The sequence below is a fragment of the Balaenoptera ricei genome, chromosome 1 (assembly GCF_028023285.1).
Source record: "Balaenoptera ricei isolate mBalRic1 chromosome 1, mBalRic1.hap2, whole genome shotgun sequence".
Classification (NCBI taxonomy): Eukaryota; Metazoa; Chordata; class Mammalia; order Artiodactyla; family Balaenopteridae; genus Balaenoptera; species Balaenoptera ricei.
The window spans coordinates 74,500,399-74,624,719 of record NC_082639.1 but is presented as its reverse complement, the minus strand read 5'-3'; the positions used below and the strand labels follow the sequence as shown (position 1 = coordinate 74,624,719).

At 41.2% G+C, this 124,321-nt stretch overlaps 2 protein-coding genes across 3 annotated transcripts; both read left to right on the top strand.

The window, feature by feature from the left end:
* The first annotated feature begins 25,550 nt into the window (after nt 1-25,550).
* MCOLN3 (mucolipin TRP cation channel 3) lies at nt 25,551-53,527 on the top strand. Of its 2 annotated transcripts, XM_059899797.1 has the most exons (12): nt 25,551-25,778; nt 29,600-29,767; nt 35,508-35,661; nt 36,815-36,899; nt 36,976-37,072; nt 43,196-43,295; nt 46,599-46,711; nt 46,795-46,944; nt 50,478-50,579; nt 50,688-50,810; nt 51,703-51,909; nt 53,393-53,527. In XM_059899797.1, exons 1-12 carry the CDS (start codon nt 25,551-25,553, stop codon nt 53,525-53,527), a joined length of 1,662 nt encoding a protein of 553 aa, XP_059755780.1. The 2 variants fall into 2 exon arrangements, with proteins under 2 accessions (XP_059755780.1, XP_059755785.1); XM_059899802.1 differs by lacking the exon at nt 29,600-29,767.
* A 4,679-nt stretch (nt 53,528-58,206) lies between these two features.
* Nucleotides 58,207-121,838, top strand: MCOLN2 (mucolipin TRP cation channel 2). The gene is made up of 14 exons (XM_059899786.1): nt 58,207-58,283; nt 73,686-73,845; nt 80,649-80,822; nt 82,585-82,738; nt 90,168-90,252; nt 90,357-90,453; nt 92,154-92,253; nt 96,982-97,094; nt 98,296-98,445; nt 99,827-99,928; nt 100,035-100,157; nt 116,912-117,118; nt 118,509-118,630; nt 121,007-121,838. The coding sequence occupies exons 1-14, from the start codon at nt 58,207-58,209 to the stop codon at nt 121,041-121,043; spliced, it is 1,701 nt and encodes a 566-aa protein (XP_059755769.1). The 3' UTR covers nt 121,044-121,838.
* Nucleotides 121,839-124,321: the final 2,483 nt, after the last annotated feature.

The following is a 124,321-nucleotide window of genomic DNA, read 5'->3' as shown; positions in this document are numbered from 1 at the left end:
ATCTCCTCAATGATCAGCTGTGTCCCATCTTGTTAAATGATTAGGAGTGTGATTTCAGGAGTCTGACCAGCAGGGTTTAAAAACAGACTCTACTCTTTTTCAATATACTTTTTTTTTTATTGGGGTATGGTTGTTTTACAATGTTGTGTTAGTTTCTGCTGTACAATGAAGTGAATCAACTATATGTATACATATATCCCCTCCCTCTTGGACCTCCCTACTACCCCCCACCCCCCAACCCACCCATCTAGATCACCACAGGGCACCAAGCTGACCTCCCTGTGCTATACAGCAGGTTCCCACTAGCTATGTATTTTACACATGGTAGTATATATATGTCAATCCTAATCTCCCAATTCATCCCACTCCCCCTCCCTCCTCTGTGTCCACACATTCATTTTCTATGTCTGCATCTCTGTTCCTGCTCTGCAAATTGGTTCATCTGTATCATTTTTCTAGATTTCACATATATGCGTTAATATATGTTTTCTCTTTCTGACTTACTTCACTATGTATAACAGGCTCTAGGTCCATCCACATCTCTACAAATGACCCAATTTCGTTTCTTTTTATGGCTGAGTAATATTCCATTGTATATATGTGCCACATCTTCTTTATCCATTCATCTGTCGATGGACATTTAGGTTGCTTCCATGTCCTGGCTACTGTAAATAGTACTGCAATGAACACTGGGGTACATGTGTCTTTTTGAATTATGGTTTTCTCAGGGTATATGCCCAGAAATGGGATTGCTTGGTCATATGGTAGTTCTATTTTTAGTTTTTTAAGGAACCTCCGTACTGTTCTCCACAGTGGCTGTATCAATTTACATTCCCACCAACAGTGCAAGAGGGTTCCCTTTCTCCACACCCTCTCCAACATTTATTGTTTGTAGATTTTTTGATATTGGCCATTTTGACCCGTGTAAGGTGATACCTCATTGTAGTTTTGACTTGCATTTCTCTAATAATTAGTGATGCTGAGCATCTTTTCATGTGTCTCTTGGTCATCTGTATGCCTTCTTTTTTTTTTTTTTTTTAAGAAATTCACGTTCTTTTATTTATTTATTTATTTATTTATTTATTTATTTATTTATTTATGACTGTGTTGAGTCTTCGTTTCTGTGCGAGGGCTTTCTCTAGTTGCGGCAAGTGGGGACCACTCTTCATTGCGGTGCGCGGGCCTCTCACCATTGCGGCCTCTCTTGATGCGGAGCACAGGCTCCAGACGCGCAGGCTCAGTAATTGTGGCTCACGGGCCCAGTTGCTCCGCGGCATGTGGGATCTTCCCAGACCAGGGCTCGAACCCGTGTCCCCTGCATTGGCAGGCAGATTCTCAACCACTGCGCCACCAGGGAAGCCCATCTGTATGCCTTCTTTGGAGAAGCGTTTATTTAGGTCTTCTGCCCTTTTTTTTTTTTATAGAATTGCCATTACATGATGCTATCTTTTATTTTTAATTTAATTTAATTTAATTTAATTTATTTTTGTCTATGTTGGGTCTTCGTTTCTGTGCGAGGGTTTTCTCTAGTTGCGGCAAGCGGGGGCCACTCTTCATCGCGGTGCGTGGGCCTTACACTATCGCGGCCTCTCTTGTTGCGGAGAACAGGCTCCAGACACGCAGGCTCGGTAATTGTGGCTCACGGGCCCAGTTGCTCTGTGGCATGTGGGATCTTCCCAGACCAGGGCTCGAACCCGTGTCCCCTGCATTAGCAGGCAGATTCTCAACCACTGCACCACCAGGGAAGCCCCTTCTGCCCATTTTTTGATTGGGTTGTTTTTTTTTTTTTTTTTTTTAATTTTATTTATTTATTTATTTATTTATTTATGGTTGTGTTGGGTCTTCATTTCTGTGCGAGGACTTTCTCTAGTTGTGGCAAGTGGGGGCCTCTTCACTATCGCGGCCTCTCTTGTTGCGGAGCACAGGCTCCAGACGCGCAGGCTCAGTAGTTGTGGCTCACGGGCCCAGTTGCTCCGCGGCATGTGGGATCTTCCCAGACCAGGGCTCGAACCCGTGTCCCCTGCATTGGCAGGCAGATTCTCAACCACTGCGCCACCAGGGAAGCCCTGACTGGGTTGTTTTTTTGATATTGAGCTGCATGAGCTAAAAACAGACTCTACTTTTTACCAGCTTAGTGACCCTAGGCAAATTATGTACCTTCTAAGCCTCAGTGTATTCATCTGTCTAATGGGGATAATAATAAAACCTACCTCACAGGGTAGGGTGTTAGGAATTAATGAGAAAAAGTTGCATCATCATCAACTCAGTCATCTGAGACTGGTTTGCCTCATTTTAATAAGCCAACCCCAGGTGGAATATTATTTCATAGCCCACAGTCAAAATATCACATGTATTGCTTTATACCTAGTCCCTTGATTACTAAATCTTGACTAAAGTGTGGGTGTGTGTGTCTGTGTGTTTGTGTATATACACTGTTCCCTTCAGATTTTTCACATGTATTTTTTCAAATGGCAATAATGATTTTAGTAATAATATTCTCATGTTTATTGCATACTGCTATGTGCCTGGCACAGCTCTAACTACTTTACCTGCATTTTTTATTTAATTTTAACCACTCTTTTAGATAGGCATTTTATTAATACTATGATATTCATGCTCATTTTATGATGTGAAAACAGAGGCCCCAAGAGGTCAGGTAATTTGCCTGAGGGGATGTGTAAACAGCGGATGGTGGAGTCAGGGGTGACCCCAAGCAATCTGGCTCCAGTGTCCATGCTCTTAACCTTTGTATGAGACTATCCCTTGGATTTCAGTGATAAATATTTACTGTGTTTCATTACAAATGAAGCTATTTAAAAGTATTGTTTTTACCTAGAAAGGTATGATTTTATTATTTAATCAGCATTTTATGATTCTGACAATTAAGGAATTTCTACTTTTTAAACATTATGCAATGGACGGCTCTGATCCAACATTTCAGCCTGTCAAGTGTCCTTCATCCCACTTCCCAGACTTAGTGTAATTTCAAATCTTGAACCTAATCTGTTTTCTCAGAAGATTCTTTATCAATGTACCCATCTCCATACTCTATTTCAGCTGTATTTGACTTAAAATACACAAAAACACTGTGAAGGTCACCCAAACCCACCCTACATGTGCACGCGCACACACACACACACACACACACACACACACACACACACACGGTCACCCCACCACCACTATTTATTCCACAAATATTTATTGAGTGACTTTAATGTGCCAGATAATTTCCTAGGTGTTAAGACTACAGCTGTGAAAAAATAGGCAAAACCCCTGCCCTGATAGAGCTTATGTCCTAGTGGGGAGAGAGCAAAGAAAGAAGCAAAATAACTGGTACTTCAGATGGCGATAAATATTACGGAGAAAAATCAAGTAGGAAGGGGAGAGGGAGTGTAGGAGTGGGAGGTCACAATCAGGGAAGACCTCACTTAAATAACGTTGGAGCAAAGACCTAAGAGAAGGGAGGGAGCCAGAAATACAGATATCTAGGGAAAAAAAGGGTATTTCCAGGCAGAGGGAATGGTAAGTGTAAAGGTTCTGGGGCAAGAGTATGCTTGGCACTTTTAAGAAAACACGAGATGGCTGGAGTGGAGTGATTGAGGGGAAGACTAGGAGGTGAAGTTGATCAGAGAGGTAAAGGGGGTATATATTACAGTAAGTCCTCTACATACGAACGCGTTCTGTCCCGAGAGCGCATCCTTAAGTCCAATTTTGTTCGCAAGTCCAACAGAGTTAGCCTAGGTACCCAACTAACACAATCGGCTATATAGTACCGTACTGTAATAGGTTTATAATACTTTTCACACAAATAATACATTAAAAAAAACACAAAAAATTAAAAAAATGTTTAATCTTATAGTACAGTACCTTGAAAAGTACAGTAGTACAGTACAACAGCTGGCATACAGGGGCATGTTCGCATCTTTTAAAGTTTGCAACCTGAAGGTTCATATGTAGGGGATTCACTGCAGTCAGCTTTGCTGTAGTAACAAATGCCCTTTAACTCTCAGTAACATGCAACAGCAAACATTTATTTCTTCCCATGTTCTGCATTATGGCTGTGGGTGAGTTGCTGCTTCAAGTCTTGTTCTGGGACACAGGCTGAAGGAGCAACGCCTATCTGACACACACTACTTTCATGGCAGAAGAAAAAGTGAGAACTAATAGAACCGCATGATGTTTTCCGAATCTTCTCCTTGGCACTGGCACACTGTCCTTTTTTCTGCTCACTTCCATTGGCTCAAGCAACTCACACAGCCAATCCTGATAATGGGAGAAGAATGTATACTTGCATAGGAATGGGTCGGAATGTGTGATCCTCTTAAAAGGAAGGTAGGTAATAGGGGCAATTATATAATATACCACAAGTGAGGTAGGTCCTGGATAAGGACTTTGGGTTTTACTCTGAATGAGGTGGGGAGCTTTGGATGGTTTTGAGCTGGGGAGTTACTTTACTTGACCTGACTCACATTTTAAGGACCACTATGGCTGCTATGTCTCGAAGACTGTAGCAAGGAAAGGGCTGAAGCAGAAAATCCAATTAAGAGACAAGTCAATAATCCAAGAGAGAGATGATGGCAGTTTAGATCAGGGAGGTGAGAGTGGGATGGAAAAAGTGATTGGATTCAGGGTATATTTTGTAAGTAGAGCCAACAGGATTTACTGATGACATGGATGTAGGGTCTGAGAGAAAGAAAGAGATCAAGGATGACTTCAGTGAGTTCTGCTTAAGGAAATGAAAGTATGGGGTTGCTGTTTATTGAGATGGGGATCCCCTGGGAAGAACAGATTTGAAAGGGAAGATCAGGAGTTCAATTTGGGGCATGTTAAATTAGACCATAAACTGGACTATAAACTCTGGACGGATGGGGGTTGTGTTTTCTTTCCTATTATTGTAACCTCTGTACCTGACAAATGTATCAATACATACTGAGAAAAATCGTTAACTTAATGATTCCCTGGTCCTCCCTTCCCCTCTTCCACTCTTAGTTTGTGAATTTCCAGTCTGAACAAAAGGCTTTCGCTTAATGGCCTGTGGAATAACCTGTATGCATGCTTTATTAGTTTTCTATTGCTGCTGTAACAAATTATCGCAAACTTAGTGTCTTAAAACAACACAAATTTTTTATCTTATAGTTCTGTAGTTCCAAAGTTTGGCATGGATCTCACTGGGCTAAAATCAACGTGTCAGGGCTTCCCTGATGGAGCAGTGGTTAAGAATCAGCCTGCCAATGCAGGGGACATGGGTTCAAGCCCTGGTCTGGGAAGATCCCACATGCTGCAGAGCAAGTAAGCTCGTGCGCCACAACTACTGAGCCTGCGCTCTAGAGCCCGCCAGCCACAACTACTGAAGCCCACGCGCCTAGAGTCCGTGCTCCACAACAAGAGAAGCCACTTCAATGAGAAGCCCACGCACTGCAACGAAGAGTAGACCCCGCTCGCCGCAACTAGAGAAAACCCGCGTGCAGCAATGAAGACACAACACAGCCAAAAATAAAAATAAATAAATTAAAGAATAAATAAATAAAATAAAATAAAATCACCGTGTAAACAGGGCTGCATTCCATTCTTTTTAGAGGCTCTAAGGGAGAATCTTGCCTTATCTCCTTGCCTTTTCCTACTTCTGGAGGCCCCCATCATTTCTCGGCTTGTAGTTCCTCTTCCTACATCTTCAAAGCCAGCAATGGTGGGTTAAGTCCTTCTCGCATAGTGTACTCAGATCTTCATTTCGTCCACCCTCCTCCACTTTTAAGAACACTTGTGATTACCTTGGACTCACCTCGATAATAAAGGATAACCTCTCTATTTTAAGGTTGGCTAATTAGCAATTTTAATGTCATTTGCAACCTTAACTCTTCTTTGCCATGTGTAGTAAAATATTCACAGGTTCAGGGATTACCAGGTGCTGCTTGAATATATAGGTATCAGTTTAACACAATCATCCCAAGAAATAGTCAAAATAATCACATGTGCCCAGTTCATTTCAAATGTTGCTATTAAATGATGTGGGTAATTTGGTTACTTCCAATTTTGGGGGAAAACAAAGTTAATTTTCCAGCAGTATATCAGGTGACAAAATTGGAACAAACATTAAATGTGTGCTGCCTTACCAGAACAGTTCATTTACTACTTTCGCAAATATTAATTAACTCCCATGTCTAAAATATTGACTAGTGACCAAGGAAAAGGGAAGATCAGGTTGTTCTACAGGCTTTTAGAGGTCCTAATCCTTCTTAATTAAAAAGCACAATATCTAAGTTGCTAGGCAGATGGAAAAATTCATTAGCTGAGGTCAGCCTGGGAAAAACAGTCTAAACTAAAAGAAAATGGCTAGCTTGGGAGTACCTACCTTATATTGTATTTGTGTTTCAGGCAAAATTTTATAGTTTATTTTAGTAACTGCACATAACAAAAGCCCTGCCAACACTGTGCCTAGAAAATAAATCACTTTTAATTACAAATATCAAAATCAAATGAATAATGTAGTCCTGCATTAATTTCAATAAACACACTTAACTATTCAAGGTTTATTTTTTTGTGCAGATTTTCCTTTTAAAAACAAATCCCAAATAAAAGATTTGAAATTACAGCAGGTCTTACTAAATTTTTTTCATAAAACTAATGGCATATTTCATGCCATTGTGCTATATTATATTTTCCAAAATTTTCCCATTAAACTGACTGCTAAAAGGTCATGAAAGATTTTCAGGGAATTCCCTGGTGGTCCAGTCTTTAGGACTCCGTGCTTTCACTGCGGAGGGCCTGGGTTCTATCCCTGGTCGGGGAACTAAGATCCCGCAAGTTGTGTGGCACAGCCAAAAATAAATTTTTTTTAATACAGATATCACTCTACTAAGATTACACTGAAATGCTCATTTTTCCTTTTCCAAACTGAAGTAAATTCATTATGATTAACAGTAGCAGAAGAGATACTTCATCTATTCCTGAAATAAAAGTTATGCCTACCACAGGGGCTTGTACTACAGCTGGTTTTCAAAGCCACCATAGCTGATTGAATTTCAAAACAGAATTTATGAAAGATAATACTTACAAATATTTAAGCATTCCATTTAAATATTGTTGATATTAAAACCGTCTATTTTCTTTGCAAATTAACTCACCCATTCCAGAATACCTTTTTTGCTAGCAGTGTACCAAAGGACACATTTTTTACCTTCCACACTAATAGCAAAAGACGTTAGGGGGGTAACAAAAGAAATGAGTTCAGTGGGCCCTCCGCCACATCTGCGGGTTCCACAATCTTGGATTCAACCCACCTTGGATCAAAAATATTGAGAAAAAAATTCCAGAAAGTTCCAAAATGCAAAACTTGTATTTGCCATGCACTGACAATTATTTACATATAATTTACATTGTATTAGGTATTACAAGTAATCTAGAGATGATTTAAAGTATGCAGGAGGGTGTACGTAGGTTATGCAAATACTACACCATTTTATATAAGTACCCTCAGATTTTGGTATCTATGGGGGGCCTGAAACCAATCCCATCCCCGGGGATAATGAGGGACACCTGCACTGGGTAAATGCTCCGTGTAACAGTTCAAAACCTGTAATGTCACTCCACTGACTATGAGGAACATTGCATTCAGAGCTGTCCATGACCTGGTTCCAAACTAACTTTCAAGACCTGCTTGTGACTGTGTTTTTTTATGAGGCTTCTATTATTCAGGAGGATAAGTACTGCAGATGCAGGGATAAGTGATACGAATTATAACTGACATAATGCAGTGATTTAAACAGTTATTAGCTTCCTCTCTTCACTTTTCTGCTGTATTGCACACGCCTGTTTCCATGTTCCCATTTGTTACCTGTATGCGTGTGTGGCTTACTCCTAGCCATGAGATCTTTAATTCTAAGACCTGTAGCACTGGTACCTTATCTTCACCTAGCGTCTTCCTAAGAAAGTATTACTTCCTTGAGTCTTCTTCAATTAGCTGACCTTGTCTAGGTGGCCGTCATCCTCTTTATCCTCTTTTATCTTCCCAAAGTATTTGTAAGCTCATCATGTTTGCCTCCCATCTTTTTTTTTTTTTTTTAAATAAAGATTTAAAATAAGATCCAAGACTAACGTCTTGGGATTCTTGTAAGAATGTCTCCAAGAACTGCTGCTTCTTGGTCAATCTCCACCAAGACCCTGATTAAGCTTCAAGGTTCTCCTGGGTTCTTCTGCCATCTTCTGAGAAGGACACGACACCCACCCTCCAGAGATAACTGTTCCTACAATATTTGTTAGTCTTCTCTTCTTGTTTCTCCCCTTATAACCTACTCCCATTCTTTTCTAAGATTAGATATTTACTTATTTAAGTAGATGCTAAATCATCACTTTTCTCTTTGAAATATCCCCTGAATTCCAAGCTCTCCTCTCCCATAGCATCCTCTGGCTTAGGCCTTCAACATGTTCTTCTATACCAGGAGTTCCTAACTATTTTGTGCCATGAATCCCTTTGGCAGCCTGGTGAAGCCCATGCATCAAATGAAAACATGGGATTACAAGGGAGACAGATGATATTGAAATACAGTTATGAAACTATTTTAAAAATTATGAAATAGTAATTTATGTGCTTCTTTATTAGTAAATTAAATAAGATATAGCAGTGGTTCTAATTACTGCCTTAATTTTGAAGAAGTGATGAGCATAAATAATATATCTATAACATCCATGATATATGAAAAGAGTTATAATTTCTTTTGGTGACAAAGTCACAGGTTCCGCTAATACTACTGTGGTTTGTTACCAAATGCATACATTTCAATTAGCAGTTAGTAAAAATAAACACGTAAGTTTTTTCTAACCGCAGATTTCTCTCTCCCCACCCTTTACAAGATCGTGAACATTTAGTTTACCTTCCTGCCTCTGTTCCAACCAGAACAGTCACCCACAGGGCATGCCTTCAGAGTTCTCTTTCTAAAATGCAGATCTTAACAAGTCACTTTCCTGTATACTAGGGAATACAACGTGGGTCCCTATCATTCATAGAGGCATTCTCCTGCAGTAGTACAGAAATGGAATTCATTTGAAATGCAAATTTCCTGGACTTCCACTGCAATTCTGCAGATCTGGGTGAGCCTGGAACACTGCATTTTAAAAATCACTATGAGGAAGTCTTGCACCAGTGGTCCACAGACCAGACTTTGCAGAACATGATAGAGTCCAAACTTGTAAGCATCACCTTTAACACCCTTCACAGTCTGCCTCGCCACACCTACCCTTCCAGTTCTACTCCGGCCTCACAGAATTACTATCCATTCTCCAAACCGAGGGGGAGAATGACCTTCCTTCCCCACCCCTCCTGCTCCACACGATGCACACATTTCTCTGTTTGCTTAAATCTTACTCATTCTTAAAGGCTCAACTCCAATATGACTTTCTCTCTGAAGCCTCTGCAACTTTCTCACTCAGGCTGATACAATCTTGTTTCCCCTGACAATTTCTAATCATGCTGTACTGTAGTTAATTATGCCAGGCTTCTGCAAAGGCAGAGGGCCCCAAACTCAGAGCTGCCTGAAAGATAGTTGTGAATTCATTTAGCACCCAGCATACACTGTGGAGAAGGAGAGAGAAATTACTGAGCAGCAATCAGGTCCTGCGGGTCAATAGAGGAATAAGACAAGTCCTTACTTTCAAAGGGCTAATGTTCCCCTGTTCATCTTCTTCACTCTTCATATACTCCAGCCCTTTCTTAAGTCCTGAAGTCATCTAATTACTTCAGCTCACATTAATCATTTCTTCTTTGATGTCCTATACCAGGATCATACTGTTTTCCTTTTCATCCAACCATCCACCCATTCATCCACCCAGTATTTATTGAGTTTCTACTATGTGCCAGGCAATGTGATAGGTACTGGGAATGTAAAACCTGTGAACAGGTACCTGCCCTCAAAGTTCTTAAGAGTGTCAACTGCTCTCTTGTTGATATTTTTGTCTCCTGGCTAGGCTGGAAGTTCTTTGAAGGCAGAGAAAGTTTTGTACATTTTTGTAGTCTTCACTGCATCTAGTACCTCGCTGGCACAGCGAGTGATGCAAACGCCTTTGAAAGAGTAAGTGAAATACTTGTTTTCCAAGCCTCCTTTCCCACTCAGAGCTCCCCTTACCTGATACTGCTAAACTGAAGGAAAAAGAAGCCTCTTTGCAATACCCTGGAGAAAAATTCCTTCGGGAGCTGGAGATGGGATTTTGATTCTCCTCTCACAGAAAAGCAAGTCCCAAGAACACAAACTGCAGTTCCCCCGGCTGACTGTTGCCGTGACGCATCCGTTGCTAAGAGAAAAGAGGTTAGTCCTCTGCTGAGATTGACAAAGCAGCCTCACCAATAAAATGCCCGCTTCCTAACAGTCTCTTTCAGAGCAGGCTTGTGATTGGTTGCTATGATGCTGACAGGAACTGGAACGAAGTCCGCAGTTTCCCCCTAGCAAGGGAGTTGTATCGAGGGCTGCAGCCTGGCCTGACTCCAGGGCCGTCAGGCTTAGTCCATGCCTCGCACCAAGAGCAACCGTAATCAAAGGAGAACCCTTCTAGGGTGTGGTCTCCAGCAGCAGAGAGTGAAGGGTGAGATGAAGATTTAGGGCTGCTGCTCTGTTTACCCCAGCTACTACCTGGGGCCGCCCCAGGAGCCTGCCCTAGATTCCCGTCTGAGCGAAAATCCGGCTCGATTGGGTGTCGTGATATCCTAGAACTTATAATGTGTTATATTTTTTTCTTGCTAAAATAACTTTTGTATAGAGTTTGAGACAAACTGGCAGTATGAATCTCAGGTAAGAAGATTAAATCCCTCAGCAAAACAAAAATTAATTTTATCTATGATCATGGGTCCTATGGGATTCTTACAGTCAAGCTCATCTCCCTGAACAGTTACCCGCCCTCCCCTCCTTTAAAAAATAATTAAAACTGCCTAATTTGTAATCTGGCAGAATTTAATAAAGTAATTCAATTGACTGCTGTAATTGGTCTAAATTAATTTTTTACACCCAAGTTAAACGAAAATATTTGGCAATAGGCTTATAGATTCATAACATATCTGAAATTTAATGACCCTAAATAAGATGCTTTTACATGGTGTGTAGGAAGATCATGTACATTCTTTCAAATATCTGAAGAATTTGTGCTTGCAAAATGCAAATAAATGTTACTAAAGAAATCATTAAAAAAATAAAACTGGGAGGAGGATTTATCATTGTGACATTGTGAAAACCTTTCGCCAGGCTCTTCCACTTTCGGACACTGACAGGTTAGTTTTCCCCTGGCCTCAGCCCTGAAGTCTTCTTTTCTTACTCTTTGCACTCTCCTGGCGTCATCATAGCTATTCCCCTTAGCTTTAACCATCCTCCAAACATATCGGTGACTTCCATTTCTATACTCTCAGCCTAGTACATCTCTTAAATTCCAGATTTGAAATTCCACTGAATTTCTTGGATATATCCAAACATGTCTATCTTAGTTCATGGTGTTTAGTAGTTGCTAAATAAAGATATTGAGTGAATAAGTGAATAAAGATATTGAATAAATAATTACTATATCAGAGGTATCACAGTTTAGCAGAAGCAAAAATCAACTTATTATCTTTCACGTGTCTTTCAGGTATCTTTGGGAAACTTTTTTAACTTCTTTGTCTTCTACCTTAGGTAACAGTACGCACTGTCCATTATTTTGCAAAGCAAGAAATCTGAGTCATCCATGATTCCTACCACCCACAGTCAACATGTTACTAAATCCTGTCATTTTCCTTTTCTAAATTATCTCTCGAATAATCCATTTCTTCTTAGCGATCTTCACTGCCTCTGACTTATTTTAGGTGGTAATAATGGTCTCTTGACTTGTTCTGCCTCTTCCTCTCTAATTTATTTGCTACGGTGCCATGGAGTGTTCTGAAACAGAGATTCAATCCTGTTATCACCCTGTTTACATATTTCAATCTGGCATATGAAACCCTGTACAAATAGGGTTCTGAAGGATACCTTAAAGATATCTGGAAGATAATGAGTTATGTTTCTAACCTCACTTCCTGCCTCTCGCCTCAACTCAACCCACGTTTTAGCGCAGCGTTTCTCAACTGAACCCCTTAAGAGCCGAGAGGCATGAAACCATAGGGGCTGGGGGTTCGTAACAGGCTGATAGTAAGAGGGGTTACAGCTTGAAATAGACTTCTGCAACTGAGATATATTTGTTTCATACAAAGAATTCATGAGGTTTTTGTATTCTGCTCCACAATGTGTTCATGTTTGTTTTCATTTTTTAATATGTCTAAAATCCTTATTCAATTGTATCTCAATAAACTGGGAAGAAAGGTCTAAAATTACTATTAACTAAAACTGACATAAAATTGAATAAACTCAAAGAAGCCTCAGGCAGCTGTGACATGCTCATCCTGTGACTTTCCACAGCTCCTGGCATTCTGCTGCACAGGCCCGAGGGGTTTGTGTGTCCCAGGATGAGAGGTGGCGGAGCTCTGGTTATGCAGAGCCCTTGACTGCTCCTTAAAGATGCCTTGCCCTTCGTTATTTGGTGAGCTCCTATTTATTTTTCAAGACCCAACTCAAATATCATCCTCTCTGAAAGCCATCCAGACACCCAACAGAATTAGTCATTTTTTTCTCTGTTTTTCCATTAGAGCAAGTATTACATTGTGTTGCGATGGCTTGTTGATATGGAGGTCCCCCCACTGGATTTTAGGGCAGGGATGGTGTCTCATTCCTTTCTATCTCCATTGCTTAGCACAGTATCTGACATGGGTATTTAATATATGTTGAATCATTTAATTGATTGACTGTTCTTGAAAGCAAATCTAGAAGGAGCTCTCTGACAAAAATTTCTTTGTATTCTTCCAAAGAATTTCCTTTTCTTAAAAAGATTCATAATCCATTGCAGTCAGATTTAAGGAAGTAATATTATGACCTTGTGACTTGGATGACAAACCAAATCATCTTTACAGACACAACAAAGGGATGTCCATTTGGAGGAATGAGTCATAAATCCCGATACCAAGAAAGTTAGAAATCAAATGGAAAATGTTTAGTAATTTCTTCATTTTACAAATTCAAATTATAAATGAATGACCCAACATCCGTTCTTTCATGGGAGTGGTCAGAAACAAAACATCCCCATGGTGGGTAGTGAACACTTCTATGCTCTTCCAGGGGATGCTGAGTTAAATTTGCCTGAAATTTGAAGATATTTAAAAATTAGTTTTAGTTTTATTAGTTGAGTGAAAATGTAATGAGTCAAGAAGCTGTTACTGAAGATACTTCTCTGATGATTTAAGGACATCTTGATAAGTTTTAGATTGGGTTTACAGAAGGGTAATCTGACAAATTAAATATGAGATGGCTTTTTACTACTTATTACTTTAGTGCTTGACTCCCTCACCCCTTTTAAGAATTTTTTTTTATAAGAGTTAGTTCAGAAACTAGGGCTTGAGAACCCTGAATAGGAATCTTCATGCCTTTTGTTTGTCTGCATCAGTATGCCTGGGAGCGAGAGAGGGTGGGAGAGAAGGAAGCGTCTCTGTTTGAGCCCCAAGTTGCTGGGAATGTGACATGTTTGCACAGTGCTTGGGGAAACTATCATAACCTACTACATGAGGAACTGAGGAGCATCCCAGAAGAGTACTCAGCTTCAGAAATGAGAAAATAGACAAAAAAGTCTGACCTGGGAACAAAGCTTTAGCTATTGGAGGAGAGGACCAATTGTGGCAATTCTAGAAAAAAAATGAACTAAAACTTCAATAAGAAATGGGGGGGACTTCCCTGGTGGCGCAGTGGTTAAGAATTCGCCTGCCAAAGCAGGGGACAAGGGTTCGAGCCCTGGTCCAGGAAGATCCCACATGCTGCAGAGCAACTAAGCCCGTGCGCCACAACTACTGAGCCTGCGCTCTAGAGCCCGTGAGCCACAACTACTGAGCCCGCACGCCACAACTACTGAAGCCCGTGTGCTTAGAGCCCATGCTCTGCAACAAGAGAAGCCACCACAATGAGAAACCTGCACACCACAACGAAGAGTAGCCTCCGAGGGCTCGCCTCAACTGCAGAAAGCCCGCACAGAGCAACGAAGAGCCAACGCAGCCAAAAATAAATAAATAAATAAATAAATAAATAAATAAATAAGTGAAACATATTTAAAAAAAAAAAAGAGACAGTGAAATATCAGTTCTACATGTATAATGATTAAGGACAGTATTATTTAAAGTGTCCTAATGGTAATAAAGTTAGAAAATTATGTTGGAGCCTAAATTTGTCACTTTCTGGATAAGTAACATCAGACAAGCTGTTAAACTCTCTATACCTCAGTTTTACATCTGCAAAATATGGGATAATAATGCTTCCCTCAGAGACAAGTCAGATAAAGGGTGAGAGCAACCACACTGCTGCCGTAAATGGCATTCTTCAAAAGAGATGAAACTTCCCCGTAGTGAATTGGAAATACGTTGTCAGTTAGTTCAGGTTTCCACAGGGGACTTTGTACATACCAGGACAGAGATAAAATTGATGCTTCCCTCCACCAAGTAGACAGTTTCAGATTTGAAATAAAATCTACGTTGAATATTTTTGCCATATGAGGGTACAAATCACAAGGTTTAAACAAAAGGCAATGTTGCCACCCCTGAGTTCAGCCAGTTTTAATATTTAAATTTTGAACAGTTCAATATGTTCCCAATAACAATTTATTTAGAAATAACTAGTTTAGAAAATTGTGTTTAATACGTTATTTCAAATGTACAGAAAGAGTATACATGTTTGTTAGTGGAAATCAGTTTTTCCCTATTTCCACTAGATATATGGTAAAATACAATTTTAAAGAATATTAGTATGAAGGGATGCCAGATTATTAGCCTATCCAGACTACCCACAGATCTTAATCTGTTCCTTCCCCACAGTACTGCCATTAAAAAGGCCAGCACAGTGCCTCAAACATGGTACATGCTCAATGAACAGTTGTTGAATTAAAATTATCTGAAATTCTGTTCAAAGTGAATGATAGACATTGCCTCCGCCATTTGGTGACAATTAAAGGTAGGTCTGAATACTCAACTGTCTGCTAGACATTTCCACTCAGATGTCTAATACAGAGTTATCCAACGTGTGCCCCTCAGATCAGAACCAGCCAGGAAATATTTGTTTCTAGTTTACCCCTCCACGAAATATTTGCTACCTGTCTACAACAAAAGAAGTACAGAAATTGAAAGTGCTTAAAGACTTTCTAGCATTTTTAATAGAGTAACTGTTTTATGTTACATATGAACAAAACTGGTTTGTATTCTAAATGTCTTTATTGCATTTTCTAGCAATTTATTTGTACTGTATTTCACATAAGCATCAGTCTGCGAAAGAAACGGAAACAAAACCAAATCAAGTCGCCTCCAACAGACAGTCTGCAAAGCACTGAACAGACATTTCAAACACATGTTCAAAACTGAACTCCTGATTCTCTCCACTCACCTGCTCATCCTGCTGTCTTCTTCACCTCAATTGATGGCCACTCCATTTTTACGGTTACTCAGGCAAAAACCCAAGGGTCATCCTTTGACTCCTTTGCTTCCATCTTTCACCCTTTTGGGATATGTTTTCAACACTGCAATCAGAGGGATACACTTGTAAAACGTAAGTCAAATCATGCCAATCGTCTGTTCAAAACCCTCCAAAGGCTCCCATTTCACTCTGTGTAAAAGCCAAAGTCCAAAGTCCTCACAATGGCCTACAAGATCCAGCTTAACCTGGCCCCTGTTACTAGGCTCATTTCCTACCACTCTTGCCTGTGGCTCACACCTCTGCAGGCACACTGGCCTCCTTGGGTTACTCGAATACACTAGGCAGGTTCCTGATCCGCACTGACTGTTCCCTCTGCCTGGAACACTTAAACCAGATCTCCTTCATGTTTTTGCTAAAACGTTAACTTCTCAGTGAGGCCTACCGCCACCATATTTAAAATGGCAACTTCTCCTCATTCCCTTTTCTCTGCTTGATTTTTTTCTGATAGTATTTATCACCTTCTGAAACACTCTATAATTTACTCATTACAGTCATTGACTGTTTTTGCCCGCTAAACTCTAAACTCTACAAGGTCAGAAGTGTCATTTTCATTGCTGCATCCCCAGTGCCTAAATCTATGTTTGCCATATAGAAGGTGCAGCATGCACTGTTCATTAAATAGTTTGGAACAAGCACTTTGGGGAGTAATTGAGCAGTAGCTATTAAAACTGAAAATGTATATATCCTATAATCCAGCAATTCTACTCCTGGATATTTACCCTAGAGGAACTCTTACACACATGCGTGAGGAAATGGTTCACAGATGTTCACTGCAGAATTTTTTTGTAATGGCAAAAGATGGAAACAACCTAAATGTCCATTAGTAGGGAAATGGATAGAATGCTATGGTGTAGTCAATAAATTGCCATAAAACTGCTAAAATAAACAAACTTGAATGGATATAGCTCAGAAAATAGTGAGGTAAATGTTGAAGACTACATGCAGAGCAGTGCCATCTTTGTGAACAAAAACATGCATAAACTATTTCTGTTTATTATGGGTACATGTATGTAAGAAAAATATTACAAATGAACTATTGAGATGATTCACACCAATTCATGACAGAAGGTTCCATTAGGGGAGGGATTGTTAATTTTACAATGTTTTATTTCTTATAAGATAAAAAGACTGGAAACAAAATAAAATGTAAAATTTGTTGCATTTGAGGTTGTGGATATTGAGTGAGATTAATATTTATTTATTTTTTTTGTACTTTTCTGTATTTGAAATTTTCTCAGTTAAAAAAAAATTGTCTTCTAGACTTTAAGATCTTTAAGAGCTGGAAGTGTGTTTTATTCATATTCCTATCCATAGTACCTAATACTCTTACTAGAATTTAGGAGGTCCTCAAGAAATACTTGAATATATACGTATTGAATAAATAAACATTTTAATTTAAAAAAAGAGGAGGAATTAAGGGGTAAAGAAGATGAATGGCACAGATGTAAAAAGAAAGGTAAGAAATATTTTGGATTGACATAGCATGACTTAATACTCATGCTACCTAAGACTCTCAGCTGCCCTATGTTACTGTGAAACAGACAGGATTTTTGAGATGGCAAGAAGATAAAGATGTGAAAAAAGCTCTCTTCCATCCATCAGTTACCAAGAATGCTGTAGGGATTCATTGGTTATTGTAGTAGTGTTTCCAAATTCCCAGAAGAAATCAATCTTTGAGATTCAGGAACAAAAAGAAAAAAAATGGAATTCCTGAAATAATACCTTATTTTGCATTTTTCATAACTTTTTTTTACATGTTTTTAAAATATGATGAGTAAACATAATAAGCAATTTATTATTTATTATAGGGTTATACTAAAAGTTCCAGAAGTTTCTTTCTGTTTTAAAAAATATAATAATAAAAGTGTCATTTATTATTTTTATGAACCAATATGTTGGACAAGGTGGTATATTTCAGTTACGTGCTACCTGTTACAGATATTTCATAATAAAAATCATTAAAAAAGGGAAGCATTAATGCAAAATAAATTCTAAATAAAAATCATTTTTAAAGATAAAAAGCAAAAATATTTAATATTTAAAAAGTTATTCTTCAAATGACAATTTAAAACACATACAACATTAATAGACTTATCCAATAGATTTGATCTTTGTTTTGTGACAAATGAGAGAAAATTCCTCTTATTCTGTATTTGATGTTGGTTCAGCTGTTAAAAGTGCTTCTAAAAGTATTATCAGATTGGGCATTAGGGCATATGTTGCTTTTTATAAGCTCATTTACTGTTTTCACAATGAAAATATTTGGTCTGTTTTACAAAGAACTATATACTTCAGTGATCTGGAAAATGCAGCAAACAGGATTAGATAATGTTCAAACAATGTAACACTTGGACCTCCTAGCAAGATCAATAGTGTTACATAGAAATATGTTGAAATCACCAATTTATGAAGCTATTTCGCTTGCAAAATGTCATTTCTTGAAATACCATCCACAGGATTAGCACAACGTATTCTATGTATATAATTATTAATTATATACATATATACTAAAATTAATTATATAAATATATATTAAACATATTACTATTTATGTTATTTGTAAAAGTGCTCAATAACACAATTTATAACATGACAAAAATTACAAGCAAGATGGACTGCTTAGATATCAACTGTTTCTAATATGTTCCTGTCATGCTTCCAGAAAAGTTGACATTAATTTTTGACTCTGCATGTCAAGGTTTCCTGTCTTCCTTTTGACTTGATGTCAGTATATTGCTTTGAGCCAATAATATCACTATGATGATTGTCAAGGTTTAATTTTCCCCTTTATATTGTTTTGGCACCTTTGTCAAAAATCAATTGACTGTATCTATGTAGGAATCTATTTCTGGACCCACTAGTCTGTTCCATTCCATTTTATTTTTATATGTCTCTTTTCATAAACACCAAGCTGTCATGCTTAAAGACCTTTATAATAAGTCTTGAAATCAGGTAGGGTAAGTCCTCCAATTTTGTCCTTATTTTTAATATTTATTTATTTATTTAATGTATTTATTTGGTTGTGCCAAGTCTTAGTTGCAGCAGGTGGGTTCCTTAGTGGTGGCTCGCTGGCCCCTTAGTTGTGGCTTACTGGCTCCTTAGTTGGCAGCATGTATGTGGGATCTAGTTCCCTGACCAGGGATCGAACCCAGGCCCCCTGCATTGGGAGCATGGAGTCTCAAAACACTGCGTCACCAAGAAAGTCTCCTGCCTTTATTTTTAAAAATTGCTTTGGTTATTCTAGGTTCTTTGCATTTCCATAGAAATTTAGAATTAGCTTGTCAATATGCATAAAGCAGCTTGCTGGAATTTTGATTGAGATTGGGTTGAATCTATAAATGAACTTGGTGAGAACTGACATCTTAATAATACTGAGTCTTGCAATCCATGAACATAGTTGATTTTTTCATTAATTTAGATTTTCCAAAAATATGCCAGGCACAGCAATGGGTGCTTTACATGCATCCAATTAATTAAAATTCATCATTCCTTTTTTTAGGCAAATTATACCCGGAAGGAACCGGGGAAGGTGGAGAGGTTAAGTAATTCCCTGAGGTCAGGCAGTAGGTGTCATAGAAGGGAATGTGGGCCCCCAGCTGTCTGACGCCTGGCTTTTTCTATTCACCAGTCTACTTAACTCAGCTCTAACTAGGGCCATCACTTAGGCCTGCAAACCTTTCTAAAGTTCAGATTGTTCCTGAACAATCAAGCATTTCAAACTCCCACCATCACTGTTATGGTAAGGAGATAGTATTAAATCATGTGGAGGCATATGGGCATAAGAGATTAAATTACATTTTCCAAATTGCACCTGAGGTTTGAATGCGCCAATTATACACTTTTGACTACCTTGTTCACAGCACTTGGAATTCAGGTTTATGAACAGCATAAAACTCTTGTACCCCATTGCAAGAAAAGATATTCCCATTTATAAAGTATCCACACCAATTATCCTGGCTTAGGATTTGGAAAAGGTTTTGTAAAATATCTAAAAGCTCTTGATATAATCTGAGTAATTACCTGTTATGGAAATTCAGTGACCTTTACAAACTTGCCCATGGCCAAAAAAAGAAAGAAAGAAATCAATGAAAACAAATCCAAATTGGTTGTCATTAAAAGTAATCAAAGTTCCTGATCTATTCCTGATGAGTTTAATTAAAAAAAAAAAGAATTTATGAAAAAAAGGTTATGGTTGGAGATCTACTCTTAAATAAATATTCAGTGACACTTATTAAAGTGTCCATTCAGAGAGTTACAAGGACCGCTGCAATGGGATTTTACAGTGGAGGAGAGAGATGGGGCTCAACCCCTAATATAGCATGGGCAAGTGGGAATTTGTAGGTTAGGGGTCAACGGACGGAAAATTACTCAAAGAAAACAATAGGGCTAAGGGGAGTTTTGGCTACACTGACCTTGCAGGATTCTTGCTGAAAAAGGGCCAGGATGATCAGACGTCACCTGGGGAGTGGTGAAGGGCGAGGAACCTGATCACATATTGGAGGGGTGGGAGGGGTGTGGGGTGGTTCAAGTTAGACTGACTTAGCAGGGTTCTTGCTAAAAGCGGATTTTACAAGAAAGTGCACACGTGAGCCTAAGAGAAGGATTCAGAAGCCTGACCGCAGTCTGGCCAAGCAAAGAACCTTTACTTCGAGTGTTTCCAGTCACATTTGTTTTAAGAGCTTTCCCAGGGCTCTTTCAGACCCGGGATTCAGTCTAGAAGAGTCTAGTCAACAGTCCACTAATTTCATAGCAATTCTCCCAAACTGGAAGGCCTAGAGAGGGTACAAGGCTCATGCTTGAAAAATCTTACCCTTCCTGATTTCTTTGTATACAAAACGTAGAAGGCTGAAGGAGAGGACTGCGCGCTCACCCGCTTCCAGGCACTTTACCTCCAGCCTGTCTCTTTTAACCCCGCGAGCAGAGAGTGGAAGCCGGGAACTCACGCACTCGCACCTCCCGGGTCCGCAGCTCCTGGGCAGCCCGAGAAACCCGAGGAGGGTGGAGCGGGTCGCCTTACGGGTACAGCGAGGGGAGCGAAGGCAGAGAGGCGCCCAGAGAACGGCGACAGCGCCTGGCTCCTTCAGGCGGCCTCCTTCGCCTCAAGTCCTGAAAGACGGCTCCAGAAAGGGAGTGGAAGGGAGCGGAGCGCTGCGGCGGAGGGTCACGGGTTCAATCGGCCGGAGGAGGGAGGATGCCAAGGGCGGCGGCTCCCGACCGCCGGGCTCACGTCGGGCCCCGGGCTGAGCTGAGCCTCAGAGGCTTCTAGGGCTGCTCACCGGCCGCGGACAGAAGGCCGCCCCCACGCTCACCAGCCGGCGCCCAGCTTCCCCCTCCGCGCACCGCGGCCGCAGGTGAGCCGAGCCCCGAAGCGCCCGGAGGCATCAGGTGTCGCGGGAACGGCGCCCGCGGCGCGAAGGGAGAGCCCGCGACGTCTCAAGCCGTCGGTGAGACACGGCGGGAGGGTCGGGCCCCGGACGGCGGCGCCATGGAGGGGACACAGGTGGGAGCGGGGTGCGAGCTGCGGCGGTTCGGCCCCGCGCCCCCTCGGCCGCCCGCCCAAGGTCAGTGGCGGCGCCCCCCGCCCGGGGTAGCCGGGACTCAAGCTGCGGCGCCGGGAGACCCTGCCGCGCCACCATCCCCCCAACCCCGGGAAGCCACCTGTGGGCGGGGCCTCGCCTGGGAGGCCTGGGAAGGGGGCGGCCGGGGGGCGGGGGGGGAAGGCTCGGAGACACTCTGCAGGTTGCACAGCCAGACTGTGCAAGCCAGACTTGACTCAGTGTCCCTTTATTAGAGGGTAGGGGGAGGATGGACTTGGGGCCCAAAGCTGGCGTCCCTGCGCTGGGCGAAAGCAGCTTCCAGCCGGGCTCGGGTCGTGTAAGGAGCTCGCGTCCCTGTCGTCAAATGTGAGGCTTTTACTCTTTACACATATTCCTCGGTTTTCTTTAGTTTTCTGCAGTTCATTCCAGTTAAGCCCCTCCTCGCCGTGAATAAGGAACCTCCGTGTGTTTGTAGATTCTAAGACCAGATATAGTATCGCGGCTAGACTTTCCTGACCCGCGTCTCCACCGACCCTGCATCCTGCGCTGTGCCCCGGGTGGGTGTGCAGGAGTGTTGGGCGACACTCCGTCAGCGGCTAGGGGTCTGGACAGTCTCAGTTTTTAAAGTGCACCTTCAGAAGGGCTTCTCTGACGGTAAACTAAGGTTTGCAGCGAGTTTAGCGGTCAGTCCTTGTGAATGAGACATCTTACGGTTCGGGACAGCTTGGTGCGATGTGCTGAATAAATTAATTGTGGTTGGCTCTTTTTCTCTTTGTTCCTGTGGGTTACTGTGACACGGCGTGTGGCTAATTTGTTTACAGTGTAATTGTACCTGTATCAAAATACAAAGGGCTGAATGTGACCTCAAAGCTGTCATTCACCAACATGCTGTATTATTAAGAGCTTCATTATTATGTTACTGTTCATATGCGAGTTTCCATGAACTCGCGTGAATCATCTTCCTTATAAATCCCATACGTAAAGTCTCCTTAAATGCTGGTGAAAAATATACCTTTTTGAAGAAGGCAATAAAATGTTCTTGAATGAAAATCCTAAGGGATTAATTTTTTTCTCTCCCTATGTCTTTATCTATGAGTTATTGTACTCGGACTTTGACAGGCATTTTAACACACACACCAGCCATACTTTAATGAGTGCTATCATAATTATTTCATTTTGAAGGTACTGCATATGCTACTGTAAATATGTTTCATGCTCTATTGACTCAGCAATATCCTTTTTTCTTTCTTTCTTTTCTTTTTTTTTTTTTTTTGTCTGCGAGGCATGTGGGATCTTAGTTCCCCCACCTGGGATCGAACCCCAGCCCCCTGCAGTGGAAGCACGGAGTCTTAACCACTGGACTGCCCGGGAAGTCCCTATCCTTATTAACCTTTTCATTCATCAAGAATTTTAAAACCTTCCCCATGGATAGTTTTTATAGCCAATATCTATTGTTTGGAGATGTTGGGTTTGCTAAGAATGTTTGATTTCAGAAGCAGATGTCGGATTCTAGACTTGGAAAGCACCTAAACAGTGACTTGTTAGATATTGTGTTAGTACAGTTTGAATCCTCCCCCCACCCCATCCCAATCTCTGAGTAGAAGTTATAGTAAAACTATCAAACAGAGCCAGCCTTTCTATTCTATAAAAAAGAACTCTACTCTCCGTGGTGGTTTGGGGTATTTTATTTTGAACAAGTTTCCATAATATCAATATTAGCCTGAGGGAAAATCCAAGACAGTTTCCAGTTTCTGGAGTAACTTCTTTATCACTTTGGATAAGCTGACTATGAAGACAATAAAACCAACCCCATCCTTTGCAAAGGGATTTAAAAAAAAAAAGTATGAAGTGAAAAGTAAAATGTGCTACATAACTCTAAGACTTTCAATAAAAAGCTAATACAAGTGATGTTGCTGATCGGGACTTGGACTTAAATTGAGATTCTGAGTTCTCCTTTTCAGACCTCCTTTGTAAGTCCCCTGAAGCTCACACTGTCTCTTAAGAACCTTGTTGGCTGTTTAGGAAGCTGCTCTGTCTGCTGGGGCTGTAGGGAAAGTGAGGCTGCTTGTTTAGTGTTAGACCCTATGCAAGGGTTTTATTTACATTTTCTCACTAGAAACACATGAGGGTAGATATTCTTATTCCCGTTTTGCAGAAGAGAAAACTGAGGCTCAGGCAGGCTGAGTGACTTGCCTAAGGTCACAGAAGTGTCACATTGTAGAACCAGGATTAGAAACCAAACATGATGTGGTTCTCTACATCAGCGGTCCTCAAACTTTTTGGCACCAGGGACCAGTTTCGTGGAAGACAGTTCTTCCATGGACTGGGGTGGAGGGGGAGATGGTTCAGACCATAATGTAAGCGATGGGGAGCAGCAGATGAAGCTTCAATTGCTTGCTCGCCGCTCACCTCCTGCTGTGTGGCCCGGGTTCCTAACAGGTCCCCGGGGCTTGGGGACCCCTGCTCTTCATCACATCTTTTACCTTTAACTCAATGGTTTAAAAAATTTTTTTTGATAATCTGATGAAACTGTAAGTATCTTCCCAGGAAAAGTGGCCATATCCATATATCTACAAAATTTTGCATATAATTTCTGAGTCCAGCCTACTCTCTGACACCTTACCAGTGCTTTCAGGACACCCTGCTCTAACTATACCTGTTACTGAATGAGGCAGAAAGCATATAACATACTCTATATAGGTACATATAGTCTTTTATTAATAGCAGCCCTTGAATTTGGTAGTTTTCAATTGGGTAAAAATTCACTCAGTAACTGAAACAAAAAGAAAAATGACGTGCTATGTTCTAATTGATTTTGTAAGCATCAAAAGTGCAGTTAATTTTTTTGTAATTGTAACCACATTCTTTTTATTTTTTATTTAAAAAAATTTTTTGTTTTATATTGGAATATAGTTGATTTACAATGTTGTGTTAGTTCCAGGTGCACAGCACAGTGATTCGGTCATACATATACCTATATCTATTCTTTTTCAAATTCTTTTCCCCTATACGTTATTACAGAATATTGAGTAGAGTTCCCTGTGCTGTACAGTAGGTCCTTGTTGATTATCTATTTTGTATATAGTAGTGTGTATATGTTAATCCCAACCTCCTAGTTTATCTCTCTCTCCCACCTTTCCCCTTTGGTAACTCTAAGTTTGTTTTCTATGTCTGTGAGTCTGTTTCTGTTTTGTAAATAAGTTCATTTTATCATTTTTTTTAGACTCCACATATAACTGATACCACATGATATTTGTCTTTCTTTGTCTGACTTCATTTAGTATGATAATCTGTAGGTCCATCCATGTTGCTGCAAATGGCATTATTTCATTCTTTTTTATGACCGAGTAATATTCCATTGTGTATATGTACCACATCTTCTTAATCCATTCATCTGTCAATGGACGTTTAGGTTGCTTCCATGTCTTGGCTATTGTAAACAGCACTGCAGTGAACATTGGGGTGCATGTATCCTTTCTAACCGTGTTTTTCTCAGGATATATGCCCAGGAGTGGGATTGCTGGATCATATGGTAGCTCTATTTTTAGTTTTTTAAGGAACCTGCATACTGTTCTCCATAATGGCTGTACCAAATTACAGTCCCATCAGCAGTGTAGGAGGGTTCTCTTTTCTCCACAGCCAGCATTTATTGTTTGTAGATTTTTCAATGATGGCCATTCTGACTGATGTGAGGTGATATCTCGTTATAGTTTTTATTTGCATTTCACTAATAATTAGCAATGTTGAGCATCTTTTCGTGTGCCTCTTGGCCATCTGTATGTCTTTGGAGAAATGTCTATTTAGGTCTTTTGCCCATTTTTTGATTCAGTTGTTTGTTTTTTTAATATTGAGTCACATGAGCTGTTTGTAAATTTTGGAGACTAATCCCTTGTCGGCCACATCATTTGCAAATATTTTCTCCCATTCTGTGGGTTGTCTTTTCATCTTGTTTAGGGTTTCCTTTGCTGTGTAAAAGCTTTTGAGTTTAATTAGGTCCCATTTGTTTATTTTTGTTTTTATTTCCATTACTCTAGGAGTCAGATTGAAAAAGACTTTGCTGCGATTTATGTCAAAGAGTGTTCTGCCTATGTTTTCCTCCAAGAATTCTATAGTTTCCAGCCTTACATTTAGGTCTTTAATCCATTTATTTGTGTGTGGTGTTAGAGAATGTTCTAATTTCATTCTTTTACATGTAGCTGTCCGGTTTTCCCAGCACCACTTATTGAAGAGACTGTCTTTTCCCCATTGTATATTCTTGCCTCCTTTGTCATAGATTAATTGACCATAGGTGTGTTGGGTTTATTTCTGGGCTTTCTATCCTGTGCCATTGATCTTCAAAGGTGCAGTTTAGAACAATGGTGCTTATTTGAAGGCTGATCTTTTGTCTGGACTTCATCAACTATCCTGCAATAGCAAAGAACATAGATGTTGCCTTCATTTACAGGTTTTTTTTTTTTTCCTCCTAGAGATGGCAAATCCTGAGGCTGTTATAAGTAGCTGCAGCTCTCATGAAGAAGAAAATCGCTGCACTTTTAACCAGCATACATCTCCCTCTGAGGAGCTTCTATTAGAAGACCAGATGAGGCGAAAACTCAAATTTTTTTTCATGAATCCTTGTGAGAAGTTCTGGGCTCGAGGTAGAAAACCGTGGAAACTTGCCATACAAATTCTAAAAATTGCAATGGTGACCATCCAGGTAACCATCTCAGATCATGAGTTTAATGAAGTCTTCTTTTACTAACAAAGAGGACTATGGACAGTTTTTTTTCTTTTTTTATAACTTTTAACTGTATGCATAATAAAGAACAATAATTAAGGAGATACACAATCTTAAACCCTCCCTCTTCAATATTTGTGAAAGAAGACTTTGGTTTTTTTTTTTTTTTCTCTAACACTTTTCCTTCTCATCTTTCATTAAGTTATAATTTTACTCACATAATGTAATTAGTTTTCAGGAAAAGAAAATTTTAATATTAGGCTTCCAATCAAGAAGTTTAGCTAAAGGTTTCTAAATCAACTGTGGAAACTAGCTATTGCCCAACCAGAGGATTCTTTTTTTTTCCTAGATAGTTTCCTGAGAATTTCTCTCTCTTCAGAAACTTCAGGATTTTTGTTAAGAGTATTTGGATTCTCACATCCCTGTGATCATGGGAGCCCTGAAGTGGAAGAATGTGGAGTTGATTAAAAGGAGTAGCATAGGTAGTGAAATGTGAGACTTCATTTCAGGAGAAGTTGAATCTCATTTCCTTGCCTTCTCTTAGCATTTTGGGGGGAAATTATATTTTATGATTCTTTATATATACTTATGATTTACTCTTGTGAAGGTATGTTTTCCTGCTGGTGAGAGTAACTATCTCTTGTTAAAAGCAAAGGGGCAAAAATAAAAGATTTTAATAGGAAAAATAGATGTGATACGTTTATTTTTATTAATACTTTCTCTTAATTTGGTGAAAAATGCATACATAAATAAACAACTGGTATTCAAGGAGAATTTTTTTAACTCTGAAATCGCTAATCTTAACTGATACTTGAGAACAAATGCTTAAGGTGTTAGAAGCTAAGGCTATTTCTACAGTCATATGAAGTTGGTGAAATTCTTGCCTAAGTTTCTGATGCTAGGTGTTGTGTAAAGGAAACTGACACTTGAGTGATTATTTTGTTCCAGGACATTGTTTCATTTAATTTCAACACTACTTCTATTGGATAAGTACTGGAATCCTTCAGTTTACAGAATAAGGAACTGATATTTATAGAGCCACATGATTAGTACTGACTAGTACTGCCACTGGCGGAATCAAGACTTTAGAGGCACGTGTTCTCTTCCTTTAACATATCAACATAAAAATGGATGTTCAGTTCTCAGTATATTTGGCAAGCTGGAATTGAAATTCTTAACTTCTAGCTGATAATGTAGTGTGTCACAATAGTGAAAATATTTATCTGTGTTGTTTCTGATAAGTTGGAGGGAAAGCCTGTGTCAGTTGAACATGTTTTCTACTTAGAATGATAGGTACCACTTGTGTGTTTACTGTGTTTCAGCCTAAACATTTTACATCATCACATTCAATTCTTAAAACAAATCAGAGGTAGGTAGTAGTATCCCCATTACACAGATGAAAACACTGAGGCTTAGTGAAGTAAAATAACCTGTCATAGTCAGGAAACCAGAAGAATAGAACTGAGATTCAAACTCAGATTCTGTTCCCTCTAAGACTTATGTTCTTTTTTAATTTTTAAACATCTTTACTGGAGTATAATTGCTTTACAATGGTGTGTTAGTTTCTGCTTTATAACAAAGTGAAGCAGTTATACATATACATATGTCCCCATATCTCTTCCCTCTTGCATCTCCCTCCCTCCCACCCTCCCTATCCCACCCCTCTAGGTGGTCACAAAGCACCGAGCTGATCTCCCTGTGCTATGCGGCTGCTTCCCACTAGCTATCTATTTTACGTTTGGTAGTGTATATATGTCCATGCCACTCTCTCACTTTGTCCCAGCGTACCCTTCCCCCTCCTCGTATCCTCAAATCCATTCTCTAGTATGTCTGTGTAAGACTTGTGTTCTTAATTACTCCTAAATCTTTTAGGGAGCTCATCTAACTTTCCTGTGTTTCCTAGGGTGGTCAAGAGGAAAATTGACTAACAGTTTAAGATGTTAAGCCTGTTAGTAATAAGCATATAAAAGGCATTTAGGTAAGTTTTTTTTTGAAGTAACTGAGGGTTTTTCTTAATTGTGATGTTTCCTTAATCTACACTGGAACAATCAAACAAATATTACATAAAGACTTTGTAATTGAGCAAATGAGGGTGACTTGATGACAGATTTCCTCTTTTCAGGGAAAAGACGGTGGTATTTCTGTTAAGTTGGAGATGTTGTGTCTGCAACAGCAAAAGAAAGATGACTATGATAATAGGCACCCTACTAAAAGTTTCCCTTTTCACACTGCCTGGCTCATTCTCTGAATTATAGCAGTTCTCTCTGCCAGTGGTACTCTTGTCTGCCCCTAGGTCCTTGAGGGCAGGAACTGTGTCTTCTAGCTCAGTGCTGGCTTGTGAAGGTACTCATATATTTGAATGAATCGGTAAAAATATCTTTGGGAATTCTCTGGAGGCTTTTTGATCATCAGCTTCGATAGATGTAAAACCCCTGGAATATCAAGCTATCATCTTACTGAGATTTAAATAAGACACAGCTTAAAGAGTCTCTTTAGAAATGAGAGTTGAGTTAGGTAGAGAGTGATGACATGTGTGGGGTACAGGGCATACATCACAAGGGGAGGTGAGAGCCGAAAAGATTGGTCCACTGTCTCTATTTTTCCCTGATCAGACCCTGGATACTTTGTGTAGCATGGGCTTGGATAGTTAGAGCTTGGATTTAGTCTGTTAGACTTGGGTTAGAATTTTGACTATATACTTGCTACTGATGTGACTTGTAAAAATTATTTAACTTCTCTGAGTCTTCATGTATGCATCTGTAAAATGGGTGTATTAGGAACTATGCTGTGGGATTAGTGTGAAGAAAGTTCCTGCAATAGTGTATGGAACATAGGTTTTCAGTATTGTTCCCCTTTTCCATATAAAATATATGATGCCCCCCTTACTCTGGTATCTAAGTCAAAATATATGTTCTAAACTTACAGCGTGCACACACGTGTGTGTGTGTGTGTGTGTGTGTGTGTTTATGGGAGAGAGCAAGAGGACAACTGAGTTTCATGTAAAACTCTGGGGTCAATCCTGTATGAATGTTAAGGATATGTTATGTTAATATACTTTGATTTAGAGATGAGTTGAAAGAATATTTTTATTTTTGGCCTTATTGTCACAGTTTTGGTAATTAGACCTAGGAATATAGTTTGATTATAGGACTTAAACTTATGTAAGATATTTCTTATTATTGTACACCTGCTTCAAGACCTTTTTGTTCTACAGAATTCATTTTGAACTCTTCTATTTTCCATTCAAGCCCCTGCACCATCTGACTCCAGTCTTTCTGTTCACATTTTTTTCTCACTATTTCTCTAATTGAATTATGCTGGTGTCCTCAATGTCCCCCCAAAGTGCTAAGTTCAACTCGACCTTCTTGGCCTTTCCCCCCGTGCTCCTCAAATGTCCCCTGCCCAAGTTATGCACATATTTCAGGGTTTCTATTATTCTTTCTTCCTTAGAGAAACCTTCCAACTTCCTTAGTCAGTTACCTTGCTTCTCTGAGCTAAAGAACTCCTAAAGGGCTTCTCTGAACTCCTAAAGCTTTTGTTGGTAGGGAAAATGTCATAAGTGGGATCATACATGAAAATAAATGTTGAAAGTATGCAAAATCACTTTCTTTTATTTTAAAACTAGAAACCCACCTTATCTTTAAGGACAAATTAATTCACAGCTGCCAAACTTTAATTTCTATTGAATATATTCAGGATTAATTAGGCATTGAATCCTGAATAGATGAATTGATCATTCTATAGAGACCTTTTATTTCATTACTTTTTGACCCTCTTACTTTTTCTTTTTTTCTTTTAAGCTGATCTTTTTTGGGCTAAGTAACCAGATGGTGGTAGCTTTCAAGGAAGAGAACACTATAGCATTCAAACACCTCTTCCTAAAAGGATATATAGACCGAATGGATGACACATATGCAGTGTATACACAAAGTGACGTATACGATCAGATCATCTTCGCAGTGAACCAGGTAAATCAAGCACATGCATTCTTCACTTGGGAAAAAGATTAGACTGGAAAATTGTTAGCAATGTACATAGTAGAAACTGACATTCAGTTGTACAAGGGTGAACATTTTTAAATGAAATATGTAAATGACATGTATAAAACAGTTAAGTTTTTTTAATGTTGCCAACAAACTTTAACAGAACTAGAAGCTGAGAAAAGCTTTTGTTTAGTAACAGAGAGACAGAAACTTTAAAGACTTAATTAAAAGAGTCAGAGCTAGGGCTTGGCATGAGAACCTCAAAGGTTTAAAATGATTAACCATGACCTTGGTTGTAAGTAGTCATTAAGTCCTCAGAGTTTATACTTTCAGGGACCCTTAACAAATAATGAGACTATTAACTTTGCAGAGTGTGTATAGTAACCAAGACCTGAAAGTTCATTTAAAAAATAAGTAAGGCCTTTATGTCATATATGACAATGATTTTATTGTAATATTGATTAACTGCTTCAGAAAGGAAGCTTGTTTTTCATACAGATGATTCAAATTCTATTCAGAGTTTCTGATCAATTTGTTTTTGCTACAAATAGTACTTTCTCAAGTCCAAAATTTCCTATTTTGTGGGAATCGTTGGAAGCTTTCTTGAAGTCAGTATTTGCAACCTGAGTTAGTCTTTAGATAACATTTCAAAAATATCACAACTCTTCTTCAAAAAATTATTATAGTGCAATTATGGCTCTCCTTATCCTGGAGACAAACTATGCACAGTGAGATAAAATACATATTTGTGACGCTAAGGCTTTCTGATCGCATTCAGATTACAAAAATTGGCCAGAAATCTATAGTAATAGAAGTAAGCTGCATATGTTGTTAAATAGAAATATGCCCTACAATTTGTAAGGTAAAAAATAGTAAAATGCTGGAGATATTCGGCTTTGAGATTCTTGTTTTAAGATTATTAAGTTTGTCTAAAGCTACTCTGAACCAAATTGGTAGTTTGGTTTTTGGTGGGAGGGGCGGGTAGAGGCAAGATGTAAGCAGTTCATTAAATTCCTCCTAAAACATTTTTACCTTTTTTATATAGTAAGCCTAAGAGTAGTCTTAAAAATATAATATTTGGCATTCAGGCCATTCTGTTTATCAGATTTCCGTGTTCTGTATAGAATTGCATGTAGATTCCTTGTGCTAGTATATAGGTAGATAATATTAATTGGGGTGGGGTTTACTTAGGGCAAGTGACTCCCTACCATCTTCTGGGCACTATCAGGCATTTTATTTTATTTGTTTTGAATTTTATTTTATTTTATTTTATTTTATACAGCAGGTTCTCATTAGTTATCTATTTTATACATATTAGTGTATATATGTCAATCCCAATCTCCCAGTTCATCCCACCACCACCACCCCCAGCCCCACTTTACCCCCTTAGTGTCCATACATTTGTTCTCTACATCACTATCAGGCATTTTAAACTGAAGGTAAAAAGTATCTTGATCACAATATTCATAAATAAAGTTTTTGTTGTTAATGAGGTCAGTTATTCTACATGATTCCAGGGAACCGAATAGAGAAAATATAGACTGATATGAAAGAAAGATCATTGTTTGTTGTAAGGAAATCTCTTGATAGTTGCGGTGATAGTCACCAAGGAGAACGAACAGATAAGACAGTAGCTTCTCAGTCCTTAGAGCTAGTTCCATGACTAATTAGTTTTCCTGATGAGTAGAACCCTAAAATGCCACCTAACTGCATAACCTCTAGGGTTCATCCTGATCCAACACTGGTTATAACAGCATCACTTTTGTTTAGTATATATGTTTATGTATTTGAATATCAAAGACCTAGTTATTTTTATACTATGTCCTGGCTTTTAGCAATCAGTCATGTTTGGGCCATCTTTACTGGGTTTCTTCTTTCATCTACCCCTTAAATTAAGGCAGTCCTCAAAGGTTTGTCCTTTTCCTACAGAATTTCCTCCTCTACACAGCCTCAGCCATTGCCAAGAGAGGTGACCCTGAACCATTTGCTCACACTGCTGCATGCAGACAGCTCACGAGCACCTCAGAACCACTCCGTCCAAAACGGGTTCCTGTTCTCTTCCCACCTGCTCCCCAGACATGTTTCTCTTTCTGATCACTTGCTTAGATTTAAAGGTCTCAGGGTCTTGGAACCATTTATTCTTGCAGCTCAAGCATAGTCTGTATATCCCTACTTCTGGTTGGCTTCCCTCCTTCCCCTCCCTACCATTTCTTGACTGTTTTCTAAAGGATTCACCTAAAATCACAGATTTGATTGCATAATACTCCTCATTTTATACATATGACAGTGTTCAGTGCCACATATTAATATATTTATTCCACGAAGGTGGAAGTACATCCCAGGCACTCAGTTGTTTGTGAATGAATGAAAGAGCTCAAAAGATTCATGTGTTCAGATCAGGTGATCACAGAGGGACCACAAAAAATCCATCTATAATCAAGGAGCAATCGGTTTTAATCTGCTTTACTTTGGGTGCCACATTACTCAGGTAAGGATCTTTAATGTGTTTTTATATTGTCTTCCAAAGGGTGACCTGGGGCCCATGGATCTGTGTGAAAAACTACTTCCCTCAAGGCAGAGCTGCAGAGGCAAGTAGGGACAGATGTCCAGCCTGATGAATGCCCCACAGAGGCCATAGCCAGTTAGGTGCCCCATCAGTCAGTCCTACAGGTCACCTGCCTTTCAACCATAGTCCCACATCACATTCCGGTCCCAGAGTCCTCTGACTCAGGCTCCAGAGCTGCCCTTTAGCTGGACATGGTCCTGCCACTTGCCCCTGACCACTGTCGACTGAAGAAAATGCATAACCTAAAAGTTGAGAGCTATGTTTTATTCAAGGACATCGCTGCAGACTGCAGCCCGGGAAGGCGGCCTCTCAGATAGCTCTGAGGGACTGTTCCAAAGAGGGTTTTTGCTGAAAAAAAAGAAAAACAACAACAAAAAACCCATGTAATGAAACATCAAAAGATTACTGCTAATCATAAAAAACAGATATCTCAAATTAATGATTTTAGTGCCTTTCTATGTATGGGAAGATACAAGAGTCTGGGCTTATGGCAGTTATTCCTTTGATATACATCTTAACTATCCAGGACCAGTAATCTGTTTTTCTCCATCCTGAATTCCCCTCAGAGCACACCCTTGATGCCACTGCAGTGGCTGAAGGCTTGATGGCAGTCAACACTTGTCGTTTATTGGAGTGGCAGGCAACACTCTGCCTACAACATCCAGCTCCTGCAGGTGCTCAGACCTCCACGAGGAGCCTTATTAAGATAGCAAGGGAGTCTGGCTGTAGCATCACTTATAACGTTAGCAAGTACCTGAAGCCCTGCACTTTGGATCTTTTGTGTCTCAAGGTCTTACAAGGTTTAAGACACAAGCTTCTAAGGTAGGAGGTTCAGATCTTTAAGTAAGTCCTGTGGGGACTGCCTCACAAGGAGCGGGTGCTCAGAAGGGCTACAGGGCCCCTTGTAGGTGTGACTGCTTCATGACCCCTGCTTGCCTTTCTGGCTTCACCTCCCGGTACACATCCCCTATTCCAGGCACACTGGTCTCCTTGGTACTTTACCGCATTCAATATCTTTTACCTCTTTTTTCATTTAATGTACTGTTTACCTCTTAGTCCCCGACACCCCAATGTAAAACTACCAATTTGGCTCAGAGTAGCTTTATAAAGACTTAAGACACTTATTTCCTTGTATGGAAAACAAACAGCTCAAAACTGAATATCTCCAGCATTATACTATTTCCCCCTATATGTAGGACGTAATGTTATTTAATGATTTATGCAGCTTAATTATATCACTGTAGATTTCTGGCTCGTTTTCCCAATCCCAATGCTAGCAGAAAGGTTGGTGCCATAATCACAAGTCCTATCCTAGCAACTTACCATCTTGGTGTGCATAGATTAGCTCTAGTGAACAAAGATCCACTATCACAGCGGTCCCTAACCTTTTTGGCACCAAGGACCGGTTTCTTGGAAAACAGTTTTTCTACGGACCGGTGGCGTTGGGGATGGTTCAGGCGGTAATGTGAGCGATGGGGAGCGACAGATGAAGCTTTGCTCGCTTGCTGCTCACCTCCTGCTGTGCAGCCTGATTCCTAACAGGTTGCGGACCGGGGGTTGGGGACCCCTGCACTATCACGTGATAGTGATTTTCACCTCACTGTTAATTTGACTCTGTGTCTCATACTGTTACCTGAAAACTGGGTTTGCCTCTTGGTGGATGTCACGCCAAAAGACACAACCAAGCCAAAGGTCAGGAGAAGGAAGGCTTTATTACTTGCAGCAAGTAAGGAGAACACCAGGGATCTTTCCCAAAGCAGTGTCTCCTCAAACAGCAAAATTGGGGAAGTTTTAAGCTAAGGGTACATGTATAATCATGAAGGGGCTTGGGCGGTCAATAGAGTCCAAGTTTTAGTTGATTGAAGTCATGAGGGTCAGAAAAGGTCAACATCATCATCCCTTAGACTTCAGTTGACCTGGCAGTCAAGTGTTTTGGCCTAATCTTTACCATTGAAACAGAACTGGGAATCTTTACAATTGATGTATTATCTTTGCTGTTGTTACTTCTCTTGCCTGTTTCTGCATTCTATTGTTCCCTTAATATTATTAATTACTGAGACCTGTTCAAGGACCAGCATTAGATCACAAAAAGGCTTAGGCCAAAAATGGCTTCTCTTATGTCAAGAAGGCCATGCCTGTTCTCTTTCTCCAGGGACCTCCCCTACCCTATCTGCTTACAGTATTGTTCTAAGTGCTGGGGTTAGAGCAGTGGACTTGATAAATTCCTTGCCCTGTGGAACTTACATTCTAATGGAGGAGATGGATTTTAAACAGGTTTAGCCGAAATCAGTTGATTTCCAACAGTGATGAGTGCTATGAAAAAAAAAAAATTAAATGGCATAAAATATTAACAATGGACTCAGGATGGTCAGAAAAGGCCTCTCTGGGGACTTGAAGTCTGGGGAAGAATATTTCAGGCTGAAGGAGTGGCAACAGTGAAGGCCCTAGAAGCTAGAAAACATTTAGTATGTTTAAGGCAAGTGTGCAAAGGAGTAAAGGAAGGGGCAGGGATAGGGCTATAGGTCTCTCAGGGCTTAATAGGCCCTGGAAAAGAGCTTTGAAGTTTATTCTGAGAGACAGGAAGCCATGGGAGGGCTTTCAGTAAGAGAAAATTGCTATAAAAGTGACCAAGCTGTTTTCTTTCAAAGATAAAGATTTTTAAAATACATTATTTTTAGACAAAGTTTTGCTGGTTACCCTGGAACAATTTTATCCCACTTCCTATATTATAGTAAAGCAGAACTCTGACTTTATAGGAAATAGTTCAAAGATAAATAAAATTTATATTCACATTAAATGTAAAAGTCAGTTCCTAAACATAGTTATTTAAAGGCAGAAAGAACCTGAGAATTTATTTAAGGTTAAATTAAGCCTTTAATTTTGCAGATAAGAAAGCAGCAGCTCATAAAGTCTATGACTTGCTCAAGGTCACAGAAATGAGACTTGAACCCAGAACTCTAATTAATTCAAGAGTGCGCTTTGCCCTCTGCGGTCCTGGTGCACAGTAACATGTTAATCACTCTGCATATTAGCGTGCAAGTCTCCACATGGACAGGAGGTGGGAACCTGCCATTTCAAAGGCAGGGGGGGAGGGGAATCGTGGCTTCACTTCCACCTGGCTGGGTGTTCCCCTTCTTCTGTTTCTCTTTTTGGTTGAAGTACTTGCAGCTACGCAACGTCTCAGTTGGGAATCACGCTTACGAGAACAAGGGCACGGAGCAGTCAGCCATGGCAATCTGTCAGCACTTCTACAAGCAAGGAAACATCTGTCCCGGAAATGATACCTTTGACATTGATCCAGAAATTGAAACTGGTGATGTTCTTCTATAAGCTAGAACTTCCATTTTTAACTCCTTGATTTATACTTATTTATAAATCAATTTATACTTATTTATACTAATTTCATCTCTGAAAACATTGATTTGGCCTGTGCTATTAGGTCATAGTAAGAACCTTTTCAGAGTTGTGTCAGGTACTTCACTATAACTCATGATTCTTAAAACAAACGAACAAACAAACAAAAAACTCCACAAAAACCAACGAGGCAAGTTTATTATTATCCTCATTTTATAGAAGACTGAAGTGTGGCTCAGAAGGTTAAGTGATCTGCTCATGATGGAGCTATTAAGAGGCAGTGCTGAAATTTGACCCAGGCCATGCCCTTAGCCACTTTTTTCCACAGCCTCTCTGCTGGATAAGCCAGTAAAATAGACAGATATTGTCCTTATAAAACAGTATGCTTGCAAATTCTTGATGTATATAAAACTCTCTCTGCTCAAGAGCACTTCACTATTCAGTGTCTTTGGGGTAGGCTGGGCCTGGGGGGACGGGCAGGGAATGAAAACCAGAACTTAGAATAGCACAGCTTATTCTTATTAGCAAAGTTCTATTTGCAGTTTGTATCTAAAACATTAGCTTAGGTCATCGAGTCAAAAAGTAAGTACTTTTAACAATAGCCACTGGGACTTTTTCTTTGAGAAGAATAGTAAAGGATTATAGTACTGACTAGTGAAAACCTTCTAATATGCTATCTTCCTTTTTTAAAACAGTGTTTATTGAGGAAAAATTGGCAACACATAATATTTTTTTAAAAAGATCCTTTAAACATAGAAAATTTTATCTTAGATGCTACAGATGCTTCAAACCTATGCTTAGGATACAAAAAGGAAGAAGGGCCTCAACGTTTAGGCTTAAAAAGACAGAAAGGAAGATGGCATTCTATAGAAGACTAATGAGATAGAGTTCAGATCTTTCTCTACCCCAATCCATTCCAGAAATGTTATAGTCACGTATTAAAAACAAATAAGTCACTGTAACCATGTGGTATGGATGTTTAGCTTTAAAAATCTTAATTTACAAAAATACCAGGATCTGAACATCTAGTTTTAAACATATGATCCTTTCAAGATGCAGTTTTCTATATTTATTTTAGGCGCTATATTACGGTTTGTTCCTTTCTATGGCAGAATGTTTCTTTGTGGAGCCAGATGAACCTTTTCACGTTGGAACACTAGAAGAAAATAAACTCAACTTAATGCTGGACTTTCACAGGTGAGGGAACAGATGGGAGTGTAGCTCATGTTTGTGTGTATATGTTTTCACTGCACTGAAGTCTCCTGTCTTCTAGATTCATAACAGTGGAGCTGCAGTTTAAATTGAAGGCCATTAATCTGCAGACAATTCGTCATCACGAGCTCCCGGACTGTTACGACTTTACTCTGACTGTAAGTGTGGGCTGGGCTGAATTTGATTCCTATCTGGAGAAAAATAGTTTTATCTAGTTACAGGTTTATTTACTTGTATTAAGGGGTGATCAAATGTATAGGATGTTCCCATCCCACTTGGATGTGCACAGGGGAAGCACTGGTTCAGCTAGCTCTATTTTGTTATGAAGTAGTCCCTTCTTATCTGCGGTTTTGCTTTCTGAGGTAAGTTACCCTAGGTCAACCTCGGTCTGAAAATATTAAGTGGAAAACGCCAGAAATAAATTTTAAATTGCATGCCATTCTGAGTAGCGTAATGAAAAATTTCTGACCCTCCTCAGATACGAATCATCCTTTGGTCCAGTGTATCCCACCCGTTAGTCACTTAGTAGCCGTCTCAGTTATCAGATCAGTTGTCCCAGTATCACAGTGCTTGTGTTCAAGTAACCCTTATTTTACTCAATAATGGCCCCAAAGGGCAAGAGTAGTGATGCTGGCAATTCTGATATGCTAAACAATTCCTTTAAGTGAAAAAGTGAAAGCTCTCAACTTAATAAGGAAAGAAAAAAAAATGTATGCTAAGGTTGCTAAATCTACAGGAAGAAGAAATCTTCTATCCATGACATTGTGAAGACGGAAAAAGAAATCCATGCTAGTTTTGCTGTTGCACCCCAAACTGCAAAAGTTATGTCCAAAGTGTGTGATAAGTGCGTAGTTAAGATGGAAAAAGGCATTTAATTTGTACAAGATATTTTGAGAGAGAGAGAGAGACCACATTCACATAACTTTTATTATAGTATATGTTATAATTTTTCTGTTTTATTATTAGTTATTGTTGTTACTCTCTTACTGTGCCTAGTTTATAAATTAAACTTTATTATAGGTATGTATGTATAGGAAAAAAACATTGTATATAAGGTTTGGTATTATCTGCGGTTTCAGGCATCTACTAGGGGTCTTGGAATATATCCCCTATGGATAAGGGGTAGCTACTGTACTAACCTGTTTACTTGTTAATTATCTGTCTTCTGTACCTCAGTGTAAGTAAGTTCTCCGAGGGCAGGGACCTTGTCTTGTTCACTGCTGTGTCTTTTTTTTTTTTTTTTTTTGATTGACCAAATTTTTTTATTGTGTCAGTGGTGTCAAAACATATCAAATTTTACATTTTAAATAAGTGATTTATTGTATGTCTATTATATCTCAATAAAGCTGCTAAAAATGAGTTGATCAAACCTGACAAAAACCGTAAGCAGGTCCTGAATATGACCTTCCTATATACAAAGCTAAAGTCACCCCATTTTCTGACTCTCAAAATAGTCTCCAGCCTAATTCACAGCTCTGAAAGTCACTGCTGTGTCTTTAGTACCAAGATCAGTGCGTGGCACAGAGTAGGTGTTCAAATACAAAAGGAACAGAGGTTTGTAGGCTCTGTATGGTCAGCTCTCAGCAGTCGATGGCAGTCTGCTTAAGGTCATTGCCAAGGGTTCTTGCTACCGAGTTTCCTCACTGTGGATGTTTGTAGCCTTTGGGTTTTGCTCACACTGCCTCCCTTGTGCTGCCTCTAATGCTCTGGTTAGCTTCCTCGCCTTCAGCCTACCCTATCACATCTATGTTCTCTGTCTTCCAGTTGCAAATGGAGCTTTTGATGCCCTCTAGGCAGCACAAGATGCCCCTCATGTGAGTTCATCACTTCACGAGGATCAGAGTCAGTAGTAACACAATGCTGTATCGGCATATGCAGGACAGCATTTGATCACAGCTTGCCTTCATGTGGTCCAAATTTCTATTACTTCAGCAGTAGTTGGTATCAAAAGTTATGTCCACGATACTCAACTAATTGGCTGTAAGAAATCAAGTTTTCAGCAATTGAGGTTAAAAATATTTTCAGAATATAGGATAATGTAATAATTATGCATATTATTTAATAAGCAAAAGCACTAATTCTATAAGACTGTTTTTATTTGGGCTACAGATTTTGATCTTAATATTAACCAGCATGTTATGAATTTTCATAATTACTTGATTTTTTAAAAATTGAGCTATTATACACAGTCTTCTCTCTTCTCTCTCTGTATCTCTGTCTGTCTGTCTGCCTCTCTCTTTCTCTCTGTCTCTCATGGAAAATGATACTTTTCAGAAGTCTTATAATCCTTAAAGGCTTTGGTCAACTGACAGCTCCTTCATGGACCCTTTTGTGATTCCTCAGTTAGCAATACATTCTGTGTTCTGAACTCCCAGATTTTGTTTTCATTTTTGTATTTTGTATGTCTTACCACCTTCTCCTTTGTTTTAGGATTTCGTAGGTCTTTATCATCAACTCTACTAGACTGAAAGCTCCCTTAAGGCAGGAACAATTTTATCTTTTCATCCCTCAGAGAACATAGTAGATGGCTCAAATATTTGTTGATTGAGTAAACAAAACACTAGATCCTTTGTCATGACTCACTACATCAGTAAAAGCAACTTGGCCTTAAGCCACATGCAAATGTCATATTTTTGCCATTCTTGTAGAATTATCCCAAGCTGTATCTGTGCAGTGTGGATTTAGCAGTGCATCTCACAGAACTGTGTTGGAACTTACATCCTATCAGGTAGTTTGATAATAAAAGCCATTAGTGCAACTTCATTGCCATAAGTAAACATGAACTGAGGTAGCATGCCTCATATAAAATGCAAGGTCTTTGGAGTCAGACAAGCCTAGATTTTTTATTTATTTATTTATTTATTTATTTATTTATTTACGGCCGTGTTGGGTCTTCGTTTCTGTGTGAGGGCTTTCTCTAGTTGTGGCAAGCGGGGACCACTCTTCGTCGCGGTGCACGGGCCTCTCATTATTGCGGCCTCTCCTGTTGCGGAGCACAGGCTCCAGACGCGCAGGCTCAGTAATTGTGGCTCACGGGCCTAGCCGCTCAGCAGCATGTGGGATCTTCCCAAACCAGGGCTCGAACCCGTGTCCCCTGCATTGGCAGGCAGATTCTCAACCACTGCGCCACCAGGGAAGCCCAAGCCTAGATTTTAATGTCAGCTCACCAGTAAGTAGCTATGTAACTTTAGGCAAATTACTTAATTGGTTTGAGCCTCAGTTTTCTCATTTGTAAAACAGAATTAATGCCCACCTACCTGACAAAATTGTTGTCAAGATAGAAGATAACATATATGAAGGACCTACCAAAGTATAAGGTATGTAGTAGATATTTGATTCATTCAACAGCTATTTATTAAGCCTATCCTGTGTGTGCCCAGTTGGATTTATAATGTAAAAGTAGTGCATTAGCATTCATTCATAGTAGTTTGATAAATTCTTGCATCCTGTATTTTGAAGCTCTTTATTAGGTGTATAAACATCTAGGATTCTTGTAATCACTTGAGCTGATTCTTTTATCATTAAGAAATGGCACTCATTAACCCTAGTCATATTCTTTGCTCAAAAATGTACTTTGTCTGATGTTAATATAGCCATTCCAGCTTTCTTTTGATTAGTGTTAGTATGGCATATCTTTTTCCACCCTTTTAAACTTATTTGTGTCATATTTAAAGTGGGTTTCTTGTTAGGCAGCATATAGTTGAGTCTTGCTTTTTGTATCCAACCTAAAATTCTCTACCTTTTAATTAATTTCTGCCTTCTTTTTTTTTTTTTAGATTTTATTTATTTATTTATTTATTTATGGCTGTGTTGGGTCTTCGTTTCTGCGCAAGGGCTCTCTCCAGTTGTGGCAAGTGGGGGCCGCTCTTCATCGTGGTGTGAGGGCCTCTCACTGCCGCGGCCTCTCTTGTTGCGGAGCACAGGCTCCAGACGCGCAGGCTCAGTAATTGTGGCTCACGGGCCTAGTTGCTCCGCGGCATGTGGGATCCCCCCAGACCAGGGCTTGAACCCGTGTCCCCTGCACCGGCAGGCAGACTCTCAACCACTGCACCACCAGGGAAGCCCCTCTGCCTTCTTTTGAATTGAGTATTTTTTAGGATTCCATTCTATCTCATATGTTATCTTATTAACTATAACTCTTTGTTTTATTATTTTAGGGTTTCTAGTACACATATGTAACTTATTACAGCCTGCCTACAAGTGATTGTATACCACCACATGTATAGCATAAAAACCTGACAGTATATTTCCATTTCTCCCATCTTGGCCTTTGCGTTATTGTTGTCATACAATTTACTTCCAGATATAAACTGGAACAATACATTGTTATTATTTTCACTTTAAACAGTCAGTTATCTTTTAAAGCAACTTAAATAATAAAAAGTCTTTATATTTGCCCATGTAGTTATCATTTCCAGTGCTTCATTCCTTTGTGTAGCTCCAGGTTTCCACCTGGTATCATTTTCCTTCTGCATGAAGGGCTTCCTTTAACATTTCTTATAATGCAGATCTGCTGGTAATAAGTTCTTTCAGCTTCTGTATGTCTGAAAAAAGTATTTCACCTTCACTTTTTAAGGATAGTCTCACTAGGTATAGAACTCTAGTTTGACTGTTTTTTCCCCAGTACTTTAAAGATGTTGCTCTTTTACAAACTAAAAATACAAACAATACAAACTGCTGTCACTGCTAAGAAATATGCTGTCTTCTTCATCTTTGTTCTTCTGTATGGGATGTATTTTCCGCCCTCTGGCTGCTTTAAAATTTTTCTCTTCATCTCTGATTTTAACAATTTGATTCTGATATGCCTTGATGTAGTTTTCTTCGTGTTTCTTGTATTTGGGGTTCATTGAGTATCTTGGATCTATGGGTTTATAGTTTTCATTATATTTGACATTTACTCAGTGTTATTTCTTCAAATATTTTTCTGTCTCTTTCCCCCCACTCTTCAGAGATTCCAATAATATGTATATTTGGGCACTTGAAGTTGTCCCGCAGCTCTCTTTCTTTTTTTTTTTTTCAGTCTTTTTTTCTCTGTCTTTCATTTTAAATAATTTTATTGCTGTGTTTTCAAATTCACCAATCTTTTTTTTTTCTGTACTATCTAATCTGTTGTTAATTACACCCAGTATTTTTTCTTCTTCATTTAAAGAATTCAGCTTCTTCTAAACCTTACTTAGATGTGATTGACATTAAGCCAAAATTTATTTAATGAGCACCTATTATTTGTAAGACCCTGAGGATCTTTGTGTGGGAAAAGCATGGTTTTTCCTTGGCAAGGATTTCTGACTCATTCAAATAATACTGAGCATCTTCCTTATGTGAGGTTGTGGGCTGGTTCCCTCAGCAGCAATGTCCTTGGTTGCTTGTCAAGGGAAGAAACTTACAGTCCAACATGAGGAGAAACAGAGTAACTAAACTTATTAAGTTTATTTGAAATCTTATGTCTGAAATGGTATCTGATTACCCCACACGAAGATTTTCAATAAAACTCATTTAAATGACAGACTTTAAAAGAACTTTTCTTTTTCTTTAGGACTTGAGAGAAGAGGCACTAAAAACAAAAACAAAACCCCCAAACCAGACTAATTTCCTTAGCTCACCTTCTTGGTCTATGCAAGGGGAAAGTGGAAGGAGCTAGAAGGGGAAGACAATGGAAGAACTATGAAAGGTGTTCTGGCATGGCTTTGTCCCCTTTGGTGCCTGGTGTCCCAAAATGGTTATCATTGAAGCCAGACATGCTGTTGGTTCCCTGTGACCACACCTTTTGTAATACATGTGGTTCTATAGTGATGAAGAAATCTGGTCCTAGAAGGAAAATCAAAAAAGCTCCATTTGAAATGTTTCAAGACAGAAATAGTGAGCATCTGTGTTAGTAAGAATTACAACAACGTTAAAAATCTATCCCTAGCTGAGGCCCTGCTGGGAGGCGGAGGAAAACATACTTGTACTCGCTCTTGCTCATTGTAAGAGGGCATCTAGAGGCACTTAGAATGGGAAGGAGGGGAAATTCTTTTGTTTTATAAGTGGTTCAGGGCTTGAATACTGTCCTGGAAGCAGGATTGTAGAGACTGAATGTTCTCTTTGGAAGATCTAGTTCAACTTTCTCAGCTCACAGAGAAATAAAAAGAACTTCCCAAGGTTGAACAGAGTTAGCAACAGGTCAAAGATGAGAGTCTGGGTCTCCTGTAACTTTGGAAGAATTGTTTCCTAATTAATGCATAGAGGCATCTTGGCTTTAAAAACTATAGGTATGTTTTTTACCCTTTTCCTGTTCTTCACAGATAACATTTGACAACAAAGCCCACAGTGGAAGAATTAAGATAAGTTTAGATAATGACATTTCCATCAGAGAATGTAAAGACTGGCATGTATCTGGATCAAGTAAGTGATGAATTTTACTAGTTTTAAAGATGGTTATTAAATAATATTAAATGGTTATTAAATTACTTGTCCCAAGGATGTGTGGAACATTAAATGAAAGAAGTAGACCATACCCAAGTCCCTAATTCTCTGCAAGTAGATCAATTCATTGTAGTTATCTGATATTCCAAGTAATTCCCAAGTTATTAGTAATCAAAATGGCTTTTCCTGCCTTCTCCATGTGCCCTCACTGGCCCACTCCTTACCAAAAAGAAAACAAATGCTTATAATCCCTTCAGCAAAAAGAAAATCACATATACTCAAACCAATGTTTATCGAGTGCTTATTGCATAAGTATAATACTTCCACCTACATCTTCCTCACTTCAATATTTTAAAATATCTTTGAGATAGGTAACATCCCTATTTTTACAGATGAAGAAACTAAGGCTCAGTGAATGTTGGTGTGTATGGGGTCATACAGCCAGGGAGAAGTCAGGTAGGATTTGACCCTGAAGTATCCCACACCTTATAATTATCTTCTATCTAGGTCAAAAAAGTAGATGAAATAAGGAAAGGGTGCATTGCTAGAAATATGGGCACAAACTCAGGTATAAACTGAGTATCGCTGAGAATTTTGGAGCTGAACTGGATAAAACTGACTGGGAAGAATTGATCTAATTTCCTAGTCCCTTGTATTGATATGTAGTGGTGTGCTGTGCTAGACTTTAATGATTAGGTCAGAGGGTCTCGGATTCTAGTGAGCAGAAGCGTCATTCCAAGTACCTGCTAAGATGCAGTTTCTCCAGCTTTATACAAGACAGTCTGTAGGTCTGAGAGTGAGACCCAGGAATGTGCAGGGAGTCCTTATTCAGACCATACTTGTATAATAATTGCTTTAGGGTTTCCTACTAATGGATTCACGAAGTTCAGATGTAGTAATGAGATAGTATGAGTAAATAAAATAAAATAAAATTTCTTCATTCTGGTATTCTTTTCACTAATAGGTAACTTCAAATATATGACGATCTTGAATCACAGACACTTATTTCAGTCACAAAGTTGTTTATTTGAAACACAAGCCTGTGTTGTCATCTGTAAACATTGTAATACTTCTCCACAAACTTGAGAATAGGGAAAATGAGAGCATATGAAGGTGCCTGGAACATAGGCTTTCTCTCAAATGTTTGTTTGTTTGTTTCTTTTTTTTTTTTAAATTTATTTATTTGGTTGTGCCGGGTCTTAGTTGCAGCTCATGGGTTCCTTAGCTGTGGCATGTGAACTCCCAGTTGCGGCATGCATGTGGGATCTAGCTCCCTGACCAGGGATCGAACCCGGGCCGCGTGCATTGGGAGCGCAGAGTCCTAATCACTGTGCCACCAGGGAAGTCCCTAAATGTTTGTTTTCTTGAATTTTAAGTTTTTATGAAGTAGATTTAGTCCTTCGTGTAACAATTAGATGCCTCTTGACAAAATTACGGGATGCTTCATTTCAGAATAGTCTTGAATTCTTTCTATCAGCATAGAGCAGTACAACTTGTTAAGTAAAGACACGCTCTGTAAGACAGCATGTGACAGCCAGCCCTCTGCCCACCTCTCTTCACCTGGCTCTGCTCATGCTGGGAGGACTGATTCTCAGAATCTCTGCATGGGTGGCTCTGCCTTGTCACTCAGGTCTCAGCTAAAACCCACTGCCTCTTTGGTGAGGCCTTCCTTCATTGTGCGGTATAAGTGAAACTTTCTTTTCCCCATTCCCCCACCCAAAGCTCCCTCAGCAATGGTGGTCAAACTTTAGTGTTACCTGGAGAGCTTAGGAAAATGCAGTTTCTGATTCACTGGGTCTAGGGTAAGGCAGGAGAATGTGCATTCCTAACAAGTTCCCAAGGGATGCTAGGAGCCACTAACACCGAGTGATGGATGCTGGAGACAGACTGCAAAGGTTTGAATCCTGACTTTGCCACTTACTGGCCGTGGAACCTTGGGCAAGTTCTGTGACCTCTCTGTGCTTCAGTTCTCACCTGCAAAGTGGGATAATCACACCTACCTCGTGGGTGTTGCTGTGAGGTGCAAGTGAGTTAAAAACTATAAAATTCTTAGAACTATGCCCGGCAGGAAATGCACTCAATACATGTTAGCTATTTGGATTTACTTTCTTCATATCACTTACTCCTATCAGAAAATAATTTGTTCATTTACTTGTTTACTTTTTTCTCTTATATCTCTGGAGTAGAATAGAAGTTCTACAAGGTCAGGGGCTTTGTCTGTCTTGTTCACCCATTATACTCTCAGCATGTAGAAACACACCTGATGCTTAATAAGTATTTTATACCTAGATAAGTATATTTAAATAGGATATGCAGGAACCCTAACGGTATTAAGAACAAAAGACTACAAGCTGATAAATAAAGAAATTTGATGGATGGTTGTGATGATTTTTAAAAGAAGGACTTTTAGTCTCTTTTAAATACTCATGGAAGAATCTGTATCAGAGCCTTTTCTCTTTGTTGTCTTTGTGCAAAGAATGCTTGAATTATTTAAATTATTCTAAACATGAGTGTGAAGGATCCATATAAAACTTGAAAATGCTTCTGAAGGATGCAAAAAGAAGACTTGAATCAATTAAAAGGCACACTATGTTTTTGGACAAGTGATTCAACATGATGAATATGTCAAGTCTTCCTAAATTAATCTATAAATTCAACATGATTTCCTCCCAAAATTACCTGTAGGATTTTTATTGGAATTTGACAATTTGGTCCTGAAGAATATATGGAAAAATAACAATCAAGGCTAGCCAGCAGAAATTCTAGGAAAGAGTAATGAGAGGTATTTTTCTGAGGCATTAAAACACACAAAAACGTCAGAAGGGTAAGATATGGTACTTGAATACAAACGGCCATTTGGTACATGGTAAAGACGGCATTTCAAATCATTTGCTCTTTTAATTGGCAAAAATTAAAGAATATGGAGAAGATGTGGAGATATGTGTAGGTATGTAAACTGGCATGATCTTTTTGGAGAGCAATTTCTTAGATCTTTTTTTGTAAAGATGCATATGCCTTACCCCAACAATTCCATCTTTGGGTATTCATTCACCTAAAGGATCACTTGCACCTGTGCACAAAGAAGACCTGGAGAATGGTTTGTAGTAGGGAAAACCAGATTACAATCCAAGTGTCCTTACGAATATAGTATTGTACACCTATACTGAAGTATGCAATGCAGCAGTTAAAATAAATGCGGCTAAAAATGAAAAGAAAAGAAAGAAGTATATGTCACCATATTAATGTTTCACTGCATAAGCAGGTAATCCACTTTCCTTCCAGTTCAGAAGAACACTCATTACATGATGATCTTTGACACCTTCGTTATTCTGACATGCCTGGCTTCGTTAGTCCTGTGTGTTCGATCTGTGGTGAGAGGACTTCAACTTCAGCAGGTAGGGATCACTGCTTTCTAGGAACATGATGGACATTTTGATTGATGGAGAAATTCACCGTGCCTCCCCTCTTTTCCCGAAAGGAATTTGTCAATTTTTTCCTCCTCCATTATAAGAAGGAAGTTTCTGTTTCTGATCGAATGGAATTCGTCAATGGATGGTATATTATGATTATTATTAGTGACATATTAACCATTACTGGATCAATTCTGAAAATGGAAATCCAAGCTAAGGTAAAATTTTTTCCTATTTATGTCATTGTTAGTATCAGATTTGCATTAAAGGTCATTTATTTTTTCCAAAACGTTAAGAATTCGCAGAGTAAATTATTTCTTTCAAACATTATATTGAGTAAACCTGAAATAACAGTAATTTGTAAAAATCTAGTCCAGAAATCTTTTAGGCTGAGTTTTCCAAAGTGTGATTCACAGTCCTCTGCATCAGGATCATTTGGGTAGTTGGTAAATACCCCACGTTAGACCTCCTGAATGTGAACTCTGGGGGTGGGGCCTGTGAATTCTTACACACACCAAAAGTCATACACACTCCAAGGTAACTGAGGTAAAAGGTGTTTTTTGTTGTTCTTACAAGAAATACCAGAATCTTCAACAAAAAGAGTCGGCTGGGGGCAGGTGGAGGGAAGTGAGGCCAAACTACTACTGTGTGAGTCCTTGCAGTTGTTCCCTTTGTCCATTCAAATGGAGAATATTCCCATTTTCCTACTTTTCCTATTTATGTACTACAAGGTTTTCCATTTTAAGTTAGGACTAATCCAGCCTGGATATCAACCCTCCCCCAAAACAAAAATCAAAAACAAAACAAAACAAAACAAAACAAAATGAATACTGTTCAAACTAATCTTGTTCAAATTTATATTTTTCTAGCCTGACTACAACTAAATATGAGTATGATCCATGTGGGGAGCCTCTTATGGTTCAGATTCCTGGGCAGAGACCCCAAATGCAATGGCTCAGTTAAGACAGGAGTTTATTTCTCCCTCACGTAATAGGGTGGATTTTACGTGCTGGCAAGTTGCTCAGCTCCACACCATCCAGGAATCCAAGTTTGTCCCATCTTTTTCTCTGCCGACCATTAAGGGCTCCCCCAGACTGCATGATTGATGCTGGGTTGCCTCACAAACAGATTGCAGCCCATGGAAGGGAAACCTGGTATGGTAGTAGGTCTCTCACAGTCTTATAACCTTGGCTCAGAATGGCAGCCTTCATTTCTGTTCAGTCCTACTGGATAGAATTTAGTCACATCTAACTGCAAGGGAGCTGGGGGAGATAGCCCAGGCATGTACCTCAGAAAGAGAGAATGGGTTTAGGAGGCCATGGAGCAGCTGTCACTATATGCCAATGTAGTATATATCATTAGAATTGATGTTTAACTTTAGGGACCAAAAAAAGAGGAGTAGGGGGAGATTTGCAGCAAATCTTTATTTTTACCGCCCTCACCTACCATTAACTTCAATGAGCCCTAAATGGTGTCCAACAATCTTTCTACATTTTTCTAGGCTATTCATTCCCCCTGTCTTCTAGCTGATCATTTCATATTTCTTCTCTTTTGAAACCTGTAATACTCCCTGCCCCATCCTCACTCTCAGCTGATGACCTCACTTCCTATTTCACAAAATAATAGAAACAAAATAGGAATTCCACAAATTCCCACTTCATTTATCTACCTGCCAGCATCAGTGCCCATGTGCTTTGCTTTTTCTCTGCTACTGTAGATACATTATTTAGGTTACTATCCAAGGCCAACTCCTCCACCTCCTGCCTTTCAGATGCCATCCCTGCTTGCTTACTCCAGGGCATGGCTCCAGCTATTCTTCCTCCTTTTTTCATGCATCCTCAGTTTCTCATTCTCTACCACGACATTTCCATCAGCATGTTGTTTTTTTTCTCCTTTCTAAAAAGGCAAAATCTCAACCTATTCTCCCTCCAGCTACTTCCCCATTTCTCTGCTCCCCTTTATATAGCAAAAGACCTCAAAAGAGTATTTAATCCTGTTTTTGACTCTGCTCTTCCCATCCGCTCTTGTATCTGTTCCAGTCAGGCAGCCCTGCCACTCCAGGGCAACGTTCCAATGACCTCTCATGTTGCTACATTCAATAATCAATTATTTATCCTCATTTTGACCTATCAGCAGCTTTTACCAGTGCAAGCACGCCCTCTTTGTTGATGAACTTTTTCACTGGCTGTCACTTACCTGGTTTTCCTCCTAAATCACTGGCTGGTCTTCTGACTTTCCATTGCTGGTTCCTTCTCATCTCACCAACCTATTAAAGTGACAGTATTTCAAGGCACGGTGCTTGGACACCTTCTTTTTCTGCCACTGTCTTGGTGATCTCATCCTGCCCCATTGCGTTAAATAGTGTCTATTTTCCAGTGATTTTCAAATCTATATCTCCAGCTTGGAATTATTCCCTGAACTCCAGTCTCAAATATCCAACTGTCTATTCCACATCTTCACTTGGATGTCTACCTGGCCTCACAAATTTAACATACCTGAAACAGAACTCCTGAAATCTCCACCTCCACAGTCCAAACCTGCTTCTCCATGGTCTTTCTTTTTTTTTTTTTTTAATTTTTTTTTAATTTTTTATTTTTTTAATGATATTCTTTTTGCTTACATTCTTTTTATGTATGTATGTATGTATGTATGTATGGCTGTGTTGGGTCTTCGTTTCTGTGCGAGGGCTTTCTCTAGTTGTGGCAAGCAGGGGCCACTCTTCATCGCGGTGCGCGGGCCTCTCACTATTGCGGCCTCTCTTGTTGCGGAGCACAGTCTCCAGATGCGCAGGCTCAGTAATTGTGGCTCACGGGCCGAGTTGCTTCGTGGCATGTGGGATCTTCCCAGACCAGGGCTCAAACCCGCATCCCCTGCATTGGCAGGCAGATTCTCAACCACTGCGCCACCAGAGAAGCCCTCCATGGTTTTTCTAAGTTCAGTTAATGGCAACTCTTTTCAGTTGCTCAAGACAAAAGCCATAGCTTCATCCTCAACTTTTCTCTTTCACTAATCCCCTCTCCTCCATATCTCATCCAAGAGGAAATCCTATTTGTCTACCTTAAAAAAATCACCTCATCACCTTCACTGTTGCCAGCCTGGTCCAAGGCACCGTCAGCTCTCATCTACATTATTGCAGTAACCATCTCACTCTTCCAACAATCTGCTCCCAACATATCGCTCCTGTTCAGAGCTCTCAATCTCCCCAGTCTATTCAGAATAAAAGGTAAAGTTTTTAAGTTACACTCGTGAGGCCCTAAACTACCTGCCCCCTCACCTCTATGACTGCACACTCTCCCCCATAGCTCACTCCAGCCAGACTCACTATCTTGCGAGGCGCCCTCCTGCTTTGGGGCCTCTGCACTTACAGGTCCCTGTGCCTGGAAAGCTCTTCCACAAGATTTTTGCTTGGCTTGCTCCCTCACTCCCTTCATGTCTTTACTCAAAGGCCACCTTCTCAGTGATCACTCCACCCTATCTGAAATGCAACACACAGCCTTCCCTTATCCCCTCCCCTGAATTTTCTCCTCAGCACTTACCATCAGCTAATGTACTAAGGGTTTTGCTAATTTATTTCTATCATCTCTCTCTCTCCACACTAGAATATAAGCTTCATGAGGGCAGGGAATTTTGTTTGTTCACTGCTTTGTCCTTAGCATCTAGAACAGTGCCGACTCATTGCTACTCAACAAATAATTTTTGCCCAAAATGAATTTCTGCTACATAACTGATTATTTTTTCCACTCTGTTTTAGAGTCTGACAAGTTATGATGTCTGTAGCATACTTCTTGGTACCTCTACCATGCTTGTGTGGCTAGGAGTCATCCGATACCTTGGTTTCTTTCAGAAATACAATGTAAGGAATTCCATGGTTCTCCAAGCTGCTGGTATTTCTCTTTCAAAGTTATTGCACTGCTTTGTCTAGAGGACAAAGGGATTCTAATGACCTCTCTTACTTTCCCAGCTCCTTATTCTCACCCTTCAGGCAGCGCTGCCCAATGTCATCAGGTTCTGCTGCTGTGCAGCTATGATTTATTTAGGCTATTGCTTCTGTGGATGGATTGTGCTGGGGCCTTACCATGATAAGGTACTGATAAACAATTTTTTCCCTGTTGTTATTAAGCTCTCAGAGTAGTGCCAGTGGCTTGTTATCCTTTTAAAATAAGCTCCTTTTACTTTGTGACTCAGCCTTAAAATGTTGTAGGTAATGTATCTATTGCCAAGTTTTTAAATTGGTAAGGTAAGACCACCTTGAGAGGATAACTGATTCACTTGACTGCCTCAACTCCTTTTGTGGAATATGTCAGATAATTAAGTCTTTCTTACCATCAGCGAAGTCAAGCTTGCCAATTTGATTCATCGATATATACTAGAGTGGGCTATTTAGTTAAGTCTTATTGAAATTTGACTTTATTTTAAAAAGTAGTATAGGGAGAAACTTGTAGAAATATTGAATAGTTTGTTTACCAGAGTTACAGTCTTGACTATAATGCCATCATCTTAAATGGCATGAACTTTATAATGAGAAGCATGAGTATGCATGGTTGGGACCTGTGTTTCTCACAGAAGCATTTCTCTTTCTACCAAGGTAAACGGGAGGGTAAAGCTTGACTCAGAAAAGCACTGAAGGTGCAGACAAGCTCTCCTATCTTCAGTTCGGGCTGCTCCTATTAAGAGGAGCATCTGAAGGAGCTATTTGTTCCAAGAAAAACAGTAGGCATGTACATGTTATGTACATCACAAGACAAATGCCTGGAGGAATGACTCCGTTTTCCTGGGTGTCTCCAATGTGTACATGTTATTAAACATTTGTGTGATTTTCTCTTGTTAAAAAAAGTGCTTGTGGTTACCCCAGGTTATTTGTTTGAAGGGGTAACTTGGGATATCTAGTCCCACTATTTTTAATATGGTGTCATGATCAAAGTCTCCAATGGGAAGGAACATGAAGTAAAGGGAACTTTTCTTTTTTGTTTTTCCAGTTCCGTTCTCTGAACATGGTCTCTGAGTGCCTTTTCTCGCTGATAAATGGAGATGATATGTTTGCCACATTTGCAAAAATGCAGCAAAAGAGTTACTTGGTCTGGCTCTTCAGCAGGATTTACCTCTACTCATTCATCAGCCTCTTTATATACATGATTTTAAGTCTCTTTATTGCACTGATCACTGATACGTATGAAACAATTAAGGTAGGTTCATCAAGAACAATGAGGAGCAGCATTTTCCTAGAACTTGTAGAGTGGCAATAAAATATAGTACCTGAGGGGGAGGGGATCAATGGAATGGTAATTTCTTCAGGGTAGAGAAGAAGGATCTCAATTTTAGATACTAAAAACAGAAATGAAAGAGAAATAGAACTTCTAAAATGTTGAAAGTTTTGTCTCTGAGTAATTGTGCTTTTTCAGACAGGGTTTCAAATCGTTTATTAGAATTATAAGGATCAGTAGATACTGAGTGAGTGAAACGGACAGTCAAAATTTTGTGGGAGCTTTTAAAATCCACTTTTCATAAAGAAAAATTGACCTCTTCATTTGGAATGAACCCCTGCGTGGGACTACCACAGAGGCCTGGTCTCCAGAACAGTCAAGGGATTAATATGTCAAGTGTGAACCATGTGTGTGTTACACAGTCAGGAACATGATTTGAAAAGCTGTTATCATTCATATTGTCACTCCACATTGAATATTTAAAAATCAGTTTGAGCCCTTTGAAATATGGAAAGGCAGAATAAATATCCATATGTATTTAAATTTCTAATAACTTGATACTGTTAGGCATACTATTGGCATAGACACTTCCACTTGGGGACTTTTCTTTCTGAGCATGAGAGGGGTAATGAAACATGATGCCATGCGAATGGATAAGGAGAAAGGCCATCAGGAGTTGATGGATTATGAATTGATAATTACAAATACCTTGCTCACGAAGCCAGGGTTCTGACTTCATTCTTACCAAATCAGATGTCAGGAACCGACTGTCCTCAATACTTGCTTGGCAGACTTGCTTAGAGTCACCAAGGAGACTGGGAAAGAATGTAGTTGTACCTGTCCAAATCCCTTCCCATGGTGCTCTAAAATTTCACTACCTTCAACTCTGCATGCAGAGAGCTATATATTTATATTATTCGAGGGTGACATCTGAGGTCTCAAAGAATAACATGAGTTGACAGCTCTGGATGACACAAGCCTAGACTCGTAGTTTAGATGTTAACCTTCTTCCATGGTCTCAGAGCACTTGTCAAATGGGCGAGTCCTTTCTGATCCTTGCTGGTCGGGGCCCATTCTAGAGATCTTAGACCCCCAAACTGATATAAATATTAGGCCTTTAAATAAATCTGTCTGTCTGGAAGAGAGACTCCAAAAGGGTGTGCAGGCTGGATTTTACCTGGAAGGAGCTCTCAGATTCAGATTCAACATGCCCATTTTGGGTTGAATCAGACCCACAAAAGAGAGCCCAGGAGGGCACTGCAGAATCCTAGACCCACTTTTCCTTAGCCAAACCTAAGACTGGCTATAGAGGCTACATCCCCATGAAAATACTTGGAAGCGAGTAAACTATCCCTTTAGAAAAATCCCCACCTCTGTAGCCAAATGATCCACTTTGAATTTGAAATAAAGCTGTTTTCAAGGGACTTATAAATGAAAACTTTTTTTTTTTTATTCTTCTCTATAGCATTACCAACAAGATGGCTTCCCTGAGACTGAGCTTCGTATATTTATATCAGAGTGCAAAGATCTGCCCAATTCTGGAAAGTACAGATTAGAAGAAGACCCTCCAGTATCTATATTCTGCTGTTGTAAAAAGTAGCTATTAGGCTAATCTATGCCCTGGAGGGAACTATAATGTGTAGCTGAGTTGGGAGACAAAATGGATATTTTAAGATCAGATGTAGTATGTTTGAAGACTATTATTTTGAGCAAATTGATGGCTATAATTCATCAAGAACTGTGTTTATATTTTAAAGCAATATTTAATGTCTTTGCAGCTTTATGCTGGGCTTATATTTTTTTAAAACCTAACTTTGATGAGGGAAACTGTTGGATTCTTGTCCTGTTTATTTTGCCATAGCTTTAGAATGTGTTTTCCATACCCTTCTCTACTCTTGCTTCCAGTTATTCGGACTGTGCTGTGTCATCAGTGGAAACAATGCCTGATCTGACCTCAGACAACTCACCAACCCTGGCCTGGACCATTCTTAGGGGCTGTCCTTGAGAGAGAGGATGATTGCTGTATATCCAGTAATCATTGCATTTTAAAATCTCTTAAAGGAAAGAATAAGAAAGAAAAAACCATCACCAGCTAACAGTCTCGTATTTGGCTGTGAAGGACAACTGTTATTTGATACTGCTTTTAGTTCTGGAGAAGATCAGGTTTTTTAGTATAAGTTTTCTCTTTTCCTTTAGTGTTAAAGGACAAAGTTGAAAGAGTATTCTATACATCTATGAAAATTAAACTGCATACTAAATGCATATTTGATCACACAAGGATTGTTTTATTAGTACTTGCACAGCCTTGTGAAAAGTGCATGATGTGCTGTGCCCCTCCTAGGCACATTCAGTCTCACAGAAAAGGGTAGCATTTTTTTCCTCCACATAAACTTCACTGTGAATATTGTTCTTGTCTGCCTATCCCAGAAAATTGTTGCATTTTTACTATTAGCCTGTCTCATGTTTTCTAGACTACTTTAAAAAATCCCCTTTGACATTGTAAATCAGTGAAAGTTTTATATGAAGGCAACCTGCTAGAGAAATTCAAGAAAAAGGTTTGTAAATTTAAACTTCCATGTTAGAGTACATTATTGAGCAAAAGATTCTTCTGTTATTTGGTTATTGGTCATTATAAATGTGAATCAGGGTACAGAACTTTTTGTACTGTCATATACAGAACAGAACATAGACATTTGAAAGGAACAAAGCACAGCACAAAACAATGAGTATTACCGCCCAGTGAGAAATGAGCCAGGATCTTTGCCATAAACAAATGATTTTTTTTTTTAATTTTTATTTATTTATTTATTTATTTTTGGCTGTGTTGGGTCGTCGTTTCTGTGCGAGGGCTTTCTCTAGTTGTGACAAGTGGGGGCCACTCTTCATTGCGGTGCGCGGGCCTCTCACTATCGCGGCCTCTCTTGTTGCGGAGCACAGGCTCCAGACGCGCAGGCTCAGTAATTGTGGCTCACGGACCCAGCTGCTCCGCGGCATGTGGGATCTTCCCAGAACAGGGCTCGAACCCGTGTCCCCTGCATTGGCAGGCAGATTCTCAACCACTGCGCCACCAGGGAAGCCCAACAAATGATTTTTTGAAAGTGAAAAACATAATACCTATTGTGAATTAATTTACTAATTTAGAATTGTTAGATTTGGTGCCTAGAAACTATAATTCATATCTTAGTATGTGTGATGTTCACAACTTTCAACGATCTGACTTCAACTATCCTTAAGTCTCATACTCCTCCCCTCTTCCCCATCCCCAATTCCCTCAAACATGCAGGTTAAATATTTCCTAGAGCCTTGCTATTTAAAGAGTGGTGCGTGGACCAGCAGTATCGGCAACATCTTCTAGTTAGAAATGCAAGCCCTCAAGCCCCATTCCAGACCCACTGAAGCAGAGTCCATTTCAATACCATCCCCTGGCGTTTCATTTGCACATTAAAATCTGAGATACTTGGAGCTGCCTTTTACAACTATTTCTCCCTCTATAGTGTTTTATAAGAACTTACCTACGGTTTATTTTTTAAATGATACTTTTATGTCTATCAATAATATATGCATCACTAATTACAGTTATTTATGTACACGTATCTCTTCTCTACTTTGTGAAACTAATTGTAGATTATTACACATGTGAAACTGTTTACAGAAACTGCTCCAAATTAGGAGAGCTACTGAAGTAGCAGTGGTTAGCAGTGGTAGCAGTGGTTAGTCATGTCTTAGCAGTGTAGTGGTGTGGTGAGAATAAAGGTTTAGGAGACTGAAAGATTGAATAAAAATCTAGGACCTACTACATATTCTATGGATGACCTCAGGGAAGTAACTTAAACCTCTCTGAACCCATGTCCTCATTTGGATAGGGAGATGACAGTACACAGAACGCTGAGCATTCAGCGAGATAACGTATAAATCAACCTTGGTACCTAGTGGGGCTCAGGGTTTCTTCTGGCCCCTTTGAAGCACAGGGCCCTTGTACGTGGTAAATGTTCTTAATAAATGCAACGTTAACAATGGATTTTCCTTTTAACTACCCACTGGTAAGTTAGTCAGTAGAATTGCCCTGACTTTAGAAAACACTTATTTATTTTTTATTTTTTTTTTTAAATTTCATTGTTTACCCTAAATTTCACATTATTATCTTCGGCACTATTATTATTATTTTAATTAATTAATTAATTTATTTATTTTTGGCTGTGTTGGGTCTTCGTTTCTGTGCGAGGGCTTTCTCCAGTTGTGGCAAGTGGGGACCACTCTTCATCGCGGTGCGCGGGCCTCTCATTATCGCGGCCTCTCTTGTTGCGGAGCACAGGCTCCAGACGCGCAGGCTCAGTAGTTGTGGCTCACGGGCCTAGTTGCTCCGCGGCATGTGGGATCTTCCCAGACCAGGGCTCGAACCCGTGTCCCCTGCACTGGCAGGCAGATTCCCAACCACTGCGCCACCAGGGAAGCCCTAGAAAACACTTATAACGAGAAGTTTGCTGATACAAAAAGATGTTATCCCAGTTTACAATCACCTTCTAAAGGGACTGTGGTCCCTAGTGGAGTCCTAGTATTTTGAAGTTAAGGGTTGTCCCTTCATAGTGGCTTTCCTTTGAATTAAAAAGGCTTAAAAATTCTTTAGCATAAAAATTGTAAATGGCCCCAATGCAGGGGGCCAGGGTTTGATTGTTGGTTGGGGAACTAGATCCCGCATGCATGCAACTAAGAAGTCCACATGCCGCAACTAAAAAGATCCCGCGTGTGGCAACGAAGACCCAGCACAGCCAAAATAAATAAATTAATTTTAAAAAATCTTAAAAAAAAAAAAAAGAAAAGAAAAAAATGTTGCCTGCCATTTCAGTTTAACAAGGATCAAGCCATTAGCCACTACAGTCACCCATGGACAGTGCACCCTGAGGGGAATTCAGGATGGAGACAAATAGGGAGCATTCTGGGCTTTGTATACACCTAGATAGTTAAGATGCATATCTAAGGGAAAATTTCAGTGACCCCAGATTCTTCTCATACATAGAAAAGCACTAAAATCATTAACTTGAGATGTCTGTTCTTTGTGATTAGCCGTACTCTTTGGATGTTCAAGGACGTGTTTTTGTTTTGTTTTTTCCCACAGCAAAAAAATTCAGGCATATCCTGTCTCCTCCCTTACCTCGCATCAGCTCCTTAGAGCTATCTGATGGACTGTTTCCGGGGCTATAGTCCTCAGTAAGGTCCTTGAATAAAACTTAACTCACAACTTTTGAGTCGTGTGTTTGTCTTTCAGTGGACAGGGGGGTCAGTTATGTATGCTTTTATATGCCTTATGTATTTCCAACTGCTTCTACCTGGAGATGCATACTAAAATAATTACCTGGCAGAATATTCTTTGCCCTTGTTAAACCCAGAGACCTCTTAAACATTTGCTGATTCAAACAGCCTGGAACTCGTGGACTTTGCTGCTGCTGCTGCTGCTGCTGCTGCTGCCACCAATAGGAATAGGGCTCCCTGGAAAAGAGGCTATTGGCTCGTCGGAACTTCCAAGTCAACATCATCCACAGCTGAAAGTGGCATTTGGGTAAGTGACCGCGACCCTCATCTCTAAGATTCATGTCCCGTTTCCAACAGGCGTCTCCCTTTGAAGCTCCGGGAGGGAAGAGCAGCAGTGGCTGCAGACCAGCACGTGGGCTTACCGAGTCCCAAGGCTCGGGTCTTGCAGGTCTGCGCCGTCCCTCTGTGCCCGCCCCGGCCACGTGGACGCTCACTCCCCGCGCAGGAGGCCCGCCCCAGCTTCCCCGCGCGAGCTAACAGCGATTCGTTTCTCTTTCCCTTGTGCGCCCGTAGCACTTTTAACATCTCCGAAGCATGACCCTTGTCACAGAGTTTTGTGATCGTGCACTTCAGAATACAAACACGTCAAAATGAATGAACTTTTCATTTAACGTGAAGTCCTGGAGGGAAAGGATCTGGTCTTTCTCATCTCGGTGCCCACAGTACTCAGCCCTGGGCTTGGCATTCAGTGAATATGGCCTATGTCTTGAACGCATCAAAATACAAATGACTTTTAAAATGGGCAAAGGAATGGATGTAGGAAACAACAATGCCGAAATCAAGGAAAGAATGTAGAGTCAGGAGCCCCGCAGGGAAGGGAGTGCACAGCCCGGCCGCCCGGGGGCGGTGTGGAGGGCGCACCGGCAGCCCAGCTTTCCACCGCGTGGGCCCCTTTTGAAGGCGCTTCTCCCCGGCCCTACCGCCCGGCCGCCACCCAGGAGGCCTCCTTTCCCCGTCGCTCCGGGCAGCACCATGGCTCGTGGCGTGGAGGCGCTGGACCTGCCGGTGTGGAGCAGAGCCTCAGGTCCGTCCCGGCGGCCTCAGTGCAGGTCAGTACCCCAGGGGCGATGGCCGTGGGGCCCCCCCTCCATCCCACGGCCGTTCCTCGGGCGCCCACCGCCACCCCCTCCCCGGGCTGCTTTCCTCCACGGGTCTCCTGACGCGCGCACCTCTGCTCTATCTCCCACCACCCGCCGCCTGCCACCTGCCTCCCGGGGCTCAGAGAGGCCAGCTCGCTGACTCGAGGAAAAAGTGCCCCAGGGCACCAAGTTGAGACGCTCTCCGCAGGCTGCCCAGCCCGGGCCGGAGGCGACTGGGGGGAGGTGGGGACTCGGGGCGGGGCGGGAACGCCTGGCCACGAGTCCCTTCCCCGCCGGCGCGCACCGACCCGCCTGGCAGCCCGCCGCCGACGCCGCCCGAGGGGTGCCAGCCGCCCCCGCGACTCGCCGCGCCTGCCAGAGGGCCGGGGTCTGCGCGCCCCGGGCGGCTGGTAGGAAGGGTAAGAGAGAGGCGCTAAGAGGAGGGGGGCCCGCCTAGGGAGGGATCCGACTTCAGGGGAGGCGTTCCCGGCAAGGCTGAAACGCGTGCAGTGAACGGTTTCTCCTGCTCCGAATCCCGAGAGCCGTGGAAAGGTTTGAAGGCGCAGGCCTGGCCCGGCAGCCCGATCCTTTTCCCCAGGCCGGGAAGCAGAGGAAAGACCAGGTGATTTCAGGTTAACTGTCAGATGAGGCGCCTGAGCTGTGTCTTTCTGGGTATTGAGCTCTGGAGAAACCCTCATCAAGTGGATGGCTTTCCTGTTCTAGACTAGAGCTTTCTTGCTGCCTTGCTTAGAGTAACTGCTTGCAGTTAGTTAAATCAGGCTGGGCTTTGCCTTCCGGAACAAACAGGCCTTTTCCTCAGGTGGGAGGGTGATAGCGTGTTTAACCCCAGTTCCTCTGCCTTTATGAAAAGGCGTACAGTTCAGCCCGGTGGCGCTACCAGTGGGCCCCAACTTCTTGGTCAAAGCTCCAACCACCCAGCCGTGCAGCTGAGCCGGGGGCGGGGAGTGCGTACAAACAGGGCTTCGCTCCCCTCTTAAAGCTTGCAAAACAAATACAGTGGTGGGTGGTTAAACTTTCTTAAAATAGCGTGGAGACTTTCCTGCACAGCGCTCTGGATATTAAATACAAATGAACTTAACGCCAGCAAGGAAAGCCAGAATTCAAGAGGAGGATTTATTTGATCTCTGGTCACTGTCCAGATAAGTATTTAACTAATTCCAAGCAACTGGTATATATTTTTTAGACTTTTGACAGACCAATTTTGAATTAGAAGACAAAACTTTGGTGCAGCTTTCTCGGACAACTGGATACCTGTGAATGTCACATCAAAATGACTGGGTATCGTGTAATTTATAAACCATCTCTCTTAATGCTAAGTGTTTATTTTTAATAAGGCAGAGGGGTAGAAGTTATACACTGCTTCCATCTACCATAGCCCTAAAATCACTGTCCTAAAAGGTAGGGAGCAAATTGACCCTGGGTTTATTTACTATCTTTTGCTTGGACTGATAAACAGGCTTGTGCTTATGGTAGGTATGGTGTGTATAAGCTTTTTTTTTTTTTTAACTTGAATTTAGGTTTTTTCTTAGCCCATTTCCTCAGGACTTAAATGGTTTTATCATGTCCAGGGAGTATCTTCAGAAGCTCCCATTCTTAGAGTAGAGGACACACACTTGGGTGTGCACATAAGTAGGTTTTGAACGGATTCTAATTTGAAATATACATATGTACGGTTGTACAGTACCAGTGGGAGACAGGATTTTGTTTCCTCACACACTGAGAATGAAAGAAGTCTGTAAGAAAGAGGTAGGAGAGGTTGCCTATGGACGTTAGGATGCAAATTCTGATATGTAATGCTGAGGGAATTAACTATATGGTTCTCCCAGACGTGGGATGTGGACTTCACACTTCAGGACCTACTCACCATCTCTGTGATGCACTAACCACACAGCACAAGTTTGGGGGAATCTGGTAGCTTCTTCCTATTGAGTCAGCATTCTCGAGATTTTAGCTCATCTTCCTCTAAATACTTTAAGATGAGTTAAACTCCCGTTACTGTGAACTCTCCCTTCTTCTTTAGCAAACCTTCTGTAATGCAGGTTCTGTGGCTTGGATCCTTTAACAACAGGCACATTTCCCACACGTCTCCTGACCAGTTCCATGCAGAGGCCATCGTAGTAGTGCCAGTTGTATTTAGTCTCCTGCACATTAAAACAGGTAAATCCTGATGAAGTGTTTGAGGGGGCCATGTTCTTTTCTCCCAAGGAGGAGCATATAAAAAATGTTGTTTTTAACAATAAAATAATGCATATAAAATGTCTTAATGAAGCAAGTAGGAAGAGTAGGGAGACAAATTTTGTACAGAATGGCAGAGAATACAGAACTGAAAGTCAGGGATGATTGTATATGGCAGCTAATCACTTTGGCTAGGTCTCAGTGAAGTGAAACCCAGAATAAGACAATTCTTGAAACTTAATGAAAAAACAGGTGTCTTCCTGTGGCTACAATTTTTAAAGTGGCCAAAATAGTGACCAAAGAAAACCTTTTGGGCTATGAAAATTAAATGTGGAATCTTCTCTGAGGCTGGGCTGTTCTCTCTAGCTGAGGCCTGGAGTCCAAGCCCCACATGTCAGTTCCCAAGAAGGAGATCACCCTTCAGTGAGCTCTTACATCATGTGTTCTGGGCTTCATAGAGAAAAGTAATCTTATTTCCACACCTCATTTTCTTTATCAAACTGCAATATTCTTTTCAGTATCAAATGCGTAAAGCCATGTTTTGGTTTGTTTACATATTTGTTTGCTTTGGCAGTCTTCTGGGGTTTTTCCTTCCCACTTTCCTCAGCCTAACTCTAGCTGAGCTTTCTACTCTGTTTTGAGCTTGGACCCCATTTTCTTTTCTCTGGTGTGAGGAGAGAGCTTTCGGGGTATGTTGCCCATAGATATTTCTTTCCCTTCAGTTGGGGGGACTGCTTCCTTTTTTCTCCTTTGAAGGTTGTATTTTGTTATCTCCCCTTGAATACATCTAGTGGTTTCAGCTTAAAAAATCCTGTCGGGCAAGAATTGGTGACTAGTGAGGCTGAAGATTCTGGAAAATTGTCCTTGGTATAATTCCAGAAGACCCACAATTTAAAGGGTGAGCTTTAAAAAAATCCTGTCACCTATAGCAACTAGAGGGAATTGCTAGAGATAGTGTGCATCTAGGGGTTCCCCAACTGGCAATGAGGTGGGCTTGTCCAAAGATAAGGTAAACTCATCCAGTGGTTTGAGGAAAAATGATTAATTATAACTTTAGTTATAATTTTATAACTTTTTTTATGTTCCAATAAAACTTTGTTTACAAAAGCAGTCTACTGGCTAGATTTGGCCCTTGGTCCATAGGCTTTATACCTTCTTTTAATTTTACTTTTCCTTAGGGAGAGTCATCAGCATTATTGAAAAATTGAGCACTTATTGAAATTGAGCACTTACTGAAAATGTTAGAGAAAGCAAAATGTAAGGAATGCCATAATTCCAGTCATCTTCTCCAGCTTTAACTGCATTTGGAATCCTGTATTGCTTAGAAATGGAGTTTTGCTTTACTTTCATCTCTGACTCAGGGAGCTGATGCTTCAGGATGTGTTTTCATAGGAGGAACGGCTTGTTCAGAACGAGCACTTTTAAGATGTCAAGTCCTAGTTCTGCTTTCCTGCTGGCCTGAGGCAGCAAAGTGGTGATGGGAGATGACTTTATAGGAACTTGGTGGCACAGTTGTCTTTAGGGCAATTCCTGAAAGTTGTAGCATGCTCATGTTTTACGGGTGGCTCTACAGGAAAATGAAAAGCCCCTACAGTCTTTTTTCTCGGTATTTCTCAGAATTAGAATGACCATGTCATTTATGTCCTGAGAGCTGTGCTGAGAAGGTAACTAAAGTTTCTTTCTTTGACCTTTTGTTTTCTTCTCTTTAACTGCCTTTAACTGGGGCCCAACTACCCCAGAGCCTGAGCTATCTGAACATTTTTTTCTCTCGCTTGTGAGATTAGCAAATCATGAGAAAATCAGTTCATTGTAGGAACTGGAGTGAAAAAAAAAAACAAAGAAAAAACCCATGTGGGAGTTTGGGATTGGGTTAAAATCTTCCATCCGCCAGATTGCCCTGGGACATTCACCCTACGTGATCATTGCTGTAGAAACACCAAATTTTAGTCTCTGCATTTACTTCCCCTGACTCTCCACTTCCCATCCATCACACACAAACTAAGGACAGGGAAATATTTGATTACCTGATATGTATTATTAGACTCTGTGAAATAGCTTATTTTAACTCATAATGATAACTCAAGAATTCATGTTAATCATCCAAAATCAAGAAAATATGGAAAACTTGAAGAAGAAAATTAAGATTACCTATGATACTACTTCACAGAGATTACCAAAATTTTTTTCTGGATTATGTACTTCTAGACTTTTAAAATATCTACATATAGAAATCAATGTCCACATTTTTGGAAAAATGAGATCTCAATGTGTTTATTTTGTAACTTTGAAAAAAATTTAACAATATGCCATAGACATGTTTAAGTCAACACAGAGTTACAAATAGGTTTGCAATGAACATTTTTGTAACCATCCTTTTGACTGGTTATTTGAACACTTGTAAGGTAAATCCATAGAGGTTTGATTCCTAGATCACAGATACTCTTCTGATCTCATTCTCTTCTACTTCTATTCAAAAATTTACATTTCCCTTCAATAGAGTTTTTTTTTTTTTTTGCGTTATTGATAAATAAAATTTAAGATAGGTAGATTTTCACCATTCTGACTGTTAGTAAATTTGTTGTTAAATGTTCATTGGCCTGTTCAGGTCCTTTATATATAACAGGATAAATATTGAGTTGACTTTCTCTTATTAATAGTTTGGAACTCTCTACAGGTAATGGATAGTAAACTTTGCCTGTTTAAATATATTGTAGACATTTTTTCCCTGTCTGTCTTTTAACTTTTTGAAGTCTTAATTTTTGTTAAGATCTGTCAGTTATTTTCATTGGCTTCTGAATTTTCTCATGCTTAGAAAGGCATGTTAAATTATATTTTTAAAAGTTCTAAATCTTATGCTTCTATCAATTTTATTTTTTAAATGTGTCTAAGTTTTATTTTTGCCTTTGTTTTCAAGGAGGACTCTAACTTTCTCTCTCCCCAGTGGATTGCAAGTTTTTTTTTGTTTTTTTTGTTTTTTAAACATCTTTATTGAGCCTACCCGTGCTCTTTGGTGGGGTTGATGGCAGACTCTGGGAGGGCTCACGCCGGGGGGAGCTTCCCAGAGCCTCTGCTGCCGGTGTCCTTGTCCCCACGGTGAAACAGAGCCACCACTCGCCTCTGCAGGAGACCCCCCAACACCAGCAGATCTGGGAAATTTTAGTGGCCGGACAAGAAGTGCAGTCTCTGTGAGGGAAGGCCAGGGGGTTGTTCTGATGTGCTCTCCTCCGCCTCATTCACCAGAGATCGTCTATAGCTGGGTATTTAACGAGTTCCCTTCCTTTGTGGCGGAAGACAGCCGGCGGTTCATTTCCCAGGAGACAGGCAACCTTTATATTTCTAAAGTCCAAACATCAGATGTTGGCAGCTATATTTGTCTGGTGAAAAACACAGTGACAAACGCTCGAGTACTTAGTCCTCCAACACCACTCACTCTCCGTAATGATGGTAAGTTCCATGGACTGGATTGATATGGTCAGCCACCTCTAATGTGAAAAATTGAGTATAATCTGCAAAAATACTGAATCACTATGCTGTACATCTGAAACTAATACAATATTGTAAATCAACTGTACTTCAATACAAAAAGACCTAAAAAAAAGATGTATTAGTGTTCTTCTAAGCACTTAAACCTAGCACAAATAAAATAAAAAGGCATTTGGCATAAAAAAAAAAAAACATCTTTATTGGAGTGTAATTGCTTTACAATGGTGCGCCAGTTTCTGCTTCATAACAAAGTGAATCAGTCATACATATACATACGTTCCCACATCTCCTCCCTCCTGCGTCTCCCCCCCTCCCCCCCTCCCCATCCCACCCCTCCAGGCGGTCACAAAGCACCGAGCTGATCTCCCTGTGCTGATCTCCCTGTGCTATGTGGCTGCTTCCCACTAGCTATCTATTTTACATTTGGTAGTGTTTATATGTCCATGCCACTCTCTCACCCTGTCACATCTTACCCCTCCCCCTCCCCATATCCTCAAGTCCATTCTCTAGTAGGTCTGTGTCTTTATTCCCATCTGGATTGCAAGTTTTCATAACAATTCATTGAATAATTCATTCTTGGGAAAGACTTCAGGAATATTAATTGAAACAAAATAGGGTTTTTATCAGCAAACCAAGCAACTAAATTACCTAAAACCTTCTAATGTATCTTGGCTAAGCAAGACTTTTCAGTATATTTTTAACGTAATTCTTCATATCAATTATTTTAGATTTTCTATTGTTTTGTTGTTTTTATTATAATTTGTTGTTTTATTATTATAATTTGATCTTAATGGATACTGGCTAAGGAAAAATTCACATAGTTAGGGTTGTCATCTTTTTCACTGACTCATTTCTTTTTTCCAAAAAATTATTCACTGAACACCTGTTATGTGTTAAGTAGTCTGCTTTATGCTGGGGATATAGTCATAAGCGAGACCAGGCCTTCATGGAGTTCCCTTGTAGGGAAGACCGGCAAAGATTGCAGTCTCAGTTATGAAGGAAATTGATGAGAGAGGCTGTGGTAAAGGCCTCTTTTAATAGAGTGATCAAGGAGCCTGCTCTAAAGAGGTGCCACTTGAGCTGAGACGTGAAGGTGAGAAGGATCCAAACATGCAGAGCTGGGGGAGTAGCAGTGGGGTAGATGAAACAGCAAGTGCACATGCTCAGAGCCAGGAAGGAGGTGTAGTGAGGAAGGGGAAGAGAGGATATGGGAAGGAGTGGGCAGGAAACTTTCAGGTCATGGTAAGAGGATTGGATTTTAGTCTAAGAGCAATCTCAATGCCCAGCTTATACTTAGGCATCAATTAAATCAGAATGTCTAGGGATTGGAAGCCAGACACTGAAACCTTTAAAAAATTCCCAGGTGACGGCTATGCAGCCAATGTGGAGAACCATTGACAGAATGAGGGATTGCAGCTGAAATGTTTAGATAAGAGTGTGTGATCAGGCATTGAGCAGATGTGCGGAGAAGAGGGTGGAGGGTTGGTATGAGAAACCTATTAGTCATGTGGGTGGAGTTTCAAGGAAGAGGTTGGGTAAGGGAGTCTGTTCAAGAGAGAGATTTGCCAGAGATGCAAATGTGAAAGTCCACATCCTGTGGATAGTATTTAAAGCCACAGGACTCCACGAACTCTTCTAGAAGGGAGGATAGAGGATAGGAGTGCCGTGGACTGTCCTGAGGCACTCTGGCATCTGGAAGTCAGATGGAAAGGGAGCCAGTAAAGGAGAGCCAGAGAAGCCCAGTGAGGTAGGAAGCAAACTAGGGGAGTGGGATATCCTGGAAGTGGAGAGATGAGGTTAGTCCAGGGACGTGGTGGGTAGCTGGATCAAGTGCTGCCAAGCCACCAAGCCGAGACCTGAGAAATGGCCGCTGGAATCTGCAGCCGGCGATGGTTCCCTCTGAGCAGGTTTAGAACAGAAACCCAGTGTTTGCTCTAGAGAATCTGAAGCACAAAAGTACCTCGAGGAAGGTAAATGCTGGGTTCATTCCATCATGGCTTTACTTGCTTTTTCCTTCTCCTTTCAGTAACATTTAGAAGTCTCCTGAATTTACAGACTAGGATGCTGTGGTCTGCCAAAGTACCACACTGTGTTAAATAAGAGAAATTATGTTGGAAACATTAGTTTATTTGAATGTAACATTTTTTTCCTTCATTCGTGACCATCTTACAGGCCATTGCCCTTTAAGAAATATTAACTCAGGGATCACAAGGAACACCGGACAAGGATTCTTATTGGATTCTTGGATCTAATTCTTATTCTAAATTGGATCCTTATGGTCAGGGGCAAGTCGAAACCTCAGGGCACCTTAGTTGCCTCGTTTGTAAAATGAGGAGATAGGAACAAGTAATCTCTAAGGTAAGGATTTCAAACTGGATGCACGTTAGAATCACCTGGGGAGCTTTTTAAATACCCCCATGCCCAGGCTGCACCCACACCAATCAGGCCAGAATCTCTGAGGGGAGAAGCAGGGCATCAGTACTTTTGAGGTGCCCCCGGTGACTTGGTGTGCAACCAGGTGTGAAAACAATGATCTGAGTTCTTGTCTAGCTCTAATACTTTGAGTTATTCTGTCCTGGCTATAAATACATTCCTGCCTTAGACAAAATCAGAGAGAAGGGAGGAATGAATAGATACTGGGTGGCGGCTAGCAGTGTCTGTCATGGGAGGTCTCAAAATTTACCTTCCAGACTTCCTGTCACAGGAAGGGATTGAAGGATACTCTCCACAAAAATGAGGGAGAAAAGAAAGAGGTGGAAGTGGGATCCAGGAAATGCTTCTACTTCTAGTGCTGCTACATCAATACATGATACCTATATGGGCCTGATAGGAGAATGCAGAATCCAGTTTAGGAAGGAGATGAAGGGAATTCCCAAACTGATGGCCTTGAATAAGGATTAGAAAGCAACCCATGTAGTTGGAACAGGAGGATGAGGGCTCCAGGAATGATGTCCCTGGGAGGAGAAGGGAATTGACAGGATGCCCAGCTTGGTTGACTGTACTGAAAGGAGCTGGCAGATTCAGCTGGAGTTTGGTGATAAAGTCCTGGTTGGTATATGGAAAACTAAGCAAATGGAGAAAAAGGCAATTAACTCCAGAAAAAAATTTTTATAAGAGAGAATATAAAATCATAGTGTACTGGGGGCTTCCCTGGTGGCGCAGTGGTTAAGAATCCACCTGCCAATGCAGGAGACACAGGTTCGAGCCCTGGTCTGGGAAGATCCCACATGCCACAGAGCAACTAAGCCCGTGCGCCACAACTACTGAGCCTGTGCTCTAGAGACCGTGAGCCATAACTACTGAGCCCGCGTGCCACGACTGCTGAAGCCTGTGCGCCTAGAGCCCGTGCTCCGCAGCAAGGGAGGCCACTGTAGTGAGAGGCCCGCGCACAGCAACGAAGACCCAATGCAGCCAAAAATAAATAAATAAAATAAATTTATTTAAAAAAAATATATATATATATAAATAAAAATAAAATCATAGTGGTACTGATAGCTCAACTCTGAAGAGTATTTGTATATTCACTTCATAAGTTCTGAATGTTAATTTATCTGAATATTTATTATCAAATTTTTATTAAAACTTTGTTGGGACAGTGAGTGGGGAGGTGAAATGTGTGTGTTGGCTGGGGTGGGGCAGCTGTAAGAGCTACATCCCTATTTTCCATAGCAGGATATAAATTGATAATATCCTAAAGAGGAAAAAATAGTGAAATGGCATTATTTAGAAATGTTAAAGTAAATAACAACAAAAACATCAACAAAGCAGATAAAAGTGGTTGCCCCTAAGGGGCAGAAGTCAGAAGAGGGGTTCATTATAGTCCATTTAAAATGAAGTACACACTTAAGTTTGGGGGGGAAATGACAGTGGGACCAGGTCATGCAGAGCTACACAGATGTCGGTTCCCAGAAGGCAGCCTGGTGGTACTGTTCACTGTGATGAGGATGCAGGAAGAAGGACAGGTGTGGGAACTGGTTCACCCTGCTTCCCCTGCCCCATCTTCTGTGACTAGGAAGTGCTAGTTGTGGATTAGAAAAAACATTCTACTTCTAGTGCTGCTACATCAGTACATGATACCTATACAGGCCTGATAGGAGAAGGGTTGCCTATCAAGATTATTTTCCATTTATTTGTTGGAGCTGGGGGAACAGACATCAATTTCTCTCTAGCTAAGGAGTTTATAATATCAGCTGGGATAACAAAAGAGAAACCACATCTCAGGTGCGGCTGCAGTTCTGAAACACTAGAGAAGTAGTCCCAAATATTTTTGATAACTTATCCCCACCAGTTAAAAGAACATCTACTCTCTCTGAATGGATATTTATTTGTATACTGTATCTAAAACCATATATACTATAAAACAGGTAAAATGAACATTTTAAGGGCTGAGATAGATGAGGATGTTAAGAAAAAATGCTAAATGCGGTGACTTTATAATATCATTATGACTTCACAGTATCATTACCTAATATCTTAGGTGCAGTATATACACTTAGGGCAAGGTTCAACAATAGTAGATTTAGTCAATACTGTAAATACTTTCTTGATAAATCTGGGTTTTTTTCCCAACTTCTTTTCAGATCAGATTTGCTTTTCATCTCTTTTTAACTCATGGCCAACAAAGGTTGTATTAGGGGAGTATTAGCTCTCCCATTTTCTTGATGTTAATTTAGGCTTACATTAGTTTTACAAGGAGTCTAATGTTTTGCAAGAATCTTTATGTCCATTTTGTGAGGTTTAGCTAAAGTGGATAATATACTCTAACAAATGCTTAAATGGGCCAATGTAAACCCTAAGTGGTGGGGATCTGCTGAAAAGCAATGAGGGCACCATACTCCGGGAACTTGCTATCTTCCCCCAGATTGCCTTGTGCACCTAATCGAAATACAGGCATCTGGCTTTCTGACCACATGAGGGTATCTTAGGTGTATAATTCATACACTGAAACTTGTAAATCTTAACTTACTTTTGCTCGGTTAATACAATTAGAAGCCCTAGCCCTGTCTTCTCACATCCCATTGGATGGTCTTGCATACCCGACTTGTGTGCATGCACCCCACTTTGGAGGCCACTGCAGCAGAAAACAAACTTTCATCCCTCTTTTTGAGTAGGGTAAGGGTCATACAAGCTGAAAATCAGTAGCAGTCTGAGCTGGTTAGCTTATTTGCTAAGTAGATCATGCTAATGGGAACAAGGTACCATTGCTGAAACTGATGTGTGCATTTTTCTGAGGCAAAGGTCAGAAACCTTCACAAGTTCCTAGAGGTTAAGAATTTCCAGGAATTTGTTCTGTTTTGCTTTTTTCAAAACTTCAAGCTTCCATAGACTCTTTTGGTCATTGATTTGATAAAGCTGGAGTTGCCCTTGGTCATATGATGGGCTTAAAATTAGGTGACATCACACAGTCCTGATTATCTGGGGAAAGAGTAGATTTTCTTAATAACTGATGGTAGCTCTGATGGGCTTCCTTCCTGACTTCTCCCCACAGTACCAGTGTCAGGCTTCCTTCCTAAGTCCAGCTTCTCTAGCTTTTATTTAGCCCACTGTGCGGATGACTTTCCATTCTATTCCAGATCTTGTTTTTACTCTTACAAATACTGTGTTTTCTTCCTTTGATATTTGGGTTTTTGTGCCATTTATTAAGCTTATACAAATCTGTGTTTCCCATGGTTTCGTGAAACAAAAATAATCCATAAGAGTCGTGATTGCTCTTATTTATTTCCTGCAATTTCAGTTGCGTGACTGCCCTGCGATTGATGGATCAGTGTAACTTAGATTTTCATGGATTTCTGTTCCTTGACTGTTTTTATGGTGTAGTCACTTCTCCTGGTTGTGTTCCCATCAGTTAGCAGCTCTCTGTCCTTTTCTAAACCTGTTGGTGATTTTCATCGTTTTTGATGGAAGTTGCAGTATTCCTCCTGCTGATCTAATTCTTGCTTACCAAGTTGTGATTGCAGCTTTCAAGCCTCCTGTACCAAACATCCAGCCCGGTGCTTAGTCCTAGAGGGTGTTGGATAAGTATGTGTCAAATGCAGGAATGTTTTAATGTTTTAGTCTTATGATATTGTCCTGTCTCTGTTTTTTAGTGTTCCCTCTTTTCACTTGGCACTTTTTTTTTTTTTTTCGGCACCGTTGTATTTTTGTTATAGTGATAAGATGTGTAGCTGTGTGTGCACCTGTGCGTGCCCATGTTTAACACCCTTCACCTACTGGGGAACTAGGGAAAACCCACAAATTGAGAAGAGTGGGGCAATAAAGTGCCTTCAGAAATGTAGAGTTTAGAAAGCTTACACATTTGCATTTTCCTTGAGATACCAGAATTTTTGAACCAAAATATCATTAATATTTTTTCTGTAGTTTTATCATTGTATCATCAGTTGATCACATTTGACTAGTACTATCCTATATTTCAACTACTGGCTCCTGCACGCTTGAGGGGAAAGGTTTTCATGCTAGCTTTTTCATTTTTCTTTTTATTCTTCACAGTGCTATGAGTACTGCAGCTGTTCTCTAAACACCTAAGTGAAAAACTTCTGGAAGTTTTAAAATAATTAGTGTAAATAATTTAATACAGTGAGTGATCCCCATGTTCATTATCTGCTACTTTACTTTTTTTTTTCTTGGCCAAGACTTACCTTCTTAATCAGGTTTCTTAGGGTAATATTAAGATCAGTTATCATTTCCTGAACATTTAGTGGCCACATTAGTTGAGGAAACCAGCAGCTGGAAGAATTACTTGGAGCCTCTTGGAGCAATTGGGCTGCATCAATTCCCTTCTCTTTGTTCCAGGGCCCTCAATGCATACTTCAGTTATATCACTTGACACATTTTATTATACTTTTATCTCTTCACATCTCTCCCTTCCACTGGACGGAGCTCCTGGAAGGCAGGGAAATGTCTCTGTCAGAGCTTGGCTCACAAGGCATTCACCAAGCACTTGACCTACTACCCTGTGTTTCACGCCACTGTTTTCCAGGAAACAACTTCCTCTTTCTTCAGTACAGTGTTTCTCACGCTAGAGGCCGAGGGTATGTTCGGGGGAGGAGTTTCCATGGCTTTATTCTCAGGGTTCTATCACAACTTCTCAGATGCCCTTTTTATTTTACTAAATGAAAAGACATTGTGAATCATCAGGATGAATACATTAGCAACACAGTTCCACTGAGGTGATGGTGGTTGACGCTGGATTCGGTATCGCTCAGACATGCCCGCGAGGCTTCCACAGGCCTGTTCTCAGGGGTCTGAAGGTTCGTATTGGAGGATGTGGCTCTTCGGCACAGTTAAGACGCCACCTTCTTCCTGGAAATGCCTCCCTTGATCAATGCTCTTCATCAAGTGCTCCGTAGCACCTGCCACTCCGTGTATTAGGACATGTTACGGGATTCCCCCTCTGGCTCTGAACCTGTCTCCCCAGAGGCAGACCCCTGCCTCCATAATACTTTGTATACTTATGGTACAGCAGCCACTGAGCTATTTGATAACTTGTGAATTTGCACTCACAAGTCTGTCTCTCCTACTGGATGCTGAGCATCTATTCAGCTTTGTGTCCCGAGCACCCAGCAAAATCGCTCAGCACAGTAAGTGTTCAGTAAGTTGGTTAGATCGAATCAGGAGGTAACTATAGCACCTGCAGGGCAAACACATTTAAAAAGTCTTCCTTTTCTTTTGAAATGAGACTCATTTTGGTCATTGATTTTTCATTTTTTTTTGTTTTTCCCAAGGCTTTCTTATAGATATTTTTACCTCTATGTCTTTAAATATGGTAAGCGTGGTTGTTTTCTAATCTGCGTCTGATTCTGATATGCTTGGCCCTGTTTCTGCTGTTTCTTAAGTTGACTGCTTCATGCTACTTGGTTTCTTCATGGGCCTGGTATGTATTAGTACCTGTTAGTCAACGTGTTTTACAAGTTATTTGTTAGAGCTCCCCAAGTCCTAGGATGAGCGTCTGGAGAGGTCTGCATGTGTTTGCTAGGAGACGAGGGCAATTCCAGTCTGGAGCCCCCTGAACGAAGCAAGCTCACAGTTTAACATTCCCTGGCTCACCCAGGCAAGAGGCTCAAAGGGCTGGGTTGTGACCATCATTTCTCAGTATGTGTCCTTCCCTTTCTTTCCCTCTCCCTCCCTCCCTCCCTTCTTCCTTCCCTCCCTTCTTCTTTCCAGCAAAATAACCTGGCCTACTAATTCTGGAAATAGTAGGTCTAAATATTAACTTAAAAATAGAAAATCATTAACGACTGAGTATAAGCCTTAAAAAGTCTTAAAATAAGCCTTAATATAGTCTCTCTTGTTTTTTTTTTTTGAGCTTCTTTTAAATTTGTTAGTCAAGCTAAATAACATAGGTCATAAGTCAATATAAAAATGTCATTAAGATATTTTAGGTGAAAAGATCCCTAAGAATGACCCCCAATTATAACAACTTTCCAAGAAATGATTAACTTGAATGGTCGGCTAAACTTAATAGAGTTTATTCATTAAATTTACCATCAAGATACTTCCTGTTGCAAGAAACAGAAATCAAACTTAAACAGGCTTAAGGTCCAAAGAGTGTTTATTGGCTCAACTTGAAAGTCTTGGAATCATGGCTTCAGGCACAGCTAGCTCCAGGAACTCAAACATTGTCATTAGGCAATCTTAACTGTTCTTCTGTGTTAGCTCCACTCTTTGGCAAGCTCTCCTATGCTGGCTTCCAGGCGAGATGGTGAGATGACTTCCAGGAATTCTAGACTCAGCCTATGCTTTAAGTCTGTGATCCCCAAACTTTGCTGATTATGCATTCAACAGTAAAAGTTAAGCACATATCCCCAATGTGTATATATTATTTATAAATTATATGCTACTATATACCACTGTTATTTTATATGTTATATTATTAGCAGAGCTCATTTTTCTGTTTGTTTGTTTTTAAGATAAAGAATAAAATAGAAGTACTAATATTTTCTATTCTCTCAGTGGATTGTTTTGCACACCCCATTTTGGGGACTACTTAGTGGAAAGACCACATCTCTTCCATTGGTTATAATTACAGTCTTGTGACCACATTTCATTGTTTCTTTTTGGCCTAGCTTGAGTCATGTGCCCATTTCTGAGTCCAGAGTCCTTGAAATAGTAAAAGCAAAATTTTGCTAATATATAGGGTGACACAATTATATGATTGGGCATAAATAGAGAGATGCTATTTTAACTTTAAAGATATTTATAATTTGGGATCTTATAATCACTGATATATCATGCAAAAAAAAAAGAGACATAATCCTTCTTTCAAGGATTATAGAACAGAGAGTTATAGAACAGAGATTCTCTATTTCCGTAACAATTTAATTCCATTAGTCTATACTAAATTTCTGTGATTTCACACCTAGCATATCACAAAAGTATCCCACCTAGTTTTTGTTAATACTCCAGTGACAGGTGAATGCGATCTGTTAAGATGTAGGAATTGACAGGTCTTGCAAATAAAATCCTATTTTTATAATTTTGATAATGGCCACTTGGAACAAGATGGGTAGCTATATGTAAAGGCAGGTGATAGAAGGTCCTGAATCATTTTCAGATTTCTAAAGTGAAAAGGACTTCACTGGCTGGAGAGAGTTTTGCTTGTAAGAATGGGTAAAGCATGTGAATGGAAAGTATTATTCAGGAGCTTTCTGATGGATAGGCTCTTTTGTGTATTTAAAAATTAATCTTCTTTGGCAGAGGTGCAATGGCTCATCTTGATTCTGAGGTGAAAGAAGAATGTCTGAGAGAAGACCTGAAGTTTTACTTCATGAACCCTTGTGAAAAATTCCGAGCCAGACAACAGATTCCGTGGAAAATGGGTTTGCAGATTTTGAAGATAGTCATGGTCACCACACAGGTAAATTATATTATCAGTTCATTTGTTCTTTTTCTTTTTAAATTTTATTTATTTATTTATTTATTTATTTATTTATGGCTGTGTTGTGTCTTCGTTTCTCTGCGAGGGCTTTCTCCAGTTGTGGCAAGCGGGGGCCACTCTTCATCGTGGTGCGCGGGCCTCTCACTATCGCGGCCTCTCTTGTTGCGGAGCACAGGCTCTACACGCGCAGGCTCAGTAGTTGTGGCTCACGGGCCCAGCCGCTCCGCGGCATGTGGGATCTTCCCAGACCAGGGCTCGAACCCGTGTCCCCTGCATTGGCAGGCAGACTCTCAACCACTGCGCCACCAGGGAAGCCCCTATTTGCTCTTTTTCTTACCCCAAGAGGAAACTGTTTTCCCATGTTCTGCCACTTGACTTTTGTCCCGAAAAGGCCACGCTCATGTTCATAAACCTGTAAAATTATATTGATTCTGGAGGGCAGGTGGTAGGTCGAAGTTCGGTTTAGATGCCTACTTTGTTTTAATAAGGGACTCTGAGGTCATCTCTCACAGGTTCTGTAAATATAGATAATACTAAATCTGAAGGGGGGGGGGTAGGGTTTCTATATCTGAATGAGGCACAGGGCTCGTGAAGGCTGCCCAGTCCAAAGTGATCTGTGTTCTTGAAATCTTTCATCTTTATTCAAACACATCTTATATAAATACACTTCGGAAATCTGCATTTTGGACTGTTTTGATTTTGGATTTATGGAATGCTAAATTTTCTTTTCATTAGTAGCTAAGTGCTTAAGTAAACACTCCCCCACCTTACCTACGCCCCATCCCCTTTCCCAGGCACTATCAGGAGTGTCTAAAGACTACACTGGGACCTTTTGTTTAAATTCATATTGTTAAGCACTTTATTATCAGTTGTCATCTAGTTTTGGGGCCTGTGCTACTGAAACAGTTTTAGGGAGGCTTCTCTGTAGGTAACTACATTTGAAACACGCGTCCTTTTAAAAACAGTACTAATTTGGGATATTAGGCTCCATGGGAAAATAATCATTCTGTCATCAGTGTAAAAACTGTTTGTAAAGATGTGATTTCTGGAACACAAAAGTAAATACCTTTCTAAAAATCACTTCCATATAGTTTTAGAAATGAGAGAGGCGGCTCCTGCCATGACTGAAGTTGCATCTTTATCCTGTGTTCAGAAAGAGGTCTTGTCACTGCATGACATGCTGTACCAACTCATCACGTTTTAGGGTAAACAAGTTACTTCCAAAGAAACAAAGATGAGAGACAGGGCCAGTGTTAAATGTATATGCTTAGCTATTTTCTTTGAAAATCTTTTTCATTTTAATTCTTGGTTTTGAGGTTTTAACTTTGGCAACCTACCTATAAAGTAGGTGCATTGCTAGTATTGTTTGGAAGAAGGAGAAATAATGTCCCCTTTTGCTATTTGGTTAATTTTAATTTTTCCCCAATTACTTCTCTTGCCAAACCAGCTGTCATTTCAAGTTTTTGATCTATTAATGTTACTAAGATTGTAACTTACCTAGGCATAAAATATCATCACCCTCTTTGACTTACCTTTTTTGTCCTGATAACTACTAAATCCCATGTAGTCTTCCTTCAAAACTGTATCTCTTTATGTTTTGCCATATTCACTATCTTCTCTCTAGCACAAACTCTTACATTGTTAGTTAATTAAAAATGTGTATGAAGCACCTCGTATGCTCTGCATTGTCTTGGGAGTGTAAGCTGTGAATGTCTTACCACTGCTGACAGCTCACACGTAGCCTAGGTGTTCCGTGTGCCAGGCACAGTAAGTGCTTTATGTGTGTTAGCTCATTCCATCCTCACTGGAACCCATGAGGTAGGTTCAGTTTTTACCCCCTTTGTATGGATGAGGAAACTGAACCAAAAAGAGCTGAGTAATTTGCCTATGGCCATTCAGCCAGTAAGTGGCAGAGCCGGGATTTGAACTCCGGCAGTCTGGCTCTAGAGTCTGCACTCTTATTCAAATGCTGTTTCTTTCCAGATGTTGATCTTCAGAGTTTGCACTCGAGGAATACACATAAGTTAGCTAGGCTGCTTCTGGAATTCATCTTAGGCCTACCTTTTTTTAGCTCCATATGCACCAGTCCATTCAATACATGTCAGATTAATTTTTCTTAGAATGCTTTTATTGTCTCTCTCCTGCTCAGAAACTTCTGTAGAGCCCTATTTCCCACAGAACAAAATTTTGACTCTGTGGCCTGAAATTCACAGATTTCCACAGTCTCCTTCAACATGCCTTTCCAGCAGGTTTTCATCTCCTGTTTCCTCCCCACATCCCAGAGAGATGGCCCCACCCAGTGATTCTCGTCCCTGCCCTGCTGTTTCTCCAAGTCCAGAGGGATTCTTTTTCTCCCTCATCCTGCAGGTGCTATTTGAAGTCCACCTCCCCCGCCAGCCTTGCCTGATCACTCAACGCGTGGTTTTTCTTGGTTCACTAGTACCCCTTGCTGGCCACATCACTGATTTCACTTTTAATAGAATATTTCTGGGAATCGATCGTTTACTTTTTGGTGTAACTGTACCCGGCCTCCCCTAACAAAATTGTGGTGGATTAAACTTGTGTTCCCCTGTAGGGTCATTCTAATAAGTTTTGCTACTTGGGTGATATGTAATTGGAACAGATTTCTCAAATATCTTTCTTTCCTTCAAATCCCACTTTTCCCTCCTCCTCTTTTTCTGTCTCTTTTAGCACTCCATCCTCAAGTCTAATGGGATGGGTTCTGTTTTATCGCGGTTGATGGGAAGGAAACTTTTTTTTTTAGACATTCCTACCCTGCATTCTGCAGTAATTTATAATCTTGAGAGAGCTGTCTACATTCTTTTGCTAGATCTGCTCTTTCTCTCCCGTATTCTTTGTATATTATTAGAGTGGTATCTTGTTTTTACCTGGTACAGAATATTATCTCCTCCATTGATTTCATAATCAGGTCTTAAATTCACAATCTTTGCCAGGCTGCACTTAATGTGTAATTCTTTTTCTGTCTTATAGCTTCAGCAAATCTTAAGATCTAGTTAGTGGGGCTAGAATGCACTTTTCTGCCAGCCCCTTTTAAAAAATGAAATTATTTGACCAATCCTCCATCATCTCTTCACGCTTGCTCTGTGGGGGGTGTTTCGTCCTGCCATCGCAGGAAGGGGACCTCATGATCTCCCCCTCCAGGGTTTCTCTCCTCTACTGAGAGATGCTTGGAAAATCCTACCCCTGACCTGATTTGGGGCCATACATGTTGATCTTTGCTTGTTCTGTGAACAACAGGATGGAGAACATTTCCTGTTCTTGATGCCAGATGGAGGTAGTTCCAAGCAGAGATTCTACCTCCATGTTCTCTCATTCCCAAAATTGAGGTAATGAGCTTTGAGTCTAAATAAGGTGGTAGCTTAAAATAGCAGCAAATCGAATGCTGCTGTCTTGGTCAAGTTATTCACTCCCTATTCACTTTTTGGGTTTCTTTAGCTTAGCTAGGAGCATGGGAAGAGTGGCTCTAATATTCCCCACTTCTAGAGTTAAGTTGGCAGCATTTCAGTTTGAGAGGTTGTAGGCCATGTGGTCAAGAGAACTAACAGGTGAGTCAAACAAACCTGGTTTGGATCCCCGCTCTCACACTTTTCTGTTTCAACCTGGATAAAGTATCTGACTTCAGGTTGCAGGTGTATAAAATGGGATGGACAGATTCGGTATTTGACTCTGACATTGTGATGGCCACTATTCCAGTTCCTGAATGCATAGTAGTGGGGAAAAAAGAAAAAAAAAAAAATCCCTGTTCTTGTGGAGTCCAGTGTAATATCTCCCTCAGGGGGTATTGGGAAATTAAGTGAGAAATAAAAATTATAAATTTTAGGCACAGTGCCTGGCACTCAGGACATAAGAGCTGTTATTCAGCACTATGCCGTGTCAACCTTGCCCACTTTGTATCCCCGCTTCGCACAGAATAAGCACTCAGTAAACATCGATTGAAGAACTTGATTCATGTGTGTGTACCAGTTTTTTTTTTTCATTTGTATGTCAGTATTTAATAAAACCCCCAAACAATCACATGTGTATTGTTTCCCCGGTTTACTTTTTTAGCTTTTGAAAAGCAACGTGACCTTTCCTTTTCTGGCAGTTCCTACAGGCACCATTGATAGACATCACATGCTTGAAAGAATCTTTAGCCTTTGGTTGCTTAGCTTTCAGCACAGGTTGGATGTTGTGGGACTTCTTATCTGATATTTTCCTTAGAATAGCTGGGTTAAGCAATGGCTCAATCCTTTGACTTGGTATTTGAGGAATGTGATCTGGTGAGGCTCAGATGCTAAGAGTGTCATCTATGTACATTCTCCAACAATAGTTGCAGGTCTGGAAAGCTAGCACCTAAATTCTTTAACAGGAGTCTTAAAGTCAGATTTTTCAGCAGATGGAACTCCTGTAACATAATAAATAAAAATGACTTTGGATTTAGGCCTGGCTTTCATTCTAGTTAGGTGTCTTGGGCAGTGTAATGAGACTAAATCTCAGTTTCCACATATGTAAAGTGGGGTTAACAGTATTAACATTTTCATAAGATTGTTGTGTTAGTGAGAGATAGTGCATGTAAAGCAGTTAGTACAGTGCCTGGAGTGTGATAATTGCTGAAAAGTGGTAACTATTTTTAATTATTTAGCCTTTTTAAAAAGTCAGGCAAAATTTAAAGATAAAAAATACAGGGACTTCCCTGGTGGCGCAGTGGTTAAGAATCCGCCTGCCAATGCAGGGAATAAGGGTTCGATCCCTGGTCCGGGAAGATCCCACATGCTGCAGAGCAACTAAGCCCATGTGCCACAACTACTGAGCCTGTGCTCTAGAGCCCGTGCTCTGCAACAAGAGAAGCCATTGCAATGAGAAGCCTGTACACCACAACGAATAGTATCCCCCGCTCGCCGCAACTAGAGAAAGACTGCATGCAGCAACGAAGACCCAACCGAGCCAAAAATAAAAATAAATTAAAAAAAAATACAAATCACTAAAAAAATTATGTAAGTTTGCATGTGCAAATTAACATTTGTTTCATCTGAAAGGTCTGGTAGTTGAACCGTGGAGTGACAGCAGGTAACACAAATGTCAAGGTCATCTTGTTGAACTTGCTGGTTTCACACATGATAGCAGAGTCCCAAATTGATTTGGTGACTTAGTATGGTGAAGGTTTGTGTTAAGTTTTCTGGACTCTCATTGTCTTATCAAGCAGATGAGGAGATAAAGTGGGTAGATGGGGAAGGGTGTGTGGGACAGGGTTTATAAAGGTTTGACTTCTGCCGTGGCATGTGTGTGTCTATATGTGTGTTGATGTGAGAAGGAGAGAGAGCGAGAGCAGCAGGGCACACGTGAGGGTGTACGTGTGAGAGAGAGTGTGTGAGAGTGACTGCGAAAGAGTACGTGACAGAGCGTGCGTTTGAGTGTGAGTGGAGAGAGAGGCTGGAATTTCCTGGGTTTTGGGGGTAAACATTTAGTGCCTGCTAATTTTCCCTACTTGTTGGATTCCAAGAAGCAAACTTAAGGGCAGAAAGAATACATTTACTCCTGGTGAAGAGAGCCCTCGGCATCTAACCCTGTACTGTGATACAGTATAAGGGGGAATAAGTAGGAGTTTTTTCACAAGAAGGTGGGTGCTTGGTGACAATGTTTGGGTCGACATCATGGAGGTGGAGCGACCCCTGTTATCCTTTGTGGTGCTTTGATGCTGTAGATCTTGGAGACAGGAACTCTTAGGTGTAAATCTCATATGAGTTCTTGCAGAGCTAGAGGAATTGAATTCCTTTGACGACAATTACCTCTTAGCTGGAGGAAGTACTACACAGGCCACTTTTCAAAAACATTCTTCAAAAGCCACGTGCAAAACATTGTTATGATTTTTTAAAATACTTACAATTTCTAAATGTGAAATCATTTAGATTTAACTGTCCAATAGTAGTCAAGCACGTGAATTAGTGGTTTACTAAGCACAGTTGACCCTTGAACATAGCAGGTTGGAACCACACAGGTTCACTTATACGAGGATGTATTTCAGTAGTAAATACTACAGTGCTACACGATCCACGATCCATGGTTATTTGAATCCTCGAATTCGCAGGGCGGACTATAAATTATACTTGGATTAACCCCCGCATTGTTCAAGGCTCAAATGTCCATCAGTTTTGAAAACAATAAATTTGAAATGCAAGTATAAGAAAAATAGATTCAAATTAGATAACCAACCAGGACCTACTGTACAGCACAGGGAACTGTACTCCATATCTTGTAATAACCCGTAATGGAAGAGAATACAAAAAAGAATATATATATATATATATATATATATATATATATATATATATATATATATATATATAATTGAATCACTTTGCCATACATCTGAAGCTATCACAACATTGTAAATCAACTATATTTCAATTAAAAATTTTTTGAAAAGAAAAAAATAGCAAAACTATAAAAAAAGACAAAGAAAAATGGATTCAGACTTAACTGATTTGGATTCCTCCTTCCTCTTCTCCTTCTCCATCATTAAAGGCCAGTAAGGTTGTTAGTCATTGGGAGTGGTCATTTCTTCTAATTCTATGCTATTTTGAGTTGCTGATTTAGCTTGATGAGGTTATTTCTGGGGGGGGAAAGAATTCCTGTATTTTGACATTGATACGATTAGTAAAAACCAAAGCAGTGAGATTTTTCTGGCTGATGTTTATAGGTGAGGATTCAGGATAATAAGAAGGCATTTGCCTCCCCTGGTAAATGGTAAAATTCATATACTTCTGTTTGATTTTCTTTCCTAGCTTGTTCGTTTTGGTTTAAGTAACCAGCTGGTGGTTGCTTTCAAAGAAGAAAACACTGTTGCTTTTAAGCACTTGTTTTTGAAAGGATATTCCGGTGTAGATGAAGATGAATACAGTTGCAGTGTATATACTCAAGAGGACACCTATGAGAGCATCTATTTTGCTATTAGTCAGGCAAGTATTTTCTTGTGACTTACCTATACTTTGAGAATATGTTGATCCTTGACCTGTTATCTTAGCAAAGAAAAAAATTATACATATATAAACATATTCTGATTTAAGTTTTGCATAGTCTGCCAAAAAAGTTTATTGCTTTTTCTGTGGCTACATTTCCACACAATAGATTATGCCTATTTTAAGTTTTTCTCTAAGCTTTATGTTTGTATTTATCCCTTCCCACCCACTACTATTGGGAGATTACCGCAGATCAAATAGCCAGATAGCTAAAAATAGGCTTATAATCTCAGAAGGTTTGATGAATGAGAGACCAAATCTAAGATTCTAGCGTCTCAATTTTGATGTCTTAGCATTAATAAGCCTAGCTGAACCTTAAGAATATGGAGTAGGATATGGTAATATTTGTGTCTAGGTAGTATTGAGAAACCAGATTGGTAGGCCTGAAGAAAATATTTAAAGGAGAGAAATTCTTATTCTTTCATATTCATTCATTCATTCGTTTACTCATTCAGTAAATATTTGGGTACCTAGTATGTACCAGGTACTGTTCTAGACATTGGGGATATAGCATGAATCAAACAGACAAAACCCCTGTCCTTATAGAGCTTAATTCTAGAGGGGAGAGCCAGACAAATGAAAAGAAGTGAAAAATATAGTACAGAATGCTGACTCCTTGAAAACACCACCAAAACAAACAAACAAACAAACAAAAAAACGCATGTTGAGAAGCAAGACTGAGCTCACTGCTAACAGTGGTGGCAGAGGTGGTCCCTTGACCATTCTCCATAGATTGTAGAGTGCAAAGTCCGGGTATAGATTTTGAAGTCTGGTTTAAGGCAGGTCTTTCAATGTGAGGGGAGCTGGATAAGAATTGAGTAAAGATCATCATATGATAGTTTAGGATTGGTGGGCATAACAAGATGCGGGTTTTGGTGGGGTATGTTCAGAGAGTCCTGGGAGTTATTAGACTACATCTTCAAAATGATCATCTATTTAAAAGAGGTTTGGGGATGTTCCTGAAGTAAACAATGCAGTTATTTGCAATTTTTATGTTCCTGGGCAAAAGTTTCCTGGAATAATAAATTCATATTAATGAAGATAGGGGCCAGTAAAGCCCTGGTAGTACAGATAGGCAGATGGTAAAGCTGTGTTAATGTAAGCGGTGGGTGTGGATGGCTTGGGTCCTCAGAGGTATGTTGAAAATGATAACTGGAATAAAGCAGGGGAGGAGCCTGGACTGCCTGGTGGTGCCTGTGCACTGGAGATGGATGTTTGCAGTTTTCTTTGGGTGGTAAGGAAAGGCCTCATGGAGGCGGTAATATTTGAGTCAAGGTCTGAAGAAGTGAACCTTGCAGATAGATACCTGAGCTTCTAGGCAGAGGGAACAGCAAAGGCCCCAGGCAGGACTGTGCCTAGAGAGCTCCAGAACTGCCTGGAGGTCAGTGTGGCTTTGGAGGTTGGGGGGGTGGGGGTGGAGCCAGTGGCCAGTAGTGGGCTGGGAGTTCAGAGAGATAGGCAGGACCTTGACTTTGGCTCTGAGTAGGTGGGAGCCTCTGGCTGCACTTTAGTTTCGAGTTCTGTGACGCCGTGTGTTTCTGCTCAAGCCCAGAAAATTACCTTGTGGTGTTTTACATTGGGGAGTTCTACTGAGGGACATGAGACAAACAATAAAAAATAGCTAAAAGTATATTCCATATGCTGTAACTTCTGATGAAACTTGTTAAGCTCATAAGTGTCTTTATTTAACTATTTTTAATAGTTTCATCAGCTAAGGAATTTATCTCTTGGGACCCTTGGTTATGGAGAAAATGAAGACAGCAGAATTGGATTAAAAGTCTGTAAGCAGCATTACAAGAAAGGGACCATGTTTCCTTCTAATGAGACGCTAAATATTGACAGCGACATTGAAATAGGTAATACAGTGATAATTCATTACATGTCTTTATCATCTTCTGGGGTAAGAGCAAAAAACACCCTCGTGCGCTGGCAGCCCAAATGAAACAACTTTGCTTTTGTGATGGCTGACCTATCTGAGGCTTTAACATTTGCCTGCAAAGGGCTTTGGCTCAGGAAACTATGGGTCTGCTGTGACAGGACCAGGAACATTTGTGGATCTCTTTGGTGCAACTCAAGATTGTTGGTTTTTGGGGTAAATGCACAGGTGTTTCCTGTTTGTTTAATTTTTTCCCTCCATGAGGGGGTGATTAGGCTTTTTGAAAAAAAATGAGTCTGTATTTGTTAAATGAAATAATGTGAGTTAAAATGCTTGGTACTCTTGCTTTTATCATTTGTTAAATATATTAATGCTCTTCAAAGGTGAATTGTGATTAATAACTCATTTTCTCTGTTTGGAGATTGTTTGGCAAAAAGTTAACATCTAATCAAGCAGAATTGTTTTGTGACATTCTGTTAAGAATTTAAAAGCATACCATATATAAGTGCAAAGTATTTGACTTGAGGCTCTGGAGGTTTTGTCTTTCATTCAACAAACCTTTGGTGTACAGTTATCACGCCTAAAGCACTCCCTGTTTTATGAACTGGGGTTGCAGAGATTAACCAGTCATGGCTCCTCAAGTAGCTAACAGGTCAGAAATCGGGGTCCTAGTAGCAGTGTAAATTTGGAGTGGTTTTATTAAAAAGAGAGCTCCAGGGCTTCTCTGGTGGCGCAGCGGTTGAGAGTCTGCCTGCCAATGCGGGGGACACGGGTTCGAGCCCTGGTCTGGGAAGATCCCACATGCCGCGGAGCAACTAGGCCCGTGAGCCACAACTACTGAGCCTGTGCGTCTGGAGCCTGTGCTCCGCAACAAGAGAGGCCGCGATAGTGAGAGGCCCGCGCACCACGATGAAGAGTGGCCCCCGCTTGCTGCAACTAGAAAAAGCCCTAGCACAGAAACGAAGACCCAACACAGCCAAAAATAAATAAATAAATTTAAATAGCACTTTATAAAAAAAAAAAAAAAGAGAGCTCCAGAGTTCATTTGACCATATTTCCTATAACCCAATTTTAAGGTGCCTTGGTAATACAATAGAAGAACATCCCTGTCAAACAAAGGTTCTAATTCTTTTTCCACAGGCTACCTGTTTAGAATCCTTTCATGAGTAAATGTGTCCTACCCTCTTGACTCTAAAAGAAACAGCCCATAAGCCAGCACTGTCAGGGTCCCCAGGTTGCTTCCAGAGACCCATCAGTAGCTTGGTTCTGTGGCCAGCAGCCTTGAAATGTCCCTTATCTTATTGCCCTGCAGGCTCTGCTATCCTGAGATGAGTGTGGTAGTCAATCTGCAGGGGCTGATCCAGTTTCACCCTGCATCTTTCTCCTGAGCTGTCAGCCGTGCTCCCCGCCGTGGGCAGTTCCTGTAACTGGGAGTCCTGAGAGGTGGAGCTGAAAGCTTGTGCAGTGACCCTATGCTCCTAATGAGCCATGGTCACTTGTCCTCTTAAAAATGTGAGCCTTAATTGGATGAATCATATGACTATTTTCCAGTGATTCATTTGTTGTTTCCCTCAACTGATTTTTCTTGGAAAATTGATTAAAGAAATGTGGCCAAAGTCAGTATCAGTGGCTAGGCGAGACAGAGCAGAAAGCAGGATTTATTCCCTGACCATTGGACAGTGGTGTCCTTGGTCATTTCCTGTCCATCATATGGAATATTTTTAACCAAATGGAGAGAAGTTGACTATTAATTTGACTTTATTTTAAGAGAGACTGTTGAAGCAAGCTAATTATATTTTTTGACTTATTAAATTAAATATAACTTATCAAAGAGAACTTTTTGATGTATCTATTCAAAAGGTATAAAAAATAATGTTAAAAATGCTTGATACTGGATTTTAGACTTTCTTGTCTTGGACACATTGGAGGAAGCCTGCAGACGGTATAAATAGGGATTGAGTTTGACTTCATTGGTGTGGCATTATAGTTTAAATAGGTGAATTAGCAGAAGCTGTTCTAGTTTACCTATTTATGAATTTTTCAGTATCTTTATGATTAAGAGAAGCATCCTTCAGTGTGCTCAGTGCAGAGATCTGCCTGTGTGCTGCTTTCCTGGTGGGTTTATATTTAGCTGCATGACTGATTGTACAGTTCAAGCTAAGGGTTTCCCCTAATTCATGCTGAGGGCATATCCCTCTGTCCCTGCCTCTAGACCTATAGCTTTACAATTCAGATTCACTGGGGTACTGTAATGAATCCTGTTAAAAAAAATTTTTTTTACAACATTTAGATGGCTATCATTCTAATAAAGTGTTTCACTTTCTATAATGCAGATTTTGAATTTCTTATCTTCTCCTTTCCACATATTCTTAGCATGAAGCATTATGACCATTTCATCATTTTACCTGTCATTTTAAGAACATGTTGAATCCACCCTCCCTTTGTCTCTGAGAGGGTTGTTATTTCGTTTGCTGGAGTGTTCTGCCTTGTAAATGAGATTCATTTGAGTGTTGAGGCTGCTACTCCAATATCAGTTTGTTCTGTTTGAGGTTTGATGCTTTACTCAGGGCTTTTGCCATTCTTTAAAAAAAAAAAAATCTCAGTTCTTAGGTTTTGCTGCCACCAGGTGCTCAGTGGCCTCATTAGCAATGACTGGAGCATGAGGTGTGGCAGACTCCAGAGAGCTCTGAATGTGTATGTAGATAAAGCGTTGTTCTCCTATTACAATTACAGCATCTGAATAATCAAATAGACTTTTATAAGGCAAATTCTACAGATAGTGTAACATTAACTAACATGTGCTGTCATATTTCTCTGAATCCGTCATCAATTTTTAAAAAAACTCATCTGTTTTATAAACATTTGAAGGTGAAAAAAATTAATGTCCTTTTTCATTTAAAAAAAATTGTTATTGGCGTATAGTTGCTTTACCGGATTGTGTTAGTGTATACTGTACAGCGAAGTGAATTAATGTCTTAGAATGAATGAAATACAGGAGAAAAAGGCCTTGGACAGTATCTGGCACACAGATTTTTAACATATTCCTCCTTCTTTCAGTCATTTACCCAGATAAGTTTAATTTAACTTATTATTTTTTCCTTTTCCTTTACTTTAGAATAAGAATGTTAAAGGTAGAAGGGCCTTAAATAGCCTCAGTTTGGCCTTCACTTTACAGTTGAGGAAACTGATGTTCAGTCAGACTTGGTGACTAGGCCAAGGTCACGCAGTGATTTAGTGACCGTGGGTCTTTGCTACTCTAAACCCGGTACCATGGGCATCACCCAGGAGCTTGTGAGACATGCAGAATCTCCAGGCCCCCCTAGCCCTGCAGAATCCATATTTGCATCTTAACGAGATCCCTGAATGACATATACGCACATTAAGCTTGGGAAGCGCCGGCTCAGTACTCCACAGCTGAAGGTCTTTGACTTCGCACAGACCTCTCTTTTACCAACTTCACACATTTTATACTGTCCATCACCATCGGCCTTCAGTGCCCCCTGTACCAGCTTGGACACCCCTGTCCGCTCAGTATCACTCCCTTACAAAAGCGGTTCGGGCGCTTGCCTCTCCCTTCTTTCTCACCTGGATCCTGCCGGCCGTCACCAGGGTCCTCCGTGGCCGAGCCCCGGTGCCCCAGCTGCTGATACCTCCTGGAGAAATGGGCCAGAGCAGAACACACGCTCACACGGCCACACATCTGCAAGCCTCCGCACACAGCCCCTCCAGCAGGCTTCCCGTCAGCCCGGGGCTGCAGAGGCGAGGCCACGACCAAAGGCCTCCCGCAGCACCAGGGCCCACCCCTTTCAGCTCTGCGAAGTCGCCTCCCTCTGTCTGCACCCAAATTCGCCTCTCTGAGCTCAGTTCCTCCCTGAGTTCCAGACTCCTCCTCCATTCAGCCGGCTGCTTGACAGGCCACGTGACAACCCCCGCTGTGACTCTAATAGGGACTTCAAACCTGCTGTGCCCAAAACAGAACATTTCAAGCCTCCCCTACCCCCCACCCCTGGCTCAACCTGTTTCTTTCTACTCTTGCCCATCTCAGAAAACGAAACCAACATTTTCACATCATGCCATCATATTCCCAGTTGCTCAAGCCCCAAACTTGAATGTGTTGGTTTCTCCATTTCCATTGCCACCTCTGTAGTCCAAGCCGCTGCCACTCTTGCTTGGACTGGTCTCCACCCCCTGCCCTGCCCCTCAGCAAGCAGAATGATATTTTTTAAAAAATTGGCTAAGTTGGGACATCTCATTCCCTGGCCTAAAACCCACGAGTGGCTTCCCATCTTTTTAGAATAAAACCCGCAAGTCCCTGTAGGACGGGCCACCCGCCTGCCTCTCCACGCCCCCGCTTCCCTGGTCCTGCCTCCTTGCTGTTTGTTGAACAAGTCAGGCTCTTTCTTGCCTGGGACTTAGTGCTCACTTTTGTCCTGCCCGGAGCGCTCCCCCTGGATCTGTGCTCAGCTGGGTCTCCTTCCTCCCTCAGGTGTCGGTTTAAACAGCCCCAGCACCGGTTTAAACAGCCCCAGTGCCGCAGAGCCCTTCCCAACAGTTCTCCTCAGGTAGGGCCTCCCCACCCACTTAACCTCCATCACTTCACTGTGTCTTGGCAGTACTGTGCACACTGTGAAATTGTCTTATGTATATTTTTTCACTCTTGGTTTATCTCCCCCACTACAGTGTGAGCTCCATACAGACCTCGTCTGTCTCGTTCATTGCTCTACCTTCAGTGCCTGGCACAATGCCTGGCCCCTGAAAGCTTTCAGTAAATATTTACTGAATAAGTGAATGAGTCAGGAGGGAGCCTGGGCCTTTTGAGTTTCCGAAATAGGTGCTCAGAGGCCAGCCTCATCAGTGTACTGGTGAAGAGCTCAGGCTCTGGAACTGAGCACATGTGGATTTAAATTCTGGTTGGCCACCAGCTAGCTGTGTGACTTTGAGGAAGTTTCTTGGCCTCTCTGTGCCTTGGTTTGTCCATCTGTAAAATGGCAACAATAGTGTATCTCTCACAAGGTTGCTTCGGGGGTTAAACAGGATGATGCATTAAATGAGAGAACCTATAAAGCCCCGAGCACAGTGCCTGGCAGAGAGTAAGTCCCTGTATGTTTTTGCTATCTTTATCATCCTGTCTTTAGTTTCCTATAAAAAAAGTTTCTTTTGATCAACTGCCCTCACTGTATCGATCAAGGCCCAGTCAGGAAAACCAACATTGAATTGTTTCTTGATACTAATGGTCCATTTGCCAAACACAGAGAGGCACCCCCTCTGACACCTGCCTTTCTTAAATATTGTGGCTGTTGAGCTGTCCATTCAGCTCCGTGTCCTCGTTTTTCGCCCAGGATGCCTGATTGTCATAAAGTGTAAGTGTGTCCTCCATATTTTGAGTGTCCTATATACTAGGCAATGTGTGTTCAATAGCCACAGCAGTTGTGCCCTTGTTCTCAAGGACTTTATCTTCTAGTTGAGGGGATAGATAAGCAAATAAAGAGTCAAATTGTGAGAGAAGATTCTCAGAGAACAAGCCATAGGGCCTACCCGGGTTCTCAAGCACCTACTGAGTGTCGGGCACTGCAGGAGGCCCTGACTTTTCCATTTTTGAGGCAGCACAAAGGGGGCAGCAGCAGCCCAGGTGAGAGTCAGCCAGACTGGTTCACACCAGTTCTGGCATCAGGGCTGAGTGACCTTGAAGGGCGTTGACCATGAAAGGTGTTCATTGTCTCCAGACCTCCTCGGTTTCCTGCCAAGGTGTTAGGCTACACAATAGTGAGACTAATTTTTATGTGCGGCTCTTGGAATCATTCTTTTACAGTTTACAGCTCATAATTTATTTTTATTTGAATACAATCTAAGTTCCTTTCTTTCTCTTAATTTTTTTTTTTTTTGGAAAAGTATCGGACTAAACAGAAAAGTTGCCAAATAGCACAAAGATGTCCTTGTATACCTTTCATCTAACTTTCCCAAATGCTAACATTTTACCGCATTTGCTTTAGCATTCTTCCTACATAAAACAATTTCTCCTGAAATATAGGAGACTACGGTGCAGACAAAATGCCCCTACCTCTAAATACTTGTGTGCATCTCCCCAAACAAGATCATGCTCCTTATAACCACCGAACAGTGCTCAAAAGCATGAGTTAACATGGACGTGATACTATAATCTACAAACCCTATTCATATTTCATCAATTGCCCTAACATTATCTATCGCAAAAGCCATGCCTAACCTCCCTGGTCCAAGATCACATATTGCATTTAGTTGTCATGTATCTTTAGTTTCCTATAATCTGGAGAAAAATTGAGTTCTTGGCTTTTTTTTTTTTTTTTTAATGATCTTGATATTTTTAGAGTAGAATGTCCCTCCCTTGAGTTTTCCTGTTTTTCTTTTTTTTTTTTTAATTAATTAATTTATTTTTGGCTGTGCTGGGTCTTCGTTGCTGCACGCGGGCTTTCTCTAGTTGCGGCGAGCGGGGGCTACTCTTCGTTGCGGTGCGTGGGCTTCTCACTGCGGTGGCTTCTCTTGTTGCAGAGCACAGGCTCTAGGCGCGCAGGCTTCAGTAGTTGTGGCTCACGGGCTCTAGGCACACAGGCTTCAGTAGTTGTGGCACGCGGGCTCAGTAGTTGTGGCTCGCGGGCTCTAGAGTGCAGGCTCAGTAGTTGTGGCGCATGGGCTTAGTTGCTCCACGGCATGTGGGATCTTCCTGGGCAAGGGCTTGAACCCGTGTCCCCTGCATTGACAGATGGATTCTTAACCACTGTGCCACCAGGGAAGTCCCCCCTGGTTTTTGTGGGGTTTTTAAAAATACATTTATTTATTTATTTTTATTTTTGGCTGCATTGGGTCTTCGTCACTGCGCACAGGCTTTCTCTAGTTGCCGCGAGTAGGGGCTACTGTTCGTTGTGGTGCGCGGGCTTCTCATTGTGGTGGTTTCTCTTGTTGCGGAGCACGGGCTCTAGGCACGCGGACTTCAGTAGTTGTGGCGCACGGGATTAGTTGCTCCATGGCATGTGGGATCTTCCCAGACCAGGGGTCGAACCCGTGTCGCCTACGTTGGCAGGCTGATTCTTAACCACTGCGCCACCAGGGAAGCCCCTAGTTTTCCTGTTTCTTTGTGCCTAGATTGAGGTTACACATTTGGGGCAGAAATACCACACAAATGGTACATTATTTCAGGAGGCACATGATGTCTCTTTATCTCAATCCTGGTGATGTTAACTTTGATCACGTGGCTAGGGTGGGATCTGCCAGGTTCCCCACTGTAAAGTTACTGGTCTCCCTGTTGTGATTAATAAGTATTCTGTGGAGAGATGCTTTGGAACTTGTTGAGTCTCCTGCTCTCATCACACTTCGGCCCACTGGTTTCAGCATCTGATTCTTGCCTGACAGTCACTGTGGTTTTTTCATGGCCCTAGACTGCATTCACCTAGACCTCCAGACCCTCTCCAAGAACCCTCAGGACTGGAAGAACTCATCATTCTTCAGACTGGAATTTTATCGGTAAATATGCTTTAAAGTCTCATTGCCCAGGAGACGTAGGTGGGGAAAGGAGAGTAGGGTAGGAAGACTGTGGCAATTTATACCTTGTAATATTTTTTATTCAGCCTCTTGCAAGTTGAAATCTCCTTTCATCTCAAAGGCATTGACCTGCAGACGATTCATTCCCGAGAGCTACCAGACTGTTACATCTTTCAGAATACGGCAAGTGTCTATTTTACTAAGCCATTTAATCATTTTTCTCTACTCCTTTTGCAGGTGCAGAGTGCAAAGCACATCCGCCTATAGATGTGTTTGATGCAGTTGTGTTTAAAACAGTTTTAATGCCACTTTATAGCATCGTTGGTCCAAAGGCCGTGACTTCTAAAAATGATACAAGCCCATTCCAACTTTTTAAAACTAGATTTTTGGGTTGAAAAGAGTTTTCAAAGTGGACTTTGACTTCCTACTCTCCGAATACATTTTTAAAAATAGCTTACGACCTGTGTTTTAAGTGCCTATAATGTTTTTCCCACCTTCGAAGGAAGGTCTTTGCAAATGTTGTAGCAAATGTTTTCAAACCTCAAGGCAGAAAGTGCCCCCTTGGTCTGAAGGCCAATCTGCAAAGGATCAATTGCTGCAGCTTTTATTTTGGGAGAGGCAGGCATGTGCCATGGACTTCCTTCCTCCCTTCCTTCCTTCGTCCCTCCCTCCCTCCCTTCCTCTCTCCCTCCCTTCCTTCTTTCATGTTTCTTGATGGGCAGAACTGAATGCTCAATTGGACGTTATATGTAGCTGCTGTTTTAGCAATTCAGAAGCATACTTCATTCAACAACAATCGCTAAATGCTCAATGAGTCCCTACGAGGCAGCAGGCAAGTTGCCATGCTCTAGAGGTACCATGGCCCTCAGGAAGCTTACAGCCTAGTGGAAGAGATAGAAAAACAAGTCAACAAAAAAATTAATTATAAATTGTGACATGTAGTAAGGAAGAATGTCTCCCCCAGAGAGTAGCATGATTAATCTCCCTGGGGTGACCCACACATTACAAAACACATTATGAAATCCAAGGCAAGGCAAAGAGCTTGGAGAGCTGAACGTATATGTGATCTATGATTAAACCCACAGGTGCCTGAACATCTTTGAGCATAAGCCACGTGCACATTACACATTCTCAGTGTAATCTAAGAATATCGTTATGACCAAACCAGAGATTCGAGAATTAAGCTATACAGACCTCATTTCTATACCTATGAGCTAGGACCAAACTTCCACTAGCCCTGGCATTCAAGGTCTCATTTTCCCCCAGGAAAGCCCCTAAAATACTCTGCATATTTCACTTATAAACTTTAAATGCTTGAAACATAATGTGGAAGATTGAGGGCATTTGGAAATCTTAAATTCAACCCATAACCCTGGAGCAATCTTTGCCACTTCTGAAAGCACATGTAGCACTTCTGAAAGCACATGTAGCACTTCTGAGAACATATATATAGCGTTTGAAGCAAATAGAAAAATAATTTCTAGCCTAGTAAAAATCTAGAGTTTCATACCCAAAGGACTAAAAATTAAGGCAAATGCTTGTAAATTCCATTCAGTGTAATAAATGAGGTCTTTGTGTTCTCTCATCAAAAATTGGTGGTGAATTCTCATTTTTGTTCTTTGGACTGGTTGGCTGTTTTGCTTTAGAATTTCTCTGAATCCGAATGTGCTTTTAGTAGAATTTCATGTATTCCCCCTTTGGACCACATTTTTTCATTAATAATAGGAAGTTGTGAAGGAATCATGTGATGAGGACATTTTCATCAGTCTAACTCTCTTTGGATCAGCACGCTATCTGGATGCCATTGATATTTTAAGCAGAATTGACCTAACCAGTCATACTTTCTGCTGGCCCATAACCTCGTCATCAATTTGTGTCTCCAGATTATCTTTGACAATAAAGCTCACAGTGGCAAAATCAAAATCTACTTTGACAGTGACGCTAACATCGAGGAATGTAAGGACTTGAACATCTCCGGATCTAGTAAGTATGTTATATGCTTGCCCATTGTGGATTATGGAAGATTTTTATCACTTCATTTTGGGATTTGGGGTATATAAATGGTTTGTTTGGATTATGATAAGAATAAAGGGCTCCAAAAAACCACACTTTGAGCATTCGCTTCTGTTAAGCATACCCCGAAGCTTTGCATTTTTGTTCAATTCAGCAAATGTTGATTACAGACCTTGTAGGAGAGGTCATGTGGCCCAGCGGTTAAGAGCAGTTTCTGGAGCCAGACTAGCTGGGTTCGAGTTTTGGTTCTGTTTCCTGTGCCTGTGATCTTGGACACGTTGCTTAACCTCTCTGTGTCTCAGGGTCCTTCTCCGCAAAATGGAGGTAATAATAGTACTTACCTTCCGGGATGTTGAGTATTAAATGAGTATGTAAAGCAGACCACTGAGAACAACAGTTGACACGCAGTAATTGTAGGCGCTCTGGAAAAGAAAGAAAACGCCTTCGTGAGGGGCACTGGCATGCTTATAAAATCTCTAGCATGTCCTGACTAGGAGTAAGTGGTTGAGGCACAGAAGATACGAGGATCAAGAAAGCAAAGGTTCGTTTTGATGGGGACAGAGTGAGACATAGAGTCCAGCAATGCTTCTTGGAGAAGGTATGATTTGATCTGAGCCTGTGACAGTGGAGAGGGATCAAGGCCTTCAGAGCCTAGAGAGCAGCCTGGACAAACCTGGGTCATTTACTCAGTCATTACTCAGGAAATACCTCCTGATCCACAGACAAAAGTGGGCTACTCAGACCCCATTCTCACTGGGGGGGATGGGGGGGGTTGGGATGATGTTAATGATGGATGATCAGTATTTTTTCATTTACAAGTTTTGTTTAACTGAACCTGCCTTTGACCAGATTATCAGAACAAAATAAAATGTAAAATACCTGTGGTTCCTAACTATTTTATATTAGTTTTAAATTAGACTCAGTTTGTGGCCTGTTGCTTTTCGGTTGCATAATATGTCCTGATGATTTTGAAGTTTTGGCTTTTTAGTCCCATTAGCTGACTCCAGCCTCTCATCAGAGTACACAGTTTTAGTTTCTGTTAAAAAGTGGGTACTCTTCCTCAGCAGACACACTCTCCCCAGCAGAAACGCGCAGGTCAGACACGTGTCTTCCAAGTCCGAGTGTAGGCTGCAGCCATTTTATGTGATAAAAGCTAACCCTTGTCATATAGGAAATGTGGTTTGGCATAGTCATTTGACCAAATAAGTTAGTCAGTCAAACACGTTTGCCAGGACAAGGTTTCCTTCCTCTCCACGGGCGTCCTTATAATATTGGGGAGCTGTCCTCGCCTTTGCTCAGAAGAGAGGCGCTCTGGCTCCCTCCTGTGGCCAGTGAGGAGAAACACAATCCCACAGCTAGAAGCACTGACATTTATATATGCTTCTCCCAGGGCTGTGCCAGCACTAGGAGAGCACAAATTTAAGATGATGTGACAGTCTTACAAAGCTGAAGTTTGGAAACCAGCTTAGGAAATGGATTTTTTTTTTTTTTTCTTGTATAGGAAGCTGTCTGGTGGATTGATTGCCCTGGCTCTGGGGGAGTAGAACAAAGGCAAGGGTGACATCTGGTGTGATCCTTGTGCTATTTGCAAAACATTCTGAGGTTCATTCACATCCATGTGCTTACCTTGAAGCTTCTCTCTCCTTCTTGTCATTACCTATGTTATCTCAAGGTGAAATATAAGGGAATGCGCATTTTTACATACAAACTTGAAGTTGCCTTTTCTGACTTCTAATACCCATGCCCAGTGTGCCACTAATCTTCACATTAACTTGATTTTATAAATGTAGCCATTTGGGCATGGGAGCTGGAGGAGGTAGGTACTGATGGACAGGACTCCCCATTGATGGGTGATGTAAACGTATGTCCTAGGGAAATGGGGTTTAGTAAGTGTGGGAAGCCCTGGTTAGGGTCACACAGGTGGCAGTGGTGGTGTGTGTGGGACTTCTCAGGCCCCTGGAAGGACTGAGTGGGGTAGGATTTTCTTAACCACATTTCCAGAGGCATCTCTCTGGACTAGTGTTATACAAACCCAGGTTTAGGAACTGTTCCTGTGAGAATAATATAATTTCAGTAGAAGAAGAAAGCAGTTATGATGTTTATAAGATACTTTTTGTAGCCACATCAAACTAGTCTTCTCAATAAATCAAACTGAAACAATACAATACTGATTTCTCTGTTAGGAGGGATGGTTTGTCTTCCTAGTTCTGGGCCTCAGTTTTCTCATCTGTAAATAAGGCCCAATTCAAGTAATCTTAGAAATTTTGTTCTAGTTATAGGTCAGAAAGGAAGGTACTCGAGGCTGTCCTTGCATTTTTTAAGATTTCGGTCCCATCTTCCCAAGAACTGCCCCTCTTCCCTCTGCCTCATTCCATGGCTCCCCCCACAAAAAAATGGTCTTGGGTTTTGGTCAGGTTGTTTTCTTACCTACCCATTAGATGGTATCTCCAGATAACTTAAACTTGTGAAGGATGAAATGGCCAAAGGTGGATGTAAGTGCTCCGTACGAGACACTGACAAGCACTCGGCAGGGATTGTTTGACCTGATTTCCTGACAGCGCGTGAAGCTGGTACAGCTGTGCTCCCATTTGGTACCCGAGGCATCTGAAGCTTAGCAAGGCTAAATGACTCGCTCAGTGAATTACATTTACTCGCTGGCCATGCTCCTAACCCACTTAGGGTTAGGACGAGCTGCCCTCAGACACCCGTGCCATGGTCGCTCACGCCGCCGTTATTTCTAAATCCGCGGACACACTCCCATCTTTCTCTTACATGCCTTCTCTGCGGAGATGTCACTGTGGAACACCCTGACTTTAGACTCTCCTGAAGGTTGCCTGTCCCCAGCGCTGCTTCCTTCTCCCCTGGCCTTCCTCCGTCTGGTTCCTGAGTGCATCTCCTCTCCTAATTCCCAAACATTGCCACCCCCGCCTTCCCATCCTTCCTAGTCTGCATTCCGCTCTGTCGTCTCTCTGAGTGACTGTGTCCACACCCATGGTTTCGGCCGTCACCAAGTTGTCCGCTCTTGTCATGAATGTCCAGACTGAGCTCAGTTGACCCAAGACAGAAAAGGAGTCATTCTCGGTCAGTCCTTCCTTACTCCCTAAGTCCCATTAAAGACCAGGTCGAGTCTCTCTTCTTCATCTTTTGCCACTTTGTGCCTTATCTTTGTGTGCCTTCTCTGCCTCTAACTTCACTCAGACCTTCACGAGTTCTGAGTTAGATTATTCAGTGGTCTTCCTGTGCTCTGCTGGGGTCTCTGCACTTATCTGTAAGCGTACTGAAGCATTATGGGGACACACATAAGCACAGGCACTGTCATGCTGAATGAAACACACCCGGTCCCTGCCTCCCAGAGCCAATCATGTCGGGGGGGGGGGGGAGATGGACATTGAATGATATAATAACCACTGAGTTTGCTGTTCTTGTGTGCATGGGGCTGCTCCAAGTGCTTTCATGTGTGAACTTATTTAACCCTCACAACAGCCCTATAATATAGGTATTTTTTCATTCTACCCATTTTTTGGATGAGGAAACTGAGGCAACTTCCCCAAGGCTCCACAGCTTCTGAGTGCAGGGCGGAGATTCAGACCCAGGTCTCAGGCTCCGGAGACCGTGTCCTTTTTCATTTCACACTGTCTCTATGCTCCTTGCTGTGCTGTCTTTGAAGACACAACTATAAGTTCAGTGACCATCAAGCAGAGAGGAGTAAATGGAGATATAGGTGTGTATACTTATGGACAGGGCTACAATAGGGTATTGGGGGGAGAGCTGATGGGGATGGGAATGTAGGGAATTGTCCTGTTCTGTTCTGGGGAGGAAGATAATCTGAAACCCAAGGCTGAATAACCCCCATGTGTGATGGGGAGGGGGTGCTGTTCCAGGCAGAGGGATCAGCATGCGCAGAGTCCCTGAGGCAAGAAAGAGAGAGAGGAGAGAGGGAGGGAGAGAGCTCCAGCACCTGGTAGGAGCAGGGAAGGAGGAAGAGAGTGGCCTCAGGGTGGGGAAGGTGGGGGCCGGGAGAAAGCAGCAGGCGGCAGGTGATGAGACCACAGCAGGTGAGCTGGGGCCGGGCAGGGGAGAGCCGTGGTTGGGATTTGGGACTATACCATGAAGTCTGAGAGAAGCGAAGGTTACAGTTTCATCTTCCTCCAGTACCTTCCCTGTGTAACTGTGTTCCAATGTAAAAATCTGATTACTACTCTCTTTACTTTCATTCTAAGGAGTGATTTTTCCCACATGCAGAAAAAGCGTATTGAACTGTCACTCTTTGCTGGGAAAGTACAGAGTAAGGTTGAGAAGCAGAAATGGGGATTCTGAGTGGTGTGACTTTAAAACGTGTGTTCCCCCATTAATGGAGAGCTTGATGTTTGTTTTTATGTGGAAGAACTCAGAGTATGTCAGTAGTTTTGCCTCTTTTGAATAGAGCCCAAATGGACCACCTTCTACTGAATTCCACTCTATAGTAAATATTTATGAATACACTTTAGTACATCTGTTAAGAATTTATATGTTTTTAAACGTATAACTCGACCTCAGGGAATGATTACATTGTTTGTGAACCTCTGAATGAGTGCAGTGTGATTTGTTTCTGATGTTGAAGCGTTTATCATTTGATCTTATTTTCCAGCTGCCATCTTGTTTGGAAATTATTCCCAAGTAAGGTGTGTTTGACATTTGAATTCTGTTTTCGTTTCTCAGTTCAGAAAAATACTCAGTATGTCCTGGTGTTTGATGCATTTGTCATTGTGATTTGCTTGGCATCTCTTATTCTGTGCACAAGATCCATTGTTCTTGGTCTAAGGTTACGAAAGGTAAGTGTGTGTTGGAATTTCCTCCCTCCCTTCCTGACCTCCGCCTGCAGTTTGTCCAAACAGTGGGGCCTTGACATTGGGTCATCCTGCCCTTCCTGGGACCCTTGACTGAATTGTATTCCTTTGAATGACTGTCCCCCTACGAGGCATTATCAACCTGGGGTGTAGAGAGTGAGTCAAAGCTCCCGGCATTTCAGGTGGAATCAGACAATTATCCTGCTTAAACCTGAGCTAATAAGCACAGATACACAGTGGTGAATGATCAAGCTTTTGAATGCTTCTAGAATAAATGAGACCCTTTTAAATTCAGGAGTGATCTTAAGAACAGAGTAATAACATGTGTGGGTTTCATCTTTTGTCTTCAAATCAAAGTTCATTCTGACAGGGAGGCATGGTAAATGGGTTATAATGAAGCATAAAAGACTTTATTCTATTATTTAAACTAGTTTAAAAATTCTTCCCTGAGTTTCATTTTATCTTTTTACCCTTAGGGCTCTTGTGAATATATACTCTAGCTCACCACAAATCTTATTCTGGTGTGTGGCATGTATGTAAATACAGACTGGGGTCAGTGGACATAGGAAGTCATCAGAATACCATATGTAGAGGAAGGAAGCAGTCTACATTGTATTTTTCCAGGGCTTGACCTGTGTCGATTTGTTTTGTAAATATCCACTTCTCTTAGCCACCCTCCCCCACCCCACAAGCCCCTTGATATTCTGAATCCAAAGCCAGGGTCGGGTCTGGGTTCTGCCGATGCGAGGGTGGCACATTGGGAGCACACGCTCGGGGACCGGACTGCCTGCACTCAAGTCCTGGCTTGGCCGCCCCATGTCTCAGTTGCCTCCTCTGGAAAGAAGTGTCCGTGGTGCCTAGTTCGTAGGGTTGTCTGGTTGAATGCGTTGAGAATATGTAAAGTGTTTGGAATGTGCTCTGTGTTAGCTATTTCAACAAGAGTCTGTTGGAGTGAGAGCACAGCATTGAGTGTTTGAGTCACTTAGTTAACTGGCATGCTCACCTCTAGCCGGGGTGGATGGTGGAGGAAGGTGTGGGCTGTAATCTCTACCCTCCAAGTGAGGATCCGTCACGTTGGAAAAGGCAATGCCGTGTCTTTGGACAGGCGAGAGCGCTGTTTCGCGCTTTTCTCCTTCCAGAGGGCAGTGTGGTTTGTAAGAAATGCTTTTTAAAACGTTTGCCGCAGAGATTCTTAGATTTCTTCCTGGAGAAGTACAAGCGATGTGTGTGTAACGCCGACCAGTGGGAGTTCATCAACAGATGGTATATCCTGGTGATTATCAGCGACCTAATGACAATAATTGGATCCATATTAAAAATGGAAATTAAAGCCAAGGTAAGCGGCAACCCATTGTAAATCTTCTGATCTTTCTGTTCTTCTGGATGGTCTCAAATACTGTAAGATATGCAGTGACTCTCAGGTTTTCTCTTTTCTCACGCCCATAAAATGGAAGCCTCCTCTGACTTGGTTTCTCGTGAAGGGAAAATGAAGAAGCAGTTGTTCTGTGGAAGGCGATACTCCTATGAATAGCCTCTAGGAAACTTGACAGCATCTTCAGAATAGGAACTGAAGTTTGAGAAGACTGGTTGTTTGGGCGGGCTTTGTTTGTTTGTTTGTTCACGTTGCAAAAGCAGCAGCTGGCCCATGAACCAATCACGTCAAGAGCCGAGGTGCCCATCCATGATTGATGGGGGCTCTGATGGATGGCGTGAGGGCAGGAATATTTGAGTGCCTCTAGGCGCCTGGCTCTTTGTGTAACTTAGTCGATGTAGTCTCCTAAGTCTTGCCTCCTCTCCTCCGTGCTCGGCCGTCAGCTAGCAAATCTTACCAGCCTTCCCTCCTGGCCTCGAGGGAGGTCCGCCCTGACTGCTTCGGCTTCCTTCAGGCCATCTTCCTCTCTGACCCAGATCACTGCAGCTGCCTAATTGTTGTCCCGCCTTCAGCTTATACCCCTCGCAGCCATTCACACAGCTGTCAGAGTCATTTTTCTGGGAGTGTCTCTCTTGCTGTGACAATCCTTTCTGCCTCAGGGACCCCCTTTGGGATGAAGTGGCCTTTCTTCAGCGTGGCCTCCAGGGGCCTCATGATCTAGCTCTGCCTTCCTCTCCCACCCTCGCTCTCCCTGAGCCTTCAGTGCTGCCCCTCTGGCCCGTGTTGCGGGCTCTCAGCACCGGGCCCTGTTCAGCCTCTCTCCGTTTGCTTGCAAGACTCCCCTAGCCTGTCCTCCAGGCCCAGCACTGCTCTGGGGTCACGCCCTCGGGAAGCCTTCCACGACAAGCCCGGCACTGTGTCTCTCACTGCACGCAGCGTACGGTATTAGAATCACGCTTGTGTGTGCGTCTCCTCAGAGTCCTTGAGAGCAGGAACTGTTAGCGAATCACGTTGGAGCGTTCTTTCAAAAGTAGCTGAAAGGTATTGAGTGATATTTAACAAACACCATTAGTTTATGTGCTTTAGTGCCTAGGTCAGCGGTAAATGCAATTTCTATTTAAGGATATTATTTGAACAAGAATTCAGTTCAACCAATCTTAATACTAAAAGGAAATGAGGAACACATTTGGAATTGTGCTCTCTATTATTTCCTTCTTCAGTTTAGAAACTCTCAGAATCACTGTAGAGAGGCAGGCGGTCCATTCTTCTCCAGTCAGTTTAAAGTGAGGTTCATAAACTGAGTGGAGTAGAATATTTTACTCACGTCTGTTTTCTCATTCCCTAGAATCTCACAAATTACGATCTGTGCAGCATTTTGCTTGGAACATCTACGCTCTTTGTCTGGGTTGGCGTCATCAGATACTTGGGTTACTTCCAAGCATATAATGTAAGGATATGGCTATTGGGTGGCACCACTGGGGTTGAGGTCCATTTCTTTGGGCTCTAGTAGCTACTTTTTAATTCCCCCCCCCCATTGTGCTGATTTTTTTCAGGTGCTCATTTTAACAATGCAAGCCTCACTGCCAAAAGTTCTTCGCTTCTGCGCGTGTGCCGGTATGATCTATCTGGGTTACACCTTCTGCGGCTGGATTGTCTTAGGACCATATCATGACAAGGTGTGTAGCCTAATTCTTCCTTCTGCACATGAAGCACTTGAGACCCTTAAATGTGGGTTTCCAGCACTGACCTTCATCCCACTTTTCTCCAGCACATACCCTGGACATCAGTAAGCATGTATCTTTGCATCGGTTTTCTTTTTCTTTCCCTTTTCCGGATATTGAAGTGGCTTCGGGATATTGAAACAAGAACTGCAGGGAACCAGAGAGCACGTTTCATGGCTGTCTAGGTCTGGCTTAAGGGGTCACACATTAACCCAGCCAGTCACCAAGTAAGAAGTGTTCGGACGTGAGATCACTATAATAAAAATGAAAATTAAATGAGGAAAAGTATTACAAAGTCTTTCTAATTCAAAGTATTAAGGTTTTCATCCAAATTAACGGAGGAGACTGGAGGAGGATAAACACTGCCCAGAATGACCATGTTAGGTTTATGATTAAAATGATAACACATCTTGCCTTTGCAGGTGGTTTTGATTTCAGTGTCCTCTTAGTGCCTTAATAAAGGTCAGTATCTGAATTCTAAACTCTTGCTGGACTTCAGTCAGTATCATAATCTCAAGGACATCAAAGTTATGTTCAGATGTTCTTGTTTTAAAATGATAAATTTGATTCAAAGATATAGCAGGAAATGAAATTAGGTAGGCCTTGTTTTCAAACCAAAAAAAGTAAAAGCAGTGATTGCATCTTACAGTTTTTCTTCCATGGGCCTCTGGCAGTTGGAACAACAGAAACAACAAAAATAAAAATAATAGCAGCTAGCACTTGATGCTGTACTAAGCATTTCTCTCTTCTCTCTCATTTAATCTCGTCAATAGCCCAGAGTACTGTTATCTTGGCTTAGGTGCTCTACAGGGAGAGAAATAAAAATATAATGATGCTGGTATAACAGCTCGGCCTTAAGTTTTGACCTTGATAGTTGCATTGAACAAAACACGGTCAAATCTAGTTTACAAACTCTTCACAAAAATCGAGCAATCCACAAAACTCAAACGTTCGGTATCGTCCTACTAAAATAAATCCTAGTAACTTGGCATCCACCCAGGCTTTCTCCTCTTTAAGTGTTTCATTTAATACGTCCAAAGAGAATTACCGTTTTCCTATCTGAGAAACTGTATAATCAACAAAGTGCCAATCTCTGGGTTAATAGTAAATCTTGGTAATCGTATTGCTTTCCAGTTCCATTCCACTGCTTTAAAGGTGACTCATGAGTAAAAATTGTTCTTCGATGTGATCTCTCTGATCCGGAGAACTGTCTTAGTGCCCAGGAAAATTTACATTTTTCTTCCTTGCTTACTTTATGGTCTGGATGCTTTGCCACATTGTTGCCACTAGAGGGCAGTGTTGCGCCACACGGCATAAATACTGAGCCTCCGAGGCCAGTGAATCAAGTGGTCCTGTCTCCGCTGCCCTCCGTCTTCCCTACACCATCATTATTCTGGACGGTGCTCAGAAAATGTTGCTTAAATTTCACTAAACTAGCAACCATTCTGAAGTGCTGTGTGCTAGATAGATATGGTGCCCATGTTCTTTACCTCCCTTGCTAGGTTAACCCTTCCAGTAGCCCTGTGGGGAAATATTATCCTTTGACAGAAAATAGCGATCTTAATATGTTAATTTTCCTGAGGTTGTATAGTTAGTGAACGGCAGAGATAGGATGCACACCCAGGTCTGCCTGACCCTAATACACATGCTTTGAGCAATACCCTGTAGGGCTTTTCTTCTTTTCTTGGTATTATCTAAAACAGACCATTACAAGAGAGCATTCATTCTGACTCAAGAGTAGATCAACCGTGAGAGGAAAGCCAAGTAATCAGTCTTATTTCTTTCAACGTGCATCAAGGTTACCTTGTGAAAAATGATGTTGTCTGCTTTGTCAGTCTGACTTCATTTTCATATGTTCAGTTCTGTCCTTTCAAAGAATCCAGGGGAGATTGGGACACTCTAGATCAGCACTATCCAAGAAAAACATAACGAGAGCTACAAATGAGAGCCATGTCTATCCTTTTAAATTTTCTAGTAGCCACGTTAAAAAGATTTTTTAAAGAAACAAATTAAAATTGATTTTAATTATATATTTTATTTAACCCAATATATTTAAAATATTACTTCAGCCTGTATTCAGTATAACACATCGAGATATTTTACATTCCTTTTTTTAGGTACTTAGTCTTTGAGATGTGGTGTGTGTTTTATCCTGACAGCGTATCTCACTTTGGACCGGCTGCACATCACATGCTCCATAGGCACCTGTAGCTGGTGGCTGCCATATTGGACGTTTCACCTCTTGACTCGTGTCTCTTACTTAATGCCAGCCTTTCACTTCTCCCCCCGAGGAGTAGAGAGATAAGCACTATATCTCTGGGGTTGTCTAGCGGGTCTGTTTATGGCTTCTATCTCCCAGCTCTAGCCAGGCTGATATATTGGGGAAATGCAGAGTTGAGTTAATTCAGTGAATGCACTAGTCAGCAGGATGAGAAAACCTTCAGTCTGGATCTGGACTTATGTGCTTTTCTTCTCTGTGTTACTTCTTCTTTGAGTCTGAAGCTAGAAATGTTTACTGCCCCTGCACGTCTCTCTCCAAATTAACCCAAATTGTCAGAATTTTCAGGTTCTGCCTGTCAGTCAGTATCTGTTGAATCAGAAGACCTTCAGTATTGCCTGGAGCCTTGAAAAGCAGCACCATAGTGAGCATTTTCTAGAATTTCTAGAACCACAGCTAGCTTGGGTGTGGAAGCTAACTCTTTCTTGAAACAAACAAACAAAAAACTCTAAAGAGGAGGTATGGAGAAAACTAGAATTTCACCCTGCTGTTTGTATGGCAGCAGGAATCCCACATTTCAGCTTCGAGTTTTCCTGTTAGACATCGGATTTCAATGGTTCAACTGAAAGAGTATAAAAATACAAGAAGTGTCCCGCCAATGTTGACTCCAGCACTAATGGGCGTTGGCACAGCGCCCTTGCAAAGTGTCTGGGCACGGCAGGGTGGAGACTGTTGATGTTTAATAATTCAAGATGAGGATAGGAGGAACATTACTCTCATGGTGGCTTTGACGTTTCCCCGAGGACTTTCCGAGGAATAAACCATTGTCTTGCGTTCATTGTCCCCATTTTACAAATGAGAAGGCAAAGCATTGAAAAATCGTTGGACTTGGCTGATACCCCCGGTAAAAGTTCAGCAACACCCCGTGTCACGTTTGTGCTTTCAAGGCCTCTCCTTTTAACCAAGCACCTCCTTATTCAAAACAACTATTAGCTGCTTAAAACATTTTATCTGAATGCTGCACGAGGTTCTTAGCACCAGCTCTTGAAGCAAATTTTTATGTCGTTCTCTGGCATAAGCCATTGCAGGTTATGTTTTCATTCAAATGAAAGTTCTTTTTGGCTCAACTGCAAAATTATCATTTGTGGAACAAATGCTTGGGTTCTCACTGTGTTCCTCCAGAACCTGGGAGGACTCTTTATGGAGATATTCATTTAATATTCATTAAATGTCTACTGTGCACCAAACACTGTTGGGTTCTTCTAGCCCAGGTTCTTGGAGGGCAGGGACCATGGATTATTGTTCTTTGCATTCCCCGTGTTGAGTGTGGTGCATAGAACATGGTAAGGGCTCAGCAAGTTTGCTGAATGAACCAGAAACAGAGACACAGCAGTATCTGCTTTCCAAGGACTTACAAGCTTGTAAGAACCAAAAAGCAATTTCCTTTGAATGCAGTCCTTCTAGACCGGAAGCACATTAGGACCTTATTTCTCCTTACCTTGGGTATTTTTGTTTAATCTCTAATTTTTTTAATTGAAGTATAGTTGATTACAATGTTTCAGGTGTATAGCAAAGTGATTCAGTTACACACACACACACACACATATTCTTTCTCAGATTCTTTTCCATTATAGGTTATTACAAGATACTGAATATAGTTCTCTGTGCTATACAGTAGGTCCTTACTGTTTATCTGATTTATATATAGTACCGTGTATCTGTTAATTCCAAATTTCTAATTTCTCCCCCCAAGCCTTTCCCCTTTGGTAACCATAAGTATGTTTTCTGTGTCTGTGAATCTATTTCTGTTTTGTAAATAAGTTCATTTGTATCATATTTTAGATTCCACATATAAGCGATATCATATAATATTTGTCTTTCTCTGTCTGACTTACTTCACTTAGTATGATAATCTCTAGGTCCATCCATGTTGCTGCAAATGGCATTATTTCATTCTTTTTTATGGCTGAGTAATATTTCATTGTATATATATATATATATATATATATATATATATATATATATATATATATATATATATATATATACCACATCTCCTCTATCCATTCATCTGTTGATGGCACTTAGGTTGCTTCCATGTCCTGGCTATTGTAAATAGAGCTGCTATGAATATTGGAGTGCACGTATCTTTTCAAATTAGAGTTTTCTCTGGATATATGCCCAGTAGTGGAATTGCTGGATCATATGGTAACTCTATTTTTAGTTTTTTAAGGAATCTCCATACTGTTCTCCACCTTGGGTATTTTATTTTATTTTATTTTATTTTTAAATTTATGTATTTATTTATTTTTGGCTGTGTTGGGTCTTCGTTTCTGTGCAAGGGCTTTCTCTAGTTGTGGCAAGCGGGGGCCACTCTTCATCGCGGTGCGCGGGCCTCTCACTGTCACGGCCTCTCTTGTTGCGGAGCACGTGCTCCAGACGCGCAGGCTCAGTAATTGTGGCTCACAGGCCCAGTTGCTCTGTGGCATGTGGGATCTTCCCAGACCAGGGCTCGAACCCGTGTCCCCTGCATTGGCAGGCAGATTCTCAACCACTGCGCCACCAGGGAAGCCCCACCTTGGGTATTTTAAAAGCTGATTTCTAGTATGGATTTTGGCCACTGGAACTGGCTCACAGCCACTTCTTGTGGGACAAAATGATAGAGTATGTACCGATTACTTACCTTATTGAGTCTCTGTTTAACTTTTTGGTGGGTTAAAATAAATCTCACATGCACAGAGAAAAGGGAGGTGAATAACATTAATGCTGAGATGGGTTTTGTGTCTAGACTGATTCTAAGTAACTGCACAGGAAACTAAGGGATGAATTTGCTGTGTGCCCACCAACTTGCAATTCTGGAACCCGAAACACAGACTTGTAGGGGTTCTTGACACTACAGAAAGGCATTGGCCAGATTCCAAAAGAAACTCTGAGAAATATGAATTATTAATGGTGCTGTCAGAGTTGTAATTGACGTCCACAGAAACCAACTTGAACTTCAGTGTCTTAAGGCTAGTGGTGGGGATGGAGACTATTTAGTCTGGGAACTGGTTGTCTTACTGGTAAATTATCTGCATATTAATAAGTGATTTGCTCAGATGGATGTTCCCTCCAGATCTCTGTAGAGAGCGACGTTAGTACTGCTCTTCAGAGTTGCTGCTGATGCAGCAAGACCATGGGCATGATTCTTGTTTGGGGTACATTTGTGTACTCTCCCTTGGTTACAGGCTTTACCCCATGCATCCAGCCATGGAGCAGGGAGGGTAGGACCTGGTGTTTGCTAGCTGGTTGGGGTACAGAGAAGCATGTAGAGAACAATTAGAAGACCAACCAGTAGTTTCCTCTGTGGTTCTTACTGACACAGAGAACAGACTAGAGCTGCCAGGGCAGTCTGTCTTGATGCAGACTTTGAAATGGCCCTTCAATACTGGCTTCATCGGACACAGACAACGACGAACATACCAGATGAAGAGAATAAATTGCATGATTTAAAGACAGAGAAGATGGCTGGGTGTTGTGAGAGGGGGCACACACAGGATGTTAATATTGCCATGAAGGGATGGAATGAGGCCGCACAAAGGAGGAACCTTACGCCAAACTTCTTGGTTTGGATTTCTACTTTGCCTCCGCACTTTGAATATTGTTAAGCGAGAGACATGACCTGAAGGCTATATTCTCTGAAATTTAGATTTTACTGCAGCTTGTACTGGAAGCTGAGAGGCTGAAGTAAAGAAGCTTCCTTGGAGATTTCTGTAATAAGTATGTAAGTGTTGACATCAGAGTGGAGTAGAAAGAGTGGGTCAGAGAAACATCATAGGAACAGACAGACCTTATTAGATTGTAGAGCAGGGAAGATAAATGGATTCAACGTACAGTTTTTTGTTTTATAAATTTATTTATTTATTTATTTTTGGCTGTTTTGGGTCTTCGTTGCGTGCAGGCTTTCTCTAGTTGCGGCGAGCGAGGGCTACTCTTTTTTTTTTTAACATCTTTATTGGAATATAATTGCTTTACTATGGTGTGTTAGTTTCTGCTGTATAACAAAGTGAATCAGCTATACTTATACATATATCCCCATATCTGCTCCCTCTTGCGTCTCCCTCCCACTCTCACCATCCCACCCCTCTAGGTGGTCACAAAGCACCGAGCTGATCTCTCTCCCTGTGCTATGCCGCTGCTTCCCACTAGCTATCTATTTTACATTTGGTAGTGTGTATAAGTCCATGCCAGCAGGGGCTACTCTTCATTGTGGTGCACAGGCTTCTCATTGCGGTGGCTTCTCTTGTTGCGGAGCATGGGCTCTAGGCACACGGGCTTCAGTAGTTGTGGCTCGTGGGCTCTAGAGCGCAGGCTCAGTAGTTGTGGTGCACGGGTTTAATTGCTCCATGGCATGTGGGATCTTCTTGGACCAAGGCTCGAACCCGTGTCCCCTGCATTGGCAGGCGGATTCTTAACCACTGCGCCACCAGGGAAGTCCTTTTTTTTTTTTTATGGAGTAGAAAGAGTGGGTCAGAGAAGCGTCATAGGAACAGACAGACCTTATTGGATTGTAGAGCAGGGAAGATAAATGGATTCAACGCACAGTTTTGTTTTTTTTAAATTGAAGTATAGTTGATTTGCAATATTACGTTAATCTCTGCTGTACAGCAAAGTGATTCATTTATACATATACATATATATATATACATTCTTTTTTTTTTTTTCAGCTTGTTGACCTTTCCCACTTTATTTCATGTGGCTATCTGAAACATCAGTGATTTACATGTCTTTCTTTTTTTTTTTTAACAGATTTGTGTGTGTGTGTCCCCATGATGAAAACATCATTAAAATAAAATATCATGAATAGACTCTTAAGAAGCAAAGTCTACTTAAAGTCCTGGAAAATGTGAAAGCACTAATATTCATGGACAACTTTACATTCTAAAAGTTACTCCAAATTTTGTTGATCTCTATTTTGTCTAGGAGTTTTTCAAATTTTAATATTATTTTCCACTATGGTTTATCACAGGATAGTGAATATAGTTCTCTGTGCTATATAGTAGGACCTTGTTGTTTATCCATTCTCTATATAGTAGCTTACATCTGCTAACCCAAACCCCCTACTCCATCCCTCCCCCTTGGCAAACACAAGTCTTTTCTCTGTGTCCATGAGTCTGTTTCGTAGATAGTTTCCTTTGTGTCATATTCTAGATTCCACATATAAGCGACACACAGTTTTAAGCACTTGATTGTTTTGGAGTAATTTTTCTTTGGTAGGAGACTGGAATCACTGACAGAAATAGGGAAATTTGGAAGGACAGCACGTTTTCTGTGTTCAGGTGGTAGGAGGTTTTATTGTGTTGCATGTGAACTAGTAGCACGACTGCCAACTGGAAATGTCCCAGAGACATTCACGAGGGACTTGGCTGTCCCCAGAGCCACACTTACTGACTTGATGGATGTATAGGCCCCCACCACTAAGGACAGAATTGGTTCACAACTCTACAGTAACTTGTTGCATCTGCGTTTCTGAAAACTATATTGCCTTTTGCCTATTAAGTCATTATCATTCTTTACATAGAAGTTTTTTGCATTCATCTAATGTTTAACCCTCTGACCCCAGAGCTGTTCATTCCTTAAGCACCTGCTGTTTGCTTTCAGTCGATGTGTCAGTCGTTTGTCAACCGCGTAAGCCAGATGGGGGCTGCGGGATTCCGGGGGCATTCCACACCAGCCCCTGCTCAGCTCTGCCCCTCAGGGCTGTCAGGTGTTCAGTCAGCCTCCAGCTAACTACCTCGTGTCACCGCTTCTACCTGGCCCCTCAAACTTGCCTCGTCTAGAACTGAGTCCAGCAGAGGTCCCTCCCCTTCCCCCTTCCGGACTTACTTTCTCCCCAGTTTCCTCTGGATTCCTTGCAGTCCTGGCCCCCTGCACTCACTCTCACTGGCATCCAGGCCCCTGGGCTGTTCTCATTCTAGGAGATCTTCACAAGCCACGGTTACCGTTTAGAAACTCAGATTAGATCCTGTCCCTCTTCTTTTTTTTTCTTTTATTCTGGAATTTATTTTTATTTTTATTATTTTTTTAACATCTTTATTAGAGTATAATTGCTTTACAATGGTGTGTTAGTTTCTGCTTTATAACAAAGTGAATCAGTTATACATATACATATGTCCCCATATCTCTTCCCTCTTGCGTCTCCCTCCCTCCCACCCTCCCTATCCCACCCCTCTAGGTGGTCACAAAGCACCGAGCTGATCTCCCTGTGCTATGCGGCTGCTTCCCACTAGCTATCTATTTTACATTTGGTAGTGTATATATGTCCATGCCACTCTCTCACATTGTCCCAGCTTACCCTTCCCCCTCCCCGTATCCTCAAGTCCATTCTCTAGTAAGTCACATCTTTATTCGCATCTTGCCCCTAGGTTCTTCATGACCTTTTTTTTTTTTTTATTTTAGATTCCATATATATGTGTTAGCATACGGTATTTGTTTTTCTCTTTCTGACTTACTTCACTCTGTATGACAGTCTCTAGGTCCATCCACCTCACTATAAATAACTCAGTTTCGTTCCTTTTTATGGCTGAGTAATATTCCATTGTATATATGTGCCACATCTTCTTTATCCATTCATCTGTTGATGGACACCTAGGTTGCTTCCATGTCCTGGCAATTGTAAATAGAGCTGCAATGAACATTGTGGTACATGACTTTTTTTGAATTATGGTTTTCTCAGGGTATATGCCCAGTAGTGGGATTGCTGAGTTGTATGGTAGTTCTATTTTTAGTTTTTTAAGGAACGTCCATACTGTTCTCCATAGTGGCTGTATCAATTTACATTCCCACCAACAGTGCAAGAGGGTTCCCTTTTCTCCACACCCTCTCCAGCATTTATTGTTTGTAGATTTTTTGATGATGGCTATTCTGAACGGTGTGAGATGATATCTCAATGTAGTTTTGATTTGCATTTCTCTAATGATTAATGATGTTGAGCATTCTTTCATGTGTCTGTTGGCAATCTGTATATCTTCTTAGGAGAAATGTCTGTTTAGGTCTTCTGCCCATTTTTGGATTGGGTTGTTTGCTTTTTCAATGTTGAGCTGTATGAGCTACTTGTAAATTTTGGAGGTTAATCCTTGGTCAGTTGCTTCATTTGCAAATATTTTCTCCCATTCTGAGGGTTGTCTTTTTGTCTTGTTTATGGTTTCCTTTGCTGTGCAAAAGCTTTTAAGTTTCATTAGGTCCCATTTGTTTATTTTTGTTTTTATTTCCATTTCTCTAGGAGGTGGGTCAAAAAGGATCTTGCTGTGATTTATGTCATAGAGTGTTCTGCCTATGTTTTCCTCTAAGAGTTTGTTGGTGTCTGGCCTTACATTTAGGTCTTTAATCCATTTTGAGTTTATTTTTGTGTATGGTGTTAGGGAGTGTTCTAATTTCATTCTTTTACATGTAGCTGTCCAGTTTTCCCAGCACCACTTATTGAAAAGGCTGTCTTTTCTCCACTGTATATTCTTGCCTCCTTTATCAAAGATAAGGTGACCATATGTGTGTGGGTTTATTTCTGGGCTTTCTATCCGGTTCCATTGATCTATATTTCTGTTTCTGTGCCAGTACCATACTATGTTGATTACTGTAGCTTTGTAGTGTAGTCTGAAGTCAGGGAGCCTGATTCCTCCAGCTCCGTTTTTCTTTCTCAAGATTGCTTTGGCTATTCGGGGTCTTTAGTGTTTCCATACAAATTGTGAAATTTCTTGTTCAAGTTTTGTGAAAAATGCCATTGGTAGTTTGATAGGGATTGCATTGAATCTGTAGATTGCTGTGGGTATAGAGTCATTTTCACAATGTTGATTCTTCCAATCCAAGAACATGGTATATCTCTCCATCTATTTGTATCATCTTTAATTTCTTTCATCAGTGTCTTATAATTTTCTGCATACAGGTCTTTTGTCTCCTTAGGTAGGTTTATTCCTAGATATTTTATTCTTTTTGTTGCAATGGTAAATGGGAGTGTTTTCTTAATTTCACTTTCAGATTTTTCATCATTAGTGTATAGGAATGCCAGAGATTTCTGTGCATTAATTTTGTATCCTGCTACTTTACCAAATTCATTGATTAGCTCTAGTAATTTTCTGGTAGCATCTTTAGGATTCTTTATGTATAGTATCATGTCATCTGCAAACAGTGACAGCTTTACTTCTTCTTTTCCGATTTGGATTCCTTTTATTTATTTTTCTTCTCTGATTGCTGTGGCTAAAACTTCCAAAACTATGTTGAATGATGGTGGTGAGAGTCGGCAACCTTGTCTTGTTCCTGATCTTAGTGAAAATGGTTTCAGTTTTTCACCATTGAGGATGATGTTGGCTGTGGATTTGTCATATATGTCCTCTATTATGTTGAGAAAAGTTCCCTCTATGCCTACTTTCTGGAGGGTTTTTATCATAAATGGGTGTTGAATTTTGTCAAAAGCTTTCTCTGCATCTGTTGAGATGATCATATGGTTTTTCTCCTTCAATTTGTTAATATGGTGTTTCACGTTGATTGATTTGCGTATGTTGAAGAATCCTTGCATTCCTGGGATAAACCCCACTTGATCATAGTGTATGATCCTTTTAATGTGCTGTTTGATTTGTTTGCTAGTATTTTGTTGAGGATTTTTGCGTCTATGTTCATCAGTGATATTGGCCTGTAGTTTTCTTTCTTTGTGACATCTTTGTCTGGTTTTGGTATCAGAGTGATGGTGGCCTCGTAGAATGAGTTTGGGAGTGTTCCTCCCTCTGCTATATTTTGGAAGAGTTTGAGAAGGATCGGTGTTAGCTCTTCTCTAGATGTTTGATAGAATTCGCCTGTGAAGCCATCTGGTCTTTGGCTTTTGTTTGTTGGAAGAATTTTAATCACACTTTCAATTTCAGTGCTTGTGATTGGTCTGTTCATATTTTCTAGTTCTTCCTGGTTCAGTCTCGGAAGGTTGTGCGTTTCTAAAAATTTGTCCATTTCTTCCAGGTTGTCCATTTTATTGGCATACAGTTGCTTGTAGTAATCTCTCATGATCCTTTGTATTTCTGCAGTGTCAGTTGTTACTTCTCCTTTTTCATTTCTAATTCTATTGATTTGAGTCCTCTCCCTTTTTTTCTTGATGAGTCTGGCTAATGGTTTATCAATTTTGTTTATCTTCTCAAAGAACAAGCTTTTAGTTTTATTGATCTTTGCTATCATTTCCTTTATTTCTTTTTCATTTATTTCTGCTCGGATCTTTATGATTTCTTTCCTTCTGCTAACTTTGGGGGTTTTTTGGTTCTTCTTTCTCTAATTGCTTTAGGTGTAAGGTTAGGTTGTTTATTTGAGATGTTTCTCGTTTCTTAAGGTGGGATTGTATTGCTATAAACTTCCCTCTTAGAACTGCTTTTGCTGCATCCCATAGGTTTTGGGTCGTCGTGTTTTCATTGTCATTTGTTTCTAGGTATTTTTTGATTTCCTCTTTGATTTCTTCAGTGAACTCTTGGTTATTATGTAGTGTGTTGTTTAGGCTCCATGTGTTTGTGTTTTTTACAGATCTTTTTCCTGTAATTGATATCTAGTCTCATAGTGTTGTGGTCGGAAAAGATACTTGATACAAGTTCAATTTTCTTAAATTTACCAAGGCCTGATTTGTGACCCAAGATATGATCTATCCTGGAGAATGTTCCATGAGCACTTGAGAAGAATGTGTATTCTGTGGTTTTTGGATAGAATGTCCTATAAATATCAATTAAGTCCATCTTGTTAATGTATCATTTAAAGCTTGTGTTTCCTTATTTATTTTCATTTTGAATGATCTGTCCATTGGCGAAAGTGGAGTGTTAATATCCCCTACTATGATTGTGTTACTGTCGGTTTCCCCATTTATGGCTGTTAGCATTTGCCTTATGTATTGAGGTACTCCTATGTTGGGTGCATAAGTATTTACCATTGTTATATCTTCTTCTTGGATTGATCCCTTGATCATTATGTAGTGTCCTTCTTTGTCTCTTGTAATAGTCTTTGTTTTAAAGTCTATTTTGTCTGATACGAGAATTGCTACTCCAGCTTTCTTTTGATTTCCATTTGCATGGAATATCTTTTTCCATCCCCTCACTTTCAGTCTGTGTGTGTCCCTAGGTCTGAAGTGGGTCTCTTGTAGACTGCATATATACGGATCTTGTTTTTGTATCCATTCAGCCAATCTATGTCTTTTTGTCGGAGCATTTAATCCATTTACATTTAAGGTAATTATTGATATATATGTTCCTGTTACCATTTTCTTAATTGTTTTGGGTTTATTATTGTAGGTCTTTTCCTTCTCTTGTGTCTCCTGACTAGAGAAGTTCCTTTAGCATTTGTTGTAAAGCTGGTTTGGTGGTGCTGAATTCTCTTAACTTTTGCTTGTCTGTAAAGGTTTTAATTTCTTCATCAAATCTGAATGAGATCCTTGCTGGGTAGAGTAATCTTGGTTGTAGGCTTTTCTCCTTCATCACTTTAAATATGTCCTGCCACTCCTTTCTGGCTTGCAGAGTTTCTGCTGAAAGATCAGCTGTTAACCTTATGGGGATTCCCTTATGTGTTATTTGTTATTTTTCCTTTGCTGCTTTTAATATTTGTTCTTTGTATTTAATTTTTGATAGTTTGATTAATATGTCTCTTGACGTGTTTCTCCTTGGATTTATCCTATATGGGACTCTCTGTTCTTCCTGGACTTGATTAACTATTTCCTTTCCCATATTAGGGAAGTTTTCCACTATAATCTCTTCAAATATTTTCTCAGTCCCTTTCTTTTTCTCTTCTTCACCTGGGACCCCTATAATTCGAATGTTGGTGCATTTAATGTTGTCCCAGAGGTCTCTGAGACTGTCCTCAATTCTTTTCATTCTTTTTTCTTTATTCTGCTCTGCAGTAGTTATTTCCACTATTTTATCTTCCAGGTCAGTTATCCGTTCTTCTGCCTCAGTTATTCTGCTATTGATCCCTTCTAGAGAATTTTTAATTTCATTTATTGTGTTGTTCATCCCTGTTTGTTTGCTCTTTATTCTTCTAGGTCCTTGTTAAACTTTTCTTGTATTTTCTCCATTCTGCTTCCAAGATTTTGGATCATCTTTACTATCATTATTCTGAATTCTTTTTCAGGTAGACTGCCTATTTCCTCTTCATTTGTTAGGTCTGGTGGGTTTTTATCTTGCTCCTTCATGTGCAGTGTGTTTCTCTGCCTTCTCATTTTGGTTAACTTACTGTGTCTCCTTTTCGCAGGCTGCAGGTTTATAGTTCCCCTTGTTTTTGGTGTCTGTCCCCAGTGGCTAAGGTTGATTTAGTGGGTTGTGTAGGCTTCCTGGTGGAGGCGACTCGTGCCTGTGTTCTGGTGGATGAGGCTGGATTTTGTTTTTCTGTTGGGCAGGTCCATGTCTGGTGGTGTGTTTTGGGGTGTCTGTGGCCTTATTATGATTTTAGACAGCCTCTGTGCTAATGGATGGGTTTTTGTTCCTGTCTTGCTAGTTGTTTCGCATAGGGTGTCCAGCACTGTAGCTTGCTGGTCGTTGAGTGGAGCTGGGTCTTGTTGTTGAGATGGAGATCTCTGGGAGACTTTCGCCATTTGATATTATGTGGAGCTGGGAAGTCTCTTGTGGACCAGTCTCCTGAACTTGGCTCTCCCACCTTTGTGGCACAACCCTGACGCCTGGCTGGAGCACCAAGAGCCTGTCCTCCACACGTCTCAGAGTAAAAGGGAGGAAAAAAAGAAAGAAAGAAGAAGATAAAATAAAATAAAGTAAAATAAAATAAAATAAAGTTATTAAAATAAAAAATAAAAAATAATTTTTAAGAAAAAAATTTTTTTAAGTAATAAAAGAAAAAACAAACAAACAAACAAAAAAACTGGACAGACAGAACCCTCAGACAAATGGTAAAAGCAAAGCTATACAGACAAAATCACACACAGAAGCATAAACATACACCCTCACAAAAAGAGAAAAAGGGGGAAAAATATATATTTCATTGCTCCCAAAGTCCACCTCCCCAATTTGGGATGACTCCTTGTCTATTCAGGTATTCCACAGATGCAGGTACATCAAGTTGATTGTGGAGATTTAATCCACTGCTCCTGAGGCTGCTGGGAGAGATTTCCCTTTCTCTTCTTTGTTCACACAGCTCCTGTGGGTTCAGCTTTGGATTTGGACCCGCCTCTGCGTGTAGGTCGCCTGAGGGCGTCTGTTCTTCGCTCAGACAGGATGGGGTTAAAGGAGCAGCTGCTTCGGGGGCTCTGGCTCACTCAGGCCAGGGGGAGGGAGGGGTATGGATGCGGGGTGAGCCTGCGGCGGCAGAGGCCAGCGTGACCTTGCACCAGCCTGAGGCGCGCTGTGTGTTCTCCCAGGGAAGTTGTCCCTGGATCACGGGACCCTGGCAGTGGCGGGCTGCACAGGCTACCAGGAGGGGAGGTGTGGATGGTGACCTGTGCTTCCACACAGGCTTTTTGGCGGTGGCAGCAACAGCCTTAGCGTCTCAGGCCCGTCTCTGGGGTCCGCGCTGATAGCCGTGGCTCGCGCCCGTCTCTGGAGCTCGTTTAGGCGGCGCTCTTAATCCCCTCTCCTTGCGCACCAGGAAACAAAGAGGCAAGAAAAAGTCTCTTGCCTCTTCGGCAGCTCCAGACTTTTTCCTGGACTCCCTCCTGGCTAGCTGTGGTGCGCTAACCCCTTCAGGCTGTGTTCACGCTGCCAACCCCAGTCCTCTCCCTGGGATCCGACCGAAGCCCGAGCCTCAGCTCCCAGCCCCACCCGCCCCGGCGGGTGAGCAGACAAGCCTCTCTGGCTGGTGAGTGCTGCTCAGCACCGATCCTCCGTGCGGGAATCTCTCCGCTTTGCCCTCCGCACCCCTGTGGCTGCGCTCTCCTCCGTGGCTCCGAAGCTTCCCCCCTCTGCCACCCGCAGTCTCCGCCCGCAAAGGGGCTTCCTGGTGTGTGGAAACCTTTCCTCCTTCACAGCTCCCTCCCACTGGTGCAGGTCCCGTCCCTATTCTTTGTCTCTGTTTTTTCTTGTTTCTTTTGCTTTACCCAGGTACGTGGGGAGTTTCTTGCCTTTTGGGAGGTCTGAGGTCTTCTGCCAGCGTTCAGTAGGTGTTCTGTAGGAGTTGTTCCACATGTAGATGTATTTCTGATGTATCTGTTGGGAGGAAGGTGATCTCTGCATCTTACTCTTCCGCCATCTTGAAGCTCTCCCTGTCCCTCTTATTGTCAAAGTTTTCACTAGTTTCCAGGGAAGGCTGGGATTAGTCTGAAGTGTGTAGACGCTCAGACAGGGCCCTGTGCAGCGTGGCATAGACTCACCTTTCCAGCCACTCCTTAGGCTCAGCACCAATTCCCCCATATGCACCAAGCAAATCCTTCTCTTCCTCCTCTCGCTGGTGAGCTCCTCAGCCTTCAGGCCCGAGTTCTGAGGGTCACTTTTCTTAGGCGTCCCACCCAACTCTACCACAGGGCATTATGTATCTTGGCAGTGGCCTGTCCACTGTCAGCTGGGGAGCCCTCAGAAGGCACTAGCCATGATCATTCATCCTAATGCACTTCCCCACCTCTGGTAGTCTTTAGTATTTAAGACTCTAAAATTACCTGAACCTGAGCTTGGAAAGGCTACAGGGAAGCCATTCATCTAGCACAGTTTTCTTGAGCCTCTGTCTCTGGCCCTTCCACCTTTTCTGGTGGTCTGCAGTTCTTTCAGAAAGCAGTTTGGCAAATTGTAGCTTTAAAAATGTTAATCACTTTGGGACTTCCCTGGTGGTGCAGTGGTTAAGAATCCGCCTGCCAATGCAAGGGACATGGGTTCAAGCCATGGTTTGGGAAGATTCCCAAATGCCGCAGAGCAACTAAGCCCATGTGCCACAACTACTGAGCCTGCACTCTAGAGCCTGTGAGCTACAACTACTGAGCCCGTGTACCTAGAGCCCGTGCACCTCGACAAGAGAAGCCACCACAATGAGAAGCCCACGCACCGCAACTAGAGAAAGCCTGCGTGCAGCAACGAAGACCCAATGCAGCCAAAAAAAAAAAAAGTTAATTGTTTAGACCCAGTAATACGAAAAAAACATTATGCTGAGAAACGTGCATTGCATTGTTCTTTATAACAGCAAACATGTTTGGCATGTCCAGTGACAGGGAAATAGTTAATTTTGACATTTCCAAGGAGTGGTTCCATTATCTAACAAATGCTAAGTGTGAATAACATAAGACTATGTTAAATAGAAAAGAAAGAAGAATCTGGATCCAAAATTGTTAGATGATATGACCACAAATATATAAAAAGTGCAAAGGAAAAAAACTGAGGGAAGCGTCAAGAGATGATCTTTGCGAGTGTGGAGGAAAGTTTTGAGTAACGCTTTCCTATGGATGGTATTCCAGATTCCCTAAAGTGAATGTTAATAACAATGGCAGCAACATCTTCAACAAAACCAGCTAACTAGATACTTCTCTGCTTCTTTGGCTAATATGTCTCAAAAACTACTTTTGGTCTCCCCTGCACAGTTTGAAAATCTGAACACAGTTGCTGAGTGTTTGTTTTCTCTGGTCAACGGTGATGACATGTATGCGACCTTTGCTCACATCCAGCAGAAGAGCCTCTTGGTGTGGCTGTTCAGTCGCCTGTATTTATATTCCTTCATCAGTCTTTTCATATATATGATTCTCAGCCTTTTCATTGCAATTATTACAGATTCTTATGACACCATTAAGGTAAGCAGTTATCATTATTTCCTGCCAAAAAACTATTGCAAATTCTGTATAGATCAGAATATGGGAAAATACTATAATATTTTACTTACTTAAAATACTGTAGTTTTACTTAGATTTTGAGGTTTTGTAGAAAAGAAACTTTTTAGATGCTGGAGGTTAATTTAAATATGCATTTAGGACATTGTCCCTGGTGCCCAGTGGATTGGTTTGGAGGTGTGGTGGGAAAGAGAAAGGAAATGGGTAAAGATGGGCTGAGTTTGATAAATCAAGTAGTTGGGCTGTCAGTCTTGGCACTGACAGGTGTACCTGCCTGTCCCGGAACTTAGACTTTGCGTAGTAAGTTTCAGTGATAAGGGGTGACCATCATCCTGACAAGTGTCCAGATATTGGCATACCTCGTACACTAGATGCCGCTCGTGTGGTGCAGGTTTCCTTTAAATTTTGAAAGCTAAGGCTTTTGTGGCTGTTTAGCTTCCTGCCTTCCTAAGCCACCCGGTGGGTCGTGTGTCCTTTCAGACTAGGTCCATTTAACTTTTCTGTAGCATGAAGGAAGCTCTGCTGCCTCGGGGGCAGTGGTGTCTCCGCAGCAGATGGTCACGCTCAGAAAATCCTGTTTCGGAGCCAGCATCTGAGCAACCAGGGGTGCCGTGTCCGTGTCTTGGGGTGTCGTCCTCTTCTTGAACCCTTCTCAGACTATCTCAGAAGAAGACAGTCCATTGGAGATACTTCTGAGCACTTTGTGCGTGAGGAGATGCGTGTTCCTGTGGGAATGGGGGGTTGGCTCTGCAGCGGGGCTGGCCGTAGGGAGACGAGCAGTGCCCTGCTCACCGTGCGAGCCTGTCCTTGACGCGGCCGTGTCCCCGTGAGTGCGCCAAGCCTCGGTGACCTGGTGCCTGACCTCACTAAGCGTGAGGGGAGGGGTCTCTCAGGGTCTTTATGTCTGCTTGGAGGGACCTACTGCCTTCTACCTCACTAAGTGACCAACTTCTACAAAAGTAGAGGAAATAGGGATTACTTCCCAGCCAGACTCTGTATGGGCAGTGTGGGGAAGAGGAGGTCTTACCTGGTCTTGCAATTAACATGAAAACTTTAGACTTCTGTTTCCTTCACTCCTTTAATTAACACACCCCTCCCCTGCCCCACCATGGCTTGCTTTCTGGAGTTTTCCTCTGGATGGCTCTCTGTTCCCATGGCTCTCTGTTCAAGCCTTGGTGACCCTGGCTTGGCTTTCAAGGGACTGATAGATTGATTGATCATTGTTAATATCAGTTCTTGGATCTGTGCTAGCGACGTGGGAGAGTTTTATTTTAGCAGAGATGGATTTGGTTTGTTGACAAGAAGCAATTTCTCTCGCTATAACTAAGGTAACAACACTGTGTACTTTTTAAAGAAATACCAACAGAATGGGTTTCCTGCCACGGATCTTCAGGAATTCCTGAAGGAGTGTGGCAGCAAAGAGAAGTGTCAGAAAGAGTCATCATCCTTCCTGTCCTGCATCTGCTGTCTGAGGAGGTCAGTACCGTGTTCAGTTGGGTCTCCGTGCTCCCGGGATGAGACGCCCTGCTGCCTTAACAAAGAGTCCTCCCAGGTCAAATGCTACACTCAGGAATCAGCTGACTGGGGGAAATAATACATCCCTCCTTGCTTTCCTCCCACTGTAATTGGCTTTAGAAATGAATTGTTTCTTATAAAACAAGGTAGAAAGGTACATGACATGGTTGAAATCTCTTGGGAATATTATGAGACTGTTTTGAGAAGGCGTGAACTATGCCCCTGAAGTCGAGAGGGTGAGCTGGCCAAAGGAAGAGGTCAAAGCCCTTCTTTTTTGAGGTGGAGCTCTGGGAATGTCAAAGGTGTTCTCCCCTTTTTGCAATCTGTAGTACAAATAACCTTCCTTGAGCAGAGCAGGAAACCTGCTTGAGAGGAAGCCGTACGTGTCCTTGGCTGCAAACACAAATCAGCTGATCACCTGCTCTTTGCTCGCCATTCATCAGTGCACTTACAAAAATAGTCTGGACCTCAGTGGCAAAGCCTCCACATAGTGGCTTGGGCTAGAAAGGGGGTCAGATGAGGATAATTTTCTTAATTATGCCCATGTTTGTTTTCGTCTGAAGTCAGGAGTAGGGGTTGTTAACTGCAAGTACCCCCTACTCATGTGTTTTGAGAATGATTCTCTAAACCAGATTCCTGAAGGAAGATGGGAGAACATAATTGCTACTTAAAATCACAGGATGTATTTTCTGTTAATCAATTCATACTGCAACTTGGGATTTGAAATGGTATGTTGGAGCATTTCCAAAGAATGTCTGGTAAATATGAAATGAGGTCTTCTGAGAAGAGTTAAGTTTTTACAATCACAGTTTATCCTCTCAGAGCATTAAAGTGTTGCCATGGAAGCAAGGATAAAGGGAAATTACTTTTCTTAATAGGCAGCTGCCTCCTAGGAGGCACCTTGTATTATAAGGAAAGTCTCTCAAAGTTGCTTTTCTAATATGTAGTTAACTGTAAAGAAAAAAAAAAAAAAGCATTTGAGAATGTAGTTGTGAATTCTAGAAAGTAATGGATAGGTTTTGGTGTTTGATTTTTGGGCCTCAGTTTATACCACAAAAAGCCTCGGGAGGTTGTTAAATGATTTCTTTGCAGCCATATGGAATGAGTGAAAGATTTAAGGAGTGAACTTGGAAGACTGAGTGATAAGATTGGACCTGAGTGGTGAGAAGAACAGAACAACATCAGCAGACAGTCTTCCCTGAGACATGCTAAGGGTTGTAGAGAGGGTGCCTGGTGCGGAGGCAGGTCTGCCCATCGTGAGGAATGAAAGGATTAAAGGGAACAGAAGAGTCCACCAAAGGAAATCAGGTGAAGAACTAAGATGCTGAAAGTTTTGAAAAAAGAGGATATCAAAAATAAAAACAGAAGTGGCTGAAGGTGGTCATGGGTGAAGTCAGCTAGATCAGTTTTAGCTGAATAATCAGATCAAAGCCTGGAACCTAGGGCAGTCTGGATGGACCCTGCAGAGAGTCAGTGAGGGTCATAGGGCCTGATGAAGGAAATGGGTTGTACTGGGGCCTTGGAACAAGTGATGGCTTTGAAATCACCAAAAATTAAATACACCTGGATGTGTTTAACAGCTGGAAACCTAAGAATGGAATAAAATTGAGGAAGGCTATGAATGGAGAGTACATATTGGAGACAGACCTCACTGAGGGAACCTGGGGAATAAGGGCATCATAAGACTTGGTGTCTGGGCCCCTCTCCAGTGCCCATGACATACAACCCAGCTATCACAGCTCCACCTCCTCTGGAGCGTGGCCGGGTTGCTCTTTTTCAACCAAGCAGTCTAGCAACCACCACAGATTCCATCTCCCACAGACTGATTCTCCCTTGAATAGTTGACCAAGCCCCTAGCCTGATGCTCAGAGCACCTGGGTTTTCGTTTTGGACCCTGCCAGTTACTGAATGTGTCCCGTGACCTTTCCTAAACCTCTTGGTTCCTCCAGTGTCATCAGAGTGGAACAGGTCGCCTCTGCAACCTCTTCTAGTTCTAATGTGATCTGGTTCTTGGGAGAGATGTGCTTGGTTGAGCAGATGCAGAGTTAACCTTTCTCCTTCTCTACCACAAGGAGGAAAATCTGCGGTTCTAGCCATTGAGAAGCTTTGTCAAAGGGAGATGGAGGGTAGACAGCTCCTCAAAATTGCCAAAAGCATCTAGTCAAACCCCAAATAATGTAAATTGTCCTTCTTAAGTTTTCTTCCTCTTAACTGTCACACTCAGCATGTCAATAACCTATGTAAGCCTACATGATAGAGTATGTATTCCTGTTCCATCTCAAAGATTTTTAAGCCATTGTTCTCTTTTCTCTTTCCTTGTCCTCCTTTCTATTACAGGAATGGAAGTGATGACCACTTGACGCTTATTAACTAAACTCCTCCTGCTGAAGATAATCAAGTTTCAGGTCTCCGTATCAAGTGACAATGAAGAGGGATCCCAAATGGCTTGGACCAGCACTTCCAAAATTACTGATTGCGGAGTGGGAAAGAGCACTGGCTATGAGCTGGCTGAATAGAACTGAAGTTTCAAAATTCCTTTTTTATAAACTTGGATGATGAAGAATAGACCACAGTCAACTATTGGGCATTAGTATAATAGAGCAGTGATGGTGAAATTCTGTATTAGTCTTTTAATTTATGACATCACAATGTTGGGATGGAAAAAAATCACATTTCAGAGTGTGCAAAACAATGGTGTTTAAAGCCATGCATTTGAAGATATGAGTTTATCATCAAATACGGGTTTGTCTTAAAAGTGATTCTTGGGTTAGAAGACATTTGTTAATTCATGGTCTGCACAAAACTGAAATTGGTTGCAATAACAATTTAGGCACTCGAAGCTGGAGAACTGTTAAGCCATGTAAAGATTACACTTAAATCAACAAAAAGACCTCTTGCAGTGGACATTTCTTGGCTTATTTTCCTGTGGTCTTCTTCTCAGCATGATATGAAACTATCGGCAAAGTCTGTGGGATAAACTGGAAACAGTCATTTGGACACCTTGTTACTTGTGCTAATTGTTGATTGTACACACATGACATGTGGACATTATACTACAGCAGTGGTCACTCATTTTAACAACCAAACTCCACTGTGGTGGGGATTTACCCTTGTCAAGCAAGGAAGATGGTATTTTTTCCCAAATAAATTAAATTAATTTTTATCATAACATATGGAACTACTACTACTTTTTTAAAATGTATTGTCTCTTAACATCCACTTAGTGAAAAATTCAGATCACATCTCTATCAGCTATCTGGTCTCCAAAAGGGATTTCCCACTTTCTTAAAAACAGTGAAGGAGATATAGAGGCTAGTTATTCAAGAAATATTTATGAGAATGACTTCAGATTGAGATCACTTCATGCATAGATTTAGTTCATACCTGAGCTATTTTAGGGGTCAACTATTTTAAATTTACTGGTGAAGAGTAGGGTTTGAATTAAGTAGGACTCTCATCCCAGGGCTCTCCCTCTTTTTATCCTGCCCCTCCCCACCAAGCGACTGCCAAAGTCCTTCTGGTGCCCCACTCCTCTCTCCATGCCCCCATACTTTCTTCATGTGCCCACACCAAATCTAGGCCAGGAAAGTCTTCCAGTTAAGGCCATTAAAGTCTGTAGGTGGGTGACTCAGGTCTATACACAAAATACTTTGCTAAGATTATCATTTTAGTTATAAACTACTTACCAAAAATGTCAAGAATTATATTCAATTTTTAAATTAAGAACCATTTAACCCGTGGTTCTAGGGTCATTCCCATGACTCCAAAATCAGTGTGCAGTTAGATCACTTATTCACCTCTGAGTATATCCCCAGTACATCGTTTATCTCTGAATAGAATTGCTATTAATGCCTTTTATGTAATCTACCGCTGTGATGCCACTGTGACTACCATTTGAATTGAAGATTAATGACGGTCTTCTGTGCTCATATTTTTCTTTTATTGGCTTTCATGTTTCCTTTTATTTCTTTTCCCTCCAGCTGGACAAAACACTTTCAGGAAGAAAACTCTTTTTTCAAGTTTACCCTGTATCTGTGGAAACATTGTTTTCTCTCTTTTTAATAATTTTAAACAATTGTCACCTTGCCAACTGTATTATCTATTTGGATTTTATTGAAAAATGTTTTCTCATAACTCTTCTAATAGACACATCTGGGACAATCCACTTTCTCTCCTTCCCTAGGCCTCCACTTGGAGAGTTCACTGTGAAAATTAGGAGACACATTCTTTCTGCCTATTAGTTTTGTTATGGGATCTCCTGTTCTTTTCGAACGTACCTCCTTAGCTTGCAGTGACTTGCTCAAAGCCAGATGCAACATCCTTAGGCCTGTTGACTTGGGGTGGTAGAAAAGATCATGGGCGTGGAGGACATGTAGACAGACTTGAGTCAAAATCCCAGTTTATCCTGTAGCTTTGGGGCCCTGGGCAAATTACTTTCTGCTTCTAAGTGATGATGACAAACCTTAAACTGTGGGATTGGCATTTAAGTCAGGTAACTCATGCAAAGCCTGGCACTGAATTGAAACTTGAGCCATTCTTTTCTTTTGATTTTCTGCCATGTTTGTAAGTAGGTTCCATGGGATCGTGGAGGAGTGAAGATGTTAAGACATTTAGTCTGCCTGGGTGCCTGTCCTACTAGTCGAGTCTCCTTGGACAGGTCATACCAGCCTCAGTTTCCTCATCTGTAAAGTGAGGCTTGCAAGGATTAAATGAGTCAAATTTAAAGTGAGTAGAGCAGGGCATGACTTGTAAGTGCTCAGTGAATGTTAGACCTTCAAAAAGCTTTTCTTTCACGGTCTACAAATGTACAAATCTATCACCTGGGCCAGCCAGGAAGATCTTTGCTTTGAAGTGAGCTCACCACACACTTTTAGTGGACTTTGTTAGGACTCTTAAGTGTGTAGACACCCACATCCAGCCCTGTCCTGGAGGCAGTGATCAATTCAGCATCTAAAGTTCACGCAGTTGTACAGGAGCCTGTGGACATGAACAGCCTAAATGCCCTGCCTTCAGGGGTAAAGCTGTCAGTCCTGATGAGAGGGTAAAATTCCCCGAGGTGCACAAGTGTCACAAATCCCCAGTCCTTCACCTTGGGTGAGACCCTCCGTCCTCAGCTAGGAGCCCACTGTCTCAACCAAATTTGTCAGAATGTGTGAAGTACAGGTCAGCTACTGCTGATCTGAGGTAGCAAATGTGAAAAGGTGAGAAAGGGTATTCAGGAAAAGGTCTTCAAGAGATTCCAGTCACCGTCCCCAACCCCTGCTGAAGGCTCACATCATAACAATCATGGGAGGGTTGCCTGACCCACCCTCCTGCCCGAGGAGGCCTAGGCTTAGCATCTTAGGTTTATGAAAAGCACAGTGATCCAGCCTCTTGATTTAGAGGTTACTAGCCAGTCACCCTGTAGTGCCCGAGGGCCTCCCTGTAAAAATAGCCCAGCGCTGTCATTGAGGTTCAGGGGTCCTAGAGTCATTGGGAAAGTATGTTCCCCGAACTGCTACTATGGTCTTGGCCATGGATTGCTCCTGACAATATAAAGAGCTGTGATGCTTAGAGATACGATTCCAGATATCTGTATCACTCGTGTGTCGGCCACTTATTCCAATAACATTGAATAACTAGACCCCATTTTACTACTCAGTGGTTCCACCT

What these genes read in the sequence shown, in the direction of transcription:
- MCOLN3 (XM_059899797.1), top strand. Translation starts at nt 25,551, where the DNA reads ATGGCAAATCCTGAGGCTGTTATAAGTAGCTGCAGCTCTCATGAAGAA. An exon ending in AAATGGAAATCCAAGCTAAG is followed by an intron (nt 46,945 to 50,477) that starts GTAAAATTTTTT and finishes ACTCTGTTTTAG; the next exon opens with AGTCTGACAAGTTATGATGT. An exon ending in GTTTCTTTCAGAAATACAAT is followed by an intron (nt 50,580 to 50,687) that starts GTAAGGAATTCC and finishes TTACTTTCCCAG; the next exon opens with CTCCTTATTCTCACCCTTCA.
- MCOLN2 (XM_059899786.1), top strand. Translation starts at nt 58,207, where the DNA reads ATGGCTCGTGGCGTGGAGGCGCTGGACCTGCCGGTGTGGAGCAGAGCC. An exon ending in AAATGGAAATTAAAGCCAAG is followed by an intron (nt 98,446 to 99,826) that starts GTAAGCGGCAAC and finishes CTCATTCCCTAG; the next exon opens with AATCTCACAAATTACGATCT. An exon ending in ATTCTTATGACACCATTAAG is followed by an intron (nt 117,119 to 118,508) that starts GTAAGCAGTTAT and finishes TACTTTTTAAAG; the next exon opens with AAATACCAACAGAATGGGTT.